Source organism: Dendrobates tinctorius, unplaced genomic scaffold (genome assembly GCF_039654945.1).
Source record: "Dendrobates tinctorius isolate UK_male_01 unplaced genomic scaffold, ASM3965494v1 ptg000012l, whole genome shotgun sequence".
NCBI classification, from domain to species: domain Eukaryota; kingdom Metazoa; phylum Chordata; class Amphibia; order Anura; family Dendrobatidae; genus Dendrobates; species Dendrobates tinctorius.
In genome coordinates, this window is record NW_027361680.1 from 16,174,884 (window position 1) to 16,319,062 (window position 144,179).

The 144,179-nt window shown below is 44.9% G+C and overlaps 1 protein-coding gene across 1 annotated transcript; it reads right to left on the minus strand.

The window, feature by feature from the left end:
- Positions 1-4,372: 4,372 nt before the first annotated feature.
- Positions 4,373-118,373, minus strand: GORAB (golgin, RAB6 interacting). The gene is made up of 5 exons (XM_073558016.1): positions 118,005-118,373; positions 49,371-49,680; positions 38,089-38,190; positions 9,672-9,812; positions 4,373-5,650 (listed from the first exon to the last, which is right to left on the minus strand). The coding sequence occupies exons 1-5, from the start codon at positions 118,093-118,095 to the stop codon at positions 5,206-5,208; spliced, it is 1,089 nt and encodes a 362-aa protein (XP_073414117.1). The 5' UTR covers positions 118,096-118,373; the 3' UTR covers positions 4,373-5,205.
- Between the last annotated feature and the right edge of the window lie 25,806 nt (positions 118,374-144,179).

The following is a 144,179-nucleotide window of genomic DNA, read 5'->3' on the forward strand; positions in this document are numbered from 1 at the left end:
TTGCTGGTGACACTGTTGGGGATTTTTTCAAAATTGAAGGCATACTGAACCAGCATGGCTACTACTGCATCTTGCAGCGGCATGCTATTTTATCCGGTTTGCGTTTAGTTGGACCAGCATTTATTTTTCAACAGGGCAATGACCCCAAACACACCTCCAGGCTGTGTAAGGGCTATTTGACCAAGTAGGAGAGTGATGGGGTGCTACGCCAGATGACCTGGCCTCCACAGACCTGACCTGAACCCAATCGAGATGGTTTGGGGTGAGCTGGACTGCAGAGTGAAGGCAAAAGGGCCAACAAGTGCTAAGCATCTCTGGGAACTCCTTCAAGACTGTTGGAAGACCATTTCCAGTGACTACCTCTTGAAGCTCATCAAGAGAATGCCAAGAATGTGCAAAGCAGTAATCAAAGCAAAAGGTGGCTACTTTGAAGAACCTAGTTTTGATGCCTTCAGAGTGAATCTACAATTTTCATAGTCATGAAAATAAAGAAAACTCTTTGAATGAGAAGGTGTGTCCAAACTTTTGGTCTGTACTGTATGTTATATGTATATTCTGTATGTTATATATATGTTCTATATGTTTTATGTTGTATGTTCTATATGTTTTATGTTGTATGTTCTATATGTTCTGTATGTTTTATGTTCTGTATGTTTTATGTTCTGTATGTTTTATGTTCTGTATGTTTTATGTTCTGTATGTTTTATGTTCTGTATGTTGTATGTGCTGTATGTTGTATGTGCTGTATGTTGTATGTGCTGTATGTTTTATGTTGTATGCGGAAGAATCCGCACTGTGTGAACACAGCCTTATTCTATTTTTTACAGGATTATGGTACCCAGGGCCTGGAGGACAGTCTCATCTCCTCCTGACCCTGTGTATTATCCGCACATGAAGCGCTCACTTCACACATGGTGGGCATAGCCACATGCGTAAAATGAGCGTTTCAATGCAACCCTATGGGTGCGGAATCCCCACGATTAAGCAAAAAGAATGAGCATGCTGTGGATTTTTCCGCTATGCGATTCCACAGCGGAAAAATCCGCAGCATTGCGGAATCCCATATGATTGCATGGGATGCTTTTTTTTGCGATTTCGAGCATAAAAACCGCCGCGAAAACGTAAAAGAAACACTGTGTGCACACAGCCTAAATCTTAAAATTATTGAGAAGGTGATTTTCTTTAAAAATGTCTAGATCTTTGAGATTGTAATTCGATTTACTATGGTGTTGTCAAAGGAGTTTTACACAACTGTGCTTTCTTATACACATGCAGATATTCAACACTAAATGTCTTCGCTCATTGCTTCCCCCGTCCACAACCACAGGTAGTGTCTGCTCCCATTAATACAATATTGATACATTATTCAAAGTTATTTACAAATATTGAAAGTGTTTTTTTACTAGCGTATTTAGGCTATGTGCACACTTTGCGGAACTCCCGCGGAAGTTACCGCGAGAATTCCGGAATTCCATTCCGCGGGAAAATCGCATTTTAAATTCCCGCGATTTTCTCGCGGAAAAACTAGTGATTTGCAAGCGTAATTAGCTTGTAGAGTGCTAGCGTTTTCCAAGCGAGCTGGAGCGTCGCTTGGAGAACTGATTGACAGGTTGGTCACATTCGTCAAACATAATGTTTGATGAGTGTGACCAACTTTTTACTATTGAGGCTGCCTATGCAGCGTCAGTAGTAAAAAGATCTAATGTTAAAAATAATTTTAAAAAAATCAGGTTATATTCACCTTCCGGCGTCCCACGCAGCAGCGATGCTCCCGTTCCCAGTAATGCCTTGCGAGACCTTTGATGACGTCGCGGTCTCGCGATACTGTAGCGCTCTCGCAAGGAATAGGGACCGCTACAGTATCGCGAGACCGCAACATCATCAAAGGTCTCGCAAGGCATTACTGGGAACGGGAGCATCGCTGAGGCCCAGGAAGGCTGGGGACGCCGGAAGGTGAATATAACCTGATTTTTTATTCTATTTTTTACAGGGATATGGTATCCACAGCCTGGAGGAGAGTCTCCTCTCTTCCACCCCCTGGGTACCATCCGCAAATGTTCTGCTTACTTTTCGCATGGTGGGCACAGTCACATGCGGAAAGTAAGCAGAACAATGCATTCCTATGTGGGCGGAATCCCCGCGATTCCGCAAAATTAATGAGCATGCTGCAGATTTTTCCGCGATGTGATTCCGCCGCAGGAAAATCCGCAGCATTGGCGCAGCATTAGCACAGCATTGTGGAATCCCAAAGGAATGCATGGGAAGCTTTTTTTGTGTTTTCGTGGCAAAAACGCGCGTTAAAAACCGCCACAAAAACGTGAAAAAAACACGACGTGTGATCGCAGCCTTATACTTCACACTTGTCTTTGTAAGAAAATGGCCAAATGAAGATGCCACTCGGGCATCGAAACACCTTCTCATTGTCTGTTACAGCTTTGCACATCTAGGAGTCCTGGGATATTGTTGTTCAGATGTGTGAACATCCTAATTCTTCATTAAAACAAATATTATTGACATTACTGCTGATTTTGGTTTGCCAAGACCCAGCAGCTTTACAATGCAGATGACACTTGGCATCCATATACACCAGAGACCCTGATCTGCACAGCATTTTCATCAGCCTGGGTCATCCATCTGGCTAATCGGTACTCGGACACGTCCACTCTTCGCCAGTCCTAACATTGGCTGCCAAATCATTATAGGATCCAATTCAAAGTACTTGTTCTCACCCACAAAGCTCTCCACAGTGCAGCACCCCCCTACATCTCCTCCCTCATTTCTGTCTATTGGCCTAACCGACCGCTGCGTTCTGCAAACGACTTTCGACCAACCTCTGCACTAATCTGTACCTCCCACTCCCGACTCCAAGACTTCTTCCGCGCTGAGCAAATCCTCTGGAATGCTCTACCCCAAGAAATTAGGACTATCCACAATTTGCATAGTTTCAGGCGCTCCCTCAAAACACATTTGTTCAGAACGGTCTATCACGTTCACTAATGAAATTCATTCTATGTGTAAGTGTGCATGTGTAGCCCATTCACTATCTCCATCTATCCATCACTCCCTCAAGATGGCTCGACCATCATTGTAAATACACCATTGTAAATACACACCTGTACTTTGTATCTCCCCCACCTTATTGTAGATTGTAAGCTCTCACGAGCAGGGTCGTCTTATTTTGCTTTAATTATTGTATTGTTAACGTTGTTACTTATGACCTGTGTTTTGAAACTGTAAAGCGCTGTGGAATATGTTGGCGCTATATAAAGATTATTATTATCACTTAGTTCATTATCTTGTAAAGCTTTATCATCAGTTTACGTAATATCTTGGCCAGCATCACAACCTAGTGCGCCCAGGCAAGTGCAAGGTAGCCTGAGCAAGCAGGATGAGGGGGGATTAGGCACTCGCCAGCCGTCCCCTCCCCCATTGTGCTTTAAACTGTATGACATACTTACCTCTCCCAGATCCCCTTCAGCGCCGGTCTCTTCCGTGTCTTCTGAAGACACAGAGGAGACTGGAGCTGCAGTCATTAAGGAACGAGGAGAGGTATTTGATTATTTTTTTATGTATGGAGCATTTTATGGGGCCAATTCTGTATAGAGAATTATATTGGGGCCAGTACACTGTATACAGCAAAATGTGGGGGGCTAATATAAATAGGGAGCACCACGTGGTGCCCATAATACTGTAAGGAGGACTATGTGGTGCCCATAATACTGTAAGGAGGACTATGTGGTGCCCATAATACTGTAAGGAGGACTATGTGGTGCCCATAATACTGTAAGGAGGACTATGTGGTGCCCATAATACTGTAAGGAGGACTATGTGGTGCCCATAATACTGTAAGGAGGACTATGTGGTGCCCATAATACTGTAAGCAGGACTATGTGGTGCCCATAATACTCTAAGGAGGACTAGATGGTGCCCATAAAACTGTAAGGAGGACTATGTGGTGCCCACAATACTGTAAAGAGAACTATACTGTCCGGTCCAAAATGAAAAGTCTGCAGTCACTGACTGCAGACTTTTGAATCCCCCCAGGGAATGCACTGTGTGCTGCGAAGATTCGCGAGTATCCAAGCTATTATAGAATTTACAATAGATATCATTAATGTAATGTAAGAAGTAAGTGAAATCTTTGGCATTGTACTATACCCATATTTCTTATCTGTGCATCATGAATGGTGGTATGTGGTAAAGGGGCCCATTGAAGCTCTTTTGCCCAGGGCCCACAAAAACCTGGAGCTGGCCGTGCTGTATATAGTATTTGTGGTTCAGCAGCATGAAGAAATTAAAAACCCAATATTTTGCTTGTAATTCTGTTAACACATTGCAACAACAATGTAACACAGACGTCTAGAAACTCAAATAGTTAAAAAACGCTGCTTCAATTTAATAATGTACAGATAAATACACGCAAAATGCTTAGAAATATGAAAAGCTTTAAAAATAAATGGCTTATACAGAATGATTAAATACCTCCATAATTATCCAGGAAAACAGAGTAGTGTCATCAAACTATGATCCATAGTGAACATAATAATCTTCATTTACCTTACTTTCTAAAATAAAAGGTGATTTAGAGATTTACACACAAAAACTTTGGGCATTTAAGTAGGGATTATCGGAGTAGTGAACAAGTTCCCAGAGTGAAATGAAAGCTTATACTTCCTCAGACGTTGGCATCATTCCAGTGAGGCGGTTGCAAGGTCTCCCAGCGCTTGAGTGACATTACTATGTAACATTGGCATTGCAGCAAACACAGTCAAAGCAGATATCCACTCTGATGGAAAATTGATGAGCAACAGCTGATCAGTGACTGCTGACTTAACGATCATAAGCCTTGCAGCGGTTGCTGATCAACTGCTCCTTGTCAATACTGCATCAGAGTGGATGTCTGTTCGGACAAAATAGTAAAGGCTGCATCTGCTCAGCGTCCCTTGATTGGCTGCAGTGCTCATTTTACATAGCAATATCAAGCAAGCTTTTATCTTTAATGCAAGCATCGGGAGATTTGGCACAGACATAATAGGAAAGGTGCTAGGGAGGTGAGAAAAATATTTTCACGTTTCAGTCTGGAAAAATGGGCATTTATGAAGAAATTGACCAAGTAGTGGACAACCCCTTTATGAAAAACATAACTGTAATGTACTTTAATTTCTAGAAAGTAAATATCACCAGAGAACTTTTTGGAACTATGTCTCAAGAAATTGTATTCTCTCCCTGTGAACTTGGACAAGCTTCTGTCTGATTACATTTGCTGGTGTCAGCCAAATCACTAGTAGGCTTAATCTTAGACTGTCTTGAGTGACTTTCTGCACTAGACTCTTTTTCTGAAGGCGGCTCAATGGAATCGGAGTTTAAAACACGCTGACTCTTATCTGATGCAGAAGTCACTAGCTGCTTCTTTGTTTCAGCTTCTTGTACTTGTAAAATTTGCTCTACTTCAATTTCCAAACCTAATCTCTCTTCATCAGCTTCTACTTCCAACTGCTGCATAAGCTCCTCCAGCTTCTTAGCTTTTCGAAGTTCGTTCTGTTGTATGATGGTACTTAAGTGCTCGGTTAGTTGCTCTTTGATCTGGGTTTTCTTATAAAAGTCGAATTTTGCAGCAACATATTCTGATTCTGCTTTGTCATAACGTTTCCTAAAGGATAAAGAGAATGCAAGCTATTGCCATGTAATAATAATATGTACTCTGTTACACAACTCCCCAGGAGACTTGACTGGGAAAAGATTTTATGCTAACACCAGAAGGTCTTTCTAATATTGGTCTGGAACACAATGCTTACTGCTGAATCTACATCTCTGGCTGTGACGTTCAGGTCAGAGGGCGCGATGATGTGGTTAGAGAGCCAGCGACGCTGAGAAGCAGCGGGCAGCGACGAGAGGTATGCCTTTTTTTTTTTATCACAGCAGCATTATATGGAGCATATTTTAATATGGAGCATCTTATGGGGCCATCATTAACCTTTATGCAGCATTATATGGGGCATATTTTTGTATGGAGCATCTTATGGGGCATCATTATCCTTTGTGCAGCATTATAAGGGGCATATTTTAATATGGAGCATCTTATGGGGCCATCATTGTCCTTTGTGCAGCATTATATGGGGCATATTTTAATATGGAGCATCTTATAGGGCCATCATTAACCTTTATGCAGCATTATATCGGGCATATTTTTGTATGGAGCATCTTATGGACCCATCAAAAACTTTATGGGCATTATATGGGGCATATATTGTATGGAGAATCATATGGGTCTGCTGATTCAATATGGATATTCAAAAACATTTAAGCTACTGATGTCTCAATTAATTTTACTTTTATTGGTATCTTTTTATTTTTTAAATTTAACAGTAGCTGCTACATTTCCCACCCTAGGCTTATACTCGAGTCAATAAATTTTCCCAGTTTTTTGTGGCAAAATTAGGTGCCTCAGCTTATCCTCTGGTCGGCTTATACTCGAGTATATACGGTAACTTATAAATTAGGGCTACACAGCAACTCTGTCTATGGCACAGGTCAGGAGGCAAATGATTGTTGTATGCCACTAATACAGTGGGGAAAAAAAGTATTTAGTCAGTCAGCAATAGTGCAAGTTCCACCACTTAAAAAGATGAGAGGCGTCTGTAATTTACATCATAGGTAGACCTCAACTATGGGAGACAAACTGAGAAAAAAAAATCCAGAAAATCACATTGTCTGTTTTTTTTTCATTTTATTTGCATATTATGGTGGAAAATAAGTATTTGGTCAGAAACAAGCAATCAAGATTTCTGGCTCTCACAGACCTGTAACTTCTTCTTTAAGAGTCTCCTCTTTCCTCCACTCATTACCTGTAGTAATGGCACCTGTTTAAACTTGTTATCAGTATAAAAAGACACCTGTGCACACCCTCAAACAGTCTGACTCCAAACTCCACTATGGTGAAGACCAAAGAGCTGTCAAAGGACACCAGAAACAAAATTGTAGCCCTGCACCAGGCTGGGAAGACTGAATCTGCAATAGCCAACCAGCTTGGAGTGAAGAAATCAACTGTGGGAGCAATAATTAGAAAATGGAAGACATACAAGACCACTGATAATCTCCCTCGATCTGGTGCTCCATGCAAAATCCCACCCCGTGGGGTCAGAATGATCACAAGAACGGTGAGCACAAATCCCAGAACCACGCGGGGGGACCTAGTGAATGAACTGCAGAGAGCTGGGACCAATGTAACAAGGCCTACCATAAGTAACACACTACGCCACCATGGACTCAGATCCTGCAGTGCCAGACGTGTCCCACTGCTTAAGCCTGTACATGTCCGGGCCCGTCTGAAGTTTGTTAGAGAGCATTTGGATGATCCAGAGGAGTTTTGGGAGAATGTCCTATGGTCTGATGAAACCAAACTGGAACTGTTTGGTAGAAACACAACTTGTCGTGTTTGGAGGAAAAAGAATACTGAGTTGCATCCATCAAACACCATACCTACTGTAAAGCATGGTGGTGGAAACATCATGCTTTGGGGCTGTTTCTCTGCAAAGGGGCCAGGACGACTGATCCGGGTACATGAAAGAATGAATGGGGCCATGTATCGTGAGATTTTGAGTGCAAACCTCCTTCCATCAGCAAGGGCATTGAAGATGAAACGTGGCTGGGTCTTTCAACATGACAATGATCCAAAGCACACCACCAGGGCAACGAAGGAGTGGCTTCGTAAGAAGCATTTCAAGGTCCTGGAGTGGCCTAGCCAGTCTCCAGATCTCAACCCTATAGAAAACCTTTGGAGGGAGTTGAAAGTCCGTGTTGCCAAGCGAAAAGCCAAAAACATCAATGCTCTAGAGGAGATCTGCATGGAGGAATGGGCCAACATACCAACAACAGTGTGTGGCAACCTTGTGAAGACTTACAGAAAACGTTTGACCTCTGTCATTGCCAACAAAGGATATATCACAAAGTATTGAGATGAAATTTTGTTTCTGACCAAATACTTATTTTCCACCATAATATGCAAATAAAATGAAAAAAATACAGACAATGTGATTTTCTGGATTTTTTTTTCTCAGTTTGTCTCCCATAGTTGAGGTCTACCTATGATGTAAATTACAGACGCCTCTCATCTTTTTAAGTGGTGGAACTTGCACTATTGCTGACTGACTAAATACTTTTTTTCCCCACTGTACGTCACAGCTAATAAAGAATAAAGGATAGGGTCCGCACTGCAATCCATAAAACACGACAGTAGCAACAAGTGATAAAAATCCAAGTGGTTCCAAAGTACTTGTTAAGGTACCTTGCATGTTACAATGTGATCCCATTCACTTGTACTATGCTGCAATGTTGCCAAAGCAAACAGCGATCTTTAGCAACACGACTTGTGGTTTGTCCAAAGTCGCCAAATAAATCCAGTCTTAACGGATGCGATCAAAGGGTTAAACTGCTGTCAGAGTGAAGGCTAAGATCCCATCACACAGCTACTCACCCTCTCCATTGTGGCAAGAAACCTGTGCAAAACTACTGTACTGTGATATGGAAGTGCTGCAGAATAAGGTCATTTATTCACCCCCTCCCACCTTAAAAATAGTATACTGATTCACTTTGGGGTTCAACACAATAGCACTCTAAGCTTGCTAATCATAATTTGTGGAAAATTAAACATTAAAAATGAAAATTACTATAAACAGTATTATAACACTGTTAAACACAAGTATTCTGTATATTTTCCTCAAAAATATAGTGTTAGGCTATGTTCACAAGTTGAGTTTTTCCAGCATTTTTCAAGCAAATTTTCAGCTGTGTTTTACCAGCAAAGTCTATGATATTTCTGAAATCTCATGCACACCGCTTGGTTTTCTCAGTAGTTTGTGCAAAACCTTGTTTTTTGCAAAATGCAGCACGTCACCGAACATTTTTCACCCATTAAAAGCAATAGTTGGTGCAAAAAAGACTGAAAAAAAGCAGGTATCGTTTTTGGTGCCAAAACCTGATGAAGTAGAATCAAATTTTTTTTTTTATTATTTACAAACTAAACTTTATCAGCATGCACAAGAGAAATGTAGGAAAACACCAAAAAACAGGCAGAGATACTTACCTGTGTAAACAGGCCTCAATACATCTGCACTAAACAGGGTGCAGCGGACCCAAGTAAAATGGCAACTGCCCAGGTGCAAAATACCTAATGAGACAGCCAGCCTACAATCAGGGATTGGCCGTGTGGCACACCAGTGCAAAAAAATAATCGGTATGTGGCAGTGTTCACACAGGGAATGCAGAGCATCAGGTTCACAGCCTCTTAGATTATTTTTTTGCACTGGTGTGCCACACGGCCAATCCGATTGTAGGCTGGCTGTCTCATTAGGTATTTTGCACCTGTGCAGTTGCCATTTTACTAGGGTCCGCTGCACCATTTAGTGCAGATGTATTGAGGCCTGTTTACACAGGTAAGCATTTCTGCCTGTTTTTGGTGTTTTCCTGAATATTGGAGGATTTTTTCCTCTTTCTGTGGTTTTCATACAAGAGAAATGTACCCTGACAAAAATGCTGCAAAAACACGCAGCAAAAAAATAAGTAAAACCTGCTTTTTTAAGCAAGTTTCTTAATGGGAAAAGAGCAGGTTTTGCCTGCAGAAAAAAAACACAACGTGTGAACCTTACACTTCATCCAGTTGTTATAGTACTTACTTGGCGTGAGAAAACTCAATACATGCTTGATCAATCCGATTCCTTAAAATTCCAATGTCTGTTGACACCATCTCATCCAGGGCTTGAAGCTGCTTCTGGATTTTATTGAGTTTCACAGCCTCTGCTTGTGTCTTTTTTGATCTTCATGGGGAAAAAAAGCAATGAAATAATGTAACTGAACTTTCAAAATAAAATATCCATAAAGCATACAAGACGTACCAGATTTGTAAGCACCATGAAAAGCAATGAAAATCGTCATAGAAAAAAAAAAAAAAAAAATCAAGAAATGAGTGCCAGATTTGTCAAGAACATGCTTCAATGTCAATCCTGTTCTGCAACAAGCATGTCAAATCTCTTCATTAGCCCCTTTATCCCCAAGCCTGTTTTCACCTTAATGACCAGGCCAAATTATACACTGTCACTTTATGAGTAAAAACGCTTAAGGCTGTGTGCACAGTGCACACGATGCGGTTTCTGCTGCGTTTCCGCAGCGGTTTTGCCCCTGCGGAAACGCAGCAGTTCCGCTGACCAAGTACAGTACAATGAAACCCTATGGGGTTTCAAAAACGCTGTGCTGACGGTGCGTTTTTTTCCGCGCGGTTTTGCTGCGGTTTACAAACCGCAGCATGTCAATTGTTTGTGCGGTTTCCGCAGCGGTTTCATACCTCTACCATAGTAGAGGTGTGAAACCGCAGGGCAAAACCGCAGACCAAACCGCAGGAAAACCGCAGGTCACTTTACCTGCGGTTTTACTTGCGTTTCCGCGCGGAAAAAACCACAGCGGAATCCGCAACGTGTGCACATAGACTAAATGCTTCAATGGATCCCACTGATTCGGAGACAGTTTTTTCGTGACATTTTGTACTTCATGATCATGGTAAAATTTCTTCGATAAACACACGTCCTATTTGTGAAAACTGAAATTTTGCGAAAATTTTGCAATTTTCAAACTTTTAATTTTTATGCCAATAAGGACCACCGATACGCCTTTTAACTGCGGCAGTTAAGAGTCCTTATTCCTCAGCGCTGCTTTTTAACTGCGCTGAGAAATAAGGGCATAGTGCCCCCCAGAGTCGGACTTTCTCCATGGTCTCAGCTACAGGGGGTAGCTGAGACCCCAGAGAACATGATTTGGGTCGGTTTTTATCGACCCTAGTGTTGTGATCACCATTATTCACGGAATAAAAAGAAACAAAAAGTCAGATTTCCCATTTAATTTATCTCTCCTCTGATGTGATCGCACATCAGAGGAGAAATGGGGTCACCCGGGACTCTCCTGCATCCCCCCCGGCTGGCGGCATCTTCTTCCGGGAAGAAAATGGTAGGCGTATGCGCAATACGCCCACTGAGATCTGCCGGCCGGCACCTGGCAGCAGTAGATTTCCCCTATTGGTTCATTTTGATCACTGTGATAGACCCATCACAGTGATCAAAACAAAAAAAAAAAAAATAGTAAATAAAACCCCCTTTTATCACTCCTTTAGGTAAAAGTAATTTAAAAAAATGTATTTAATTTTATTTTTCTATTAGGGTTATTGTTGGGCTTAGAGTTAGGGTTATAGCTAGGGTTAGGGTTGGGGTTATAGCTAGGGTTGGGGTTATAGCTAGGGTTAGGGATGCGGCGCTGGGGCTAGGGTTGTGGTTAGGTCTGGAGTTAAAATTAGGCGGTTTCCACTGTTTATGTACATCATTGGACCTCCAAACGCAAAATGGCGCCAGCCATTGATTCCATCCAATTTTGTGCTCAGAAAGCCAAATGCTGCTCCCTCCCTTCTGAGCCCTGTCAAGCGCCCAAATAGTGGCTTTCCTCCACATGTGGGGTATCGGCGTACTCAGGAGAAATTGCACAACAAATTTTGTGGTCCACTTTCTTCTAATACCCTTGTAAAAATAAAGGTAGATTCCAAAGTAAATTGCTTCACATTGCTTTAGTTCTTGTGAAGCACCTGAAGGGTTAATAAACTTCTTGAATGTGGTTTTGCGCACCTTGAGGGGTGCAGTTTTTAGAATGGTGTCACTTTTGGGTATTTTCTGTCATATTGACCAGGGCTGTGGAGTCGGTAAGCCAAACCTGCGACTCCGACTCCTCAATTTCCCTTACACCGACTCCAACTCCACGACTCCGACTCCCACATATATTGCTTATATTTAAGTGAAAAATTTATTGTAGTACAATGTGAACATCAGACATTTAATCATTTCTATGATCCAATAATCAAGATATTTAGATAGAACATAATATCTATTTATTGGAATACAACTTTAGAACACAAAAAACTGTAATAAATTGTAAATATGTAATATACTGTATACATGTACATGTATACGGTACAGACCAAAGTTTGGACACACCTTCTCATTCAAAGAGTTTTCTTTATTTTCATGACTATGAAAATTGTAGATTCATTCTGAAGGCATCAAAACAATGAATTAACACATGTGGAATTATATAATTAAAGTGTGAAACAACTGAAAATATGTCTTATATTCTAGATTCTTCAAAGTAGCCACCTATTATTTCCTAGAAAAAAATCAACCACATCCATCAGGATATCTCAGCCCTATCTCCTCAGTGCCTGGATCCCCTTCCCTGCCGCACCTCAAGCTCACTAGACATCTTTGAGCCTGTTTCAGAAGAAGAAGTTTCCAAGCTCCTCGCTTCTGCTCGGCCTACAACCTGCAACAGTGACCCTATTCCTTCACAGCTCCTGCAGTCTCTCTCACCAGTGGTCACCACTCACCTGACTAAAATATTTAACCTCTCTCTTTCTTCAGGTATATTTCCCTCCTCATTTAAACATGCCATCATAACCCCTTTACTTAAAAAGCCATCCCTGGACCAGAACTGCACTGCTAACTACAGACCTGTCTCTAACCTTCCCTTCATCTCTAAACTCCTGGAACGCCTGGTCCACTCCCGTCTAATCCGCTATCTCTCGGATAACTCTCTTCTCGACCCCTTACAATCTGGTTTCCGCTCTTTACACTCTACTGAAACTGCCCTCACTAAAGTCTCTAATGATTTAATAACAGCTAAATCGAAAGGTCATTGCTCCCTGCTGATTCTCCTGGATCTCTCTGCCGCATTTGACACTGTGGATCACCAGCTCCTCCTCACTATGCTCCGCTCTATAGGCCTCAAGGACACAGCCCTCTCCTGGTTCTCCTCCTACCTCTCTGACCGCTCCTTCACTGTATCTTTTTCCGGCTCCTCTTCCTCTTCTCGTCCCCTTACTATCGGGGTCCCGCAGGGCTCAGTCCTAGGCCCCCTCCTCTTCTCTTTATACACTGCCCCTATTGGACAAACAATCAGCAGATTTGGGTTCCAGTATCATCTCTATGCTGATGACACCCAATTATACACTTCTTCCCCTGACATCACCCCTACCCTAATTCAAAATACCAAGGATTGTCTGTCTGCTGTCTCTAGCATCATGTCCTCCCTCTATCTGAAACTAAATCTCTCTAAAACTGAACTTCTTGTGTTTCTCCCCTCTACTAACCTCACTCTACCTAACATCGAAATAACCCTGGAGGGTTCAACCATAACTTCCAAGCAGCATGCCCGCTGTCTTGGGGTCATATTCGACACTGAACTTTCCTTTACTCCGTACATCCGATCACTCAGTCGCTCTTGTCACCTGCATCTTAAAAACATCTCCAGAATCCGACCTTTTCTCACCTTTGAAACTGCTAAGACTCTTACTGTCGCTCTTATTCATTCTCGTCTGGACTACTGCAACTCTCTTCTGATCGGTCTCCCTCTTACCAAACTTTCTCCTCTCCAATCCATCTTGAATGCGGCAGCCAGGGTCATATTTCTGTCCAGCCGCTTCACCGATGCCTCTATCTTGTGCCAGTCATTACACTGGCTACCTATTCGCTACAGGGTCCAGTATAAACTCATCTCTCTCACCCACAAAGCTCTCCACTGTTCTGCACCGCCTTATATCTCCTCTCTCATCTCTGTCTATCGCCCTACACGTGCCCTCCGTTCCACAAATGACCTAAGACTAACATCCCCCGTAATCCGAACCTCGCACCTCAGTCTCCAAGACTTCTCTCGTGCTGCTCCAGCTCTCTGGAATGCACTTCCCCAGACGATCAGACTGATACCTAGCCCTGACCTATTCAAGCGCGCTTTGAAAATCCATCTCTTCAAAGAAGCCTATCACATCAACTACTCAGCAAGCTAACTTTGCCCTGTTCCCTCCTTCCAAATATTATTCTGAATCTGCACCCTACTATTCATCTGTCTCCACACCCTTCATGCACATGATAACTGCACTTGATACTTGTCTATTGCACTTAAACACACGGGCTGATGACCGGATCATGCAGCTTTATATGAAAATCCCTATTATAATTGCCAGACCTGAATTAACAAGCATTTCTCACCTACTGTGTCCCCCCATTTCCTTGTAGATTGTAAGCTTGCGAGCAGGGACCTCACTCCTAATGTTATTGCTTGAATTGTCTTAACTTGTATTGAATTTATTGTCTGTACATGTCCCCGCTTAATTGTAAAGTGCTGCGGAATATGTTGGCGCTATATAAATAAAAATTATTATTATTATTATTGCTTTGATTACTGCTTTGCACACTCTTGGCATTCTCTTAATGAGCTTCAAGTGGTAGTCACCAGAAATGGTCTTCTAACAGTTTTGAAGGAGTTCCCAGAGATGCTTAGCACTTGTTGGCCCTTTTGCCTTCACTCTGCGGTCCAGCTCACTCCAAACCATCTCGATTGGGTTCAGGTCTGGTGACTGTGGAGGCCAGGTCATCTGGCGTAGCACCCCATCACTCTCCTTCTTGGTCAAATACCCCTTACACAGCCTGGAGGTGTGTTTGAGGCCATTGTCCTGTTGAAAAATAAATGATGGTCCAACTAAACACAAACCGGATGGAATAGCATGCCGCTGCAAGATGCTGTGGTAGCCATGCTGGTTCAGTATGCCTTCAATTTTGAATAAATCCCCAAGAGTGTCACCAGCAAAGCACCCCCACACCATCACACCTCCTCCTCCATGCTTCACGGTGGGAACCAGGCAAGTAGAGTCCATCCATTCACCTTTTCTGCGTCGCACAAAGACATGGTGGTTGGAACCAAAGATCTCAAATTTGGACTCATCAGACCAAAGCACAGATTTCCACTGGTCTAATGTCCATTCCTTGAGTTCTCTAGCCCAAACAAGTCTCTTCTGCTTGTTGCCTGTCCTTAGCAGTGGTTTCCTAGCAGCTATTTTACCATGAAGGCCTGCTGCACAAAGTCTCCTCTTAACAGTTGTTGTAGAGATGTGTCTGCTGCTAGAACTCTGTGTGGCATTGACCTGGTCTCTATTCTGAGCTGCTGTTAACCTGCGATTTCTGAGGCTGGTGACTAGGATGAACTTATCCTCCGCAGCAGAGGTGACTCTTGGTCTTCCTTTCCTGGGGCGGTCCTCATGTGAGCCAGTTTCTTTGTAGCGCTTGATGGTTTTTGCCAATGCACTTGGGGACACTTTCAAAGTTTTCCCAATTTTTCAGACTGACTAACCTTCATTTCTTAAAGTAATGATGGCCACTCGTCTTTCTTTACTCAGCTGCTTTTTTCTTGCCATAATACAAATTCTAACAGTCTATTCAGTAGGACTATCACCTGTGTATCCACCAGACTTCTGCACAACACAACTGATGGTCCCAACCTCATTTATAAGGCAAGAAATCCCACTTATTAAACCTGACAGGGCACACCTGTGAAGTGAAAACCATTTCCGATGACTACCTCTTGAAGCTCATCAAGAGAATGCCAAGAGTGTGCAAAGCAGAAATCAAAGCAAAAGGTGGCTACTTTGAAGAACCTAGAATATAAGACATACAGTATTTTCAGTTGTTTCACACTTTTTTGTTAATTATATAATTCCACATGTGTTAATTAATAGTTTTGATGCCTTTAGAGTGAATCTACAAATTTCATAGTCATGAAAATAAAAAAAACACTTTGATTGAGGTGTGTCCAAACTTTTGGTCTGTACTGAGTGTATATATATATATATATATATATATATATATATATATATATATATATATATAGCAATGCCTGTCCTGGGCATCCTTTTGGGCAGCTATGAGGTGTACCTGACTGGTGCTAAAAAAAAAAAAAAAAAAAAGGAGTGTTAGTCTGTGTGCTATCCGGCTTTCATTCTTTTTGGTACAGATGATATGGATAGACAGATATGGATAAATGGATATATAGATAGAGCAGATTTCTAATCTGCTTTTGCTATTGAAAACATTATCTATGAGCTCAAAAACCTTTCAGGTGATGCCGGTTTTTAAAAAGCTCATCTGCTTTTGCAACTGAAAAACTTATCCTCAAAAAACACAGGAAAAACGCTGTGTGTGAATGTAGCCTTAGATCAGGAATAGAACAGTCATTTATAGGACATTTCATAACTTTCCCAAATTCCTATGAAAAAATATTCAGCATATTCTGCATTGAACTACTGTACCCAATTTATTATATATTTTAGGAGTCGGTCCATTTTATACCGACTCCACCAAAATGAGCACCGACTCCACGACTCCGACTCCACAGCCCTGATATTGACCCCCCAAACGCACTTCAAATGTGAGGTGGTCCCTAAGCAAATGGTTTGGTAAATTTTGTTGTAAAAATGAGTAATCGCTGGTCAACTTTTAATCCTTATAGCGTCCTAACAAAAAAAATTATGTTTCCAAAATTGTGCTGATGTAAAGTAGACATGTGGGAAATATTATTTGATTATTTTGTGCGATACGACCCTCTGATTTAAGGGTATAAAATGTAAAAGTTTGAAAATTGCTACATTTTCAAAATTTTTGGCCAAATTTCCATTTTTCATAATTAAACGCAAGTCATATCGAAGAAATTTTACCACTAACTTGAAGTACAATATGTCATGAAAAAAAATCTCAGACTCAGTGGGATCCATTGAAGCGTTCCAGAGCTATAACCTCTGTAGGGGTTGTACTCACTCGAGTGAGACAGGAGGAAAAACAGGAGACACATTCCTTTAAAAGTTCACGTGGGTTTACATTGGTTCATAAACCCAGAAGTGCAAAATGTAAACAGCCTTTAGACCAGGCAAAAACAAAGTATAAATGTCCAAAGCAGGGCTCTGCCCCACCAGGCCTGTGGGCACACAGGCTGGGGTAACGTCCAGCACTCAGGCTCAGTCTGGAGCCACACACCGGAGGAAGTTGCTTATTGGACATCAGTTTCAGCCATGTTTGAATTGCCTCCACTTCACTGATTTGGGGTTTGATCTTTCCTTGACCCACTACATAACCCAGGTACTTGGCTTCTTCTTTCCCCAAGGCACACTTCTTCGAGTTTACTGAAAATCCCACCTTCCTTTAAGTATCAAACACCGCTTGGACCTTTTCTAGATGACTCTCCAAGTCAAGTCTAAAAAGATATCATCCACGTAAGCAGCAGTGTATTGTTTATGGGGTGCAAGGATTCTATCCATAGCTCTCTGGAAGGTGACCAGAGTCCCCTGCAGTCCAAAAGGCATCCGGACATTCTGGAAGCATCCGTACGGTGTAGAAAACGCACTCTTCTCCATGGCTTCCTGTGCCATGGGGAGCTGCCAATATCCCTTCATCAGATCCAAGGCGGTTATGTAACGTGCAGGCCCAAGTCTCTCGATTAGCTAAACAACGCATTGCATGTAATATGCGTCGAACTTGGAGACCTCATTCAACTTCCGATAGTTGTTGCAGAATCTCCATTCCCCATCGGGCTTTGGGACCAGGACAGTCGATCTCAACCAACCGCTCTTGGACTCCTCAATGACCCCGAGTTTTAACATGCACTCCACCTCCTTGGAGATCACTTCTCGACGGGCCTCCGGAATCTGATAAGGTTTCAAGTTTACGCGCACATGTGGCTCCGTCAGAACTTTGCGTACTTTCGTGCATCCCATTAATTCCGAGACCAGGTCCCTGTTCTTCTGTAGTAACTCCTGGCACTGCTGTTTCTGGGCCTTCAACAGTGTCTCCGCTATGGCAACACCTCCAACCTTGCCTTCTGGGTTTCAGCCAGCTCTCTGTCTTTCCATGGCTTGATAAGGGTACATGGTAGACCTGATATGAATTCCGTCTTCCTGGTTGATGAATCTTATAATTTACATCACCAAGCTTCTTCACCACCTCATACGGCCCTTGCCATTTGGCCAAGAACTTGCTCACCACCGTAGGAATTAGCACAAGAACTCTGTCTCCAGGATTGAATTGCCTCACTCTGGCTGAACGGTTGTAGACCCTGGCCTGAGCTTCTTATGCCTGGAGGAGATGTCCTTTCATGATGGGCATCACTTTCACAATCTTGTTTCATTTATGAAGGAGGGACTATTTAAAGTCACAGAGCCTATTTTTACAGGGGCATCAAGCAGTATTAATCTTCTAAGTGTATGGGCTGGCAAACACTTTCCCTGTGGGGTACACCTCAACCTTTTTCTGAACAAGTATTTTACGCCCAGCATAACCACCCACCCTTGCTAATAATTCGACACTGGCTGTAGCAGCACAGAACACGTTAACCCTGGTGATCTAGTGGTGGTGGATGATTAGAAGTGGAGGAAGGCCTCATTAAAAAATAGGCCCAATGTAAAGGAGCGTGTCTCCTAGACTTGTAATGCCCATACACTAAGTGTATGGGCTGGCAAACATTTCCCCTTGGGGAGTACATATTTTTTTAAATTTGGTGATGGGCATCATAACACCCTTGCCAAAAAATAGAGTAGCAGGAGCATGACTGAATACGTTCATCCCGGTGTTTGAGTGGTGGTGGATGGTGAGGATGAAGAGGAGGACACCAAATAGCCAAAATCATGAAGCGTATACCTGTGTGTGTGTGATGTGCATGGGAATATACACCTCCAAAAAAGACACTACATTGGAGGTTATGTTTCGCTGTCATCATTTGGTGGTGTCGAGAAGTCTGGCCCAATCCATCCTTTGTTCATTTTTATAAGAGTCAGTCTTGTCTGCATTCTCCGTTGAAAGGCGAATGCGGTTATCTGTGATAATTCCACCAGCGGCACTAAAAACCTGCTCTGACAAAACGCTAGCGGCAGGGCAGGCCAGGACCTCCAAGGCGTAGAGAGACAGTTCTTGTCACGTGTCCAGCTTGGATACCCAATAATTAAAAGGCACTGAGGAATCACGGAGGATGTTGGTACGGTCAACAAAGTACTCCCTCAGCACCTTAGAAATCATTACCCCATACCTCAGGGCCAGGGCGATGGGAGGGTCTGAGAAAACTGTCCCAGAAATTTGCCAGTGTTCCCCTGCCGATGCTGGATTGGCGTTGTGTCTCTCTCGCCTGTCCTCCTTGGTTGGCCAAAGTACTGTTATCTCTGCCGCCAGCGATTTGAGATGGGAATTTTTTTAATAATTCTGCAACAATGGCCCTCTGGTACTGCACCATTTTAGTACATCTGTCTGCCTCTGGAATAAGAGATTCAAAGTTCTCCTTGTAGCGTGGGTCTAAAAGTGTCACTACCCAGTAATGAGTGTTAACCAATATTTTTACAATACGAGGATCACGGGAAAGGCAGCACAACAAAGTCAGCCATGCGTGCCAGACAGGTAACACGCAAGCCTTCTGTGTCCTCACCAACAGGGCGACTGACCAAGGTGTCCTCCTCCTCTTCCACCCTGTCCTCAGGCCATCCACACTGAACAGACGGTATGACAGTTGTGGTTGTAGTACTGTCTATAGCGCATGAAAGTAGCTCCTGTGGTTTCTCCTCCTCCTCATTGTAAACCAATCCACATTGGGATGACATGAGGCTGGGCTGTGTGTAATCACCCTGTATGGTTCCTTGCTCCATGTCCTCGTGCTCCGCCTGCAATGCATCCTCTTTCATTGTGAGCTTTCCAGAAAGCAGATGAGCGGGATGGTGACGCTAATTATGGCGTCATCGCTGCTCACCATCTTGATGGACTCCTCAAAGTTTTGGAGGATGTTACATATGTCTGACATCCATGTCCACACTCCTGAAGTCTTATGCGTGGAGTCAAACCTCGATAATAACGGCCTTGTTGATGCTGGTATTCAACAACTGCCCGTTTCTGCTCACAAATCCTTTCCAACATATGCAGTGCAGAGTTACAACACGTGGGGAAATCACACACCAGTTGGTGAGGCAGAATCTGCAATCGCTGCTGAAGCACAGCAAGGGCGGCTGAAGCTGTAGCTGACTTTCTATAATGGGCACACAGGCGGCGTACTTTCACCAGCAGATCCGGGTAGCTTTTTAGAAAACATTGAACAACGAGGTAAAGCACATGGGCCAGGCATGGTACATGTCAGTTCGCCTCGCCTCAGAGCCACCACCAGGTTCCTGCCATTGTCACACACAACAATGCCTGGCTGGAGATTTAGCAGTGTCAGCCACACTGTCACGCTCACCTCCTCCCCGGCGCCTGGCACGCTCACCTCCCCGGCTCTGGTCCGCTCTGCGGCGTTTGCGGCCGCTGTCCCGACCGCCGCTGACTCTGCTACCTCTGCCCGGGTCTCTCCATCTGCCGATGCCGCGGCTCCACCGCTTGCGGCGCCTTCGGTCCCCGCCACCTCCTGTGCCTCCACGCCGTCTGGGCCTCTCCGGCGCGTCCACTCCTCTCGCTCCGCCCCCTCTGCTGGCACCTGTCAATCATCCTTCCTGCGGCCGGCTCCTGCTCCTTCACACAGGTGTACTGCTAGATACACCCCCTAGACCTGGCGTCCTATCTCCTGGTCCCATGGTTCAGCTGCACTCTGACCCGGAAGTTCTCTAGTATGTCCTATATCAGGCAGTCTCACCCTATGCTCACTGTCTATCATTTGTGGTATCGGGTCCACGCACTCCTGCGTTCCTCTTCGTTCCTGCGCTGTCTACCTCTCCGTGGCCTCCGCTGTTCTTCCTGTTTGTGACTTTCCTGTGTTCCCTCCTAGATCCAGTCTGTTCCTGCTTCCGTCCTCCTGCTCCTGTGTCTTGTCCTGTACCGGTTCCTGCCTCCCGCCTTTGCCAGTCTCGTCTGCCGTCCACCACCATTCCCGCAGTCTCAGCAGCCATCCCTGTGGCCGTCGTCATCTCTCATCTGGTCGCCTGTATTTCCCTGCCTGCTTACTTACCCGGCTGTTCCCAGGTATCAGCTTCCACGGCGATAGTCTCCCTTGGGTCTGCCCCTAAAGCTCCCTGTATAGGGGGTGGTCCACCTGGTTCAGCTCGCCCGAGGGAGGTTCGTTGTCGCGGTCCTGAGTGTTCACTCCGGAGGTCCCCAATCTCACAATATAGTCAGGCCATGGACCCCGCTGGTACCCCGACCCAAAAGGAACTCCTGTTCCTGCGAGAGAATCAGACGAGGATAATGTCCTTCCTCAAGTCTACGGAGTCTCGTCTGTCCTCCCTTCAGTCCTCAGATCCCACCAGCGCTTCCCAAATGGCGGGTCTTCAGCAGGAGCTCGCTCAGCAGCGCGACACTCAGGCCCATATTTTAAGTTATATGGCCTCGGTGGATAACCGTCCCCTGGCCATCCAGTCCGCAGCCTCTGCTCCGGTCCAGGGGGTAACCCCCCACCCCTCACCCTGTTTGGCGAGACCTCCACGGTATAATGGGGATCCCAAATTATGCAGAGGGTTCCTAAACCAATGCCTGCTCCACTTCGAGCTGTCTTCCCTGCAGTACCCTACGGATCGGGCCAAGGTGGCCTTTGTTGTATCTCATTTGGAGGGAGAGGCTCTAGCTTGGGTAAATCCTCTCTGGGAGCGAGACGACCCCATTGTCTCCCAACTCTCCAATTTTTTGGACACCTTTCGGATGGTGTTTGATGAACCGGGACGTTTGGTCTCCACTACCAAAGCGTTGCTTAATCTCCAACAGGGCACGCTCTCGGTAGGCCAGTACGCCATACGCTTTCGCACCCCATCCTCTGATCTGGGGTGAAATAACAAGGCCTTGGTAGGAGCTTTTTGGCGGGGGCTCTCTGGCCGAATCAAAGACGAGCTGGCGGGACGAGATACTCCAGCCTCCTTGGAGGATGTGATCTCCTTGGCCACCCGTATCGACATCCGCTTTCAGGAGCGATCCCGAGAGGCTGCTAGAGAGAGGAGGCCTCGCGTCCTGCCAGTCGCTAGAAGTCCACCTCACTCCCGCTCAGTGACGTCCTCAGCGGCTTCTGCACAGGAACCCATGTAAGTGGATCGTCTCAAGCCGGTGGAGGAGCGTCGGAGAGAGAGGTTTGATCAGGGGCTCTGTTTCTATTGTGGGAGTGCATCTCACTTCCTCCGTTCATGTCCCATACGCCCAGGAAACGCTTCCGCCTAGGTCAGGTAAGAGGTCTCCCTAGGTGATTGCGAGTCCTCTCTACCCCTGATTCTTTCCGTTCTTTTGCACGTAGGCTCCAAACGATCCTCTGAGTGGGCTTACATTGATTCAGGTGCTGCCGGCAATTTTATTCAGTTTGAGGCGGTTAAAAGACTTCGGATCCCTGTCCGATCCCTGGAGACTCCTCGGCAGATTGCTTCGGTCGACCCCTGCAGATGTCCGTCACTCATGTCACTGAAGAAGTGGAACTGCAGATTGGAGCCTTACACCAAGAGAGGATAGTCTTTTATGTTCTGCCTTCGTTATCTCACATCATCCTCTTGGGCCTGCCCTGGTTAAGAACTCATGAGCCTGTTTTGGATTGGCGCTCTGGGTACATCCTGCGTTGGGGACAGTCGTGTCAAGCCGAATGTCTGTCTGCCGTTCAACCGAAGAACGTCAAGCCTTCCGCTCCAGTCCCTACAGGATTACCTTTGGCCTATTGGGCCTTCGCGGACGTCTGCAACAAGGAGGCGGCGGAGGCTCTGCCCCCGCATCGGCCCTATGATTGCCGGATCGACCTGGTCTCTGGTTCTACTCCACCCCGTGGTCGGATCTATCCTCTATCTCCCTCCGAGACCCTGGCCATGACCGAATACATCCAAGAGAACCTGGCCAGAGGTTTTATTCGCAAATCATCTTCACCGGCAGGAGCAGGGTTCTTTTTCGTCAAGAAGAAGGATGGTTCCCTTCGTCACTGCATCGATTACCGGGGTCTCAACGATATCACCATCAAAAACAAATATCCGTTGCCTCTCATTCCGGAGCTATTCGACCGTCTACGGGGAGCACGAGTCTTCACTAAACTGGATCTCCGAGGGGCGTATAATCTGATCCGCATTCGCCCCGGAGATGAATGGAAGACCGCCTTCAATACCCGAGCCGGCCACTATGAATATTTAGTCATGCCCTTTGGCCTGTGCAATGCTCCCGCGGTATTCCAGGAGTTCGTCAATTACGTCTTTCGAGACCTTCTCTAATATTTAGTCATGCCCTTTGGCCTGTGCAATGCTCCCGCGGTATTCCAGGAGTTCGTCAATGACGTCTTTCGAGACCTTCTCTACTCCTGTGTGGTGGTGTATTTGGACAATATCCTTGTGTTCTCCGCAGACCTGGCTTCCCACAGAAAAGACGTTCGCCAAGTTTTACTACGTTTAAGAGAGCAGCGTCTCTACGCCAAACTCGAGAAGTGCGCCTTCGAGCAGTCGTCCCTGCCATTCTTGGGATACATCATTTCCGACTCATGTCTCCGCATGGACCCTGAAAAAGTGTCCGCCGTGCTCAAATGGCCGCGTCTTCAGGGAGTCAAGGCGATCCAACGATTCCTTGGGCTTGCTAATTAATACTGGCAATTCATCCCACACTTGTCTTCTCTGACCGCTCCTATCTCCGCCTTGACCCGTAAAGGAGCCAACCCTCACCTCTGGTCCTCCGAGGCCGAAGATGCTTTTCTGTCGTTGAGACAAGCTTTCGCTTACGCTCCCGTCCTACATCGTCCTGAAATTAACAAGCCATTCATTCTCGAGGTGGACGCGTCAGTCATAGGAGCTGGGGCAGTTCTTTCCCAGAAATCTTCCTCCGGTCGGCTACTCACCTGCAGTTTTTTCTCTAAAATGTTTTCCACCGCCGAGAGAAACTGCACTATTGGTGACAGAGAGCTACTTGCCATCAAGTTGGCTTTGGAGGAGTGGCGGTATCTCCTGGAAGGAGCTGTTCATCCGTTTAAAATCTACACCGACCACAAGAATCTGGCATACATCCAGTCAGCACAAAGACTTAACCCCCGACAAGACAGATGGTCGCTGTTCTTTGTCCGGTTCGATTTTGAGCTTCATTTCCGTCCCGGTGACAAGAATCTGAAAGCTGACGCTCTATCCAGGTCGTTTCTGGTCTCCGATACTGAGGAAGAGCCATCACACATCATAGATCCTGGTAAAGTCATTATGGTTGCACCCATTAACCTGACTTCTTTGCCGCCCGGTAAGACCTTTGTGCAAGAGAGCGAGAGAAAGCGAGTGTTACACTGGGGTCATGCCTCCAAGCTGGCCGGCCACGTGGGTCTCAAGAAGACACTCCTTCTCATCTCTCGTTTCTATTGGTGGCCATCTATTCTTCAGGATGTCCGAATTTTTATCGCCTCCTGCCCGTCGTGTGCCAGAAACAAAGTTCCTCTGCGTCTACCGTCTGGTCTCTTACACCCGCTTCCGATTCCTTCGGTCCCATGGCAACACATCGCAATGGACTTTGTTACTGATCTGCCACGATCTTCTGGTCACACCGTCATCTTGGTTGTGGTGGATCGATTTTCTAAAATGGCCCATTTTATTCCGTTGCCAGGGTTACCCTCCGCACCTGAATTAGCAAGGATTTTCGTCACCCATATCTTCCGGATTCATGGCTTCCCCAAGCATACAGTATCGTTTCCGACAGAGGGGTGCAGTTCACCTCACGGTTTTGGAGGGCCCTATGATGGAGGTAACGTTGGATTTCTCCTCTTCCTACCATCCTCAGACTAACGGCCAGGCAGAACGAACAAATCAAATTCTCGTGACCCATCTCCGGCATTTTTCCAATGCTCACCAAAACGACTGGTCCAACCTGCTCCCATGGGCCGAATTCACCTACAACAGTCATTACAGTGAGTCCTCCTCCAAGTCACCCTTCTTTATTGTCTACGGGCAACATCCAGGTGTTCCTTTGCCGGTACGTCCTGTCTCGGGTGTGCCGGCGGCCGATCTTCTGACCGTGGCGTTCTCCAGGGTAGAGGAGACGAAAACCGTGCTTGATCAGGCTCAAGGCCGGATCAAGAGACATGCCGATAAGAGACGCCTGGATTCCCCACGGTACCAGCCCGGAGATAAAGCAACCCTCGTATAAACTGGGTCCGTGGTATATAGGTCCGTTTGAAGTCTCGGCTCGTATCAATGATGTGGCCTACAAGCTGAAACTTCCTGCTTCGCTCAGGATTCCAAATTCTTTCCATGTCTCTTTCTTAAAGCCTGTCGTACTTAACAGCTTTCACCCCACCACCGGCCGTCCTCCTCCGCCTGTATCTGCACAAGATATCTTTGAAGTCAAAGACATTCTCGCAATGAAAAAGTCCTCTTCTTAATTGATTGGAAGGGTTTTGGTCCTGAGGAGAGATCTTGGAAGCCTCGGGAAAACATTCAGGCTCCTCGTATCTTGGCCAGATTCCTTTCCGGTCTTAAGAAGAGGGGGTGTAAGGAGGAGGGTACTGTCATGCTCACCTCCTCCCCGACTCTGGTCCGCTCTGCGGCCGCTGTCCCGACTGCCGCTGTCTCTGCTACCTCTGCCTGGGTATCTATCTGCTGATGCCGCGTCTCCACCGCTTGCGGCGCCTTTGGTCCCCGCCGCCTCCCGTGCCTCCACGCCATCTGGGCCTCTCCGGCGCCGTCTGCTCCTCTCGCTCCGCCCCCTCTGCTGGCACCTGTCAATCATCCTTCCTGCGGTCGGCTCCTTCACACAGGCGTACTGCTAGATATGCCCCCTAGACCTGGCGTCCTATCTCCTGGTCCCATGGTTCAGCTGCACTCTGACCCGGAAGTTCTCTAGCATGTCCTATATCAGGCAGTCTCACCCCATGCTCACTGCCTATCATTTGTGGTATCGGTGTTGTGAGCTCATCTGTTCATTCACCTTTTGTGTCCGAGGATCTCCCTCTTCTAGTGAAGGAAGATAGTGAGGCTGATTTGGAAGAAAGAAACCAAACACCTGATCAGGTGGATTGTGACTGGGTAACGGGAACTTCAGACTGGATATAAGGCAGCCGACGCCCTTCTGAGTGGCTGATTTCTCTGCTGGATTCTTGGAGACCAGTCTGATTCCTGCTTCCCAAACAAAAGTTTTTGCTCTGCTATTGAACTTATTAGTTTTGGTTTTGTTTACCTTGTTTTTTTGCGTTCAGCCATCCCCGGCCGGGGGTGTGCTGGATTCTTATTCCTTGATCAGTGTTCTCTCTTGCTCTGCTTTCAGAATATTCTGAGTGCTGATATAGGGTTTGAAGTCTAGTGGCTTCAGGGTCCTTTTTGCTTATCAGTTGTGTTGGTAATATTTTTAGCAGGGTTTTCTCGGATTGCAGACAGCAGCTTTTCTGTCCTGTCCTTTTTAGTTAGCTTGGGCCCCATCGTTTGCTCAACCTATCTTTCTATCTGTGTTAGTGTTTTCATCTTATTTCACCGTCATTATATGTTGGGGGCTGCCTATTGCTTTGGGGTCTGCTCTGGGGCAGTCAGTTTTTCCCTTTTCTCTCTTTAGGCTTATTTAGATCTCCGGCTGTGACGAGGTGTCTAGGATCACCGTAGGAACACTCCACGGCTACTACTAGTTGTGTGATAGGATCAGGGGTCTGCAATCCGCTAGTTTCCAACCTCTCTGATTTTCTGGGCTGAGCTTGTGTTTTGTTTTTTCCTCCTCGGTGACTCAATCATAACAGAATCACCAGCCATACCGCAGATACTAGGGTACTCAAAAGCAGGAAGGAATTGTAAAAAAAAAAAAAAAAAAAAGTGTCAGAATTTTTTTTTTGTGTATATTTTTTCCTCTTTTTCTCTGAGGCCGTAGGAGGAATATATTTTTTTCTGCTGGAGTTTAAGCAATTGTCTGATCGTGTGGTGCAGCTTGCTGCTGAAGTGCGAGGAATTTCCGCATATCTTGCGCATTCACACACTGCTGAACCAAAAATCCCTACTCCTGATGTTTTTTGCGGATCGGTCTAAATTTTTGAATTTTAAAGAATTGTAAATTATTTCTTGCCTTGAAGCCTAACTCATCGGGGAGCTCTGCGTAGCAGGTTGAAATTGTCATCTCCTTGCTGCGCGGCGATCCCCAGGATTGGGCGTTTTCTTTAGTACCAGATGATCCTATTCTAACTAATGTGGACGCATTTTTTCAGGCCTTGGGGTTGTTGTATGATGAACCTAATGCGATTGATCAAGCTGAAAAGACCCTGTTGGCATTGAGCCAGGGTCAAGATTCTGCAGAACTGTACTGTCAAAAATTCTAAAAGTGGGCGGTCCTCACCACTTGGAATGATGGTGCCTTGGCAGCTCTCTTTCGGAAGGGTTTGTCAGAAGTCGTAAAGGATACTATGGTGGGATTTCCTGTTCCCTCTGGTCTTGACGATTCTATGTCATTAGCCATTTAGGTTGATCGGCGTTTACGTGAACGTAAAATTACACGGGAAATGCTGCCACCTGTTGAACACATGTCTGAACCTATGCAATGTGATAGAGTTTTGTCTAGGGCGCAACGTCAGGAGTTTAGAAGGCGTAATAAGCTATGTTTTTTCTGTGGAGATGCCTCTCATACTATTTCTGTCTGCCCTAAACGAGAGAAACATTTTGCACACACATTTGCTGTAGGTGGTGTACAACCTAAGTTTCTTCTGGCAATTACTCTGATCTGCTCCTTGTCCACATTTTCTGCTAAAGCCTTTGTGGATTCAGGAGCAGCCTTGAATCTAATGGATTTAGATTTTGCTAAACGTTGTGGTTTCCCTATGACACCCCTGCAGACGCCTTTTCTTTTGAGGAGTATTGATGCTACTCCTTTGGCGAAGAATAAACCTCAATTTTGGACCCAAGTGGTAATGCGGGTCGCCCCAGACCATCAAGAAAAATCGCAGACTTTTGGTGTTGCATAATTTGCATGATACCATCGTGCTGGAGTTCCCCTGGTTGCAAAACCATAATCCAGTTTTGGATTGGAAATCTGTGCCTGTAGTGAGTTGGGGTTGTCGGTGTGCTCTTAGTGACACTCCTGTTTTCTCCACCTCTCCCCAGTCGCATGAGGTTCCTGACTATTTGGCTGATTTTTATGATGTGTTTAGTGAGAGTAAGTCTGCGTCTTTGCCTCCTCATAGGAGTTATGACTGTGCAATTGAGCTGATTCCGGGGTGTAAATTTCCCAAGGGTCGACTTTTTAATTTATCTGTACCCGAACATGAGGCTATGCGTTCATATATTAAGGAGTCATTGGAGAAGGGTCATATTAGACCATCCTCTTCACCCTTGGGTGCTGTTTTTTTTTGTGGCCAAGAAGGATGGTTCATTAAGGCCCTGTATTGACCATCGCTCCCTTAACAAAATTACTGTTAAATATCAGTATCCGTTACCCCTGATTTCTGACCTATTTTCTAGAGTTGAAGGTGCTTGCTGGTTTACCAAGCTTGACCTCAGGGGGGCGTATAATCTTATTCGCATTAAGCATGGGGATGAATGGAAGACAGCGTTTAATACTCCGGAGGGACATTTTGAGTACCTGGTGATGCCTTTTGGGCTCACTAACGCCCCTTCTGTCTTCCAGTGCTTCATGAATGATATTTTCTGGGACTTTGTGGATAAGTTTCTGATCATCTATTTGGATATTTTGATCTTTTCCAGGGATTGGGACTCTCATGTGGAACATGTTCGGACTGTGTTACGGATTTTGAGGGAAAACTCCCTATATGTTAAGGGATCGAAATGTCTTTTTGGTGTACAGAGGATTTCATTTTTGGGATTTATTTTGTCTCCGTCAACTATTGAAATGGACCCGGCCAGGGTACAGGCCATTTATTCATCATTGTCCACCTCTTGTGACCGTGGCTGCTCAAACATTTGTGCATCACTACATGGAATATCACCTTACCCAGCTTCAAGTGGACCAAGCGAGAGGCACGAATCTACAAATAGAAAACTGAACAGCTCTTCGGAGTATCCGAGTGTGGGATCAGTTGCCTCAAGGCACTCAGCACGGTGGGAGGAAGGAGGATCAGGGTGAGGAATATGCGGTCCATATTCATGGCTACTCTGACTTGACCGTGTGGAAGACAGGGTGCTGTTGGTGGATAAGTAACTGGAATCATTAGGCCTGTTTCACACTTGTTTGTTGCCATCAGTCAAAATCCGCCATTTTGCAAAAAAGACGGATCCGCCATTTTTTTTGGGCGGATCCGTTTTTTTTCCCATTGACTTGCATTAGCGGTGGATTTTAACAGATGGTCATCCGTTGGATCCGTTGTTTGACGGATCCGCCAAAATTTTGGCATCCGCTGACTTCAGAGGACGGACAATGAAACGTTTTTTGTCACCGTCAAAATAGCGGATAGCAACGGATCCGCCGCTATCCGTCATTCATTATAACAACTATGGGCGGCGGATCCGTTGCCAACCGTTTTTGACGGAATTCGGCAACGGATCCGCTTTTTCACACTGAGCAGCCTGGAATTTAACCCCAAATGCCGTTCTGGCGGCAGAAAAATCTCTCTCTCGACTCGTGTTCCTTTAAATATCCACCAATAGGAACGGATCCGGTCCGTTTGGGCCACAACGGAAACGGATCCGTTTTTTCGCAACCTGGCGGATTTTAACTGACGTCAAATAACAGAAATGTTAAAGAGGCCTTATCCGCTATCCAACCAACAACCTTTTCACACTGCTCGGGCTTCAACAGTGCTGTCTTTCCGTGGTCCCCTAGGACTTCGGACACTAAGGTCCAGCGAGAAGATGTGGGTGTTTTTGTGGCCCAATTTCAACTTGTCCACGGCCTCGGCATGCACCATCACGTCCAATTCCTGGTCCCCAGCCACACGCCTTGCCCATTGTATATGGACTAGAATATTATACACGTTCACTACAAATGGCTGAATTGGGAGCGAATTGTATGTGATACGTGTGAGGGAAAACCACACTTTTACCTATCTTGACTGTAGGTAAAAATGTTTTTTGTCTTATCAAATTTGTGTCAATAAGTACAGTAACAGACTGCAAAAAACACTAGAATATATAGGCCTAAAACAGCCAAATTTTTGGCACTGATAAATGAGGCCTGTTAGGGAGATACCACACTGACAAATATGTGGCCTGTATTTTTGGCTTTTTTATGCTAAATAGTGCTGTATATAACTACAGTGACACACATGAAAAAAATGGAATACCGGCCTAAAATGGCCAAACTTGGAGCATGCAGATTTATGAGCTGGCACGGAGATCCCTCACTGAAATATGTGTCCTGTATTTTTGGCTTTTTTATGCTAAATAGTGCTGTATATAACTACAGTGACACAGGAAAAAAAATGGAATACCGGCCTAAAATGGCCAAACTTGGAGCACGCAGATATGAGCTGGCACAGAGATACCACACTGACAAATATGTGGCCTGTATTATTTCTTATTTATGCTAAATAGTGCTGTATATAGCTACAGTGACAGACAGCAAAAAAAAAAAAAAAAGGGAATTTAGACCTAAAATGCCCAATTTTTTAGTAGTCAGATGAATGAGGCGTGTCACAGATATACCTCACTGTAAAATATGTGGCCTGTATGTATTTTTTGGGGGGGTTCAGCAAAATGGTGTCAAGAAATTGTGTAAGACACTCAAAAAAAATTTTACTCCACCGTACCACATAAAAATGAAAGATTTCTCTGCACACTCAAAAGTGATTTTTGGGACCCCTTTAGAATTGCTGGATTTTCAAGCTGTGCTAGAAAAAGGATCTGGCTATATAGTGCAGTGTCAAAAAGCAAATGGAGATAAAAAGGGCTCTGGATTGCTTTGCAATAAAATAAGCTCTATTAACCTGGCAAAAAAATTTTTTCCTAGATAATTAGACCTGGGGCTAGGTATATACGGTCAATATATGCTATAGGCAGCAGCAGCTGACAGGAAGGGAATGGACCCTCTTGATGTATGCAATGATATCTATATACACACATACAGTGCCTGCAGGCCTTGCACTGATATGTATAGAGCGACGTACAATCCCCTGCCTACCTAACAATGCAACCTACTGTATATACTCCAGAATTAGTCCTTAGAAGGACTGTTGATTTAGCTGGATTTTAGTACTTTAGGATGGTAGACCCCACACTCACTAATAAATCACCAAATCTGACCCTACGTCGGCAGCAGCTCTACCTACACTATCTAAATCTGGAGCCGGATGCGTCGAGCAAGGCGGCGTCCGGTCTCTTTTACCCCTGATGATGCTATGCAGCCAGCCAATCACTGCACGACCACAACAAAGATGGCTGCAGCATTTCATTGCCTTGCAGACAATCCCTGCGTCATGATTGGGTCTCTAAAGACAGCCAAAAAAGCTGGGTGGAGACCCGAGTTCCCGCCGAGTAATCCCAAAAATCCTCGGTGCTCGCCGAGTACACGGATACTTGGGCGAGTAACGAATAGTAGCAATCACGTTCGCTCATCACTACTCTCTACTCCTTATAAAATAGAAATAGGGAAACCTTGTGTCAGCCCCCGACTCCTGTGCAACCCCATTAATGACAGTGCATTGTTGAAGGCTTCTTTCAGAGTTGGGTCCCCATGTTGGGCAGTCCCAAAATTCTCAATGGTTATCCCTAAATCTGGAATTTCAGACACAGGGGACACTTCCTCCTCATCCCCCACAAGGACACAAAAGGGAAAACCGTCTGCCTCTGGGTGTGGTGATACTTTATTAGGGTTCACTGGTTCCCTATTCATACCAGCGAACTCAGAACCCTTCCCTCACAGATCCTAAAATAAACAAAAGTCCCGTCCTATAATTATAGGGTGCAACAAATCCCGAATGACGCCGACCTCATTAGACTCAGTACCGTGGGCCATTTCAATGTCCACTCTGGCCATAGGGTAGTCCTTAGCATTACCATGAATGCACTGCATGCCAAACTTTTTCCCCAGGATCAGTTGAAGCGGAAGGATGGCCTTCACAAGGGTCACTAGACTCTCGGAGTCTAGCAGTTCCGCTACCTCCTGTCTGTTCACAGGACACGCTTGAGGGCCCTCGCTAGGTGGACAGTTCACAATGCAGGCCGGATACGAGTAATATGAACATCAGCGTCCTAATCTGCTCGGGGTCAGGGGGCAACGGGCAGCTATATGGCCTGGGCCATGGCACTTCCAGCAAATATCAACCATAGGGACGCACCTCCTTCCTTCCCCTTTGGACCTTAGGCGCCCCACCCTTTTGGGCCTCCGCCCCCTGTTGGGACCCCCAGTATTGAGTGGGCTGCTTTCACATGACCTTCCATCTAGTGGTATCTGTCGACCAGTATATTGGTATTCCGGATATCACCCTGGGCTACCCAAGTCTGTACGGGCCTCGGCAGGGAGTGCACAAACCGGTCCATCACCACCCGTTCTACCATCTGCGCAGGCATAAAGGACTCGCTGCAGCCACTTCTGGACCAGGTGCAACAGGTCAAACATTTGGAAGCGCGGTGATTTGTCCCGGTGATATGCCCAATGATGAACTCGCTGTGCCCTGAGAGTCATTGTCACCCCCAAGCGTTCAAGAATCTCAGTTTTTAGCTTGCCTTACTCTTTGGGATCCTGCAAAGCTATGTCATAGTACGCCTTCTCGGGTTCTCCCGTCAAGTATGGTGATAGATGCTCTGCCCACTGCTCTAGCAGGAGTTTCTCCCTCTCGGCGACCCTTTCAAACACAGTCAGGAAGGCCTCAACATCATCCTCGGGAGTCATTTTCTGCAAAGCCTGTCTTACCGCCTTTCAGACGTGAGCATCATCAGTCGGACCTGGGGTTGGGCCGCTTGTCCTTCCCTGGATGGCCATTGCAAGAAGCTGCATCTGCTGCCGTTGCTCCTCCTGGCTCTGCTTTAACAACACCCTGTTGGTCTCCTGCTGTTGCGAATGGACCAAGTGTTTCAGCAGGTCCTCCATTTAGTCTGGCGATGCTTTCTGGCTTGTGACAGACTTAACCCAGGACATCCAGTCCTTCGTGTAGCAGTCTCACGTCTCTGCTGGGAACGCTTCCCGCACGTCTAGCACCAATTGTAGGGGGTTGTACTCACTCAGGTGTGACAGGAGGCATGTTCCTTTTAAAAGTTCATGTGGGTTTATTGCTTCAAAAATCCAGAAGCATAAACAAAAGGTAAACAGACTTTAGATCAGTCAAAAACAAAGCATAAATGTCCAAAGCAGGGCCCTGCTCTGCCAAGCCTGTGGGCACACAGGTTGGGGTAATGTCCAGCACTCAGGCTCCCTCTTCGAGACACACACACACACGAGGCCTTCTCCCTCCCAACACACAATGTGCCAAACAACAACCTCCGCTATATAGGCTGTAACCACACCCAGATGTGAGGTATGTGGGTAGCCAGACCTACCCATCATTCATACCTACCCGCAACCCGGACCCAGGTGCACCAAACGAACCTTAGTGCTTACATGCACTAAAGAAAAATACTCCGGGTTACATTACAGAGAGCAGTCATCTGTCATGCCCTCAGCTGTGGGTTCAGTCTTCGCTGCGCAGGGAGACCGGCGCCTATCACGCAGCTCCACTGGTACTGTGGCTCCAGATTTTCAGCAGCTCCTTTCTCTGCTAGGAACCTGCATCCTCTAGGCAGGCCCCCTGGAAATGCTCTTAGGAGGCGAGCCCCGCTTCCTGCACATACTTAAGGCAGAAGGGCACCTTTTCTCTATTAGGGCTGTGTTGCTCTGTGCATAAAAGGCATCCTCCCCTTTAGGAAGGTGCCTGGGCAACGTGTTTGTTCTGTGGGATTGTTGTCTCCTATTCAGGCCACACTCTGTTGAGCTCTGCGTGCTGCAGACTAGTGTTGTCTTTATACTAATTCCTCTGTCTCCTCAGAATCCTCTGCTGACAATTCCCTGTCCTGGATCTTTCTGGACTCTACCCCAGGCTGACCAAGACTCTCCTCTCTGAACCATTCAGATATCTCTGCCGGCTAGATCAGCTTTTCTGAGATTTCGCAGAGCTTCCAGGATTCTCGCCACCTCCTCTATACGGTCTGTATGGGTCATCCCTCTGATATGGGTATCGCGGTATTAAGGTCACCTGGTGTTGCGACGGAGGAATCCTTGTATAGGGGTACTCCTTGCTCGGTGCACCACTACGTGGTTTTGTGTTGTGGTCCAGAGGGTTGTTCCCTCAGGCACCTTTTCCGTTTGCTTGCTTCCTTTAATAAACATCCTTGGTTTTTTGAAGCTCATTCTCCTGTCTCTTGTGTATCGGGTATACAGCTACCACTGCACCATCAGTGGTCTAGGGAGTCCACTATACATTCTCACGCCCTGTGGTCGTAACACCATCTCTGTGACACATACCTCCCACCGACTTTGCGGCCATTAGGCTCCTTACACCTCATAAAGTGACAGTGGTCAGAATTGTAAGAATTGGCTTGGTCATTAAGTACCAAATTGGCTGTCACTAAGGGGTTAATTCAGAGACTATAGAGGTGCATCTCAACAAAATTAGAATATCATCAAAAAGTTAATTACAGTTCAATAGTTAATATCATTTCCCACAAGTCTATTTTACATGAGCACAATGTTTGAATTTTTTTTTGTTAGGAAGTTATAAGTTGACCAGAGATTTCTCATTTTCTCAACAAAATTTACAAAACCATTTTTTTTTTTTTAAAGGGATCCCATTACATTTGAAGGGACTTTGAGGGGTCTATATGATAGAAAATCCCCTAAAGTGACGCCATTCTAAAAACTGCAACCCTCAAGGTGCTCAAAACCACGTTCAAGAAATGTATTAACCCTTCAAGAATTTTTAGAATGTGGAAGGGAAAAAAAAATGAACATTTAACTTTTCACAGAAATTTTAATTTAGACAGAATTTTTTTTTAGTTTTACAAAAGCAACAGGAAAAAAAACAGACCCCAAAAATTTGTTAGGCAATTTCTCCTGAGCACGCCGATACCCTATATGTGGGGAAAAACCACTGTTTGGGCGCACGGCAGAACATGGAAGTGAAGCAGCGCAATTTAACTTTTTGAATGCAAAATTTGCTGGAAAAATTAGCGGACGCCATATCCCATTTGGAGAGCCCTTGATGTGCCTAAACAGTGGAACCCCCCCCACCCCACACACACACACACATGATACCATTTTGGAAACTAGACCCCTCAGGGAACTTATCTAGATGTGTGCTGAGCACCTTAAAACCCAAGGTGCTTCACAGAAGTTTATAACATTATTATAGAAGTTTAGAACATTGAGTGAAAATAAAAAATTTTTTAAATTTTTCTCACAAAAATGTTATTTTAGCCTTATTTTTTTAATTTTCACAAGGGTAATAGGAGAAACTGGAACCCAAAAGTTGTTGTGCAATATGTGGTCGAAAAATACTTCTGCGACACAGCTTAGCAAGGGACAAGCTCAGAAGGGAGAAGCGCCATATTCGAGTTCAGATTTTGCTGGACTGGTTTGAGGGTGCCATGTCACATTGGTAAAAAATAGAGAGAGGGGGAGCACACTAAGGCGGTAAATGAGGGACACCAGCGTGTTTAACAAAGGTAATCAACTCACCTGGTGTGGTTGTGAAGTTTTGGCCACTGCAGATCCCGGAAAGCAGATACACACAGTAGAGAAGAAAGGCCGGGATTTGTCCGCGCTAGACCACAAGGAACCAACCGAGGATGCAAGCAAACCTTTATTCACACTCAAGCCAACGCGTTTCATGGCCACCTGGCCACTTCATCAGGCAGTACTGCCCTGATGAAGTGGCCAGGTGGCCATGAAACGCGTTGGCTTGAGTGAATAAAGGTTTGCTTGCATCCTCGTTTGGTTCCTTGTGGTCTAGCGAGGACAAATCCCGGCCTTTCTTCTCTACTGTATGTCACATTGGTAGAGTCCCTGAGGTGCAAGAACAGCAGAACCCTCATAAGTGACCTCATTTTACAAACTACAGCTTTCAGTGAATCATCTAGGGGTGCAGAGATCATAGTGACACCAAAGGTTTGTCGCAAAATTGTATACCATTGGGCAGTGAAAAAAAAAATAATTACATTTTTGCCACTATAATTTTATCTATTTGACCCGTAGACACGCCACCTGTGTGCAAAATGGCCATCCTCCTTCCATCTCCCAACATATCTCCCCTCACACGCCGCTTTGGATGCCGTATGAATTGAAATAAAGGTCTTCTTTTCACCACAGGAAACAGTGAGTGCTGCCTTTCTCTATTTTTTCATGTTTGTATACTACTTGTTGGCTACTGCACCACAAGCATCACAAGATTCCTGAACAGCCGTTATTGGTTTTTAAAACAGTTTATCCATTGGTGTCTGTTCCTCACCTGTTCTGAACAATAAGGGTATGTTTCCATGGTTAGTAAACGCTGCAGATTCGACACAGTGTACAGTAGCAGCGTCCAAACTGCAGCGGCCCGATGTTACAGCACAGTCGAGAATTTATGAAATCCTAGCTCCAGTATGCATTCAAACAGGCACTTGGCACTTCCGCTATACGCACATGCGGCACGTCTTTATAGACCGCAGCATGTCTATCTTGCGGAGATGCTCAGTCTCTGCAAGATATATAGCACCGTTCTATGTATAGGATGCGGTGATTCCACATGGTTCAATGAACATATGGAGAATCACTGCGCGTACAAAAGCCGGCAGCGCTCGTGGAAAGCTACCCTTAGAGTAATTCCAAACTTCTCTTGTTTTTTTGTTATTTTAGAAGCAAACAAAAAAAAAAAAAAAAACACACACACTTCTGCAATTTTTAACCATTTTTCTTCCATTGAGCTGTGTAAGGACTTGTCTTTTGTGTGGCCAGTTGATGCTTTTTGTTTATACTCTTTATGTGGCAAATGCAAAGTTTTGATCGTTTTTGCATTTTTTGGGGTGTGTGGGGTTTTGCAATACTAGATTTTGATAGATGGGACTTTTTGGGACATGACAATACCAAATATGCTATTTTTAATGCCATTCTTTTGAATAGGAGAAAAGTGGAGCAAACCAACAACTTTTTTTTGTTACATGCTTTTTTTTTGTAAATTCTTTATCTAGAAATGTTGAAATGAATGAGAGCATAATCGTACACAAAAAAAAGAAAAAGAAAGTGTGTACATTTAAGTATAACAACATTCATTTTATATATGAGGTACAAACTTAGGGAATCTGGGAGCAGAAAAAATAGGAAAAGGGGGGACCTGAGCCTGAAATCGTTCAATCGCTTACACTATTTACTGAATAAAACATAGTGTTGAAGAATATAGAGCAGTGGTTCCCAAACTCCAGTCCTCGCGGACCCCAACAGGTCATGTTTTCAGGATTTCCTTAGTATTTCACAGGTGATGGAAATATCATCAAGGCATCAGGAATTCTCTCACGTGTAACACTATGGAAATCCTGAAAACATGACCTGTTGGGGTCCGCGAGGGCTGGAGTTTGGAAACCACCGATATAGAGCAATCACGGTTCTAAGCTTCACAGACGTATCAAGATGGCAGTAATGCGTTACAGGAAGCCAATGGAAGCACACAAGCACCAACTTCAATCACCAGTCCAGCATTTTTTTTTTTAATTTATTTTACTGCCAGAGTGGTATCACATATCAAGTTCCCTGCCCCTAGGAAAATAGTCCCTAGCCACAGTCTTCATCTGTTCTCAGCGTCGCTCCTGTCGATCTACAGCAGTTTGCAACCTGCCAGATCGCTCCGGTGTTTGCTGGGCGAGTCGGAAGTCACAACTCAATAAGTCTAGGAGAGCCAGAACGAAACTCTTATAGACTTGCACTGAGAGCTTGTGACTGTTACATCTGACATCCAGTCAATGAGAAGTTGCAGTCACAAGATGGCAGATTGGGACTGGAGCGGCGTTGGGAAAAGCTGAAGACGGTGGCTGGTAAATATAATAGTAGGGTCAAGAAACTTACATTAGTGGCACCATTCCAACACAGCAATAAAAAAAAAAAACACCTGCTAGAGTGGTGCTTTCACTTCAATGTTGCAGTCAAGAGATAGCAGCAGTTACGTGGATACATTACAGTAATCAGGGCATAGTTACAGGCAGAATTCTCTATTTCACACACTCAGGTTCTGGTTCATACCTTTTTTTTATTGAACTGTGATAAAAATGTACGTGATAGGTCGTTAAGGTGCTAAAGGCAATATGCCACCAGAAAATCAACTATTCCTTTAATCAGGTCTTGATGTAAATACATTTTTTTCAATGTATGGCTTTTTGTACTCACTTTATAGTGGATAAAAGCAAAATCTAAAAATAAAGGAATATAATATGAAACAAAGAAAGCGCTTCACCTTTCAGCAATTGCTTTTGCAAGTAGAGCTTTCTTGCGTTTATTTTTCTCTTCCATTAAAAGCTGGTCTAGTTGAAGTTGTTCCAAACGAGTTTTCTCTCTTCTGTTGGTAGAAAGGCTACAATAAGTGTCATTTTCAATGTATCACGGAAATACAAATTATCAGAACAGAGAAAGAAAGGTTTACCTCTAGGAATAATTATAAAGCAAAATATATCATCCACTACAATAAAAAATAATGGAAACATTTGCTTACCAGATGTTGTAGCATTCCATGGTGCTGAACTGTGAATTGTGTTCTAAAAGGATTCTATGGAAAGTATTTCTTACCTCAACAGGTGCTCCTCGGCATCTAGCTGGCTCCCTTAGGGCAGGGCTGTGATCTATGATCACAGTTTTGATAAAAGGAGCCAGACACGCTTACTGTCTCATCATTGTTCAGTCTTGTGTTCTCTCTCCTCCTTACAATTCTGTCTCCTCACATACCTTTTTTATCCAAAGAAGTCAATTCTTATATACTACCAAGTTAAAATAGAGTTTAGACAGATGTATGTAAAATTTTTAAATTTTTCTCTAGGTAAAAAGAGAAATTGGTCAACTGTATGCCATCTGTATGTCCATTTTTCAGTTTCTGGCATCTAATTTTATACACTAAAAAATATACAAATTCCAATTTCAGTTTGCTATGTTAATATTTGCAATGGATCCATAAAAAAAAAAAATATAGCCACAGAGATGATGTTGGTATGACATTTGTTATTTTTACATAGCAATTCAAGTTAAAGGGAATCTGTCACCCCATTTTTGGCCTATGAGATGCGGCCACAGCCATCAGGGGCTTATCTACAGCATTCTATAATGCTGTAGATAAGCCTCCGATGTAACCTGAAAGATAAGAAAAACGAGTTAGATTATACTCACCCGGGGGTCCGGTCCGATGGGTGTTGTGGTCCGGTGCTTCCCATCTTCATACGATGACATCCTCCTTCTTACTCCTGCGCAGGCGTACCTTCACTGCCCTGTTGAGGGCAGCGTAAAGTACTGCAGTGCACAGGATCTCTGTCTTTTCCCAGCGCCTACGCACTGCAGTACTCTGCTTTGCCCTCAACAGGGCAGATAAAGTACGCCTGCGCAGGAGCCCCAGCAGAAGTAAGAAGGAGGACATCATCTCTGGAAGATGGGAGGCTCCGGACGGCGACACCCACAGCACCCGCCCCCGGTGAATATAATCTAACTTGTTTTTCTTCTCTTTCAGGTTACATCGGGGGCTTATCTACAGCATTACAGAATGCTGTAGATCAGCCCCTGATGTCGGTGGCTGCAGCTTATAGGCCGAAAATAGGGTTTCAAATTCCCTTTAATGGAAGACTGATTTTCTACACGCAGACCATAAATTATCTAAACTACCTATTCAAGTGCATTGGTCTGTGCAATCTGTCTGGGACATTGAGAGCACAGGGATCAAAAACACTAAACTGAGGAGGAGGGCACCACTCTGGGAAAAAAAGGATCACCTGTGGTATGCCATGACAAATTTCAGCAAACAAACAAGAGAAAGAGGCATACAAATCCCAGTGATCACATATAGACATAAAATCAGTGAATCTTTATTGACATACAAAAACACTCCAAAGATAAAAACATTAAAAGCGTAAACAGACAGAAAAGATATAGATAGGGCTATAAGCCCTCCCCCCAAAAGACCTCCTTGTCCCATTATGAAGATATATATCATGCAATAGGTTAAAACATGCAATCAACACTGACTATACAATTGAGACATCTACCTATACATACAGTACAGACCAAAAGTTTGGACACCCCTTCTCATTCAAAGAGTTTTCTTTATTTTTATAACTATGAAAATTGTAGATTCACTCTGAAGGCATCAAAACTATGAATCAACACATGTGGAATTATATGTGTGAAACAACTGAAAATATGTCTTATATTCTAGGTTCTTCAAAGTAGCCACCTTTTGCTTTGATTACTGCTTTGCACACTCTTGGCATTCTCTTGATGAGCTTCAAGAGGTAGTCACCAGAAATGGTTTTCACTTCACAGGTGTGCCCCGTCAGGTTTAATAAGTGGGATTTCTTGCCTTATAAATGGGGTTGGGACCATCAGTTGTGTTGTGCAGAAGTCAGGTGGATACACAGCTGACAGTCCTACTGAAAAGACTGTTAGAATTTGTGTTATGGCAAGAAAAAAGCAGCTAAGTAACATCCATAAATTGGGTACAGTAGTTCAATGCAGAATGTGCTGAATATTTTTTCATAGGAATTTGGGAAAGTTATGAAATGTCCTATAAATGGCTGATCTATTCCTGATCTAAGGCTACATTCACACAAGAACAGGTTCTTGCCATTGTAACGGACAATGCTTCAAACATAAGTACAATTAGACTGATGAATGAGAGTAATGAACAACAGCGAGAAGAAAATTTAGGATTCAGTATGTTTGAGATGGAAGGCCACAGTGCTGTTCATGTAACTGAGGAACAAACAGATATTACAACAGAAGAACAGCAAAATTATACTGTAGAAATAGATGATCTTGTTGAAGCTGCTTCAAAACACTTTCATATTCATCACATGCGCGGTGTTGTGCACACGCTGCAGCTGGCAATAAGAGATAATCTGCAAGAGGGACATGCTGGAAATCTGATTGGAAAAGTGAGGAAATTGGTTATTGCTGCCAGAACCCCTAAAATTGATTCCATCTTGAAGAGACACGTGCTGGGAAAGGGGCAATTGTCGATAAAGCCACTCGGTGGGGCAGCACTTATTTAATGATTGAGTGATTGCTTGAACTAAAACCGTTTCTTACAGATATGGTGAACCCTCAGGTAACCCTAAATGAAGTTCAATGGACACAGGTGGCGGAATTGAAGGAATTGCTTAATCACCCATTTACCGTGACTAAAAAATTACAAGCTGAGGATTTGACTCCTGGCATTTTCATTAGGGAGTGGAAGAACTTGCTATTTTGCCTGTCCCAAAGAGGAGATTTAATCGCAGATGGCATTTCTGCTTCAATGAACCTGAGAGAGACACAGCTATTGGAAAATAAAATTTTTCTGGCAGCTGTTTATGTGGATCCAAGTCTTCGTATACTTCTGGATGATCAACAGCTTACTAAAGGAAAAGAAGCTCTGACTGAGGTAGCAGTTAGGATGAGTGGCCTACAGGAGAACTGACAGGCGCAAGAGGATTTGGGTCCTGACAGTGCTACTGCTGCCATATCTTCATCCTCATCAGATGAGGAGTTTGACTTTGACAAGTATTTGGATGACATGGAGCAGGCAAAGCGTTGCCGCAAGGAAAAAGATTTCACTCTGTCTCCTATAGCAAGCAGATTGACCATATTTCAGCAAAATGTTTCACTTGCTCTCAAAGAAATAGAAAAATTCAATTCATGAAAACTGACTGTGCACGAGGCAATTCCTTTATACTCGGAAATTGTTAGAGATCTTGCCCATGTGGTTACGGCTTTGCCTCCAACCCAAGTTAGTGTAGAGAGGTTGTTCTCTTGCCTTAAAATTATTAGGTCAGATTTGAGGTCATCTATGAAGGAGGATCTGATGGATGTAATCCTATTTCTTAGAACAAATTCATAGACTGCACAAATGTTATTTAGTATGATTTTGTTGAAAACTGTTTTTTGCCACTTACATAGTTTATTACATAGTGTGTGTGTATATATATATATATATATATATATATATATATATATATATATTACACATATATACACACACACACAGTATATGTAATCGATATTACATAGTGTATTACATATTATTTATTACAGTTTTTTGTGTTCTAAAGTTGTATTCCAATAAATGTATATTATGTTCTATCTAAATATCTAGATTATTGTATCATAAAAATGATTAAATGTCTGATGTTCACATTGAACTACAATAAATTTTTCACTTAAATATAAGCAATATATGTGAGAGTCGGAGTCGTGCAGTCGGTGTAAGGGAAATTGAGGAGTCGGAGTCGCAGGTTTGCTTACCGACTCCACAGCCCTGGTAATATCAATTACAAAAATATACTTATGCACGCTATATATACAGTACCTGTAACATATGACATTTGCACACACCTTTTTGTAGATACAGACTGAAGGCGGTAAAACTACGATGGGACACATACAGGAAACAAAGAGTAATTCTTTTTTTAAAACAATCCAGAATGTGTTACACTTTAGATTATTCAAAGTACCTGCATTTTCCTCTGATGATATCTTTATACACTTTTCTCATTTTTTAGTGGTTTTGCTGCTTTTAACCCCTTGACGACCGTCAATAAGCCTTTTAATGGCAGCAGTTAAGGGCACTTAAACCACAGCACCATTAATTAACGGCGCTGTGGAAAAAGTATATAGCGCCCTCCAGAGTCAGATTTTTTCTGGGGTCTCAGCTGGCGGGGGGTAGTCAAGACCCTAGAGAACATGATTGGGGTCGATTTACCCCAACATATGGGGCATCAGCATACTCAGGACAAATTGCACACCAACTTTAGGGGTCTAATTTCTCCTGTTACCCATGGGAAAATAAAAAATTGGGGACTAAGAAAATCATTTTTGTGGAAAAAAATGATTTTTTATTTTCACGGCTCTGCGTTATAAACTTCTGTGAAGCACTTTGGGTAGGTTTCCACGGTCAGGAAACGCTGCATGTTTGACCCTGCGTACAGCCGCAGCATCAAACAAGCAGCGTCCAGATGTTAGAGCATAGTGGAGGAGATTTAATTAAATCCCGTCTCCACTATGCATTAAAAGACGCAGGGGGCAGACCCACGTAAACGGACATGCAACGCGTCTTTCCAGAATGCAGCATGCCTGTTTACAATGCGGCGCCGCTCCATTGCCACACCGTAAATTTACCATAGACCATCATTAAATGCGGTAAAACACTTGGCGGTTCAAAGTGCTCAGCACACATCTAAATAACTTCCTTAAGGGGTCTAGTTTCCAAAATGGTGTCACTTGTGTGGGGTTTCCACTGTTTAGGCACATCAGGGCTCTCCAAACACGACATGGCGTCCGATCTCAATTCCAGCCAATTCTGCGTTGAAAAAGTCAAACGGCGCTCCTTTCCTTCCAAGCTCTGCTGTGCGCCCAAACAGTGATTTACCCCCCAATATACGGTATTGGCGTACTCAGGACAAATTGGACAACAACTTTTAGGGTCCAATTTCTCCTGTTACCCTTGCTAAAATAAACAAATTGGATCTGAAGTACATTTTTTATGAAAAAGTTAAATGTTCAATTTTTTTTTTTTTTAAACATTCCAAAAATTCTTGTGAAGCACCTTAAGTGTTAATAAACTTCTTGAATATGGTTTTGAGCACCTTCAGGGGTGCAGTTTTTAGAATGGTGTCACTTTTGGTTATTTTCTATCATATAGGCCCCTCAAAGTGACTTCAAATGTGATGTGTCCCCCCCCCCCAAAAAAAAAAAAAATGGTGTTGTAAAAATGAGAAATTGCTGGTCAACTTTTAACCCTTATACCTTCTTAAAAAAAAAAAATGGTTCCAAAACTGTGCTAATGTAAGGTAAACATGTGGGAAATGTTATTTATTAAGTATTTTGTGTGACATATCTCTGTGATTTAAGGGCATGAAATTTCAAAGTAGGAAAATTGCAAAATTTTTGGCAAATTTCCGTTTTTTTTCAGAAATAAATGCCAAGTCATATCAAAGAAATTTTACCACTATCATGAAGTACAATACGTCACGAGAAAACAGTCTCAGAATCACCAGGATCCAAGGAAGCGTTCAAGAGTTATTACCTCATAAAGGGTCAGTGATCAGAATTGTAAAAATTGGCCTGGTCATTAACATGCAAACCACCCTTGGTGGTTTAACCCCTTCATGACCAAGCTTATTTTGACCTTAAAGGGAAGGTGACATCAAGAAAAAATTTTTCAGCAATTGAAAAAATGTAAAGAATTAATGTTTACATTTTCTTAAAAAATATCATTTGTTTTTAATTTTGTAAAATATGAAAAATAATTTTAAAAAGTTTGGCATTTCCACTTGTTAACACTAGGGGGAGCAGCTACTGAAGTTTGGCACAAAAACCTAGTGCAACTAGCTCACATTACTGCACTGGAGTAAATATGGGCGGAGTCTGCTGACATGGTGTGATGTCACTCCTCTCCTCCCCTTCTGGGTGTTTGCTAAGGGAACAGAGAGGATGACATCTAGGAACACAGTGAGCAGCCATTTTGATGGGGCCTGCAAAGTTACTGACTGTCTTTGCATGTAAAGTCTGTATCACAATAGGTCATCAATCAGCAGAAATGTGTCCTGGATTTCTGTGGAGCAGACGGTCCATCCATGTGTATAAAACACAGCACTCTATGTACAATCCCTGGCACCGAACAGGGTGCCCCCTATAGACCAGCACACTGCTCTCCTGAAATACTCTGTGCTGCTGTCACCCTGCTCCTTCCACCATATATCAGGCCCCTGTTGCCTCGCTTTCACACATCGCCAGGACAGGATCTGAGGAGAGGAATGGTGTCTTCGGTCACTGAGGATGGCAGGCAGCAAGGATTCTGGGAGCAGGGTGACAGCAGCACAGAGTATTTCAGGAGAGCAGTGTGCTGGTCTATGGGGGGCACAGAGGGAGACATATGGGGGAGGAGCAGGGTGACAGCAGCACAGAGTATTTCAGGAGAGCAGTGTGCTGGTCTATGGGGGGCACAGAGGGAGATATATGGTGGAGGAGCAGGTGACAGCAGCACAGAGTATTTCAGGAGAGCAGTATCACACGGGATAGGATTAGATACACGGCTCAGCAGTCAGTATCACACAGGATAGGATTAGATGCACGGCTCAGCAGTATCACACAGGAGAGGATTAGATACACGGCTCAGCAAACAGTATCACACAGGAGAGGATTAGATACACGGCTCAGCACACAGTATCACACAGGAGAGGATTAGATACAGGGCTCAGCAGTCAGTAACACACAGGAGGATTAGATACACAGCTCAGCAGTCAGTATCACACAGGAGAGGATTAGATACACGGCTCAGCACACAGTATCACACAGGATAGGATTAGATACACGGCTCAGCAGACTATCACACAGGATAGGATTAGATACACAGCTCAGCACACAGTATCACACAGGATAGGATTAGATACACGGCTCAGCACACAGTATCACACAGGAGAGGATTAAATACATGGCTCAGCAGTCAGTATCACACAGGAGAGCATTAGATACACAGCTCAGCAGTCAGTATCACACAGGAGAGGATTAGATGTCCAGCAGATTGCCAAGTGTTTTGAAACAGCAGGGAGCAGCTGCTCCTATGTTTTGCAAGAGCAGGGGCAACAGCTGGCCGTGTGTTTTGGAAAGAGCAGCTTGGTGTCCAGGAGCTCGTCCTGGTTCCTCTCCTACAGCTGGTATGTGCAGTGAACATCCAAGCCCTGTTATGCTAGAACAGTACAGCATCCAGGGCTTGCAATAGAGTGTAAATGAAGCTAAAAGAAAAGCACTGGGCTCTAATAAGATGGCGCCTGGCCACACCTACAGCTGTGAATTGAGCTGCCTACAGGGGCGTGCCCAGTTCACTCCTGATGCAGCTGCAATGAAAGAGATAGGGTCGGCAGCCGACTGTTCTCTCTTATGCCCAGGGACTGCCGTAAATGAGCATGGAAAGTGTCGTTCAGCAGCCAGAGAGGTAAGATGGCAGCCCCCAGTGGCTGCATTACTACAGAAAAAAAAAATCCATACACACCACTGAGTCAAGCTTAGGGGACAATATCTTTTTATACTATTTTCTTTTTTACATTAAATTATGAAAAAACACGGCACCTTCCCTTTAATGACCAGGCCATTTTTTGCAATTCTGACCAGTGTCCATTTATGAGGTAATAACTCTGGAACACTTCAAGGCATCCTAGCGATTCGGAGAATGTTTTTTCGTGACATATTGGGCTTCATGATAGTGGTAAATTTAGATCGATAATTTTTTCGTTTATTTGTGAAAAACGGAAATTTGGCAAAAATGTTGCAATTTTCAAAAATTTTGAATTTTTATTTTGTTAAACCAGAGCATTATGTGACACAAAATAGTTAATAAATAACATTTCCCACATGTCTACTTTACAATCAGCACAATTTTGGAAACAACATTTTTTTTTGTTAGGAAGTTATAAGGGTTAAAAGTTGACCAGCAATTTCTCATTTTTAGAACAAAATTTACAAAACCATTTTTTTTTTATGGACCATTTCACATTTGAAGTCACACTGAGGGGGTGTATATGGCAGAAAGTACCCAAAAGTGACACTCTTCTAAAAACTGCACCACTCAAGCTACTCAAAACTACATTCAAGAAGATTATTAACCCTTCAGGTGCTTCACAGGAACTAAAGCAACATGGAAGGAAAAAATGGATATTTTAATTATTCCAACAAAAAAATTTTTTTAGCATGAATTTTTTCATTTTCACATGGGCAACAGGATAAAATTGATCCTAAAATTTGTTGGGCAATTTCTCCTGAATACACTGATACCTCATATGTGGTCATAAACCACTGTTTGGGCGCACGTCAGGGCGTGGAAGGGAAGGACCATTATTTGACTTTTTGCATTGAAAATTAGCTCCAATCGTTAGCGGTTGCCATGTCGCATTTGGAAAGCCCCTGTGAGCCTAAACATTGGAGCTCCCCGACAAGTGACCCCATTTTGGAAACTAGACCCCCCCAAGGAACTTATCTAGATGCATAGTTAGCACTTTGAACCCTCAGGTGCTTCACAAATTGATCCGTAAAAAAAAAAAAAAAAAATTTCTTTCAGCTTTAATTTCTTCATTTTCACATGGGTAACAGGATAAAATGGATCCTAAAATTTGTTGGGCAATTTCTTCTGATACCTCATATGTGGTCATAAACCACTGTTTAGGCGCACGGCAGGGCCCAGAAGGGAAGGAGTGACATTTGAGTTTTGAATGGAAAATTAGCTCCAATCGTTAGCGGACACCATGTCGTGTTTGGAGAGCCCCTGTGTGCCTAAACAATGGAGTACCACCACAAGTGATCCCATTTTGGAAACTAGACCCCCCCAAGGAACTTACCAAGATGTGTGGTGAGCACTTTGAACCCCAAAGGGCTTGACAGAAGTTTATAACGCCGAGTCGTGAAAATAAAAAATAATTTGTTTTTCCTCAAAAAATTATTTTTTTAGCCCACAATTTTTTATTTTCACAAGGGTAACAGGAAAAATTGGACCCTAAAAATTGTTGTCCAGTTTGTCATGAGTACGCTGGTACCCCATATGTGCGGAGGAATCACTGTTTGGGCACACATTGGGGCTCAGAAGGGAAGTAGTGACGTTTTGAAATGTCGACTTGATGGAATGGTCTGCGGGCGTCACGTTTGCAGAGCCCCTGATGTGCCTAAACAGTAGAAAGAAACCCCCACAAGTGACCCCATTTTGGAAACTAGACCCCCCTAAGGAGCTTATCTAGATGTGTGGTGAGCTCTTTGAACTCCCAAATGCTTCACAGAAGTTTATAACGTAGAGCCGTAAAAATAAAAAAATCATTTTATTTTTTTTTTCACAAAAATGATCTTTTTGCCCCCAATTTTTTATTTTACCAAGGGTAGCAAAAGGAATTGGACAGCAAAAGTTGTTGTGCAATTTGTCCTGAGTATGCTGATACCCCATGTGTGGGGGTAAACCTCTGTTTGGGTGCACGGTAGAGCTCGGATGAGAGAGCGCAGTTTGACTTTTTCAACGCAGAACTGACTGGAATCAAGATCGGACACCATGTTGCGTTTGCAGAGCCCCTGATGTGCCTAAACAGTGGAAACCCCCCACAAGTGACATCATTTTGGAAACTAGACCCCCTAAGGAGCTTATCTAGATGTGTGGTGAGCTCTTTGAACCCCCAAGTGCTTCACAGAAGTTTATAACGCAGAGCCATGAAAATAAAAAAATCCTTTTTTTTTCCACAAATATCATATTTTAGCCCCCAATTTTTTATTTTCCCAAGGGTATCAGGAGAAATTAGACCTCCAAAGTTGTGCTATTTTTCCTGAGTACGCTGATACCCCATACGTGGAGGTAAACCACTGTTTGGATACATGTCGGGGCTCGGAAAGGAGGGAGCACTGTTTGACTTTTTGGATGCAAAATTGGCTGGAATCAATAGTGGCTCCATGTTACGTTTGGAGACCACCAGGTGTGACTAAATAGTGGAAACGCTCTCAATTCTAACTCAACTCTAACACCAACACACCTCTAACCCTAATGCCAACCCTAACCCCAACACACCCCTAACCCTAATCCCAACCCTAACCCTAAGTGCAACCCTCACCCTAATTCTAACCCTAAAGGAAAAATAAAAATAAAAATATTTTCTTTATTTTATTATGTGTCACTAGCTATGGGGGTGATAAAGGGGGTCTTTATTTACTTTTTTTTGTATTTTGATCACTGTGATAGTTTATCACAGTGATCAAAGTGTACCTATAAAAGGAATGAATGAATCCGCTGGCTGGCAGACTCGCGGGCGCACTGCGCATGCGCCCGCCATTTTGTAAGATGGCGGCGCCCATGCAGAGAAGACAGCGGGACACTGGGAGGTACCGGGACTGATAAGGTACCGGAGGGGGCTATATGGGGCAATCGGAAGGCAGGGGGAAGCGGAGGGGGAGCAGATTATTGCGGCGGCTGCCGATCGCCGCCATCAGAAGGTGGCGGCGGCACATTGCCGCTGCCAGCCGGGTGTGTGTGTGGGGGGGGGTGGTTGGTCGGATCACGATCTCCAGCCAATGTCCGATGCTATTGAAGCATCGGCCATGGCTGGATAGTAATATTTCATCAAATTTCATTGATGAAATATTACTTCTCGCCCTGATTGGCTGTTTCGCTTTTAACAGCCAATCAGAGCGATCGTAGCCACGCCCCCTGTGGTGAAGTACAAAGCCCCCTGTATCTGCGTGTCGGGTGACCTTTCATTGACCCCGGTCACCAGACCCGCAGGGGGGCTTTAAACTCATGACACAGCATATGTGTCATTGGTCGGCTTGGCACCGACTTTCATGATGCATACGTTGTGTCATTGGTCGGGAAGGGGTTAAGCTGCAAATTGGCTCCATCACTAAGGGGTTAATCAGAATCACAATTTTCACATTCCAATAAAAACAAAGAAAACAATTATATAAACAGGAGTTACCAATAGTTTGACTATCTTATAATTTTTTTTTATTCACTTGTGTACATATAAAGGAAAAAGACTTACTAACAGTTCCACCTCTTTTTTTGACAGTTCTTCATTCTCCTTTGTTCTCATACTAGGTGACTCTGATGTGACTTCTTTGTTGTTCACCACTGGTTGTTTAGATATTTCTTCTAGTGGTTTGTTGTCTTGGGCTGAATCGGGCAAGTTTTCTGTAGTAGTATTTTTTTTAATGGATGAGGAATGGTCTGGTTGTGCAACAGGAACTTTATCTTGCTTAAGCAGCTTCTGAACTGGGACCTTTTTCCCTTGAGGTTGGTGGCGGCTTAAAAATGCTTCAGATGGAAAAGTTCCTGGGCCCTTAGGGTCTGGCAATTCTGATAAAATGTAGAAATCAAATACAATATAATTTACAAAATGTATTTATTAATTAATCTATTTTAGCTAGGAAACAGAAGACAAAAGATCAGTGCACAAACTTCGACCATTCTGTGAGCCCCCAACTATGTGGACACAGAAATAAATTTCTGTTTTTAGATTTCATGTCAGAGAAAAGAGGAGTGGTATAAGGCTTAGAAATAGAAAGTGGTAAATTCTAAATCTGCACTTAAAATAAGTCTCGGGGTTCCTCATATCGGAGAACGGGGTCCGCTGACCGCAATTTAACATTGCTGGAAGGAGACCATGAATGAGAGGTAGCTGTCTATGCATTGAGCACTTCCCACTTTAATTTGTGAACGTTGCTAAAAACAAGTTTGTTACACTAACACCCAGAGAGGCAGATGATTCAAGGTTGGAATTTTGCATGCCCGCATTGATATGAAGTCAGCTGGAATAAGATGTGCCAAATTAATTAAGCAGTGTGCACATAAGAGACATAATATACTCCAGTCAACTTTTCAAAGAGCTGGTGGAGCTAAGAAAAATAAATAAATAACTCTGAAAATGTTTGTGCAACTCCATATTGCACAAAAATTTAGCAACAGTTTTACAACAGTTTCCGGTACACACTGTTTAATGAAACAGGATTTGAATCTTCAGTGTAAAGTTATATGAATGCATGGTCTTCTCATTGAGAGAGAAAAGAGTCCTTATTTTCCAAATTGGTGGAAATCACACTATTCAGACAGCCCCTTTAAGGCCAAGTGCACACGTTGCAGAAAGTTTCTGCTCAAAAACCTGACTCCCTTCCCAGAAACTGCACCTATTTTTCCACTGCGGTTTTTGCGCATTTTTTGCGCGGTTTTGATGCGTTTTTTATGTGTTTTTTTCCGCAGTGGTTTAAAAACGCATGGAAGCCAAAACCGCGGAAAAATATGCAAAATTAATGAGCATGCTGCGTTTTTTACCGCGATGCGTTTTTTCGCGGTAAAAAACGCATCAATTTGCACAAAAAGTGCAAAATGCATAGAAATGACTGGGAAGCTTATTTTTAGCGGTTTTATAGCGGTTTTATAGTGAAAAACGCTAAAAAAACCGCTGTGTGTGAACACAGCCTAAATATTGTATTCCCCAATGTAAAATAAAGCGAACATTCTCAGCACCTGCGACATTGCTATGTCACGTGACTGCTGCAAAGGCTGTTTTACTCACACTTCCTGCAGACGAGAACTCGGGATGTCTAAGGGAAGTGGTGGCAAATTTGGAAGGAGTATGTTATATTTATTCTACACTAGCTGAAGAGCCCGGCGCTGCCCGGGCATAGTAACTAACTACGGTTAGTTATAACAAATTATAATAAATATATATATATATATATATATATATATATATATATATATATACACATACATACATACTAGATTAAGGCCCGATGCCATCGCATCAGTAGGATAGTGATGTAGTGTTGACCATGTGTTGTGCGGCACTGTGAGCAACACACCTTGAGAAGGAGATGTGGTGAACAGCCATCCCGCCTATCTCTTTAGCTGTTCACAAAAACCCAGCCCTGTTAAAAGGGGAAATAACATATCTCAGCAGCAAATATGATGCTGGACCTTGACATCCGGGTTCATATCACCAAATGAAAGAATTTTGATGATACACATCTCCCCTCTTATGCTTAATGTGGAAGCATCCTGTTGTGAGTCTAATAATAATGATGAGGAAGAAGCCGTCTGTTGTCGGCGGTGACGGCGTGCAGAGGTTTCTTCAGCCAAACTAATGGATTTAGAATTAGGGGATTCGTGTGTGAGATAACGGCGTTTATAAGCCTTAATCTTGTCAAGGCGGTGGTGTTTTTGCTCAGGAGTCTCATTATCACGGCGTTGTTTTTGACGTAGTGCTAAAGCGGCTTTCCTTTCACTGGCATTGGCATACTTTTTGGTATGACTCATGTTGGCACAAGTAAGGCTGGTTTCACATTAGCGCTTTTTAAGCGCACGCACGGCCGGGGGTAGCTCCGCCCCCGAGCCGGCTCTCTGCCCGGCGTGCCCGCCCCTTGCTTGTAGCGCCGCCTCCTAGCGCACAGCGGCGCCTGCGATCGGCGCACCCTATCTTTAGCATAGGGTGCGCAGATCGTGCGCAGACCGTGCGCTAGTTGCGCTTTGACCTGCGCTGCGCACTTTTGACGGTGCGCCGTGTGCGCCAAAATCCGAAAAGTTTGATTTTGGCGCGCACGGCGCACCGTCAAAAGTGCGCAGCGCAGGTCAAAGCGCAACTAGCGCACGGCCTGCGCACGATCTGCGCACCCTATGCTAAAGATAGGGTGCGCCGATCGCAGGCGCCGCTGTGCGCTAGGAGGCGGCGCTACAAGCAAGGGGCGGGCACGCCGGGCAGAGAGCCGGCTCAGGGGCGGAGCTACCCCCGGCCGTGAGTGCGCTTAAAAAGCGCTAATGTGAAACCAGCCTAAAGGAGTCTATTTGGCAGTTATCTGGCAGTGAAGAAGGCATCCTGGAGTATTGTAGTGTAAACAGATACTTATAGTACTTATGGTCTTCTTATAGAAGTGGGGTACAGCAAAACAGGGCATATAAATGGCGTGAGATAAATGACTTATTAACTGGTGTAATTATGCAGAAGACAAACTGGGGTCCTCCTGTAGTTATGCTTAACGTTTGAAGAAACTGGTGTCCTCCTAGTCGAGGCAAAATTGGCCCTGTAATTGCCCAGCAGTAGTTATGAAGTGGAAGAGGCAAATTGGCCCTGTAATTAGACACCAGAAGTGAACAGGCAGAGGTGCAAGGCAACACGTCCGCACAGCAAGTCGGCGTGAGGTAAATGACGAAATTCCGCGGGATCCAAGATGGCGTCGGTGAAATCTCGCAAGATTTCGCCGACGCCATCTTGGATCCCGACGTCGTCCACGCTGGCGACATGTTCTTGCGGCGACGCCATCTTGGATCGGCTAAATCCCGCGATCCTCAAGATGGCGTAGGCGAAAACTTGCGAGATTTCGCCGACGCCATCTTGAGTATCGCGGGATTTAGCCGATCCAAGATGGCGTCGCCGCAAGAACATGTCGCCAGCGTGGACGACGTCTGGATCCAGGATGGCGCCGGAAGATGTCGGGGATCGTGCCGATGGCGATCGTGGAGCAGCGGTGATGACGGCGTGAGTATGAGAGACAGAGTGAGAGAAAGGGTCGTATGTGGAGTGAAAGGGGGGGACGTGAGTGGAGATGGTGAAAGGTGAGAGTGTGTGTTGAGGAGGTGTGTGTGTTGAGGAGTGTGTGTTGAGGGTTAACATGGCAAGAGGTGTGTGGTGACGGCTGGCATGGTGAGGAAGGTGTGTGTTAGGAAGGTATATGGTGTCGGGGAGTGTGCGGGGGGCAGAAGAGGCACAGTACTACCGCCAAAGGCAGCTTCTGTCTGGATGTGACGTCACCAAGTTATAACCGGACAGAAGCTGCGTTACAACCGGACGGAAGCTGCTTAGTGCATTTATTATAGATACTGTATATATAGCTGAGTAGTGTAGAGCCCCACCCACTCCGCATAGCCACATTCACTATAATATCCCACATAATCTAGTCAGCCAGAGCCACAGACTACTACCCCTAATATCCCACATCATCCCGTCAGCCAGAGCCACTGGACTACTACCCCTAATATCCCACATCATCCCGTCAGCCAGAGCCACCGGACTACTACCACTAATATCCCACATCATCCCGTCAGCCAGAGCCACCGGACAACTACCACTAATATCCCACATCATCCCGTCAGCCAGAGCCACCGGACTACTCCCCCTAATATCCCACATCATCCCGTCAGCCAAAGCTACCGGACTACTACCCCTAATATCCCACATCACCCCATCCGACAGAGCCACCGGACCACTACCCCTAATATCCCACATCATCCTGTCAGCCTGGGGTCAGAACCAAAGCGATGAGTGGAACGGTCCTAAATTCCATACCGGGGATCCCTATAAGAGAGGCCTGGGGTCAGAACCAGAGTGCTGAGTGGATTTGTCCTGACTTCCATACCAATGATTCCTTTAATAGAAGCCTGGGGTGAGAATCAGAGCGCTGAGGGATTTGCCCTAACTTCCATACAGGAGATCCCTTTAAGAAAAGCCTGGGGTCAGTACCAAAGCGCAGAGTGGATTTGCCCTAACTTCCATACCAATGATCCCTTTAAGAGACCCTGGGGTCAGAACCACAGAGCTGAGTGGAACGGTCCTAACTTCCATACCAGGGATCCCTTTAACAGAGGCCTGAGGTCAAAACCAAAGCCCTGGATGGATTTGCTCTGACTTCCATACCAATAATCCCTTTAAGAGGGAAGATGTGCCTACGGGATGGAGGATGTGTGATGGGGATATGGGCAGGGAGGGGGGATTCATTTCTGTCATGTGCTCTCTAATCCTTTCAGGGGGGCAGACAATGGCTGGGAGCTTATGTTCCCGAACATGCTAGATTTCTCCCTCCATGTCAGTGTCTGCTGAGGTGTTAAGTGGGAAAACTTGCTCATAGCAACCAATCACAGCTCAGCTACTTTTAACCAGCTCTGGTGAAATGAGAGATGCTTAGTGATTGGTTGTCAGGAAAACTGTTGCTCATAGCAACCAAACACAGCTCAGCTTCTTTTGAACAGCTCTGATAAAATGAAAGATGCTTCGTGATTGGTTGGTGATGCGCACACACACACACTTTTATATATAGAGATAGAGATTCGGGAATATAGCATTTAAAGGGAACCTGTCAGCAGGTTTGTACAAACAGGGTCAGGGGTATTTTTGGTTTTGCATTTTCATCGTTTGCTTCCCAGAGCCATAACTTTATTACTTTTTGGTCAAAATGGCCATGTGAGGGCTTGTTTTTTGTGGGACGAGTTCCACTTTTGAGAACACCATTGGTTTTACCACGTTATTTAACCCCTTAATGACCAGAGCTTTTTTCAATTTTCCGTTTTTCGCTCCCCTTCTTTCTGAGCCATAACTTTTTTATTTTTCCGTCAATGTGACCGTGTGGGGGCTTACCGTATATACTCGAGTATAAGCCGACCCGAGTATAAGCCGACCCCCCCTAATTTTGCCACAAAAAACTGGGAAAACTTATTGACTCGTGTATAAGCCGAGGGTGCACAGTGAGTGGCCCCAGTTATGATGCACAGTGAGTGGCCCCAGTTATGATGCACAGTGAGTGGCCCCAGTTATGATGCACAGTGAGTGGCCCCAGTTATGATGCACAATGAGTGGCCCCAGTTATGATGCATAGTGAGTGGCCCCAGTTATGATGCACAGTGAGTGGCCCCAGTTATCTGCACAGTGAGTGGCCCCAGTTTTGCTGCACAGTGAGTGGCCCCAGTTATCTGCACAGTGAGTGGCCCCAGCTTTTCTGCACAGTGAGTGGCCCCAGCTTTTCAGCACAGTGAGTGGCCCCAGCTTTTCTGCACAGTGAGTGGCCCCAGCTTTTCTGCACAGTGAGTGGCCCCAGCTTTTCTGCACAGTGAGTGGCCCCAGCTTTTCTGCACAGTGAGTGGCCCCAGCTTTTCTGCACAGTGAGTGGCCCCAGCTTTTCTGCACAGTGAGTGGCCCCAGCTTTTCTGCACAGTGAGTGGCCCCAGCTTTTCTGCACAGTGTGTGGCCCCATCATGTTGTTGCTGCTGCCGCTGCCTCCCTTACAAAAAAAACCAAAAACCTGTATGCTCACCTCAGTCGCTGCCCCCTGCTCATCAGCGTTGCGCTCTGCAGTGACTGTGCAGGTAGAGAGCGCGATAGCGCCCTCTGACCTGAATGTCACTGCAGAGGACGCAAGACAGCAGAGCGCAGGGACAGGTGACTATGCCCCCCCAACCCCCCCCGTTCATACTCACCGGGTCCTGGCGCTTGTCTCTGCAGCTCCCCTGCTTGTTGTTCCATGTTGTTGGCGCTGCTCTCTTCCTGGTTCAGCGGTCACGTGGTACCCGCTCATTAAATATACGCATATTTAATGAGCGGGTAGAATTTGACAGCTGAAGCAGGAAGAGAGCAGCGCCAACAACATGGAACAAGCAGGGGAGCTGCAGAGAAGGGCGAGTATGATCTGACACCCCCGCTCCCCCTCCCCTGCCGATCCCCCCCGGTATATGACTCATGTATAAGCCGAGAGGGGGACTTTCCGCCCCAAAAAATGGGCTGAAAATCTCGGCTTATATACGAGTATATACGGTATTTTTTGCGGGATGAGTTGTACTTTTGAACGGCACCATTGGTATTTTGGTTTTACCATGTAGTGTACTCAAAAACGGGAAAAAAAATTCCAAGGGCAGTGAAATTGCAAAAAAAAGTGCAATCCCATACTTGTTTTTTGTTTGGCTTTTTTACTAGGGTCACTAAATGCTAAAACTGACCTGCCATTATGATTCTCCAGGTCATTACAAGTTCATAGACACCAAACATGCCTAGGTTCTTTTTTATTTAAGTGGTGAAAAAAAATTCCAAAATTTGTAAAAAAAAAGAAAAAAGTTACCATTTTCTGAGACTCGTAGCATCTCCATTTTTCGGGATCTGGGTCTGGGAGAGGGTTTCTTTTTTGCGTGCCGATCTGACATTTTTATTGATACCATTTTGGTGTGTATTCGATCTTTTGATCACCCATTTTTGCATTTTATTGCAATGTTGCAGCGACCAAAAAAAAAAAACTTAATTCTGGCGTTTCGATTTTTTTCTCGCTACGCCGTTTACCGATTTGATTAATTTTTTTATATTGATTGATCGGGCGATTTTGAAAGCGGCAATATCAAATATGTGTATACCGTATATACTCGTGTATAAGCTGAGATTTTCAGCCCATTTTTTGGGGCTGAAAGTCCCCCTCTCGACTTATACACGAGTCATATACCTGGGGGTCGGAGGGGGAGGGGGTGTCAGATCATACTGACCACCACGGCACGGTCTCTGCAGTCCCCCCGCTTCTCCCACGGTAGCTCTTCCTGCTTTCAGCGGTCACGTGGTACCACTCATTAAACTCATGAACATGCACATATTCATGAGTTTAATGAGCAGTACCACGTGACCGCTGAAGGAAGAGCTGCCGGAGACCGTGGGAGAAGCGGGGCTGCAGAGACCGCGGCAGGAGGTGGTAAGTATAGTTAGGTCCATATATATTTGGACAGAGACAACATTTTTCTAATTTTGGTTCTAGACATTACCACAATGAATTTTAAACAAAACAATTCAGATGCAGTTGAAGTTCAGACTTTCACATTTCATTTGAGGGTATCCACATTAAAATTGGATGAAGGGTTTAGGAGTTTCAGCTCCTTAACATGTGCCACCCTGTTTTTAAAAGGGACAAAAAGTAATTGGACAGATTCAATAATTGTAAATAAAATGTTCATTTCAAGTACTTGGTTGAAAACCCTTTGTTGGAAATGACTGCCTGAAGTCTTGAACTCATGGACATCACCAGACGCTGCTTCCTCCTTTTTGATGCTCTGCCAGGCCTGGTTTTTAGTTGCTGTTTGTTTGTGGGCCTGTCTGAAGTTCAGTCTTTAACCCCTTCCTGACATGCGACGTACTATCCCGTCCACGGTACCCGGGCCCGTATGACCGTGGACGGGATAGTACGTCTACCGCGATCAGCGGCGCCCACGTGGTGAGCGCCGCTGATCGCGGCCGGGTGTCAGCTGATTATCACAGCTGACACCCGGCACTATGTGTCAGGGGCGGTCACGGACCGCCCCCGACACGTTAACCCCTTGCACACCGCGATCAAACATGATCGCGGTTTACCGGGAGTTAAAGGGAAGCATCGGCAGGGAGGGGGCTCCCTCCGTGCTTCCCTGAGCCCCCCACGGCAGCGCAATGTACAGCGCTGCTGCGGGGGGCTCCTATCCTCCAGGCCCCCGAATCCAAGATGGCGACGGGGGCCTTCGGGGACCTGAGGAAGCTGGCTTCCTCAGTGCCTGCAAAGCGCAGGCAAGAGGAAGTCGTCTTCAATGCCTGTGACAGATTGCTGATCTGTCACAGTGATCTGTGATGTGACAGATCAGCGATCTGTCACAGGACAGTGATGTCCCACCTGGGACTATGTAATAAAGTAAAAAAAAAATTAAAAAAAAATGTAAAAATAAATTAAAAAAAAAAAATCGCCAAATAAATTAGAAAAAAAAAAAAAAATATTCCCTCAATAAATCCATTTTTTGGAAATAATAAAAAAAAAAAAAACAATAAAAGTACACATATTAGGTATCGCCGCGTCCGTAATGACCTGCCCTATAAAACTGTCCCATTAGTTAACCCTTTTAGCGAACCCCTTAAAAAATAAAAATAAAAAACGAAGCAAAAAATAATGATTTATTATCATACCGCCAAACAAAAAGTGTAATAACGCGCGATCAAAAAGACGCATATAAATATCCATGGTACCGCTGAAAACGTCATCTTGTCCCACAAAAAACGAGCCGCCACACAGCATCATCAGCGAAAAAATAAAAAAGTTATAGCTCACAGAATAAAGCGATGCAAAAATAATTATTTTTTATATAAAATAGTTTTCATTGCATAAAACCGACAAAAACATAAAAAAACGACCTAAATGAGGTATCGCTGTAACGGTACTGACCCGAAGAATAAAACCGCTTTATCAATTTTACCGCACGCGGAACGGTGTAAACGCACCCCCCCAAAAGAAATTCATGAAACGCTGGTTTTTGTTCATTCTGCGTCCCAAAAACAGGAATAAAAAGCGATCAAAAAATGTCACGTGCCCGAAAATGGTACCAATAAAAACGTCAACTCGTCCCGCAAAAAATAAGATCTCACATGACTCAGTGGGTCAAAATACGGAAAAATTATAGCTCTCAAAATGTGATGCAAAAACTATTTTACAATAAAAAGCGTCTTTTAGCGTCTGACAGCCGCCAAACATAAAAACCGCCATAAATAGTAAGTCAAACCCCCCGTTATCACCCCCTTAGTTAGGGAAAAATAATAAAACTAAAAAAAAAGTATTTATCTCCATTTTCCCGTTAGGGTAAGGCTGTGTGCACACGCTGCGGATTAGGTGCGGATTCATCCGCGTGGATTTTGTAAAATCCGCAGGTGAAACCGCAGGTCAAAAGACCTGCGGTTTTACCTGCGGATTGCTCTGCGGTTTTGTCCTGCGGTTTTTCATCTCCTCAGTAGAGGAGATGGCAAACCGCAGGAGAATCCGCAGAAAGAATTGACATGTCAATTCTTTCTGCGGATTGAAAACCGCAGATAATCCGCGCGGAAAATTCCGCACCGTCTGCACTGCGGTTTTTGATTCCCATAGGGAATCATGGTACTGTACACCGCAGCAGAAACTGCTGCGGGTCCGCAGCAGCCAAAACCGCTGCGGAACCGCAGCAAAATCCGCAGCGTGTGCACACAGCCTTAGGGTTAGGGCTAGGGTTAGGGCTAGGGTTAGGGCTCAGGTTAGGGTTAGGGGTGTGTTGGGGTTAGGGTTGGAGTTATAATTGGTGGTTTCCACTGTTTGGGCACATCAGGGGCTCTCCAAATGCAACATGGCGTCTGATCTCAATTCCAGCCAATTCTGAGTTGAAAAAGTCAAATGGTGCTCCTTCCCTTCCAAGCTCTGCCATGCGCCCAAACAGTGTTTTACCCCCACATGTAGGGTATCAGCCTACTCAGGACAAATTGCAAAACAATTTTTGGGGTCCAATTTCTCCTGTTACCCTTAGGAAAATAAAAAATTGGGGGCAAAAATATCATTTTTGTGGAAAAAAATGATTTTTTTATTTTCACGTCCGAGTGTTATAAACTTCTGTGAAACACTTGGGGGTTCAAAGTGCTCACCACACATCTAGATAAGTTCCGTGGGGGGTCTAGTGTCCAAAATGGGGTCACTTGTGGGGAGTTTCAATAGTTTAGGTACATCAGGGGCTCTCCAAACGCACATGACACCCGCAGACCATTCCATCAAAGTCTGCATTCCAAAACGTCACTGCTTCCCTTCCGAGCCCCGACGTGTGTCCATACAGTAGTTTTCTCCCACATATGGGGTGTCAGCGTACTCAGGCCAAATTGGACAACAACTTTTGGGGGTCCAATTTCTCCTGTTACCCTTGGGAAAATGAAAAAATTGGGGACTAATTGATCATGTTTCTGGAAAAAATATGATTTTTTTATTTTCATGCCCTGGCATTATAAACTTCAGTGAAGCCCTTGGGGGTTCAAAGTGCTCACCTCACATCTAGATAAGTTCCTTAGTGGGTCTAGTTTTCAAAATGGGGTCATTTGTGGGGGGTTTCCACTGTTTAGGTACATTAGGGGCTCTCCAAAGGCAACATGACACCCGCAGACCATTCCATCAAAGTCTGCATTTCAAAACGTCACTACTTCCCTTCCGAGCCCCGACGTGTGCACATACAGTAGTTTTCTCCCACATATGGGGTATCAGCATACTCAGGACAAATTGGACAACAACTTTTGGGGTCCAATTTCTCCTGGTACCCTTGGGAAAATAAAAAAATGGTGACTAAAAGATCATGTTTGTGGAAAAAATACGAATTTTTTATTTTCACGCCCGGGCGTTATAAACTTCTGTGAAGCACTGGGGGGTTCAAAGTCCTCACCACACATCTAGATAAGTTCCTTGGGGGGTCTAGTTTACAAAATGGTGTCATTTGTGGGGGGTTTCCACTGTTTAGGTACATTAGGGGCTCTCCAAAGGCAACATGACACCCGCAGACCATTCCATCAAAGTCTGCATTCCAAAACGTCACTACTTCCCTTCCGAGCCCCGACGTGTGCCCATACAGTAGTTTTCTCCCACATATGGGGTATCAGCATACTCAGGACAAATTGGACAACAACTTTTGGGGTCCAATTTCTCCTGGTACCCTTGGGAAAATAAAAAAATGGTGACTAAAAGATCATGTTTGTGGAAAAAATACGAATTATTTATTTTCACGCCCGGGCATTATAAACTTCTGTGAAGCACTGGGGGGGTCAAAGTGCTCACCACACATCTAGATAAGTTCCTTAGGGGGTCTAGTTTCCAAAATGGTGTCATTTGTGGGGGGTTTCCACTGTTTTGGTACATCACGAGTTTTCCAAACGCGACATGGTGTCCGATCTCAATTCCAGCCAAAAACGTCAAATGGCGCTGCTTCCCTTCCGAGCTCTGCCATGCACCCAAATAGTGGTTTACCCCCACATGTGGGGTATCAGCGTACTCAGAACAAATTGCACAATAACTTTTAGGGTCCTGTTACCCTTGGAAAAATAAGAATTGAGGGTGAAAAGATCATTTTTGTGGAAAAAATATGATTTTTTAATTGTATGGCTTTATGTTATAAACTTCTGTGAAGCCCATGGGGGTTCAAAGTTCTCACCACACATCTAGACAAGTTCCTTAGGGGGTCTAGTTTCCAAAATGGTGTCATTTGTGGGGGGTTTCCACTGTTTTGGTACATCAGAGGTTTAACAAACGCGACATGGTGTCCGATCTCAATTCCAGCCAAAAACGTCAAATGGCACTGCTTCCCTTCCGAGCTCTGCCATGCGCCCAAATAGTGGTTTACCCCCACATGTGGGGTATCAGCGTACTCAGGACAAATTGCACAATAACTTTTAGGGTCCTGTTACCCTTGGGAAAATAAAAATTGGGGTGAAATGATCATTTTTGTGGAAAAAAAAATGATTTTTTAATTGTACCGCTGTACGTTATAAACTTCTGTAAAGCCCTTGTGGGTTCAAAGTTCTCACCACATATCTAGATAAGTTCCTTGGGGGGTCTAGTTTCCAAAATGGGGTCACTTGTAGGGGGTTTCCACTGTTTAGGTACATCAGGGACTCTCCAAACGTGACATGGCATCCGATCTGAATTCCAGCCAATTTTGCATTGAAAAAGTCAAACGGCGCTCCTTCCATTCTGAGCTCTGCCATGCGCCGAAACAGTCGTTCCCCCCACATATCAGGTATCAGCGTACTCAGGACAAATTGCACAATAACTTTTGCAGTCCAATTTCTCCTGTTACCCTTGGTAAAATAAAAAAAATTGAACCTGAAGTATTTTTTTTGTGAAAAAAAGTTAGATGTTCATTTCTTTTTAAATATTCAAAAAAATTCCTGTGACGCACCTAATGGGTTAATAAACTTCTTGAATGTGGTTTTGAGCACCTTAAGGGGTTCAGTTTTTAGAATGGTGTCACTTTTGGGTATTTTCTATCATATAGACCCCTCAAAGTGGCTTCAAATGTGATGTGGTCCTAAAAATAAAATGGTGTTGTAAAAATGAGAAATCGCTGGTCAACTTTTAACCCTTATAACTTCCTAACAAAAAAAAATTTTGGTTCCAAAATTGTGCTGATGTAAAGTAAACATGTGGGAAATGTTACTTATCAAGTTTTTTGTGTGCCGTATCTCTGTGATTTAAGGGCATAAAAATTCAAAGTTGGAAAATTGCGAAATTTTCAAAATTTCTGCCAAATTTCCATTTTTTTCACAAATAAACGCAAGTTATTTGAATGAAATTTTACCATTAACATGAAGTACAATATGTCACGAGAAAACAATGTCAGAATCACCGGGATCAATGGAAGCGTTCCAGAGTTATGACCTCATAAAGGTACAGTGGTCAGAATTGTAAAAATTGGCCCGGTCATGAACGTGCAAACCACCCTTGGGGGTGAAGGGGTTAACAAGTGAAATGCATGCTCAATTGGGTTGAGATCAGGTGACTTGGCCATTCAAGAATATTCCACTTCTTTGCTTTAATAAACTCCTGGCTTGCTTTGGCTTTATGTTTTGGGTCATTGTCCATCTGTAGTATGAAACGACGACCAATCAGTTTGGCTGCATTTGGCTGGATCTGAGCAGACAGTATGGCTCTGAATACCTCAGAATTCATTCGGCTGCTTCTGTCCTGTGTCACATCAATAAACACTAGTGACCCAGTGCCACTGGCAGCCATGCATGCCCCAGCCATCACACTGCCTCTGCCGTGTTTTACAGATGATGTGGTATGCTTTGGATCATGAGCTGTACCACGCCTTTGCCATACTTTTCGCTTTCAATCATTCTGGTAGAGGTTGATCTTGGTTTCATCTGTCCAAAGAATGTTCTTCCAGAACTGTGTTGGCTTTTTTTAGATGTTTTTTTTTTTTTTTTTAGAAAAGTCCAGTCTAGCTTTTTTATTCTTGATGCTTATGAGTGGCTTGCACCGTGCAGTGAACCCTCTGTATTTACTTTCATGCAGTCTTCTCTTTATGGTAGATTTGGATATTGATACGCCTACCTCCTGGAGAGTGTTGTTCACTTGGTTGGCTGTTGTGAAGGGGTTTCTCTTCACCATGGAGATTATTCTGCGATCATCCAACACTGTTGTCTTCCGTGGGCGCCCAGGTCTTTTTACATTGATGAGTTCACCAGTGCTTTCTTTCTTTCTCAGGATATACCAAACTGCAGATTTTGCCACTCCTAATGTTGCAGCAATTTCTCGGATGGGTTTTTTCTGTTTTTGCAGCTTAAGGATGGCTTGTTTCACCTGCATGGAGAGCTCCTTTGACCGAATGTTTCCTTCACAGCAAAACCTTCCAAATGCAAGCACCACCCTCAAATCAACTCCAGGCCTTTTATCTGCTTAATTGGGAATTACATAATGAAGGGATTGCCCACACCTGTCCATGAAATAGCCTTGGAGTCAATTGTCCAATTACTTTTGGTCCCTTTAAAAACAGGGTGGCACATGTTAAGGAGCTGAAACTCCTAAACCCTTCATCCAATTTTAATGTGGATACCCTCAAATGAAGGCTGAAAGTCAGAACTTAAACTGCATCTGAATTGTTTTGTTGAACCCCTTTCTGCCATGTGACGTACTATCCCTTCCATGTGCCCTGGGACTTAATTCCCAGGGACGGGAAGTACGTCACAGCGATCAGTGGCGCCCACGTGGTGAGCGCCGCTGATCGCAGCCGGGTGTCAGCTGATTATCACAGCTTACACCCGGCACAATGTGTCAGGGGCGGTCACAGACCGCCCCCAACACGTTAACCCCTTGCACACCGCGATCAAACACGATTGCAGTGTACCGGGGGTTAAAGGGAAGCATCGGCAGGGAGGGGGCTCCCTCCGTGCTTCCCTGAGACCCCCACAGCAGCGCAATGTGCAGCGCTGCTGCGGGGGGGCTCCATCCCTGCAGGTCCCCGAATCCAAGATGGCGACGGGTATCTTCGGCGGCCTGCAGGGAGCTGGATTCCTCATTGCCTGCAAAGCGCAGGCACGAGGAAGCCAAGTGCAGTGCCTGTGACAGATTGCTTATCTGTCACAGTGATCTGTGATGTGACAGATCAGCGATCTGTCACATGACAGTGATGTCCCCCCTGGGACAATGTATTAAAGTTACAAAAAAAAAAAAAAGTGTAAAAATAATTAAAAAAAAAAAAAAAGCTAAATAAATTTAAAAAAAAAATATTCCCTAATAAATTCATCTTCGGGAAATAAAAAAAAACAAAAAAAAACAATAAAAGTACACATATTTGGTATCGCCGCGTCCGTAATGACCCGCCCTATAAAACTGTCCCATTAGTTAACCCCTTTAGCAAACCCCTTAAAAAATAAAAAACGAAGCAAAATAATGATTTATTATCATACCGCCGAACAAAAAGTGCAATAACGCGCGATCAAAAAGACGCATATAAATATCCATGGTACCACTGAAAACGTCATCTTGTCCTGCAAAAAACGAGCCGCCATACAGCATCATCAGGAAAAAAATAAAAAAGTTATAGCTCACAGAATAAAGCGATGCAAAAATTATTTTTTATATAAAATTGTTTTCATTGCATAAAAGCGCCAAAACATAAAAAAAACGACCTAAATGAAGTATCGCTGTAACCGTACCGACCCGAAGAATAAAACCGTCTGATCAATTTCACCGCAAGCGGAACGGTGTAAACGCACCCCCCAAAAGAAATTCATGAAACGCTGGTTTTTGTTCATTCTGCGTCCCAAAAATCGGAATAAAAAGCGATCAAAAGATGTCACGTGCCCAAAAATGGTACCAATAAAAACGTCAACTCGTCCCGCAAAAAATAAGACCTCACGTGACTCGGTGGGTCAAAATATGGAAAAATTATAGCTCTCAAAATGTGGTGATGCAAAAACTATTTTTACAATAAAAAGCGTCTTTTAGCGTGCAACAGCTGCCAAATATAAAAACCGCCATAAATAGTAAATCAAACCCCCCGTTACACCCCATTAGTTAGGGAAAAATAATAAAATTAAAAGAAAATGTATTTATGTCCATTTTTCCATTAGGGTTAGGGCTAGAGTTAGGGCTGAGATTAGGGTTAGGGGTGTGTTGGGGTTAGGGTTGGAGTTATAATTGGGGGGTTTCCACTGTTTGGGCACATCAGGTGCTCTCCAAATGCAACATGGCATCTGATCTCAATTCCAGTGAATTCTGCGTTGAAAAAGTCAAATGGTGCTCTTTCCCTTCCAAGCTCTGCCATGCGCCCAAACAGTGTTTACCCCCACATATAGGGTGTCAGCCTACTCAGGACAAATTGCAAAACAACTTTTGGGGTCCAATTTCTCCTGTTACCCGTAAGAAAATAAAAAATTGGGGGCAAAAATATCATTTTTGTGGAAAAAAATGATTTTTTTTATTTTCACGCCAGGCGTTATAAACTTCTGTGAAGCACTTGGGGGTTCAAAGTGCTCACCACGCATCTAGATAAGTTCCTTGGGGGGTCTAGTTTACAAAATGGGGTCACTTGTGGGGAGTTTCAATAGTTTAGGTACATCAGGGGCTCTCCAAACGCACATGACACCCGCAGACCATTCCATCAAAGTCTGCATTCCAAAACGTCACAACTTCCGTTCCGAGCCCCGACATGTGCCCATACAGTAGTTTTCTCCCACATATGAGGTATCAGTGCACTCAGGACAAATTGGACAACTTTTGGGGTCCATTTTCTCCTGATACCCTTGGGAAAATAAAAAAAATTGGTGACTAAAAGATCATGTTTGTTGAAAAAGTACGATTTTTTTTATTTTCACTCCCGGTCGTTATAAACTTCTGTGAAGCACTGGGGGGTTCAAATTGCTCACCACACATCTAGATAAGTTCCTTAGGGGGTCTAGTTTCCAAAACGGGGTCACTTGTGGCACATCAGGGGCTTTCCAAACGCGACTTGGTGTCCGATCTCAATTCCAGCCAAAAACGTCAAATGGCGTTGCTTCCCTTCCGAGTTCTGCCATGCGCCTAAATAGTGGTTTACCCCCACATGTGGGGTATCAGCGTACTCAGGACAAATTGCACAATAACTTTTAGGGTCCTGTTACCCTTGGGGTCCAATTTCTCCTGTTACCCGTAAGAAAATAAAAAATTGGGGGCAAAAATATCATTTTTGTGGAAAAATGATTTTTTTATTTTCACGCCCGGGCGTTATAAACTTCTGTGAAGCCTTTGTGGGTTCAAAGTTCTTACCACATATCTAGATAAGTTCCTTGGGGGGTCTAGTTTCCAAAATGGGGTCACTTGTGGGGGCTTTCCACTGTTTAGGTACATCAGGGGCTCTCCAAACGTGACATGGCGTCCGATCTGAATTTCAGCCAATTTTGCATTGAAAAAGTCAAACGGCGCTCTTTCCCTTCTGAGCACTGCCATGCGCCAAAACAGTGGTTCCCCCCACATATCAGGTATCAGCGTACTCAGGACAAACTGCACAATAACTTTTGTAGTCCAATTTCTCCTGTTACCCTTGGTAAAATAAAAAAAATTGAACTTGAAATATTTTTTTTGTGAAAAAGTTAAATGTTCATTTTTTTTAAATATTCAAAAAATTCCTGTGAAGCACCTAAAGGGTTAATCAACTTCTTGAATGTGGTTTTGAGCACCTTAAGGGGTGCAGTTTTTAGAATGGTGTCAGTCACTTTTGGGTATTTTCTATCATATAGACCCCTCAAAGTGGCTTCAAATGTGATGTGGTCCGTAAAAATAAAATGGTGTTGCAAAAATGAGAAATTGCTGGTCAACTTTTAACCCTTATAACTTCCTACAAAAAAAAAATTTGGTTCCAAAATTGTGCTGATGTAAAGTAAACATGTGGGAAACGTTACTTATTAAGTTAATTGTGTGCCGTATCTCTGTGATTTAAGGGCATAAAAATTCAAAGTTGGAAAATTGCAAAATTTTAAAAATTTTCGCCAAATTTCCATTTTTTTCACAAATAAACGCAAGTTATTTGAATGAAATTTTACCACTAACATGAAGTACAATATGTCACGAGAAAACAATGTCAGAATCACCAGGATCCATGGAAGCGTTTCAGAGTTATTACCTCATAAAGGGACAGTGTTCAGAATTGTAAAAATTGGCCCGGTCATGAACGTGCAAACAACCCTTGGGGGTTAAGGGGTTAAAATTCATTGTGGTAATGTCTAGAACCAAAATTAGAAAAAATGTCTCTGTCCAAATATATATGGACCTAACTGTATCCAATATTCACCTGTTCCGGGTCCATCGCTGCTCACCGATGTCTGCTGCGTCCTGTGTCAGTGACGATTAGGCAGCAGGGGGCGCGGTGACGTGGTTAGTGCGTGCCGTGCCCTCTGCTGGCTGAACAGTCACTGACATACGAAGCGGCAGACAGCGGTGAGCAGCGATGGACCCTGGACAGGTGAATATCTCAGGTGCCGGGTCCTGAGCAGGAGAGGAGAGTATGGCATTTTTTTTTTTTTTGCAGCAGCATATGGGGGCATATTCTATGGGGCAGCATATGAGGGCATAATCTATGGAGCATCTTATGGGGGAATAATCTATGGAGCATCTTATGAGGCAAACGCTATGGAGCATCTTATGGGGCCATAACCTTTATGGAGCATTATATGGGGCATATTATTCTATGGAGCATCTTATGGGGGAATTATTAACCTTTGTGCAGCATTATATGGGGTGTATTTTGTATGGAGCATTTTATGGGGCCCCATCATGTCCTGCATGGAGCATTATATGGGGCTCCTAATTCAATATGGATATTCAAAAACATTTAACCCACTGATTTCTCAATTAATTTTACTTTTATTGGTATCTATGTTTATTTTTGAAATGTACCAGTAGCTGCTGCATTTTCCACCCTAGGCTTATACGCGAGTCAATAAGTTTTCCCATTTTTTTGTGGCATGTATGTACGGTATTTGATTTTTTTTTAATTGTTTTATTTTGAATGGGGAAAAAGGGGGGCGATTTGAACTTTTATATTTTTAAAAACTTTTTTTTACTTTTTGCATGCTTCAATAGTCTCCATGGGAGACTAGAAGCTGAACCACCATAAAGAAAACCCAAGACCTTTTATAAATTTTCGTAATACGATAGATTGAATATGTGTAGACAAATAATAACTGACAGCACCTAGAACAAGGTAGGTTTTGAAAAAACGGTACACATCATCTCAGAAAAAGAGGGGAATATCAAAAATAAGCCCTCTTGGGTACCAATAAGCTCCTAGCGTGCGTCCCACAGAACGGAAGACAAGCCATATTACATGCGAAGGCCCATTTACCAATTTGAAACCAAAAAGCACCAAGATGCCACCATTGGGTGATCAAGGGATTATTGATGTATTCCAAAAATTGGCCATTGAGATCAGTAAGATTAACCCTAGGCATAATTCTGTGATTTCCAATATTACTGATGATGAGAAGGCGGCTTTGGAGGGACTCCAAATGAATATGTCAGTGATAATAAAGCCCTCTGATAAAGGGGGCAACACTGTTATTATGAATAGATTGGACTATGCCAAAATGTGCTTGGATGTACTCTCCGATGACACAACATATGAGATTCTACGCCAAGAACTTGGTGATATTTTGGGTTAAGCAAAGGCCAAGAATCTGATTTCTACTAATGAATTTAACTTTTTGTTGCCGAAAAACCCTATGATTGCAACTTTTTATGCAATCCCTAAAATCCACAAGGGTTATCCACCCCTTAAGGGGAGACAGATAGTTTCAGGAATAGACGCTTTAGCCCAGAACTGTAGCGTCAATCTTGATCAAATTTTAAGACCTTTTGTTTTAGCTTTACCTTCGTATATGAGGGACACCACTGATTTGTTAAATAAACTGGATGGACTAATGGTAGAAGCAGGTACCATGCTGTTTTCAATAGATGTGGAGGCCTTGTATTCTAGTATACATCATCAGGCGGGCCTGAGAGCTGTACAGTACTTCTTAAATACTAGAGGTAATCATCTATTTCCACACGTTTTTGTTGTGGAATTATTGGAATATACTCTAGGCTATAACTATTTCTTATTCAATAACAAATTCTACCACCAGCTCAGGGGCACAGCGATGGGTAGCCCTTGTGCACCAACTTACGCTAATTTGCTCCTGGGCTGGTGGGCGGGTCCGGTGGTCTTTGGGGACGGGGATGTCGTCTGGGGCACTCATATCCAATTTTGGGGCTGTTACATAGACAACATCCTCGTCCTCTGGACAGGGGACTTGCCCACTTTCCAGGATTTCATGGAATCTCTTAACACCAATACTTTGGGGCCAAAATTCATCTATGAGGTAGGTGGTGGGAATATAGGGATTTTTGTGTACTCACCGTAAAATCCTTTTCTCAGAGCCAATCATTGGGAGACAGAGACAGTGGGTGTTATACTGCTGGCCACTAGGAGGACTGTTATGATGAGTCACCGAAGGAAGAAAAAACAAAATACTAGCTAAGTCCAGAAAAACCAGAGAGGTTGGCAGCTATCGGATTGCAGACCCCTGAACCTATCCACAACAACTAGCAGTAGCCGTGGGGGGTTCCTACGGTGCCCTAGACCCCTCGATCACAGCCGGAGAACTACATAGCCTAAAGACAGAAAGGGGAAAAACTAAACTGCCCCAGAGCAGACCCCAAAGCAATAGGCAGCCCCCAACATATAATGACGGTGAAGCAAGATGAAAACACTAACACAGATAAAGATAGGTTGAGCAAATGATGGGGCCCAAGCTAACTACATAGGACAGGATAGGAAAGCTGCTGCCTGCCATCCGCAAAAAACCCTATCCAAAAAGAGCCAACCGACTGATAGGAAAACAGGCCCTGAAGTCGCTAGGCTTCAAAAGACTATATCAGCACTCAATGTAATAAAACTAAAAGGAACAAAAAAGCGCAATAGGGTCTTATCCGGGTTATTGCTGGAAAAATAGATTAGAATTTACTCACCCTTTTTAGGATAGATTAAAGCATGTGGGATCAGTAATCTGCTTGCTGCACGTCCAAAGGTCAACTCTGCGACCGCTTCAAACATCAGATTTCGGAATAAATTCTTGGACTTTTGTGCGCTACCAGATAAAATCACTAATCCAGTGTTTAGGAGAAAGATTAATCCATTTATTTCCCTAAGAAAACTTAGCTTTGAGATGCAGGAATCAGACTGGTCTCCAAGAATCCAGCAGGAAAATCACCAGCCAGGAAGAAGGGCGTCGGCAGCCTTATATCCACTCCTCAATTCCAGCCACCCAGTCATCATCTAGCTGCCCAGGTGTTTGGTAATCAGCCTCACTACCTTCCTTCACCAGAGGAGGGAGTTCATCAGACCTCAATGGTGAAGGGAAAAATGAACTCACAACAGAGGACACTAAGTTAACCAGAAAAAAAGTTAGCTCCTCCCCTGCAGTATACACCCTCTCGCTGGCTGAGATTTCTCCAGTTCGGTGAAAAAAGCAGTAGGAGCATAAACAGTCAACAATAACCATAACCATGTCAAAACCTAAGAATGCTACAGTGAGCCATTAGGCTAAACAGGGTGGGTGCTGTGTTTTCCAATGATTGGCTCGGAAAAAAGGATTTTACGGTGAGTACACAAAAATCCCTATTTCTCCTACGCCTCATTGGGGGACACAGACAGTGGGATGTCCTAAAGCAGTCCCTGGGTGGGGAGCATACATCTGCTAATACCCCATGTACCACTGAGTCAACATTGAGGTACTGCCGATTGCAGGCTGCGTCTTCAGAGCTGCATCCGCAGAGGCTTGAGAATGAATTAGGCAATGTTTGTAAAAGTATGCAGTCTGGACTAAGTCGCAACCTTGCGGACAGGTGTTATGAGCTCATTTTCTGCTCCACCAGCTGGGAAATCTCCCTCCCTTCTCCCTCTGGTGGTGACAGGAGGTAGTGAGGTTGGTTTAATTGGTAGTGGTCTGCCACCTGACGAGGAGGATAATGATTGGATCTCTGGAGTATCAGACTGGATATAAGACAGCCGACGCCCTATCCGGGTGCTGGTGATTCAGTCTGCTTCTCAGGTCTTGACTTCAGCTCTGCTCCAGTCTTCTCAAGTTAAGTTTTTGCTAATGTTCACACTTGCTCTTGTTGGTCAACTCAGTTTTTTTGTGGTCAGCCAGCCCGCCTGGGCTGTGCTGAATTTCCACTCTTATTTATCTGTATTTGCCTATTTGCCTTTTTGTCCTTTATTAGATTGGCCTTTTTTTTTGCTCTGTCTCAGAATATTTCAGAGTGCTGATATAGTTGGAGAAGTCTAGTGACTTCAGGGTTAATTTTGTTATCAGAAGTGTTGGACATTATTTTTGGTAGGGTTTTTGGCAGATTGCAGACAGTATCTTTCCTTTCCTGTCCTTTCAAGTTAGTTTGGCCCCATCGTTTGCTCAGCCTATTTTTCTGCCTTTGTTTGTGCTTTCATCTTGCTTCACCGTCAATACATGTGTGGGGCTGTCTTTCCTTTGGGGTCCGCTCTGGGGGAGTTAGTTTTCCTCTTTTCTTACTTTAGGCTTATTTAGCTCTCCGGTTGTGACGAGGCATCCAGGACCATCATAGGCACGCTCCACGACTGCTGCTAGTTGTGTGTTAAGATCAGGGATCTGCAATCTGCATAGTTACCAACCTCTCTGGTTTTCAGAGACTTGGCGTGTGTTGCTTTTTTTTCTCCTCTGTGACCCATTCATAACAGACAGGCCGGAGAATGAATTTGGTAATGTTTTGTAAAAGTATGCAAACTGGACCAAGTTGCAGCCTTGCTGACCTGTTCTGCCAAGGCCTGGTGCCGAATGGCCCAAGAGGTGCCCACTGACCGGGTAGAGTGCGCCTTAACCCCCGCTGGAATAGGCACATTCCTGACCTGGTAGGATTCCTGAATCGCCAAGCGAATCCACCTGGCTAGCGTTGCTTTTGATGTGGCTAGACCGTTCCTATGCCACTCTGGAAGCATGAACAGGGCATCTGACTTGTGGAAGGGAGCTGTCCGCGAGATGTACCGTCTCAGCGCCCTAACCACATCCAGGGTGTGGAGGGCCTTCTCAATGCGATGGACTGGTGCCGGACAAAAGGAAGGCAAAACAATTTCCTCGTTGAGATGGAAAGAGCAGACGACCTTGGGCAGGAAGGACAGGGACGTCCTGAGAACTACCTTTTCCTGATGAAAATTCAGGAACGGAGAACGACAGGACAGGGCTGCCAATTCCGAAACTTGTCTGATTTAAGTAATTGCCACTAGAAAGACCACCTTCCAAGAGAGGACGGTCAGTGACACTTCCTGCAGCGGTTCGAAAGGAGCCTCCTGTGAGGCCCCGAGAACCAGGTTAAGGGCCCATGATTCCAATGGCCTTCTATAAGGAGGCACCACATTGAACGTCTTGACCTGAAGTTTGGTGGCAATTGTGCGCTGGAAAAGCACTGATGAGGCCAAAATGTGGCCCTTGAGGGAGCTAAGCGCGAGGCCCGATTTTAATCCGGATTGAAGAAATTCCAATATTTCCGGAATGGAAAACACCAAAAGTGACCGACCATGATCCTTGCACTACGAAAAGGTTTTCCAGGTGCGGTGATAGATGCACATGGACACAGGCTTCCTAGCACTAATCATGGTGGAAATCACGTCGTGAGAGAACCGAGCCTGTGCTAAAATCCAGGATTCAATGGCCACGCCGTCAAAGACAGGGCCCCGGGCCCTACGAGAGTAGCTCCATGCGATCTTGACGTCGACTAGTTGTATTAGTTCTGTATACCATGCTTGGCGCGGCCAATCTGGCGTGACTAGGATCACTGGTACTCCCTCCGCTCTGATCTTCTTGCTGACCCTCGGAAGCAAGGGAAGGGGGGGGGGGGAGATGTACGGGAGACAGAACCAGTGCCCTGACAGAACTAGGGCGTCCGCACCGATGGCGCATGGATCGGGCAATGAACCGAGGAACCTTGTTGTTTAGTCTTGAGGCCATGAGATCCACATCCAGAGTCCCCCAACGATGACAAATCTGCTGAAAGACTTCCGGATGAAGACAACCACTCTCCCGAGGCAATGCCTTGGCGACTGAGAAAATCTGCCGCCCAATTTTCTACACCCGGGATGTGGATTGCTGAGATGGGCGAATGGTTTGTCTCAGCCCAATGGAGGATGTGACTCACTTCGTGCATGGCCATCTTGCTCCGGGTACCTCCCTAGCGGTTGATATATGCTACAGCCGTGGCGTTGTCGGATTGGATCCTGATGGGGTGACCTGCGAGGAGATGGTGGAAACTCCGCAGAGCTAATCTGATTGCTCGTATCTCCAAAATGTTGATGGGGAGACGTGACTCTCGGGTTGACCAACAACCCTGTGCCGTGTGGTGACGAAAGACCGCACCCCAGCCGAGAAGACTTGCGTCGGTGGTTACTTCCATCTTACTGGGAGAAAAGACCTCCCTTGATTCAGGGAGGACCTCAGTACCACCACCTGAGGGCTTGCCTGACCCGCAGGGACAGAAGGATCCGACGGTCCAGAGAGAACGGGTTCTTGTCCCAAGCTAACAGCAACGCATGTTGTAAGGGACGGAGGTGGAACTGTGCAAATGGAACTGCTTCCATCACTGCCATCTTTCCAAGAACCTTCATGCTGAAACGAATGGAGTGAGAAAGCGGTCGGGAAAGAGTCCGCGCTGTCTGTTGTAAGGCTTGGGTCTTTTCTGGAGGGAGAATGACCAACCCGCGGGAAGTGTCCAAGATCATTCCTAAAAAGGAAATCTGCTGAGCCGGTTTTGGGAAAGACTTTTCGAAGTTTATCTTCCACCCCAGGCGAGAAAGTGTATTTACTGTTATATCCACGGATTCCTTGCGGGCTGGAAGGGATGGACCCTTGATGAGCAGGTCGTCCAGATACGGTAACACCACCACTCCCCGAGAGTGGAGAAAGGCCATGACAGCCGCCATGACCTTGGTAAAGACCCTGGGGGCGGTGGCGAATCCGAAGGGCAAGGCAACGAACTGGAAGTGTTCCTCGTGAATTGCAAAATGCAAGAACTGCTGGTGGAAGCTACAACTAATCGGAGAGATTCCATTTGGAATCGCCATACCTTGACAAACTGACTTAACAGTCAGATCCAGAATGGGTCGCATCGTCCCATCCTTTTTTGGAACCACAAAAAAGGTTTGAATAAAATCCCCTGAGCCTCTCGTTATGAGGGACCGGAATGATGACTCCCGCCCCTTAGCAGAGCCTGAACAGCCCGAAGGAAAGCTCTTGTCTTTTTCTTGGGGGAGAGGAAAATTCTATCTTGTATCCGGAGGACACCAGCTCCCTGACCCACTTGTCGTGGATGACTGCGAGCCAGGTGTAGCTCAAGGAAAGTAGGTGACCGCCAACTCTGTCGGTGTCTGCCGGAAACCGCAACAAGTCATTGGGTAGATCTATGAGATCTGGCTCCCCTAGATCTAGAAGCCCTAGGCCTGGGTTTCCAAGAGCGGTTAGGTCTATATGAGACCTGGGAGCCTCTGTCTCCGCGCAGAGACCGACCTGATCCGGAAGAGAAGGTAGAGGAGGACCAACCGGAGTTGTTGCGAAAAGATCGAATACGCGTCGGCTGTTGGTTGCGAAACGGCCGAACAGCCTTTTGTTGAGGAAGGAATTTACTTTTCCCTCCGGCAGTATCAGAAATGAGCTGGTCCAGTTTCTGTCCAAAAAGTCGACCCGTTTGAAAGGGGAGAGAAGTCAGCGATCTTTTAGATGTCGCATCCGCCCGCCAGCCACGGAGCCATAGGACTCTTCTAATGGAGATCGCATTAGCGGCAGACAGTGGTTGCCTCCGGAGGAAGACTGGTGCCCTGGAAGTAATCAAGACTTCTGCCCAAGCGACCATTGCCTTAGTGACCCAAATTGCCGCGAAAGATGGAAAAAGCGCTGCTCCTGAAGCTTCAAAAAACTGAACGGAGGGGTTTCTGACTGAGGAAACAGATGGGAGCATTTTAGAAGCAAGACGCGATACAGGAGGGTCCACCGAAGGGGACTGTAACCAATCCTTCATTAGGTCTGGAGAAAAAGGGTATTTAGCCTGAGTAGACTTTTGCCCTGTGAACCGCTTATGTGGCCGATCCCTATGTTTCTGGACAAATTCCTTAAACACCGGATGGCTGGTAAATAACCTGCGCACACGCTTGGTTTTCTTAAATGAGATAGGGTGTGCTGAAGCGGGAATATTTTCCTCATAAAATCAGTCAACAGGATTCTGAATTTGGATAAGAGACTCAAGCGACTCTTGATCAGTTGGGGGATTCTGAGGGGCTGCCGTGTCAGATTCGAATTCAGAGATGTGCTCACTGTGAACCTCAGGAGAGGGAGAGCGAGAGACAGGAGTCGCCGATGCAGAGGCGCAAACGTGACTAGGGGACACGTCATGGGTCCGCTTTCTAGAGACCTGAGCATCCCTTGAACGAGTATGACCCCTGCTGGTGGATGAGGTAAGGACGCTTTCTGACTTAAAGAGTCCTCCCGGAAGGAGAATATAGCCTGGGTCAGAGACTCCACTGACAGCGACACACTCCACTCAGGGGCACTAAACGCAGGAGGCCCATCAGCAGCGGCGGCGAGGGGCATTGGCGCGCAGGCCGGGGCGCAGTCCGTGCATAACGGATTAGTCTGTGCACTGGGTCAGGCAGACTTGCAAGTGGTACACACGGAAAAAAACGCAGTGCTACTTAGCAACCCGTTAAGCCTCCTTAGATTGAGACATAGCGCTCCTGAAGGGGGTAAGCCCATGCACCACCGCTGACGCTAAGTCAGCGCTTCTCCCGGGGGCCAGGACCCGACCCCATACCTCAACTCAAGTGCTCGGCAGGCCGCGCTGTCCGGGGCCATCCATGCAGGTCTTCTCATCCTCCTGGCTGATGAAGCAGAGCTGGAGGAGTTCTTAAAGGGGTATGCTCAATCGATCCTCCCTATGGCAGGGGGATGGAGAGCTATGGGGCTGATTCAGGGCATTCGGAAGCGTTGTTCCAGTCTTCTCCATTGCACTCCATGCGCTTGTCCTCGTATCCGTGGATTACCGGGACCGTAAAGATCATCGCCAGAGGAATCAGCCCCAATTGTCGCAGGAAAGTGTACGGGGAGGTATACTCTGCGTGCTTGCCTGTTATTGGTTCGGGGGAGAGCGGGCCGTAAAAAGGATTCAGGGCATTCGGAAGCGTTGTTCCAGTCTTCTCCATTGCACTCCATGCGCTTGTCCTCGTATCCGTGGATTACCGGGACCGTAAAGATCATCGCCAGAGGAATCAGCCCCAATTGTCGCAGGAAAGTGTACGGGGAGGTATACTCTGCGTGCTTGCCTGTTATTGGTTCGGGGGAGAGCGGGCCGTAAAAAGGATTCAGGGCATTCGGAAGCGTTGTTCCAGTCTTCTCCATTGCACTCCATGCGCTTGTCCTCGTATCCGTGGATTACCGGGACCGTAAAGATCATCGCCAGAGGAATCAGCCCCAATTGTCGCAGGAAAGTGTACGGGGAGGTATACTCTGCGTGCTTGCCTGTTATTGGTTCGGGGGAGAGCGGGCCGTAAAAAGGATTCAGGGCATTCGGAAGCGTTGTTCCAGTCTTCTCCATTGCACTCCATGCGCTTGTCCTCGTATCCGTGGATTACCGGGACCGTAAAGATCATCGCCAGAGGAATCAGCCCCAATTGTCGCAGGAAAGTGTACGGGGAGGTATACTCTGCGTGCTTGCCTGTTATTGGTTCGGGGGAGAGCGGGCCGTAAAAAGGAACCGTCGCTCCCTTCACTCCGTTAATTAAAAAATAAAAATTTACAGAAAATTCAAAAATAAAATAAAAACGGTGGGGTCTGAAACCAGACCCAAGTGCCTCCTATAGCCACTAAGCAAGAACTGGAGAAATCTCATCCAGCGAGAGGGTGTATACTGCAGGGGAGGAGCAAACTTTTTTTCTGGTTTACTTAGTGTCCTCCTAGAGGCCAGCAGCATAACACCCACTGTCTCTGTGTCTCCCAATGAGGCGTAGGAGAAATAACCTTTTTGGATATAAAAATCTCAATAGATGAGGCTGGATTAATCAAAACGACACTATCGAAAACCTACGGCAGCGAATACTCTATTAAGATGGGAAAAGTTTCCATCCCACGTCCCTGAAGAGTTGAATACCCAAAGGGCAATTCCTGAGGCTGCGTAGGAATTGTTCTCGAGAAGTGGACTATAATAATAAAGCCAAAGATCTTAGAAAGAGATTTGCGGATTGGGGTACCCCAGAAGGATAATTGATGGTGCACACTTTAATGCCAGGATGACATTGCTCAATTCTCGTACTAGGTCACAGGGTGACTCAATAACAAGGTTAATTAGTACATATGATGATCAGAATGTGAAAACAAAGAGCATCCTTAGAAAAACACTGGGGCATTTTAAAAGCAGACCCAGACCAGGCAAAGGGGATTTCTCCTTATCCCTCAGTAACATACAGGAAAGGAAGGTCTATTAAAGATCGAATAGTTAACAGCCATTATAACCCCCCAAAGACATAAACCTGGCTTATGAATAGAGATGTGGGCACGTTTAAATGTGAACACTGTAGTTTCTGTAGGTATATTGCACCATCCAATACCTTTAAAAGCTCGGAAACTAAAAGGGTGTATAAAAACAAGTGATTTGCAAATTGCATGCAAAACAGAGGGAGTGGTTTATGTGTGTTCATGCTCCTGCCCCATGGACTACATTGGGAAAACGAAAAGACAACTACGTGTCAGAATAGGGGAGCACCTGGGGGATATCAGGAAGAAGAGAGACACCCCCATGGCGAGACACGTTAATTCCCAACATAATGATAATCCAGATGATATCACCTTTAAAGTCATAGAGGTGGTCCATCCATCAATTAGACAAGGAGATTGGGATAAAAAGATCCTCCAGAAGGAATGCCGCTGGATGTTTTGGTTGGAGCGTATGAGCCCTGGATGCATTAATGAGCAACAATATTTCATCTGCTTCATCCGAGCCGTATTTGTTTCTGTATTTGGGATAGATTTACCTTTTTGTCCATCTTTGTACCAATTTTGGTTTTTATTTTTGTTGTGATATCCTTGGATATCTGCGATTTGGACATGCACTTTCATGAAGAGGGTGTTCTATTGCTTTCTGGGCCGATATCCTCTCTATATTTCTGACACCCGATATTCCTTATCTGTATGGGTGAACTATTTTATATTTGGGGACTGGTCAGTATCTTCTGATTTAAATAGGGGATGACCTTGAAATGTCCCGTGGGACAGGTCGATTAACTTATATCCATTATTACCCCCACCCCCCTCTTTTGGTTTTCTTTTTTATGGATATGAATGGATAGTGACCCTCTTAAAAATAGGTAACATATGGATGCATTCTTAAGAAGGGAGGACACAGCTATTTGTAGGTGTCCGTTATTTTTGGCATTATGCCAGTGACACCTTATATGATAAGGTTCTATATATACTTTGTTTGAGATCATTAATTTGAGGTCTTGCGCTATAATGGGAGCCTGGACATATATCAGATCTGTGCTAATGAGGGAAATGGTCCCTCTGGTGCGCATGTCAGCTCTGTGCCAATGTGAGAAGCGATCCTTCTGGTGCGCATGTGAGGAATCGTCATCTAGCAGCATTAAGTACATTATTAGCAGCGGCATTACCACTCAGTGTGAGATGTGGTCCCTCTGGTGCGCATGTCAGGAATCGCCCTTTAGTCATCTGGCAGCGGTAAGTAGATTATCAGCAGTGGTATCGCCACTGCGCATGTCAGTAATGATTAATCGCACTCGCGCTCTGCAGCCCTGAAGATTTCGATAAGCCCCTTAGTGCGCATGTTTGAAATAGTCTCTGCGCTCTAGCTATATGGGGACCTTCAGTGCGCATGTCAGTAGGGGTGATTTTGCATCTGATCCTGGAAATGGGAGGAAACCCTGAGACTGACGTATCTGAATGAGTGTGAGGCCTGGTTTTTACTCCTAGCATGCTTCCCAAAGAACGGAATACAAGCCACATTACATGTAATAAATGAGCCTCCTTTTACTTGTTTTCTGTGTAGGAGTTTATTTGAGCCTAGAGGGAGTTTTAGGGTCATTACGATATTTGTCTTATAAAGAGATACCGAGTTGGCTTTTTTTCACCCACATTCAAAAGCCATGCCATTATGGATTACTCCTTAATTGTGGTCCCCTGATGAGCCCTGACACTGGGAGGGGGTGAAACGCGTAGGGACGATGCTATTGGGACTGGATTCAGATAAGTAACCTATTATGGTGTTTTCTGGGCATGCTTTTTGCTTTTTTCTTGTGGTCTTAGGACTGATTGTACCAAGACCAAAATTGTGATATAGTATTCCTGTATTTGATAGGGACTATAAATTACTAAGCATGTTCAGATATTTACTAGATGTGTGGCCATAGCATGTTTGTACATTAAGCTTATGTGCATTTCATTGTAAGAACCCATTTTCTTGTGTGAGGGAAAGTTTCTAGACTAGGCATATTACATCCAGGTAGTGGAATTCTTGGCCATCTAGTATGTTATATGGCCCAGTCTTCAGGATGACTAGCTGGCGAAGAATACCTCTTATTGAGGGTCAGTTCTTTATGGGCATTTTTTTTTTTTCCAATAATTTTTATTAAATTTTAAAATTTTTAAACAGGAAAGGAAGGTAGGAAAGGGAAGGGTTAGGGATAGGAAAGAAATCCCCCTGTGAAGACAGGGAGACCCCCAGATGGGGGATAGACAGGTAGACATACAGTCATGGCCAAAAGTTTTGAGAATGACACAAATATTAATTTTTACAAAGTCTACTGCTTCATTTTTTCTAATGGCAATTTGCATATACTCCAGAATGTTATAAAGAGTGAACAGCTTAACAGCAATTACTTGCAAAGTCAATATTTGCCTAGAAAATGAACTTTATCCCCCAAAACACATTTCAACATCATTACAGCCCTGCCTTAAAAGGACCAGCTAACATCGTTTCAGTGATTGCTCCATTAACACAGGTGTGGGTGTTGATGAGGACAGGGCTGGAGATCAATTTGTCATGATTAAGTAAGAATGACACCACTGGACACTTTAAAAGGAGGCTGGTGCTTGGCATCATTGTTTCTCTTCTGTTAACCATGGTTATCTCTAAAGAAACGCGTGCAGTCATCATTGCACTGCACAAAAATGGCCTAACAGGGAAGAGTATCGCAGCTAGAAAGATTGCACCTCAGTCAACAATCTATCGCATCATCAAGAACTTCAAGGAGAGAGGTTCCCTTGTTGCCAAAAAGGCTCCAGGGCGCCCAAGAAAGACCAGCAAGCGACAGGACCGTCTCTTAAAAGTGTTTCAGCTGCGGGATCGGGCTACCAGCAGTGCAGAGCTTGCTCAGGAATGGCAGCAGGCAGGTGTGAGTGCATCTGCACGCACTGTGAGGCGGAGACTCTTGGAGCAAGGCCTGGTCTCAAGGAGGGCAGCAAAGAAGCCACTTCTCTCCAGGAAAAACATCATGGAGAGACTGATATTCTACAAGAGGTACAGGGAGTGGACTGCTGAGGACTGGGGTAAAGTCATTTTCTCTGATGAATCCCCTTTTCGATTGTTTGGGATATCTGGAAAACGGCTTATTCGGAGAAGACCAGGTGAGCTCTAACACCAGTCTTGTCTCATGCCAACTGTCAAGCATCCTGAAACCATTCATGTGTGGGGTTGCTTCTCAGCCAAGGGAATGGGCTCTTTCTCAGTCTTGCCTAAAAACACAGCCATGAATAAAGAATGGTACCAGAATGTCCTCCAAAAGCAACTTCTCCCAACCGTCCAAGAGCAGTTTGGCGATCACAATGCCTTTTTCAACATGATGAAGCACCTTGCCATAAAGCAAAGGTGATAACTAAATGGCTCAGGGAACAAAACATAGAGATTTTGGGACCATGGCCTGGAAACTCCCCAGATCTTAATCCCATTGAGAACTTGTGGTCAATCATCAAGAGACGGGTGGCCAAACAAAAACCTTCAAATTCAGACAAAATAAAAGCATTGATTTTGCAAGAATGGACTGCTATCAGTCAGGATTTGATCCAGAAGTTGATTGAGAGCATGCCAGGGAGAATTGCTGAGGTCCTGAAGAAGAAGGGTCAACACTGCAAATATTGACTTGCTGCATTAAGTCATTCTAACTGTCAATATAACCTTTTGCTACTCATAATATGATTGCAATTATATTTCTGTATGTGGTAAAAACATCTGACAAACACATAAAAACCAGAGACCAGCAGATCATGTGAAAATATATTTGTGTCATTCTCAAAACTTTTGGCCATGACTGTACATAAGTCAACAAAATTATATCGTATCTTTCTAGCGTGAGCTTGGTACATATCTAAACAAAGCAGATAAAATAAAAAATAGTAGCTAAAAGTGTATGGTTACCTGTCCCGTCCGTACCACTACAGGTGGTACTAAGACCAGTTTGGAGACAAGAAAAAAATGGTTCAGTCCAAAACTACAAAGCGGAGAGCTGTTGTTTTTACCCCTATGGAATATTAATCTATCAAAATGTAATATATTCAGATAATTTACCCTTGAGCAAAGAAGGAAAACAATAACAAATATAGACCAAATCCTAGCAATATTCAGATATATTAAAAAAAAAAGAAGACAAGATCGCTACCATCATCTAATACTTTCACGTAGGATTAAAGTCAGTTTTAGAACGTCTGGAGAATTCAGGTACATCTTCCGGTGATATTATTCCGATATTTCTCAAAAAATCAATGCCTTCCTCCGGTGAAGCGATGACAGTCATTTTTGTGGCAAATTTAACCTGCAGAGAGGAATGTTGAATCCAGTTGTAGGAGATATTAGCACGGCGTAATTCCTTAATTATAGTAGAAAATGATTGTCTTTTCCGCCAGCTGTCCTTAGAGAGATCTTTGTAGAAAGATAAATGTCTATATGGAGATGAAACAAATAGTGATTCCTTTGTAATATTTAGGAGCGCATTTCTAATCCAGGTGGGATAAAGTGTCACAATGACGTCTCTGGCAACGTCAGATGGGAGGGAGGGAGGTCTGCGGATTCTAAAAGCTTTTTCAACCAGATTCTTTTCTTCAGCATAAGGAAGGATTTGTTGGATCATTGACGAGATGTAACTTTTTAATTGGAATGACGGAACTTTCTCGGGGATCCCTCTTATCTTAATATTATTTCTTCTTTTAAAGTCTTCGTATGAGGCCAAATTGTCTTTAAATGAGTCTATATCTTTTTGCAATTTTTCCAGGGAATTTGTAACTGTAGATAAAAGCTTATTTTCTTCAAAGCATAAATATCCAGGTTCTGAATAAGATTTATCCGTTTCAGCATTGTGAGGAGAGAAGGCTGAGAATGTAGTAGAATTAGGGTGGAAGTCTTCAATGAGAAAAGACAGCGTCTTTTGGAAAAGTCTTTTAATAGAGGCTTCTGATGTTATCATTAGCTTGGAGTCTGTCATTACAGTTTTCGAATCCGGCGTTACTTCTAAATTTTTATCTGTGATGTGATTTCTCCATACTATTTCTACAGACTTAATCAAAGCTTTAAACATTTTGAGTATAAAGTCATCTGTAGGATGTCTATCAGTAGCAGGGATTATGTCAATTAATTTAGTAGAAGTATTATAATTTCCCTTGTTGCAAATATTACTAAATTTTTCTCCAATATCAGAGTCAGAACATCCATCTCCCCCATCCTCTGAAAAGGAGTCCGAGGAGTTATATCACTCAGACTCCATGTCAGCAGATGAATCGTCGCTCCCAGATTCAGACATCCCCCCCATCCAAAAATTCCCCAGAATCTATACTATGCAAATCTTCCAATGAATTAAATGTATTATATGTATGATCTGACAAGCCGTTTATGTTATTACTGGAATTATAAAAATCAGAATCGTATCCTTTTGTCTTCTCTCCTTCCCCTGACCTGTAATAGTCCTCCCCTATTTCCCCTGGAACAAACTTTGGTGCATCATATCTGAGTCTGCTATCTATAGCTAACTTGGGTGATAAGGGCCTGCAGGTGTTGTGCCGTATTGAAGTTACATTGTGATTATGCTGATTTTCTTCCCCCAGCGCTGTGTTATCATATAAATGGAAATTATCCCCTATACCCAAGCTCATACTATTAAAAGGATTAAGTTCTTCCCCACTCTGTTTAACATTATCTCCCCCATGTAGACTCTGTTGTATTACAATGTTGCTGTTCATCTCCATTGTCCCTGCTAGCTTCAAGCTTTCCCCAATAGTTGTCGCCTCTGTTATATGCACCACGGTTTCCCCAGGCTTCCAGCTAAACCCTGTTGTCACTGAAGGATTTGTAACTTCATCTCCCAGGTCCCTGTCTGTTCCCCCCGCTTCTGTTATGTGCCCTGCCATGTCTCCCCAACTCCCATCCGTTCCCGATAATTCCGAAGTATCTGATGATATATGAAATTGTCTCCCATCTGTTCCTATTCCTGCTGGTCCTGTGATTGCTCTTATCTTCGCTGCTAATTCGGTCGCTGCATCAGTTAAAATTTTAGTGAATCCAGTACCCGCGGCTGAGCTATTCATTTCTATATCCCTCCAGTTTATATTTTCCCCTGTATTAACCAATGGGTCTCCTGCTGCATCCACCAAGTTTCCATCTGCTCCTGCAGCCGCTGAAGAAATAATTATCTTTTTCTTTCTGCTCCCATCTACTCCTGGAGCTACTTTTGATTTAAACGTCACTCCTCCTGATTCTTTGACTGCTCCCGCAGCCATTAAAGAGATGGCCGCTGCCTCTCCTATACTCCCAGCTGCTCCTGCAGCTACTTTTAAATGTGCCGCTACTTTGACTAACTTCCCAGCCATTAAAGAGGGCGCCGTTTCTTCCCCCATACACCAAGCCGCTCCCACTATCATTTTTGAATTTGCCGCTCTTTTCTCCTGCCTTTTGGCTGCTCCTGCAGCCACTGAAGATATCACCGCCGCCTCCTCTAGACTCCCCGCAGCTCCCGCAGTCACTGAGAAACTCACTGCCTCTCCCGGGTTCCTGGCTGCTCCTGAAGCCGCCGATGACACCGCTGCGTTCCTCGGACTCCTGACCGCTCCAGCGGCCGCCGATAGACTGTCCGCCGGCTCTCCTGGACCCCCGACCACCTTGGAACTCCTGGTTGCTCCCGCAGCCGCTCGATGAATCACCGCCGCTCTCTCCGGTCGCCGTCCTGCTCCTGCAGCCGCCGGCCTAATAGACGCTGACTGGCGCCGGTGTCTATCTCCTCCGGCCAGCATCGCTGTCCTCCCCAAGCTCTCCACGGGTCCCGCTGTGCTCTGGCATGTTACTTCTCTCCCAGCATTGGGCATACCTGCACTCCTGGCTAGCGCCGACTTCAGGGAGGATGCTGCTATGGCCCGCGGTCCTCCTGCTTTGTGGCACACCGTGGTCTCCCGGCACCGCTGCATACTCGACTCCTCATTTGCTGGAGCCGCTGTCTGGATCATTCTCTTAGCGTCTTCATCCCGTGGAGACCGTTGAGCTTGCCAAGTCATCTCCTTCCCCTTCTTTTGGCCAGGCATTGAAACTCCTGGCCGTGGCTTCGCGTCAGGGGAAGGGAGGCCTACCTCGGATCTTTTCAGAGGGCCGTTTAGGCCATAAACAAAATTCCTCTTCATTGGAAACGAATATTTCCAGTCCTCCTTCACTCCAGGGATATTTCAGTAAATATTTAAATCATAAAGTCCACTTTTAAGTAGGCTTTGCATGCTTAATTAGGGTAAAAGCAGGAGCTCCTGGTAAACAGGTCTGCTCGCTTCCCCTGCAAACCACGCCCCCATGGGCATTTTTTGAGATCATGTTTACACTAAGTTTACTATAGTTCACACTGCTTCATTTTAGGAGCAGGTGCCTTTTTCCTCAAAGACATTTAATCTCTATTGGCTATTCAGCTATTTTTGTGTGTTTGTGGTTGGGTGGTGTTAGGATGGTTGTGTTTTTGTAATGTACTATTAATTATGTCGTCTCTGCAGCCCTTGATTGCAATAGGACTACTTTTATACAGTCATATGTTAAAGTTTGGGCACCTTATTAATGTTACCCTTTTTTTCTTTATAACAATTTTGGTTTTTGCAACAGCTATTTCAGTTTCATATATCTAATAACTGATGGACTCAGTTACAGTATATTTCTGGATTCAAATGAGGTTTATTGTACTAATAGAAAATGTGCAATCTGTATTTAAACAAAATTTGACCGGTGCAAAAGTATGGGCACCCTTATTTTCTTGATTTGAACACTCCTAACTACTTTTTACTGACTTCCTGAAGCACTAAATTGGTTTTGTAACCTCATTGAGCTTTGACCTTCATAGCCAGGTGTATCAAATCATGAGAAAAGGTATTTAAGGTGGCCACTTGCAAGTAGTTCTCCTATTTGATTCTACTATGAAGAGTGGCATCATGAGCTCCTCAAAACAACTCTCAAATGATCTGAAAAGAAAGATTATTCAACATAGCTTTTCAGGGGAAGGATACAAAAAGTTGTCTCAGAGATTTAACCTGTCAGTTTCCACTGTGAGGAACATAGTAAGGAAATGGAAGAACACAGGTACAGTTCTTGTTAAGCCCAGAAGTGGCAGGCCAAGAAAAATATCAGAAAGGCAGAGAAGAAGAATGGTGAGAACAGTCAAGGACAATCCACAGACCACCTCCAAAGACCTGCAGCATCATCTTGCTGCAGATGGTGTCACTGTGCATCGGTCAACAATACAGCGCACTTTGCACAAGGATAAGCTGTATGGGAGAGTGATGCGAAAGAAGCCGTTTCTGCAAGCACGCCACAAACAGAGTCGCCTGAGGTATGCAAAAGCACATTTGGACAAGCCAGTTACATTTTGGAAGAAGGTCCTGTGGACTGATGAAACAAAGATTGAGTTGTTTTGGTCATACAAAAAGGCGTTATACATGGAGGCTAAAAAACACAGCATTCCAAGAAAAACACTTGCTACCCACAGTAAAATTTGCTGGAGGTTCAATCATGCTTTGGGGCTGTGTGGCCAATGCCGACACCGAGAATGTTAAAGTTGAGGGTCGCATGGATTGGATTCAACTCAGTATCAGCAGATTCTTGACAATAATGTGCAAGAATCAGTGACGAAGTTGAAGTTACGCAGGGGATGGATATTTCAGCAAGACAATGTTCCAAAACACCGCTCCAAATCTACTCAGGAATTCATGCAGAGGAACAATTACAATGTTCTGGAATGGCCATCCCAGTCCCCAGACCTGAATATCATTGAACATCTGTGGGATGATTTGAAGCGGGCTGTCCATGCTCGGCGACCATCAAACTTAACTGAACTGGAATTGTTTTGTAAACAGGAATGGTCACAAAAACCTTCATCCAGGATCTCATTACTAGCTACAGGAAGCGACTAGAGGCTGTTATTTTTGCAAAAGGAGGATCTACGAAATATTAATGTCACTTTTATGTGGAGGTGCCCATACTTTTGCACCAGTCAAATTTTGTTTAAATGCAGATTGCACATTTTCTGTTACTACAATAAACCTCATTTGAATCCAGAAATATAATTGAGTCCATCAGTTATTAGATATATGAAACTGAAATAGCTGTTGCAAAAACCAAAATTGTTATAAAGAAAAAAGGTTAACATTAATAGGGGTGCCCAAACTTTAACATATGACTGTATATATTTGTCAAATAAAATTATTGCTTTTATTAGTACCCAAGAGGGCTTACATTTGATATTCCCCTCTTTTTCTGATGTGTACCGTTTTTTCAAAACCTACCTTGTTCTAGGTGCTGTCAGTTATTATTTGTCTACACATATTCAATCTATCGTACTAAGAAAATTTATAAAAGGTCTTGGGTTTTCTTTATGGTGGTTCAACTGAGTATACCCATATATTAGCAAATGTTTTAGGAGACTAGAAGCTGCACTTGTCCGATCGCCTCTGCTACTTAAAGCATGGCTACAGTCCTGCTCTATTTAGCAGAAATGCTCACTTGCTGTGAGCGCCGACCACATTCAGCAGGCAGGCGCTGGTACTGTAGCATGATCGTATCTATAATATCCATTTACCGCATTTTTCAGACTATAGTATGCACCCAGGTTTTAGAGGTGAAAAATAGGGGGGAAAAATATTTGAAGCAAAAAATGTGGTAAAATATTTAATAACATAAATAACATACTATTATATATGATAACACAACATATAGTAGTATGTTATTATGTTGGAAGCTACGGGTAGAAGATGGTGCTGCGGGACCAGTGTGGTGTCTGTAAAATACTATATGAAGACGCTAGAGGGTGAGTATAAGAATGGAAGCAAAGGGCTTATATTTAAAGCACCACTCCAGCACTGAAAAACAACACTGGATTGCTGCTTTAAAATCCCATGGGAGAACTATAACTCCCAGGATTTCCTGCAGATCCTATGGCATGCTGGGAGTTATAGTTCACCAGAGGAGTGGCAGAGTGCTTTTTTGTGTGTTGTAATTACTAAACGTTTAATTAATTCTTACTTGTACAGGCTGTGCTCACATCAGTGCAGGTCCTGCAGCCAGTCAGCCAGCCACGCTAGAAAACAGAAAGTATCTCTCTCTACAGCTTACAGGATCTGTGGTGACGTAATGAAGGGCTGGAGCACCACATGGCCGCACAGAGCCCTCCCTCTTATTACCTCACCACAGGTCCTGTAAGAGGAAGCTGCATTGTTTCTAGTGCGGTGTCTGCAGGACTTGCGGTGTCAAATTGAAGAGAGGACTCTATGCTGTCATGTGATGCTCCAGCCCGCCCTCTTCATTACCTCAGCACAGGTCCTATAATGACGGGAGCACTCCGCATCAGCATAGACCATGCAGTGCTGTCAGGTATGCGACTGCGGTGATCTCTCCTGTGGCACCCTGCTACTGCCGCCTCCTTCTCCACCGGTCACACGATCTACCCAGCTGCTGCAGAAATCCGGTGCTGGGGAAGCCATGTGGGTCCATTGTTTAAGTGAAGGAATATTAATTTTCTGCTCTCTGCCCACTGCTCGGCGCTGACAGGTGGGCGGGGAAGCGGCTAACGAATAGTCCTTCACTTTAACCACTTTCTGACATCAGACGTACTATTCCGTCCATGTGACCTGGGCCAATTTGACCATGGACGGAATAGTACGTCTAAGCAATCAGCCGCACACACGGGGGGGGGGGGATGCTTGGCCGATCACCACCGTCAGCTGACACCCGGCACTAGGTACCAGGAGCAGTCACAGACCGCTCCCGACACTTTAGCCCCCAGAATCTGTGATCAAGCACGATCGCAGCTTTCCAGGAGCAGACAGAGGGCAGCCCCTCTGCCTTTGGATCGGAGACCCCACGGCGTGACGCGGGGTCCCGATCGCTGCCATGGTAACCTGATGTCGTCATGACGACATCCGAGTTACCAGAGCTAAGAAACTTCCTGTCATGCACAGTGCACGATCAGGAAGTCTCAGTGTCAGTGCACTAAGTGCAGTACTGACACTTTCTATAGCATGCAGATGCTGCTTCATCTGCATGCTATAGAAGCGATCAGCCTGCAAAAAATGATTGTCCCATAGTGGAGTGGGACAAAGTAAAAAAGTCAGAAAAAAGTAAAAAAAAAAAAAAAAAAAAAAAAAAAAATTAATTTAAAATAATTGTAAAAATATTAAAAAATAAAAAAAATCAATATATTCTATCACTAAATAAATATTTGAATGAAAAAAAAATATCTTAACTAATAAAAGTACACATATTTGGTATTGCCACGTCCGTAACGACCCAACTCATAAAACTGTCCCACCAGTTAACCCCTTTAGTGAACACTATAAAAAAAAAAAAAAAAAACACACAAGGCAAAAAAAAACAATATCATCATACCGAACAAAAAGTGGAATAACACGCAATCAAAAAGACGAATATAAATAAACATGGTACCGCTGAAAACATCATCTTGTCCCGCAAAAAACAAGCCCCCATACAGCTCCATCAGCGGAAAAATAAAAAAAAGTTATAGCTCTCAGAATAAAGCGATGTAAAAATAATTATTTTTTACATAAAGTAGTTTTTATTATATAAAAGCACCAACACAAAAAAAAAAAAAAAAAAAAGGATATAAATGAGGTATTGCTGTAATCGTGCTAACTCGAAGAATAAAACTGCTTTATCAATTTTACCACACACAAAACGGTAAAAACGCCCCACCCAAAAGAAATTCATGAATATGGAAAAATTATAGCTCTCAAAATATGGTGCTGCAAAAACTATTTTTTGCAATAAAAAGCGTCTTAGTGTGACAGCAGCCAAACATTAAAACCCGCTATAAGGCCTCATTCACACGTCCTGATATTTCCGATACCGGAGATGTCAGTGTCCGTGTGTGTGATATTTGTGGCACACGTGTCGCATGTGTGTGCCGCATCAGTACCACAAGAGCACCAGGGAAGAAGCATTACAGTAAGCAATGTTCCCCAGCGCCAGGTGCTGAACACGGCTCTCATCTTTCTCCTCTGCTGCCATCGAGCACAGGATTTCGTCACCTCTGAAAAATGAGCCAGACAGCATTCAAAGTAACTCTCCTGCCGCCTCACTATAGTGAATTGCGTCACTTGGAAGATTTAACCCTTTACCGCCATTGGACAGAATAGTACGTCCAAAGGCAGTACCCCCGCTTTGATGAGGGCTCTGGGACAAAGCCAGGACATGTCAGCTGTTTTCAACAGCTGACATGTGCCCGCAATAGGCGCAGGTAGAATCTTGATCCACCCGCTCCTATTATCTAGTTAAATCCCGCTGTGAAACGCTGACAGCGGGATTTAACCAGCGCTTCCGGACGCAAATACGTGCATCACCGACCCCCATCACGTGATTGTGGGTCAGCGATGCATTGCCATCACAACCAGAGGTCGCCTCGAGACCTCTGGTTGTTGACGAGACATTGCTATGAGCACCACCCGGTGGTCAGCGCTCAAAGCAATGCTGTAATTCTGCTGCATATAGGCGATCTGCTCATCGCCTGTATATAGCAGAGCCGATCGAGTTGTGGATGCTTCTAGCCTCCCATGGTGGCTATTGAAGCATGACAAAATAAAAAAAAAAAAAAAAAAAATGTTTTTCAAAAATATGAAAAAAAATAAAAATATAAAAGTTTATATCACCCCCCTTTTGCCCCACTCAAAATAAAAAAAAAAAAAAAAAAAAAAAAACACATTAGGTATCGTCAGGCACTAGGCTACTCAGTTGGTGTCAAAGCAGTAGGAGAAGCAATCAGAAGCTCAACATATGTAACAAATCAAAACAACGGCACGCAGGCCGACAACCGTACAAACAATGAGAGGGTGCTGTGTCCCCCCCAATGAAGGCTCCAAGAAAGATTTTACGGTAAGTATCAAAAATCCCTCTTTATCGCTTCATTGGGGGATACAGATAACCATGGGACATCCAAAAGCAGTCCCAAGGGTGGAAGAATGAAAATATAGGCAAAGAGAAAGGAACCTAGGTTGGCTGGTGGGAAACCACCGCCTGCAGAACCTTCCTACCCATGCCTGCGTCAGCCGAGGCTTTGGTATTAACCTTGTAGAACCTAGCAAAGGTGTGTAAAGACGACCTGATTGCGGCCTTGCAGATTTGCAAGGCCGAAGCCTGGTGACGAACGGCCCAGGAAGCTCCCACTGCCCGCTTGGAGTGAGCCTTCACTCCCGGGAGGAGGCTGTTTGCCCTGGACACAGCATGCCTCCAGTATCACCGAACAAATCCAACGGGCAATCCATGGACTTAGAGGCCTGGAGCCCCTTTCGACGACCTTCAGGGATGACAAGTAGGGAATCTGACTGACAAAAGGAAGCAGTCCTAGAAAAGGTAGACTCGAATAGCTCTGACCAAATCCAGTTTGTGGAGGCACTTTTCCAGTGGATGAACAGAAGGACATAGAGAGGGAAGGATGATGTCTTCATTGATGTGAAACGCAGAAACCACCTTGGGCAAAAAAGGAAGGAACAGGACAGAGGACTACCTTGTCCTGGTGCAGAATCAGGAAAGGAGAAAGACACAATAGTGCCGCTAGCTTGGAAACTCTTCTGATAGACGTAATGGCGATTAGGAAGGCCACTTTCCAAGGCAGGAGAGAAAACGAGATACCCTGGATGGGCTCAAAGGGGGCACGCAGAAGAACGTCGAGAACAAGATTGAGATCCCATGGATCTACCGGAGGATCGTAAGGTGGCGCCAGGTGGGTGAACCCCTGAATGAAAGTCTTCACCTGAGGAAGGGAAGCCAAATCTCTCTGGAAGAAGACTGACAGGGCTGATACCTGACTCTTAAGGGTACTGAGCGATAGGTGTGAATCAAGGCCCGCTTGAAGAAAGCCAAGGATGGATGGAAGGGAAAAAGACATCGGAAACAAACTGTTATCCTCATACCACCGGAAGAATGCTTTCCAACAACTTTGGTAGATGCGTGATGATGCTGGTTTCCTTGCCTTAATCATGGTCTGGATGACCCTGGTAGAGAAACCGGCTTCTTTTAGAACTGCGGCCTCAACCGCCATGCCGTTAAACTCAGCGACCGAGAACTCGGGTGGAAGAGGGGCCCTTGCAAGAGATGTGGACAGTCAGAAAGCTTCCAGGGAACGTCCGTGAGCGAGCTCACGAGCTCCGCATACCAGGCCCATCTCGGCCAGTCTGGAGTGATGAGAAGAACTGAAACCCTTTCTGCCTTATCTTTTTTATGACTCTCAAGGGGAGAGGCGGAAGGAGATAGGGGAGCTTAAACTGAGACCACGGGATCACCAGGGCGTCGCAGCCCAAGGCCCTGGGATCTCGGAACCTTGCTACGAACAGAGGAACTTTGTGGTTTGCTCGCGACGCCATGAGGTCGACATCCGGGGTGCCCCATCTCTGACATATTTGGTCGAAGACAGCGGGGCTGAGAGACCACTCTCCTGACGTGATGTCCTGACGGCTCAGAAAATCGGCTACACAATTCTCCACCCCCGGCATGTGAACTGCTGATATGGCAGGGACGTGACGTTCCGCCCATCGCAGAATCTTTGTCGCCTTTGACTTGGCCTGTTTGCTGGAGTCCCGCCTTGGTGGTTTATGTGCGCCACGGCCGTGGTGTTGTCTGATTGAATGCGGACTGGCTTGCCCGCGAGCAGAGACTTCCAGCGGATAAAGGCAAGAAGGATTGCATTAATCTCCAGGAGGTTGATGGGGAGAAGTGTTTCCTTAGTGTTCCAGCGACCCTGCGGTGTGTGATGAAGGAAGACTGCTCCCCAACCGAGGAGACTGGCATCGGTAGTGATGACCTGCCACCGGAGAGGGAGAAAGAACCTCCCACGCAGGAGAGAGGTGGATAGCGTCCACCAAGTCAGAGACTGCCTTACTTTGAGAGGCAGAAGAACCGGTCGTCCAGGAGGACTGTTGTCTTGTCCCAAGCAGACAAGAGAGCCTGTTGAAGAGGACGGGTGTTAAACTGGGCATAAGGGATGGCTTACATGGCGGCAACCATCTTCCCCATTACCCTGATGCAAGACTGTAAGGGGAGAGGGAATGGTTCCTTAGAGAGTGAATTCCCTGAAGTAGAGATGCAATCTTTTCCTTCGGAAGGAAGACACGGGCCTGAGCCGTATCGAACTCCATAACACAGAAACACCAGTCGCTGAGATGGAAGAAGGGAAGATTCTCCTTGTTGACTATGCAGCCTAGGCGGGCCAGCGTGTCCAGAATGATCTGAAGGCTGTGGTCACAGTCCTGGAGCGACGGTCCTTTGATCAGGAGATCGTCCAGGTAAGGAATTATAAGACTCCCTTTGGAGCGAAAGATATGACCCCTGCCATCACCTTCGTGAAGACCCTGGGGGCAGATGCCAGGCCGACAGGAAGAGCCATGAACTGATAGTGAACCTCATGGATCGCAAACCGAAGGAACCTCTGATGCTGCAAACAAACGGATGTGAAGATAAGCATCCTGAATGCCCACAGAGCAAAGAAACTCTCCTGCTTCCATGGAGGCGATCACCGAACGTAAGGACTCCATCCTGAAATGGCGGGTCTGAACATGGCGATTACAGCTTGAGATCCAGAATTGGACGACGGCACCCATCTTTTTTCGGCACCACGAACAGATTGGAGTAAAACCCTGAAAACCGCTTGATTGGATGTACGCGCACGATTACGCCAGAGTGTAGAAGGGAAGAGATCGCCTGAAGAACCCCAGGAGCTTGGCTGGGATTCTGTGATGGGCGCGAGAGAAAGAAGGGTCTTCCTGGGGTGGAAGAAAAGTTGATTATGTAACCGGACATGACTATCTCTCAGACCCAGGCGTCGCTGACCACTGACAACCATGCGTCCTTGAAAAGAAGGCGGCGTCCCTCCCACCCTGGAAAGATTTCCAGGTGGGGGTGACCCGTCATTTAGAGGAAAACCTGTGGGAGCGGGATCCAGAGGGCTTGGAGGGACGTCCCTTTGGTCTCCAGTGAGGAGCCAGTTTGAAAGATGGTTTTCTCCTTTCCCTTGAGATGAACAGGGGGTCTTGCTGTGAGGAAGTCCCCGAAGAAGAGAAAGGTCAAAAGGAGCGGAAGGTCTGGGGCCCTTTCCTATTGAAGGGACATTTAAGACTGAGGAAGGGAAGTATTCTTCCTCCCCTCGGTGGCGTCCGAAATTATTTGTTCCAATTTGGACCCGAAAAGCCTGGCCCCTGAAATGCTAGGACTGTGAGAGACTTTTTACAGGTATGATCTGCATTCCACGCATTTAACCAGAGGATGCGGTGTATGACAATGATATTGCTGCTTGCTCTAGCGGAACAGCGGCCGCGTCCAAAGAAGCAGCTAGAAGATATTTGCAAGCGTGAGCTATCTGATCCGCCAAATCTGCAAGTTCTTCTGGAGGAGCTGCAGCTACAAAGACCTGGAGGAGGATCTTAGCACAGGCAGAAATTGACTTCGCCACCCAGGTGGAAGCACTGATCGCTTCAAAGGACGATTTGGCTAAAGATTGAATCTGTCTGTCCATGGCATCCTTGAGAGATGCACTATCTGGAAGGGACAGAACTGTCTTTGAGGCAAGGCGAGAGACCGGAGGGTCTACCTTTGGAGACTCTGCCCATTTACCTGTAAGGTCAGGGCTGAAGGGATACAGTATGTCTAATTGTCTCCTTCCATGGAAGCTCTTTTCAGAGTGCTCCCAGTGTTTGGCCATGGTCGCCTCAAACTCCTTATGATTGGGAAAGGTCCGGGGAGGACGTTTTACCCGTTTGAAAGAGATGGAGTGTTCTGGAGTGGGAACCTCGTCCCCTTTTAGTTTAAGGGTTTTAGTGATAGCTAGAATAAGGCTATCAACCATGTCTTGTATTTTGGAAGTATGGTCTGAATCAGAGTCGGACCCAGACTGGGAATCCAGTTCAGACCCAAAAGCCTCCTCCGAGGAGGGGGAATGGAGAGAAAGGGGCAATCTAGAGAAAGTAGAGGGGCCCGGGGAACTGGATGAGGAGCTAGAGAGAGTCCGTTTCCTAGATTCTTTTCAAGATTTGTCCCTGCGAAGGTCGTTGTCAGGTGCATGGGAATCACCCGGTGAAGGATTCGGAGCACTGGTGGCGGCAGATAAATTCGGAAGACGTTCCAAGGGCTGGACGAGGGACTGTGATATTTTTGTCAGGTCCGAGAGTGAGCCTGCGGGGCAGATATGGTGGAAGGACTGCAGGACGGGTAGAGGGAGGACATCTGACCTGAGGACTACTTTCTCTTGCAGCGAACGCAGGCATAATGAAATTACAGTGGGCTTTGAGGGAGGACCAGAAGCCCCTGCAGAACTGGGCATAAGTTGAGTTTGGTGCTGTGTCCCCGATACTGCTGATGAGAGCTATATTGGAAAAGAGTGCTAGAGCTATACTGCTGAGGAGAGCTATAGCGTAAGAGGGGCAGGGAAGGGGAGCAGGGCAGAGCCTACCCAATGCCAGCGACGATGCTGCCGAAGACCGATGGATAACGGTGTCCCCTTTTCAGATGACTTAAGTGTACAGTCTGCATGGTGCAGGAGAGAAGCGCTGCATGAGCTGGTGAGTTAAGATGGCCGCAGACCACGCTGCACTGCACGATGATGGGCGTGGCCAGGCTACATGGAGAAAGCGAAAGGTTGACTATAATTGGCTGGCGTGACGGTGGGAGTGGCCAGCCAGAAGAACTAAGAGGAAGGGTCACTAAGGTGTTTGACTGCAGGAGAAGTGTCCCCACCTGAAATGGAGACCTGAGAGGCTGATGAGCAACGAGCGAAGAGGGGGAGCCGTGGCCGAGGGAAGAGCCGGCTGTTGAAACCAAAAGCAGGGAGATGAATGGCTTGACGCGCCAAATACAAACGGTGAGCCGCACTAGGCTGCTGATCTGGCGGTCTTGTTAAAAAGAAAAATAGCCTGCTGCTGCGGACTGCTATCTGTGGCTGTGGTCTGCCCAGGGAGGGCGGGACAGGGGAACAAGAAGGACATACATACCAGCCACCGTGGTGATGTCCAGGATCCTCTTGGATGAGATCTCGTCAGGGGCCCTAGGACCCTAGGATAGTGAATGATTGCTGTAAGTCAGAGATCCTCCTTCCCGCACCGCTTCGGATGGTGCAGAAGACAGCATTAACGCCTTACAAGAAGGGGGGGAACTACCGCTGGTGACCACCGTCTTCCTCTCAGCCGTCTCCGAGGAGAGGGGAAAGGACCGGCCACCAGGAATCGCCCTGAAACACCCATATGGGTGACAGGGGATAAGGTCCTGCCTGAGAGTGGGCGATGTGGGTGACACCACACTGCTCTCTGTCGCATGAGAAGGGAAAACAGGGTGAGACTTTACACCCTGTTACCCTGATGCTAAGGAATCCGAAAAACAAAGGACAGACAGGGTACCGGAAAAGGTCCGCCTCCTACAGACACTAAGCTTAAACTGAGTAGTCTAGTGCCTGTCGGATGGGGGGGGAGCGATTTTTTTCCTTTAGCATAGTGTCAGCGCCTCCTAGTGACAGCAGCATACACCATGGTTATCTGTGTCCCCCAATGAAGCGATAAAGAATTTTTTTTTTCACCACTTAGATAAAAACGAACCTAGACATTTTTGGTGTCTATGAACTCAATGACCTGGAGAATCATAAAGGCAGGACCGTTTTAGCATTTATTGAACCTAGCAAAAAAGCCAAACAAAAAACAAATGTGGGATTGCACTTCTTTTGCAATTTCACCGCACTTGGAATTTTTTTCCCTTTTTCAAATACACATCATGCTAAAACCAATAATGTCATTCAAAAGTACAACTTGTCCCGCAAAAAATAAGCCCTCACATGGCCATATTGATGGAAAAATAAAAAAGTTATGGCTTTGGGAAGAAGGGGAGCAAAAAATGAAAACGCAAAACCGAAAAAAGCCCCGGTCATTAAAGGGAAACCCTGATGTAAGTGCTCAGTGTAGAGCACCAGATAATTGTGATCTAAATTGAGTCCCCATTCAGGTCCGTTACATATTAACAGAAATATAGGGGGTTTCCACATTACTGGTAGCACAAAGGCTCTGGAAAAGTGAAACGGCCAAAAGAAATTCAGCAAATTCTGTGCTCCTAAATCCAAATGCCCCCTCCCTTCTGAGCCCCAGTGTGCCTAGTCCACATGTTTGTCATTTCTGTAGCAATGAGAGACAGCCTAATTTACAGGTGTATGAGCTGGGCACTACAATTTACTGGTCACTACAACAGCAATTTGCAATTTTCACTTTGCAACATCCACTGCTGCTTGATTCTGGAAAACTCCCATGAAGCCAAAATCATCATAAACACCTGTAGATAAATTCCCAAAGGGGTATAATTTCCCAAATGCTGTCATTTGATGGGGGGATTCTGCTCTTCTAGCACTTACAGTCTTTGTATATGCAGTCCTCAGAATATGATAGAAAATTCTGCACTCCAACATGTCTCCTGTATAACAGTACTGCTTAGCCATACGGCCAGACTTGGGAGCGACGGAGCGCTATTTGCCAATAGCACTCTGTCCCTTCCGAGTCTCGCAGTATGGCTAAGCCACATTTGGGGTATTTCTATATTCAGAAGAAATTCTGTGACAAATTTTGGTGCCACTTTTACCCATTTCCCAGTGTGAAAATGTAAAATCTGTCGCTAAAGCACAATTTTGGTGGTAAAAATATGATTTTTTTTCTTCACTGCTCAATGGTATAAAATTTTGTGGCCCACCTGTGGTGTCAATATGATCACTGCTCCCCTAGATCAATTTATTGAGGTCTAGTTTGTAAAACGGGGTCACTTATGGGGGGGGGTTCTGCTGTGGTGGCACCTCAAGGGCTCTGCCAATGTGACATGGCAACCTCAAACCGGTCCATAAGATATGGTGCTCCTTCCCTTCTGAGCTTTACTGTGCCTCAAAAGTAGTTTGACCACTTATGGGGTATCAGTGTACTCAGGAGAAAGTACACAACGCATTTGGGGTCCATTTTCTCCTGCTAATGTTAAAATAACATTTTTTTTTATTTTCACTGCTCTACAGCAGATATCACTTTATGGTATTTTCCATTTTGGCTAAAGATTTTGTGGCAGAGAGTTCTGCCCCATTATTGAGATGAATGGAACTAATTCAGTGGTAGCCATGTCTCCAATAAGATCTGCAGTGAGAATTCACGCTTACAATGAATGTATAGGGCGAGCCCCGAGGGTCATCGGCAGCATTTCTGCTACAGCTCATGATTTGGTGCAAATTGTGTGACAGACGTTCTGCTGTGGATCAGTCCTGTGTGTGTCTTAGGCTACGTTCACACCTAGCGGAACTCTCGCGGAAGTTACCGTGAGAATTCCGTAATTCCATTCCGCGGGAAAATCGCATTTTAAATTCCCGCGATTTTCCAGCGGAAAAACTAGCGATTTGCAAGCGTAATTAGCTTGAAGAATGCTAGCGTTTTCCAAGCGATCTGGAGCATCGCTTGGAGAACTGATTGACAGGTTGGTCACACTCGTCAAACACAGGCATCAGTAGTAAAAGATAGGATGTAAAAAATAAAAAATATTGTTATTCTCACCTTCTGGCGTCCCGCGCAGCCTTCCCGCCTCTCTCCACGCTCCCAGCATCTTCCAGTCCCAGTAATCCTTTGCGCGAATGACCGCGAGACGTCACGCTCCCGCGACATCGCGAATGACCGCGAGACGTCGTGCTCCCGCGAGACTTCAACGTCATTCTCGCAAAGGATTAATGGGACCGGAAGATGTCGGGAGCGTGGAGAGGCGGGAAGGCTGCTCGGGACGCCGGGAGGTGAGAATAACAATATTTTTTATTTTAATTCTATTTTTTACAGGGATATGGTACCCACAGCCCAGAGGACAGTCTCCTCTCCTCCGGACCGTGGGTACCATCCGCAAATGTTCTGCTTACTTTTCGCATGGTGGGCACAGCCAAATGCGGAAAGTAAGCAGAACAATGCATTCCTATGTGGGCGGAATCGCCGCGATTCCACTAAATTAATGAGCATGCTGCGTTTTTTACCGCAAAGCGATTCCGCTGCGGAAAAAAACGCAGCATTAGCACAGCATTGCGGAATCCCATAGGAATGCATGGGATGCTTATTATTCAAAACCGCCGTGAAATCGCGAAAAAAACGCTACGTTTGAACGCAGCCTTAAGAGTTTTTTCTTTTTTCAAACATCTTCACTCCTTTTAATTTGGTGCAGAATTTCTTTGCAAATTTTGCCACAAATACACTGTGTTCCAAATTATTATGCAAAAAATATTTCCTCATATTTTCTCTAAATTACCTATATGAATTGCAGTCATTGTTATTTTCCAGTCATCTAATATTCTAGTATAATTGCAATGTTTTTGAACAAACTGCCTATGAAAACAGTATTTTTTTTTTAAATAAGAAACACTCAAAATGCATGTTCCAAATTATTATGCACCGCAGAGTTTTCAACCTTTTTATTTTTATTTTGATCAAAAAAATGGTCAATTGTGAAATTATAAGCATTATCAGCTTATTACAAAATGAAATTAAACAGTTTTCAAGTCAAAACTTTATTCTAGGTGATATTACATTTGCACATAGGACCCCTTGTTCGAAAGAAGCTTCTGAACTCTCTCGTCCATTGAATTTGTCAGTTTTTGGATGGTTTGTGCTTCAATTGTTTTGCATGTGGACAGAATACCCTCCCAGAGCTGTTGCTTAGATGTGAACTGCCTACCGCCATCATAGACACTCCTTTTGATTATGCTCCAGAGGTTCTCAATGAGGTTGAGGTCAGGGGAAGATGGTGGCCACACCATAAGTTTGTCCTCTTTTATGCCCATAGCAGCCAGAGATGCAGATGTGTTACTTGCAGCATGAGATGGTGCATTATCATGCATGAAAGTGATCTTGCTGCGGAAAGCACTATTCTTCCTCTTGAACCATGGCAGGAAGTGCTGTTTTAGAAACTCCACATAGATTATGGAGTTCATCTTTACCCTTTCAGGGATCCTAAAGGGGCCGACAATCTCTCCCCCCATGATTCCAGCCCAAAACATTACTTCATCTCCTCCTTGTTGGCGCCTTAGCCGTGTTTTCATGGGGTGTCCATCAACCAGCCATCCTCCACTCCATCCATCTGGACCATCGAGCGTTGCACGGCACTCATCGGTGAACAAAACAGTTTGGAAGTCAGTCTTCATGTATCGTTTGGCCCACTGGAGCAATTTCTGCTTGTGTGCAGTGGATAGAGGTGGTCGACAGGATGGCTTACGCACAGCTGCAAACCTCTGATGGAACCTGCATCTTGTTGTTCGGGGGACGTTGGAGGCACCAGCAGCTTCAAAAACTTGTCTGCTGCTATGACAAGGCATTTTTGCAGCTGCTCTTTTAACCTGACGCAATTGCCTGTTGGAAAGAGTCCTTAATTTTTCCTTATCAGCACGCACACGTGTGTGCTGGGAATCAGCTACATACTTCTTGATTGTGCGATGATCATGAACTGTCTTGGCAATGTTGATTGTAGTCATGCCTTGACCTAAATACACCACAATTTGTTGCTTCTCAGCAGCCGACACATCCTTTTTCTTTCCCATTTTGGCAAAAAATGTAGGCTGCTTAATAATGTGGAACAGCCTCCTTAAGTAGTCTTGCCTTTATTTGGACACACCTGCCAAACTAATTTGCACAGGTATCTGCAATTGCTTTCAGTGATATAAAGAGCCCTGACACACATCACCATCAATGAGTTTAAATGACAAAAAAATTCTAACCTTATCACTCCTAAACTCTTTTTGCATAATAATATGGAACACAGTTTACAAGAATTATGAACCCTGTCTCTGTCTAGGCCACCGCTTTATGAGCCATAATCAACAGGTGATGGGATGGACTTATGTCACAATTGCTGGTAAAGGTGCAGCAATGAGCCACACTCCTGCAGGTAACTGTTACACACTAGGTCTGGCAAGTTCGTTGCCAAATTTAAAGGGGTTTTCCACTTTTAGTAAAGTGGATCCCAAACGCTCTAACAAACAAACCAGATACTCTCCTTCCCCAGGTCCAGCACCGCCTCTCTGGACGCTGCTCAGGTCTCAGTGTTTTGGCGTTAGCTGTGACATCACAGTGGCAGCTCACTGCTGCAGCCAATCATTGAGCTCAGTGACTGGGCCAAGATTGACTACAAGGGCTGTTAAACTCAGTGATGGGCTGCAGTGGTGACTAGAGCAACGGCAGGGAGGAGGAAGCCCTGGGGAAGGCAAGAACTTGTTTGTTATTTGACAGCATTTGGTGTAAAACCCATTAAAAGGGAAACTGTCATTAGAAAAACGCTATTAACCTGCAAATATGGGGTTAACTGAAGGTTAATAGAGTAAGAAGACAACAGGAGAATGAGGAGCAACAGGTGAATAGCGTAAAACCAAGTATAAATTATATTAATATTAAAAAGAGGGTTTACAAGAGGGACGTGCTAAAAAGAATGAAGAAAAGGAATGAAGAAAATGAACATAACTTAGGTCCAAAGACAGGAAGAGGTATTGATTTCTAATGCATCTTGGATATGAAATGAGCATGAATTATAAGTAGATAATCAGTAAATCAACACATATCCCATATAAACAGGTGTAAATTACATTCCCTGTGCTTTATAGGTGAGGAATGAACATGAAAAGACGGATTAGTTAGCGGTAATGCTCTTTTAATGAGTCCACGACAGCACCCACGAGAGAGGGATCTACCCTCTCCTCCTCAGTTGGATTTCAGAGTACGAGAGGAAGCACCAAGTGTTAGTTCAATTCTTATCAAACAATTTTAACAACTTATTTTATGTATACACATCCATTAGTGAGTGATCCATTCATAGTATTACTGAGTGATCTATTCATAATATATGTAACTAGGGAGGTTAGTGAGTGGGTGCTGTCATGGACTCATTAAAAGAGCATTACCGGTAAATAATCCGGCTTTTTACCCTTCGCCACGACAGCACCCACATGAGAGATTTGCAGAGAACCGTCACCTGGGTGGGATCATCGTGCTGAGGACAGGTCTACCAAAAGCCAAGTCAGATGATGAAGACAGATCAAATCTACAGTATAATGGTTGTAGAAAGTAGACGGTGTCGACCAAGTTGAGGCCCTACATATAAGGTCAACAGAGACGTCTGCCTTCTCAGCCCAGGAGGATGCCACAGCCCGTGCGGAATGTGCTGTTACTCCTTCCGGAGGATTCTCGCCTTTTGTCAAGTAGGCCAGATAGCATCTCTGATCCATCGGGACAAGGTAGCTTTTGTGACTCTGTGCCCTTTCCTGTGGCCCTGAAAGGATACAAATAGAGCCCTACTCTGACTCCAAGACCGGGTTCTATCTATGTAGCTCAAGACTGCTCTCCTCACATCTAAAGTGTGAAACTTCTCTTCCTCCGGACTTGAAGGACTATCATAATAGGAGGGGAGAAAAATTTCCTGTGATCTATAATAACTCGCTGCCACTTTAGGGAGGTATGATGGAAGGATCCAGGTGTCGCACACTGACATGGCCCGGAGGCAAGAGAACCAAGGTCTCTTCGGCCAGAAGGGTGCTATGAGGATCACCCTTGCCCTTTCTTCTCCGATTTTCCTGATAAGGCCTCTTTCACACTTCCGTTTTTTACAATCAGTCACAATCCGCCAGGTTTTGAAAAAAACGGATCCTCAATTTTCTTTTGAGGATCCGTTTTTTTCCCCATTGACTTGCATTAATGGCGGATTGTGACGGATTGCTGTCCGTTGCATCTGTTTTTTTTGAGGATCCGCCAAAAGTTGCTGTCCGTCACCATCCTCAAAGAATTCAAAACGGAGCTTGCAACGTTTTTTTCTCTGGCGGATCCTCCAGACACTGATTTAACCAGAATTTCTTTCTGGGTGCCGGACAAAACCAGAAAAAAAATTCTCTCTCTCTCAGCCAGCGTTTACTTTAAATTTCCTCATTTTCAGGATCCATCTGAAAACGGATCCTGTGTCATCCGTTCACATCAGTTGAGAACGGATCCGCTTGTCCGCCTTTTTGGCGAATTATAACTGATGCAAAAAACTGAAGTGTGAAAGAGGCCTAACCAGCAGGATTAACATCATCGGTGGAAATGCGTATGCTAGATTGAACTGCCAGGGGAACTGAAGAGAGTCTATCATGTCCGGTCGGTCTGCTGTGTTTAGGGAGGCAAACCTCTGCACCTGTCTGTTTTCCCTGTTGCCAAATAGGTCTATCTGTGGGAGTCCTCATAAATCCACTATCATTTTGAATATGTTACCGTTGAGAGTCCATTCCCCCTGGCGTAGCATGTGGAGACTGAGAAAGTCGGCTTTTGTATTTTCCTCTCCTTTGATATGAAGGGCCATCAGGGATAATAAGTGGACCTCTGCTAAGTCGAAAATCTCCTCTGTTGTAGACATTAGCCTTTCCGATAGTGTTCTGCCTTGATGATTTAAATACGCGACCACCATCGTATTGTCTGATAGGATTCTTACGCGAGATCCTTGGAGCTGGGGAAGAAAATAATTCAAAGCATAATTGACTGCTTTTAATTCCTTCCAATTGGAGGAGTGTTCTACTTCCTCAGTGTTCCAGTGACCCTGAGCTAGGCTATCCCCCAAATGGGCGACCCATCCCTCGGGACTAGCGTCGGTGGTAATTATTTTGGAAGGTTTAACCCCTTTCTAACATCAGACGTACTATCCCGTCCATGGGACCCGGGACCCTATGCCCATGGACGGGATAGTACGTCTAGCGCGATCAGCGGCGCCCACATGGTGAGCGCCGCTGATAGCGGCCGGGTGTCAGCTGATTCCTTGCAGGCCCCCGAATCCAACATGGCGACGGGGGCCTTCGGGGGCCTGCAGGGAGCTGACTTCCTCAGTGCCTGCAAAGCGCAGGCATGAGGAAGTCTGCAGCAGTGCCTGTGACAGATCGCTGATCTGTCACAGTGATCTGTGATGTGACAGATGAGCAATCTGTTACAGGACAGTGATGTCCCACCTGGGACTATGTAATAAAGTAAAAAAAAAAAAAAAAAAAAAAAAAGTGTTAAAATAATTTAAAAAACAATCGCCAAATAAATTAGAAAAAAAAAAAATATTCCCCCAATAAATCAATTTTTTGGAAATAAAAAACAAACAAACAATAAAAGTACACATATTAGGCATCGCCGCGTCCGTAACAACCTGCCCTATAAAACTGTCCCATTAGTTAACCACTTTAGCGAACCCCTTAAAAAATAAAAAACGAAGCAAAAAATAATGATTTATTATCATACCGCCAAACAAAAAGTGCAATAACGCGCGATCAAAAAGACGCATATAAATATCCATGGTACCGCTGAAAACGTCATCTTGTCCCGCAAAAAACGAGCTGCTATACAGCATCATCAGCGAAAAATTAAAAAAAAGTTATAGCTCGCAGACTAAAGCGATGCAAAAATAATTATTTTTTATATAAAATAGTTTTCATTGCATAAAACCGACAAAACATAAAAAAACCGACTTAAATGAGGTATCGCTGCAACCGTACTGACCCAAAGAATAAAACCGCTTTATCAATTTTACCCGACGCGGAACAGTGTAAACGCACCCCCCCCAAAAGAAATTCATGAAACGCTGGTTTTTGTTCATTCTGCGTCCCAAAAATCGGAATAAAAAGCGACCAAAAAATGTCACGTGCCCAAAAATGGTACCAATAAAATCGTCAACTCGACCCGCAAAAAATACGACCTCACATGACTCGGTGGGTCAAAATACGGAAAAATTATAGCTCTCAATATGTGGTGATGCAAAAACTATTTTTACAATAAAAAGCGTCATTTAGCGTATGACAGCTGCCAAACATAAAAACCCGCTATAAATAGTAAATCAAACCCCCCGTTATCACCCCCCTTAGTTAGGGAAAAATAATAAAATGAAAAGAAAATGTATTTATTTCCATTTTCCCATTAGGGTTAGGGCTAGGGTTAGGGCTGAGATTAGGGTTAGGGGTGGAGTTAGAAATGGGGGTTTCCAATGTTTGGGCACATTAGATGCTCTCCAAATGCAACATGGCGTCTGATCTCAATTCCAGCCAATTCTGAGTTGAAAAAGTCAAATGGTGCTCCTTCCCTTCCAAGCTCTGCCATGCGCCCAAACAGTGTTTTACCCCCACATGTAGGGTATCAGCCTACTCAGGACAAATTGCAAAACAACTTTTGGGGTCCAATTTCTCCTGTTACCTTTGGGAAAATAAAAAAATTGGGGACTAATTGATCATGTTTGTGGAAAAAATACGATTTTTTTATTTTCATGCCCGGGCATTATAAACTCCTGTTAAGCCCTTGGGGGTTCAAAGTGCTCACCACACATCTAGATAAGTTCCTTAGGGGGTCTAGTTTCCAAAATGGGGTCATTTGTGGGGGGTTGCCACTGTTTTGGTACATCAGGGGTTTTCCAGTCGCGACATGGTGTCCGATCTCAATTCCAGCCAAAAACGTCAAATGGCGCTGCTTCCCTTCCGAGCTCTGCCATGCGCCCAAATAGTGGTTTACCCTCACATGTGGGGTATCGGCGTACTCAGAACAAATTGCACAATAACTTTTAGGGTCCTGTTACCCTTGGGAAAATTGGGAAAATAAAAATTGGGGGTGCAAAGATCATTTTTTGCGGAAAAAATGATTTTTTTAATTGTACCGCTGTACGTTATAAACTTCTGTGAAGCCCTTGTGGGTTCAAAGTTCTCACCACATATCTAGATAAGTTCCTTGGGGGGTCTAGTTTCCAAAATGGGGTCACTTGTCGGTGGTTTCCACTGTTTAGGTATATCAGGGGCTCTCCAAAGGTGACATGGCGTCCGATCTGAATTCCAGCCAATTTTGCATTGAAAAAGTCAAACGGCGCTCCTTCCCTTCTGAGCTCTGCCATGCGCCGAAACAGTGGTTCCCCCCACATATCAGGTATCAGCGTACTCATGACCAATTGCACAATAAATTTTGCAGTCCAATTTCTCCTGTTACCCTTGGTAAAATAAAAAAATTGAACCTGAAGTATTTTTTTTGTGAAAAAAAGTTAAATGTTCATTTTTTTTTAAATATTCAAAAAATTCCTGTGACGCACCTAAAAGGTTAATAAACTTCTTGAATGTGGTTTTGAGCACCTTAAGGGGTGCAGTTTTTAGAATGGTGTCACTTTTGGGTATTTTCTATCATATAGACCCCTCAAAGTGGCTTCAAATGTGATGTGGTCCGTAAAAATAAAATGGTGTTGCAAAAATGAGAAATCGCTGGTCAATTTTTAACCCTTATAACTTCCTAACAAAAAAAAATTTTGGTTCCAAAATTGTGCTGATGAAAAGTAAACATGTGGGAAATGTTACTTATCAAGTTTTTTGTGTGCCGTATCGCTGTGATTTAAGGTCATAAAAATTCAAAGTTGGAAAATTGAGAAATTTTCAAAATTTTCGCCAAATTTCAATTTTTTTCACAAATAAACGCAAGTTATTTGAATGAAATTTTACCACTATCATGAAGTACAATATGTCATGAGAAAACAAGGTCAGAATCACTGGGATCCATGGAAGCGTTCCAGAGTTATGACCTCATAAAGGGACAGTAGTCAGAATTGTAAAAATTGGCCCGGTCATGAACGTGCAAACCACCCTTGGGGGTGAAGGGGTTAATCGGCCACGGAACCCCCCCTTCAAAAGATGGTTCTTATTTAACCACCAAGACAGGGAATCTAGTACCCCATCAGAAAGGGTTATCATCCCTTCTAAACGCCCCTGTAAACATTGTTGTGCATATAAAATCTCATGCTGCAAGGTTCTGGTATGGTACTGGGCCAATTGAACTGCTGGGATACAAGAAATGAGAGACCCCAGGAGAGACATTGCCTACCTCAGTGACATGTGAGGGCTATTCCTTGCTGACCTGACTTTTGATATTATGGTCAATTTTTTAGATTTTGGGAGAAGACACCTCTGACTTACGGAGTCCAGGTGTAATCCCAGGAAGGACTGTAGGGTTTCTGGAACCAGCCTGAATTTTTCTAAATTGACAATCCATCCTAATGCCTGTAAGGATGAAATAGTGTTAAGCAGGAGATCTTTACATTGGGAGGCAGATCTTCCTACAACTAGAAAATCATCCAGGTAGGGCAAAATTAGTTTATCTTGTTGACTTAGGTAGGTAAGCATCACCTCCAGCATTACTTTCGTGAACATTCGAGGGGCCATCGAAAGACCAAACGGCATAGCTGTGAATTGGAAATGACGGATTTGCCCTGCCAGGTTGACTGCCACCCTGAGGTACTGCTGGTGTTTGGTGTGTAAGGGAAGATGGTAAGCAAATTGTCTCTTCAGAGAGGAAGAGGACTAGAACTCTAGTGCCACCTATTGGAAGTAGCAATCCTAAAAGTCAATGTCGACCATTTAGGGAAGGTGGTAGTACGCATCCTTTTAGTCTAGCCCGGCCAACATACATCTGCGGAACAAAAGTTTGATAGCAGACCTGATTCATTCCATTTTAAAAGTACGATCACACAGAAAGGCATTTAATTTCCTAAGATTCATTATGGTACGGAACGAGCCATCTGGTTTAGGAACCAGGAACAAAGGGGAATAAAATCCTTTTCCTTTCTGATCCCCAGGAGCCTCTACCAGAACTTTCTTGGATAATAGAGTGGAAATTTCCAATTGCAGCGCTTCTTGTTTTGGTGCTCCAAGATATGTCACTATGAATGAATCCTGAGGAATTCGAAACAATTCCAATTTTAGCCCAAATTTTTTTAGGTCGAAGATCCATTGACTTGATGTTATATGCTTCCACTTATGGTAGAAAAATTTTAATCTACCACCTACTGGGGGATCTGCACTAAAGGTATCTGCTACGTTTTGTTGCAGAGGATCCACTAAACAAAGCACCTCTTTGCTTAGTTTCCTTTGTTTCCCAGCGGTCTTTTTGGGTTTCGTATGGCTTCCTTCTACTAAATGGCTGTCTTCTGAACACCCTCCTATAGGAAGGAAGAGATTGATTAGGGAACCCCTTCCTTCTCTCTCCTGCCTTGGTGAGTAAATCGTCCAGTATCTTTCCGAACAGGAACTCAACCCTGGCACAGGATTGTGCAGTTTCCATTTTGACTGCGCATCTCCTTTTAAGCTCTTTAGCCATAGAGATCGTTGAGCCGCATTAACTAAGCCGGCCGACCTAGCCGCTAGGCGCAGGAAATCCGCCAATGCGTCTGCCAAGAATGCCGCAGCCCCTTTGCTTAATGGAATTGTAGGCAGGATCTTTTCTCTGGCCACTTTCCCTTTGATCTGCTGCTCTAATTTATCTAACCAGACAAGCAACAACCTTGCCGTACATGTGCTGGATATGGCTGGTCTGAAAGCTCCAGTGTTAGCTTCCCATGACCATTTGAGCATAGTTTCAGCTTTACGGTTGAGTGGATCCGGTAGGACCCCTGCATCTTCCACCGGCAGGACAGATTGCTGTGATGTGGATGCAACAGACGCAAAAACCCTCGCTGGCTTTGCTTGTCCCACTCCTTTTTAACTAGGTCTTTAATGGCGGAGATTACTGATAAGGCTCTGCGTTTTTTCTGTGCTAGTCCGGCGAACATTATGTCCTGTGCGGACCTGGACTCCTTCGTAGCCGGACACCCCATTGTATTTCGAACAGATTTCACAAGATTGTCAATGCTGTCGATAGGGAAGCAGAAACGGCCATCGTCTTCTGATGAGCTTGATGATGAACCTGAGGATACAGAAGACTGGATCAGGCCCTCCTCGGATTCTGAACTAGAAGCTGGGGAAAGGGTTTTGCTCCCACTCCACTGTTTTGAAACACTAGATTGCCCCAATGCCTGAATCTCCTCTCTAATTATGGCTCTTACATCTGTGGATGTTACTGCAGCTTCCTCCTGTAGAGTTTGGCTAATGCAGTCCGGACATAACCTTTTAGAGTATGAGTCAGGAAGGGGCTGCGTGCACAGGGCCCATTCTTTGTGTTTAGTTTTATGGGTCTTTTTCTTAGCCTAGGAAAAGGGGAGGTACAGAAAAGGAAGGGGTCAGTTTAATAGGCAGATACGTTTAGTAGAAAACACCGTGTGCACTACTGTAGTGGTGCCAAGTTAGGTTCCCAAACCATATATGATAAAATGAAAACCTGGCACACAACTTAATGCTTGGTGAGGCAGTTTATTGTAGTACCAGAAAATGTTTCGGTCAATATAGACCTTCATCAGTTACGTGCTAGTATGTTTGAAAGTAGCTTGAAGGAGGGCGCTTTTTATGTTATTCACTGATAACGCCAGTAATCAAATGGTCAGAATGCTTGAGGACAAGTGGTGTTTACCCACGTCCAGGAGGACCAGGCTGCGCTGATATTTTCAACTATTAAGATTATCCTGCGTTACAGCAGCATTCTGACCATTTGATTACTGGCGTTATCAGTGAATAACATAAAAAGCGCCCTCCTTCAAGCTACTTTCAAACATACTAGCACGTAACTGATGAAGGTCTATATTGACCGAAACGTTTTCTGGTACTACAATAAACTGCCTCACCAAGCATTAAGTTGAGTGCCAGGTTTTCATTTTATCATATATAGTTTAATAGGCAGAGTCTCATTCACACTCACCCAGTGAAGCCACAACGGTACCGGTTCTGGAGGCGGGGACCATTTAGGATCTAGGTAGTTCCTCTTCTCTACTTCGTTGCCCTCTGCTTGTGGATCGCTCCTTTCTGGAGCGTCCACTGCTGCTTTTAGTGCTGCTGCTCTTTACGCTGCTCTGCATCGCCACCGCGGGTGGGTGCGCTTCATGTGCCAGAGACGCCATGATGAACACGCCGGCTCTCTGTACCGCCGGCTTTTTTTTTAAAACATGGCGCCACTACTCCGCCTCCCTGGCCCTCCCCCGGAAGCGCTCCAGCCAGGCCGGTACCCGTTACTGCGACAATGATTGAAAACACCGGCTGACGTCCCCACCGGCGGCTCCCGTACGTGCCCTCGTGAGACCGGGCCGCCCACCCCCGGTACCTCATGGATGACGACCAGACGAGGGGGGGGGGGGGGGAGCTGTATGCAGGGGCTCCCCTGTCGCTGCTTCAGGTGCCACAGCCCCTGCTGTTCCCTCAGATACCACACTAGCGGATGCCTGTGGCCCAGGAATTTCTTCTGCAGGTATTCCAGGGATTTCGATAGGAACAGGTAACAAACTGAGGAGAGGGGGACCGCCCCTTTTATTCTGTAGGTTTACTGTTCCTATGGGTGGATCCCTCTCTCATGTGGGTGCTGTCGTGGTAAAGGGTAAAATATATGTAGATTATAGAGGAATGAACAAATATCCCATAAAAACAGGTGTATATTATATTCTCTAACCTTGATAGGTCCAAAGACAGGGAGCGGTATTACAGATTTCAAGTACATCTTGGATATAAAATGAAGATGAAATATATGTATATAATAGGGGAATTAACACATATCCCAGATAAAGTGATGGGTGTCTCAATATGGAAACTGCTGCTGGTACCAACCTATTGCGCGGTACCACCAGCGGAACACCGTGGCTGAATCATTCGGCTGATCCCGGAGGCAGACACGTCACGCATCTACAGGCAGAAGAAGCCGGTCACATTGTTTTCCCACAACGAAAGTTCATTTTAAAAATTGTCTGTGTCTGACCGTGTACGGAGCATACCACATCTCCAGGGCAGGGGAGGAGCCAAAAGACAATACTGACTTTACAGCAGGAGATCATTAACCCTTTAATCCCATATGACGTACTATCCCGTCCATGTGCCAAGGGACTTAATTCCCAGGGACGGGATAGTACGTCATAGCGATCAGCGGCGCCCACGTGGTGAGCGCCGCTAATCGCGGCCGGGTGTCAGCTGGTTATCACAGCTGACACCCGGCACAATGTGTCAGGGGTGGTCACGGACCGCCCCCGACACGTTAACCCCTTGCACACCGCGATCAAACACGATTGCGGTGTACCGGGGGTTAAAGGGAAGCATCGGCAGGGAGGGGGCTCCCTCCGTGCTTCCCTGAGCCCCCCACGGCAGCGCAATGTGCAGCGCTGCTGGGGGGGCTCCTTCCCTGCAGGCTCCCGAATCCAAGATGGCGACGGGGACCTTTCGGGGGCCTGCAGGGAGCCGGCTTCCTCAGTGCCTGCAAAGCGCAGGCACGAGGAAGCCTGCTGATCTGTCACAGTGATCTGTGATGTGACAGATCAGCGATCTGTCACAGGACAGTGATGTCCCACCTGGGACAATGTAACAAAGTTAAAAAAAAAAAAGTGTTAAAATAATTTGAAAAAAAAATTGCCAAATAAATTAGAAAAAAAAAAATATTCCCCCAATCAATTGATTTTTTGGAAATAATAAAAAAAAAACAATAAAAGTACACATATTTGGTATCACCGCGTCCGTAACGACCTGCCCTATAAAACTGTCCCATTAGTTAACCCCTTTAGCGAACCCCTTAAAAAATAAAAAACGAAGCAAAAAATAATGTTTTATTATCATACCGCCGAACAAAAAGTGCAATAACGCGCGATCAAAATGACGCATATAATACCGCTGAAAACGTCATCTTGTCCTGCAAAAAAACGAGCTGCCATACAGTATCAGCGAAAAAATAAAAAAAAGTTATAGCTCGCAGAATAAAGCGATGCAAAAATAATTTTTTATATAAAATAGTTTTCTTTGCATAAAACCGACAAAACAAAAAAAAACCTAAATGAGGTATCGCTGTAACCGTACTGACCCGAAGAATAAAACCGCTTTATCAATTTTATCGCACGCAGAACGGTGTAAACGCACCCCCCCAAAAGAAATTCATGAAACGCTGGTTTTTGTTCATTCTGCGTCCCAAAAATCGGAATAAAAAGCGATCGAAAAAATGTCACGTGCCCGAAAATGGTACCAATAAAAACGTCAACTCATCCCGCAAAAAATAATACCTCACATGACTCGGTGGGTCAAAATATGGAAAAATTATAGCTCTCAATATGTGGTGATGCAAAAAATATTTTTATAATAAAAAGCGTCATTTAGCGTATGACAGCTGCCAAACATAAAAACCCGCCATAAATAGTAAATCAAACCCCCCGTTATCACCCCCTTAGTTAGGGAAAAATAATAAAATGAAAAGAAAATGTATTTATTTCCATTTTCCCATTAGGGTTAGGGCTGAGATTAGGGTTAGGGTTGGAGTTAGAATTGGGGGGTTTCCACTGTTTGGGCACATCAGGTACTCTCCAAATGCAACGTGGCGTCTGATCTCAATTCCAGCCAATTCTGAGTTGAAAAAGTCAAATGGTGGTCCTTCCCTTCCAAGCTCTGCCATGCTCCCAAACAGTGTTTTACCCCCACATATGGGGTATCAGCCTACTCAGGACAAATTGCAAAACAACATTTGGGGTCTAATTTCTTCTGTTACCCTTAGGAAAATAATAAATTGGGGGCAAAAATATCATTTTTGTGGAAAAAAATTATTTTTATATTTTCACGCCCGGGCGTTATAAACTTCTGTGAAGCACTTGGGGGTTCAAAGTGCTCACCACACATCTAGATAAGTTCCGTGGGGGGTCTAGTTTCCAAAATGGGGTCACTTGTGGGGAGTTTCAATAGTTTAGGTACATCAGGGGCTCTCCAAAAGCAACATGACACCCGCAGACCATTCCATCAAAGTCTGCATTCCAAAACGTCACTACTTCCCTTCCGAGACCCGACGTGTTCCCATACAGTAGTTTTCTCCCACATATGGGGTATCGGCGTACTCAGGACAAATTGGACAACTTTTGGGGTCCAATTTCTCCTGTTACCCTTGGGGAAATAAAGAAATTGGTGACTAAAAGAACATGTTTGTGGAAAAAATACGATTTTTTTTATTTTCACGCCCGGGCGTTATAAACTTCTGTGAAGCACTGGAGGGGTCAAAGTGCTTACCACACATCTAGGTAAGTTCCTTTGGGGGTCTAGTTTCCAAAATGGTGTCATTTGTGGGGGGTTTCCACTGTTTTGGAACATCAGGGGCTCTCCAAACGAGACATGGTGTCCGATCTCAATTCCAGCCAAAAAGTCAAATGGCGCTGCTTCCCTTCCGAGCACTGCCATGCGCCCAAATGTGGTCTACCCCCACATATGGGGTATCAGCGTACTCAGGACAAATTGCACAATAACTTTTAGGGTCCTGTTACCCTTGGAAAAATAAGAATTGAGGATGAAAAGATTATTTTTTGTGGACAAAAATATGATTTTTTTAATTGTACCGCTGTACGTTATAAACTTCTGTGAAGCCCTTGTGGGTTTAAAGTTCTCACCACATATCTAGATAAGTTCCTTGGGGGGTCTAGTTTCCAAAATGGGGTCACTTGTGGAGGGTTTCCACTGTTTAGGTACATCAGGGGCTCTCCAAACGTGACATGGCGTCCGATCTGAATTACAGCCAATTTTGCATTGAAAAAGACAAACGGCGCTCCTTCCCTTCTGAGCTCAGCCATGCGCCGAAACAGTGGTCACCCCCCACATATCAGGTATCAGCGTACTCAGGACAAATTGCACAATAAATTTTGCAGTCCAATTTCTCCTGTTACCCTTGGTAAAATGAAAAAAAATTGAACCTGAAGTATTTTTTTTGTGAAAAAAAGTTAAATGTTCATTTTTTTTAAATATTCAAAAAATTCCTGTGAAGCACCTGAAGGGTTAATAAACTTCTTGAATGTGGTTTTGAGCACCTTAAGGGGTGCAGTTTTTAGAATGGTGTCACTTTTGGGTATTTTCTATCATATAGACCCCTCAAAGTGGCTTCAAATGTGATGTGGTCTGTAAAAATAAAATGGTGTTGCAAAAATGAGAAATCGCTGGTCAATTTTTAACCCTTATAACTTCCTAACAAAAAAAAATTTTGGTTCCAAAATTGTGCTGATGTAAAGTAAACATGTGGGAAATGTTACTTATCAAGTTTTTTGTGTGCCGTAATCTCTGTGATTTAAGGGCATAAAAATTCAAAGTTGGAAAATTGCAAAATCTTCGCCAAATTTCCGTTTTTTTCACAAATAAACGCAAGTTATTTGAATGAAATTTTTCCACTAACATGAAGTACAATATGTCACGAGAAAACAAGGTCAGAATCACCGGGATCCATGGAAGCGCTTCAGAGTTATTACCTCATAAAGGACAGTGGTCAGAATTGTAAAAATTGGCCCGGTCATGAACGTGCAAACCACCATTGGGGCTTAAGGGGTTAAGGATTCATTTTGTGAGGTAAAATATTTAACTGACTGTTTTACACAATATTTTACCTCACAAAATGAATCCTCTGCGATCTCCTGCTGTAAAGCCAGTATTGTCTTGTGCTTCCTCCCTTGCCCAGGAGCTGTGGTATGTTTTATACATAATCAGACACAGGGGTGAGAGGGACAGTGCACAGGGAAATGACAGCTCAAACGGGACAGCACATGAGGGGAGAACACAGCACAGGAAGGAGAGAGACAGCAGAGAAGGGGGATAGCACATGGGCTAGACAGGTCAAAGAAGAGAGCACAGATGGGAGAAGTCAGCACATGGGGAAAGAGAGAGTGGATAGGTGGGTGACCACATTGGGGGGGGGGGGGGAGAGACTCTCAACGCTTCAAAGCCTGCCCCCATCGTGACATTACCGCCCTCCCGATGCGATAGCATCGGGCCTCCATCCAGTGAACGCATGTCCCATATAAACAGGTGTATATTATATTCCCTGAGCTTTATAGGTGGGAAATGTAACATACCTCTGTTTATATGGGATATGTGTTCATTCTCCTATTATCTACATATATTTCATGTTCATTCCCCACCTACCAAGCTCAGGGAATTTAATATACACCTGTTTATATTGGATGTGTGTTCATTCCTCTATCTACATACAGGGGTTTAACAAAATAATGGAAACACCTAACGTTTTGGCATCATAATCTTCGAACATGTTATAAACATGCAAACTGTGACATATTACCATATGTCACGGTTTGCATGTTTATAACATGTTTTATAGTTGATTATTTGTGATATGTGTATGTAAATTAACTGTTTATTTTGCAGAATTGTAAGAACATTGATGAGAACCTGATACCAATGGCAGACCTCTCAGATTTTCAAAGAGGCCAAATTGTTGGTGCTCGTATGGCAGGCGCTAGTGATATCGCTAGCAATATTGCTATAACGTCACTGGTTTTGTGACGTTATAGCGATATTGCTAGCGATATCGCTATGTGTGATACTTACCTCCGAACGGCTCCCCCGCCGTCTGTCGCTGATTGCGCGAGAATGTCCTGGGCCGTTTCTCGTCGGCCACTTCCTGCTGGGCTTCCTGTGGCGCCGACGAGCGACGCGTGGAGGCGGGCGGGAGGACATCAGGATCGTCGCGCCTGACAGGTAAGTAGCGACCCCCGTCCACTGCTATGTCGCTGGTGAGATATGCCTGTTTGGCAGCTCACTAGCAACCACTTAGCGATGCACCAGCGATCCTGACCGGGTCATATCGTGGTCGGGATCGCTGGTGCATCGCTAAGTGTAACGGTACCCTAACAGAAAGTGCCCGAATGCTTGTCAAGAGGTACTGTCTCCAAAGTAATGACTGTGTTTGAAAGAGAAGGGAAAACGTCCGCAGCAAAGCACAGGTCCGGCCGAAAGTCGAAGTTGACAGAGAGACCGTCGGACTCTAAAGCGAATTGTGAGAGAGGATCGCAAGAACACGGCTCTGAAAATCACTGCTGAGCTCAATGAACACCTACAGAACCCAGTTTCCACGAAAACTGTTTGTTGGGAGCTGCACAAATCTGGATTCCACGGAAGAGCTGCAATTCGAAAACCGCTGCTCTCAATGACAAATGTTTCCAAGCGTTTAGAGTGGTGTAGAAACCTCCGGAATTGGTCCCTCGAGCAGTGGAAACGTGATATTCTCAGACGAATCATCGTTTACCCTGTTTCCGACCTCCGGCCGAGTGTACGTTTGGAGACAGCCAAAAGAAGCATTCCATCCAGACTGCCTTCTCCCAACCGTAAAACATGGCGGAGGTTCTGTGATGATCTGGGGTGCTATTTCGTGGAGATCCGCCGGGCCAATGATATCCCTTCATGGAAGAATTAACAGCCGAGATTTTTTAGGCATTTTGGGCGACCAAGTGCATCCTATGGTTCAAGCACTGTTCCCAGAGGGGAACGCCATCTTTCAGGATGATAATGCACCAATTCATACAGCTAAAATCGTTAAAGCATGGCACGAGGAACATTGTAATGAAGTTGAGCATCTCATCTGGCCCAAATAATCCCCAGACCTCAACATTATTGAGCATTTAACCCCTTAATGACTAGAGCTTTTTTCGATTTTTCGCATTTGTTTTTCGCTCCCCTTCTTTCCAGAGCCATAACTTTTTTATTTTTCCGTCTATATGGCCATGTGAGGGCTTATTTTTTGTGGGACGAGTTGTACTTTTAAATGACAGCATTGGTTTTACCATGTCGTGTACTCAAAAACGGGAAAAAATTCCAAGTGCGGTGAAATTGCAAAAAAAGTGCAATCCCACACTTGTTTTTTGCTTGGCTTTTTTGATAGGTTCACTAGATGCTAAATCTGACCTGCCATTATGATTCTCCAGGTCATTACGAGTTCATAGACACCAAAAATGTCTATGTCCTCTTATCTAAGTGGTGAAAAAAAATTCCAAAGTTTGCTAAAAAAAAAAAAAATTTGCGCAATTTTCCGAGACCTGTAGCGTCTCCATTTTTTGTGATCTGGGGTCAGGTGAGGGCTTATTTTTTCCATGCCGGGCTGACTTTTTAATGATACCATTTTTGTGCATATACGTTCTTTTGATCGCCCGTTATTGCATTTTAATTCAATGTCTTGGCGACCAAAAAAACGTAATTCTAGCGTTTTGAATTTTTTTCTCGCTACGCCATTTAGCTATCGGGTTAATGCTTTTTCTTTTATTGATAGATCGGGCGATTCTGAACGTGGCGATACCTAATATGTGTATGTGGGATTTTTTTTTTTACTGTTTTATTTTGATTGGGGCGAAAGGGGGGTGATATGAATTTTTAGGTTTTTTTAATTTTTTTTTATTTTTAAACATTTTTTTTATATTTACTTTAGGCATGCTTCAATAGCCTCCATAGGAGGCTAGAAGCATGCGCAACCCGATCGGCTCTGCTACATATGGGCGATGAGCAGATCGCCCATATGTAGCAAATTTGCTCCTGTGCTTTCAGCGCCGACTACCGGGTGGCGCTGAAAGCCATATGCCTGGAACAACCATAGAGGTCTCATAGAGACCTCTGGTTGTCCAGGCAACATGACGCCGACCCCCGATCATATGACGGGGTCGGCGATGACAGCGGGATTTAACCAGTTAATAGGCGCGGGTGGACGGCGATTCCGCTCGCGCAGGCCCATTGCGGGCACATGTCAGCTGTTCATAACAGCTGACATGTCCCGGCTTTGATGCGGGCTCAGCGCCGGAGCCCTCATCAAAGCAGGGGATATGTCTAATGATGGACTGTGTCCGTCATTGTACATTAAGGGGTTAAGGTCGATTTTAGAGATTCAAGTTAGACATCAATTTCCGCCGCCATCGTCGCTCAAAGAACTGGAGGGTGTTTTAACTGAAGAATGGGCTAAAATTCCTTTGGACACAATTCACACGTATGAATCCATACCTCGGAGAATCGAGGCTGTAATCGCCGCAAAAGGTGGACCTACAGCATATTAATCTAACTTTTGTTGATGTTTCTAGGTGTTTCCATTATTTTGTCCAACCCCTGTATATTTAATGTTCATTCCCCTCCTATAAGGCACAGGGAATATAATATACACCTGTTTATATGAAATATTTGCTCATTCTCCTATTATCTACATATATTTCATGTTCATTCCCCTCCTATAAAGCTCAGGGAATATACACCTGTTTATATGGGATGTATGTTTATTCCTCTATTATCTACATATATTTCTTGTTCATTTCATATCCAAGATGCACTAGAAAACTGTAATACCTCTCCCTGTCTTTGGACCTATGAGTTACGTTCATTCTTTTTCATTCCTTTTATTAATTCTTTTTAGTACGTCCCTTTACAAGATAAAGTAACAAAATACTAAGACAACACAACTACAACATAGTGTATTATGCTGCCCAGTGCCTGCAGGTAGCCAAGCGCTGCAGGGAGAAAATGAATCGTATTCTCCCCGGCAGCAGCATTACCATGTTAGTCAGGGCAGCATGGATTCAGGATACAGAGAGGCAGGTGTCCCCGCGTCCCCCGGTATTAGGGCCGGCTGTCTGTCTGGGCTGGAGGCACAGTTACACCCGCTGCTCTCTATACTCAGAGCAGTAAATGAACCCTCGCCGCTGCTGCCCCAGGACAAAAAACGTAACTCTACTGGAGAGAATAAAGATCATTTTCTCCCTGCAGCGGTCAGCTATGGGTTACTAGCATTTTTCCTGGTGACAAGTTCCCTTTAGTGCAATATCCCCAATACAAAAGTTTCCATTGGGTAATGAACCTGCTGAAGCCAGTGACGCCCGTGCACTGAGGCCAGTCAAAGCCCTGCAGCACTGTACCTCGCCGGGACCTCATCCTTCTGAGCTCGTCCTCAGAGAAGCCGGCCCAGCCCGCCATCCGCGCAGCTCCAGACATGGGACCAGAGTCCATACACTCTCCTCTAGTCAGCGCAGCTTCCGCCTCACACGCGTCCTGCCACGTCACAGGCCGGGCTCAGGACCCCAGAGGACTGTCCTGCGGTGCCTGGCGGGAGATACGGGGAAAGCCCTCCTCGGCCATGTCCCCAGCCCCTGTCCTCCGCAACCCCTGAGTATACGCGCAAGACACATGCAGGACTGCGCCGCCGGCTTGTTGTTTTGTTCTGGTGACTGACATGTCTGCTGGCGGGATCGCTCCTCACTGAAGAAGCGCGAGTGCGCGCGGACGTAGGGGCTGGCGGGGGCTGAGAGGGCTGGCGAGCAATAGCCTCCAGATATGAAGGGTGCAGGTCCTGGCACCTGATCCACGCTACAATGCTCAAGTTGGATTCTTATTCTGACACTTTTTTTTTTTCATTTTGTTTACAGGTTTAACAACAATGAGAAATCACAATAATAAAATACAATACAGCAGGGTGTCCTGATGTGAATACAGGCTGCTGAAAGGGTTAAAATGACTTTGGGCCCCTGATCGCACACTGCACACCCTGGTAGTGATGCCCCAAGCATGAATCGGGCTCCTCCAGCCTGGCCCAAGGGTTCTGGGCACCAGGGCTGGCATCAATGTGGGCAAATAGCCAATTCTCCCAGATCTGAAGAAGTAACTGCTGTTTGTAACCCCTTTACCCCCAAGGGTGGTTTGCACGTTAATGACCAGGCCAACATTTACAATTCTGACCACTGTCCCTTTATGGGGTAATAACTCTGGAACGCTTTCATGGATCCCGGTGATTCTGACATTGTTTTCTTGTGACATATTGTACTTCATGTTAGTGGTAAAATTTCTTCACTATAACTAGCATTTATTTGTGTAAAAAAGGCAATTTGGCGAAAATTTTGCAATTTTCAAAATTTTTATGCCCTTAAATCAGAGAGATATGGCACACAAAAAATGTAATAAATAACATTTCGCACATGTCTGCTTTACATCAGCACAATTTTGGAACCAATTTTTTTTTTTTGTTAAGAAGTTATAAGGGTTAAAAGTTGACCAGCGATTTCTCATTTTTGCATCAAAATTTACAAAACCATTATTTTAGGGACCACATCACATTTGAAGTCACTTTGAGGGGTCTATATGATAGAAAATCCCCTAAAGTGACACCATTCTAAAACTGCACACCTCAACCTGATCAAAACCACATTCGAGAAGTTTATTAACCCTTCAGGTGCTTCACAGGAGCAGAAGCAACGTGGAAGGAAAAAATAAACATTTAACTTTTTAGTCACAAAAATGATCTTTCAGCAACAATTTTTTAATTTTTCCAAGGGTAAAAGGTGAAAATTGACCCCAAAATTTATTGTGCAATTTGTCCTGAGTATGCTGATACCCCATATGTGAGGGGGGGGGGTAGTGGAACCACTGTTTGGGTGCACGGCAGGGCTCGGAAGGAAAGGAGCGCCGTTTGACTTTTTCAAACTAAAATTGGCTGGAATTGAGGTCAGACGCCATGTCGCGTTTGACGAGCCCCTAATGTGCCTAAACAGTGGAAATTCTCCACAAGTGACCCCATTTTGGAAACTAGACCCCCCCCCCCCCAAGGAACTTATCTAGATGTGTGGTGACAACTTTGAACTCTCGAGTGCTTCACAGAAGTTTATAACGCCCGGGCGTGAAGATAAAAAATCCTATTTTTCCGCAAACATAATCATTTAGTCCCCTAAGGGTAACAGGAGAAATTGGACCCCAAAACATGTTGTCCAATTTGTCCTGAGTACGCTGATACTCCATATGTGGGAGGAAACCACTGTTTGGGCACACGCCGGAAGGGAATCAGCACCATTTGACTTTTTCAAACTAAAATTGGCTGGAATTGAGATCGCATGCCATGTCGCATTTGGCGAGCCCCTGATGTGCCTAAACAGTGGAAAGCTCCCACAAGTGACCCCATTTTGGAAACTAGACCCCTAAAGAACTTATCTAGATTTGTGGTGAGCATTTTGAACCCCCAGCTGCTTTGCTAAAGTTTATAATGCCCAGGCGTGAAAAAAAAAAATTCCACAAAAATGATATTTTAGTCCCCAATTTTTTACTTTCTCAAGGGTATCAGGAGAAATTGGACCACAAAAGTTGATGTCCAATTTGTCCTGAGTACGCTGATACCACCCCACATGTGGGGGTGACCACTGTTTTGGCACACGGTAGGGCTCAGAAGGGATGGAGCGCTGTTTGACTTTTTCAAACTTAAATTGGCTGGAATTGAGATCGGACGCCATGTCGCATTTGGCGAGCCCCTAATGTGCCTAAACAGTGGAAACCTCCCACAAGAGACCACATATTGGAAACTAGACACCAAAGGAACTTATCTAGATTTGTGGTGAGAACTTTGAACCCCCAAGTGTTTCACTAAAGTTTATAATGCCCGGGCGTGAAAATATAAAATCCTATTTTTTTTCCACAAAAATTACCTTTTTGTCCCCAATTTTTTAATTTTCCCAAGTGTAACAGGAGAAATTGGACCTCAAAAGTTGATATTTTAGTCCCCAATTTTTTACTTTCTCAAGGGCATCAGGAGAAATTGGACCCCAAAAGTTGGTACGCTGGTACCTCACATGTGGGAGAAAACTACTGTATGCGGACATGTCGGGGCTCCAAAGGGGAGTAGTGATGTTTTGGAATGCAGACTTTGATGGAATGGTCTGCGTGCGTCATGTTCCGGTTGCAGAGCTCCTTTTTTGCAGCTTACCTTTTCTTCCAGTTGGCAGGACCACCCCCGGGAAATGCTGACCTGGTACAATATAAGCACCTTCAGTTCAGGAAGTACTGGGGCCCGCTCCTTCCTGAGTGCCAAATATCAGGGCCTTAACCACTACCTCCTGGAACTGAAAGTACGACGTATCGGTGTGGCGTGCACATTGTGACAGCAGGAAAGCATTGAGCTTTGCCATTTGTACGGTGTGCACGGCCAGGTTTTTGTACCACACCCTGGCCTTTCTCAAAGCACTGTGTGGTTGGAGGAGTTGATTGGAGAGATCAACGCCCCCATGTTTCTCCCTCACCCATGACAGCACCACGGAGAGAGGGGGTCCGCCCATCAAGGACAGGAACCTACAGACAAAAGAGCGGCACCTCTCCGCCCCAGTTGGGTTCCTGTCCTTGACGGGTGAACCACGGCAGCAGGAGCGCAGCACTTACCGGGGTGAAGATCCGGGACCGTCCCGTCCGCGGTCAGACAGCGGGGAGGCCCCTGTCGCGGCGGGGTCGGTTGCCGAAGCCGCCACCGCTGCAGCTGAGGGGCTGTCCAGGGTGAGCGGGCGGGGAGGACCGGGCCGCCGCTCCGGGAGGAGTAGGGGCCGGGGGACGCCGGTATAGGGGCAGCGCCGGGTACAGAGGTGTACCAAGATGGCGCTGCCCCGGAAATAGAAGGAGGAACTTCCGGGTCCCCGCGGTCAGCGCATGCGCAGTGCGCACTCCCCGGGGAGGCAGCGGTGCAGGCCGGGAAAACAGGTGATGCCAGGGCGGCCTATTCGAATTTGGAACGCTGAAGCAGCCTCAGGGCTGGAAGCGTTCAGGCGTGATGGATAGCGACCAGCATGAGGAGCTACAGCAGCCTAAGCAGCAGCAGCAACATAGGCAGCATCACCAGCACCGCCAAAAGGATAAAGACGGACGGGAGAGCCGGTCCAGTAGTCACTCCACGCAGCAATCAACTGCAAGGAGCAAGTCACCTGCCGTGGATCGCCCAGTGAGGGATTTGGATCCACTTCCAGAACCGGTACCTGCAACCGCGCATGGGGGGGTAAGTGGATCTTCGTGAATGTTCCCCATTGTAATAGACTTCTTTCCCTTATCAGGGAAAAGAGAAAAAACCAAGAACAGGGAATGCCCCACCTGTAGGAAGCCATTACCAACGCCCTGGGAGAAAAAATTATGTGACTCCTGTATACAGGAGGTCCTCGGCGGTGAAACCCTGGATCATGCCGCAGACCTAAGGGCGGTAATCCGCGCAGAAATTCAGAGTGCCCTTTCATCCAAAAAACGGGAAAGGAAAGGAAGGAAGGGGGACGTGGTAATAGAGTCCCAATCAGAGAGCTTATCGTCAGGGCAAGTCACCTCCCATACTGTAAACACCGACTCGTCATCCTCCGAAGAGGAGACGGAAGGTCGTCATTGTTTCCCCCTGGACGAAGTGGATGCCTTAGTAAAAGCGGTAAGATCCACTATGGGGGTGGAAGACCCCCGGACTGATAGATCAGTCCAGGACATTATGTTCGGAGGACTGGGTCAAAAGAAACGGAGGGTATTTCCGTTAAATAAGAACGTCCAAGGCCTCATAGATAAAGAATGGGAAAAACCGGATAGGAAAAAATCTACGGTTCGTTCCATCAAAAGAAAGTACCCATTTGATGAGGAGGCATCCACATCGTGGGATAAAGCCCCCAAACTAGACGTGGCGGTAGCCAAAGCTTCAAGAAGGTTTGCGCTCCCCTTTGAAGATATGGGTACCCTGAAAGACCCATTAGATAAAAAAGCGGATACCCTACTTAAGGGCACCTGGGAATCAGCAGGGGGAAACATCAGGCCGGCGGTAGCGGCAACCTGTACCTCCAGAGCTCTTATGGTATGGATAGACCAATTGGAGAGACAGATAAGGGAGGGGGTTCCCAGAGATAAAATCCTGGAATCCATGCCAATGATAAGAGGGGCGGCAGCCTTCCTGGCCGACTCTTCGGCTGATTCGATAAGATTTTCATCCAAAACGGCAGCCTTGTCGAATGCAGCTAGAAGAGCTTTGTGGTTAAAATGTTGGCCTGGGGATCTCAAGACAAAAATGAAGTTATGCGCCATTCCCTGTGAAGGAAAATTCCTCTTCGGGGAAACTTTGGATGACATCCTCGAAAAGGCAGGCGACAAAAAGAAAGGCTTCCCAAACCTAGGACCAGTGAGCGCCATGGGCTTTAAACGGTCCTTTCGGAACAAAAAGTTCTTTCAGAGGAGACCCCCGAGAGACCAAAAATGGGAAGACAGAAGAAGGGACAGGGGGTTCATCTTCGGTAACTCGTCCCGGGATAAAAAACCCGCCAAGTGACTGTGGGCCCAGGGTGGGAGGGAGACTAAGTTTTTTCCTCCCAGCCTGGGAGAAAATATCCAACAATCCCTGGCTGATAAATCTTATAAGATCAGGATTAAGGATAAGCTTTTATTCTCTCCCGCCGCAAAAATATATAATTACCCCGATAAGGTCGTCAAAAAACGAACAAGACGCCCTCGAAAAGGAGGTCCTGAGTATGTTGGACAAAAAAGTCCTACAAGAGGTTCCCCCACAGGAGAGAGGCAGGGGGTTCTACTCGCCTCTCTTCCTAGTAACCAAACCAGACGGCACCTTCCGCACCATCATAAATTTAAAAAGACTGAATTGCTATATCAAGAACGAAAAATTCAAGATGGAGTCGATCAAATCGACCATCAAAATTCTCTTTCCGCAATGCTTTATGGTGGTCTTAGACCTCAGCGATGCCTACTACCATGTCCCCATTCACAAAGAATCCAGGCAATACCTCAGGCTAGCGGTCTCGATAGCAGGAGAAATAAGAGAATTCCAATACAGGGCCCTGCCATTTGGGATCTCAGTGGCTCCACGGGTCTTTACGAAATTGGTGGCAGAGATGATGGCTCACATAAGAGAACAGGATGTTCTGATAGTGCCATATTTGGACGACTTTTTAATAGCGAGCAACTCAGGCCAGAAATGCACAGAACAGAGGGACAGAGTGATGAGCACTCTAAAAAACCTCAGGTGGCTTCTGAACCTGAAAAAGTCAAGGCTGGAACCAAGGAGAGTCCAGGAGTTCCTAGGCGTGACACTGGATTCAAACATCCAAGTGTGTTACTTGCCAAATCACAAAAGGGACAGAATCATTCATATGTTACAAAAAGCGAGGCAAAACCCTTCTATGACACTAAGACGAGCAATGTCTCTGTTAGGGTCCCTCTCTGCATGCTTGCCGGTGGTCCAGTGGGCACAAATACACATAAGGGATCTGCAGTGGGATGTCCTGACCAACCAGTGGGCTTTAGGAGACCACTTGGAACATCATATTACGCTAGATTCAAAAACTATTCATTCCCTAGCCTGGTGGGAGGACAAAAACAACTTGTCCAAAGGGATTCCCTGGGAGGCCAAGATCACACATGTAATTACCACCGACGCCAGTCCCGTGGGATGGGGAGCACACATGGGCATCAGTGTGGCTCAAGGAGGATGGAGAGGTCAAGAACTAAAAGCCTCCTTGAATCAAAAAGAACTGCTAGCAGTAAATTATGCCTTGAGTCACTTTTTGCCAGCATTAAAGGGCCATCATGTCCGGATATTCTCGGACAACCGAGTAACAGTGGCCTATATAAACCACCAGGGGGGAACCAGGTCCAGAACGCTAATGGGGGCATCCTCCGAGATATTCAGGTTAGCCGAGGAAAACTTACTGTCCCTATCGGCGCTACACATACGGGGAGTAGAGAACCAGACAGCAGACTTTCTGAGCCGTACCCAACTACATCAAGGGGAGTGGGCTCTAAATCAGTCCGTTTTTCAGAAGATTGTGGAAATGTGGGGAACCCCAGACATAGACTTATTTGCAGACCACAAAAACAAAAAAGTGGAAGCATTCTGTTCTCTAAATCCCAAAGGGAATCCTCGGACCCTGGACGCATTTATGCTCCCATGGACACGGGGACTACTGTATGCCTTCCCACCGACCATTCTCCTCCCGGCGGTGATAAGGAAAGTCAGGGAAGAGGGGGCTCGGGTAATACTTATAGCCCCTTTCTGGCCAAAAAGAACATGGTTTTCATGGCTCAGAATGTCAGTAACCAACCCCTGGGTTCTACCAGATCTCCCCGACCTTCTATCGCAGGGTCCTGTGCTACACCCCCAAGCAGTGAACCTCCATTTAACAGCATGGAATTTGAAAGGTCACTGCTGAGGGGGAAAGGATTTTCAGAAAATCTAATTTCCACGTTGCAAAAAAGTAGAAAACCAATTACAACCAGAGCCTATGGTAGAACCTGGAGGAAATTCCTATCCAGTTCGGGGGCAAAGGTTCAGGATGGAATACAAATGGATAAAATCCTGGAATTCCTCCAAAGGGGGTTAGAACAGGGACTAGCGACCAACACACTGAGGGTACAGGTAGCGGCCCTAGGCGCCCTCTATAATCAGGAGGTGGCGAGCGACCCTTGGGTATCACGGTTTATGAGGGCCGCAGCCAGGTCTAGACCAATAACTACCCAGAAAGTACCATCATGGGATCTGAACTTAGTGTTGTCAGCCCTAACAGGACCCCCATTCGAGCCTATCCAGTCAGCTCCACTAAAGACCCTATCATTAAAAACGATACTGCTAGTGGCCCTAACATCTGCTCGCAGAGTGAGTGACATTCAAGCCTTATCGGCAATACCCCCATTCATTAAAATTATGGAGGATAGAATTATATTGAAACCTGACCCTGCATATTTGCCTAAGGTAGCAACACACTTCCATAGATCACAGGAGGTAGTCCTTCCTTCCTTCTGCCCAAACCCTACGAATAGAGGAGAGGAGAAATTTCACACATTAGATGTGAAGAGGTGCTTAGTGCACTACCTAGAGGCCACCAAGGGATGTAGGAAGGAAGGATCTCTCTTTGTGTGTTTCCAGGGACCTCGGAAGGGGCTCGGGGCGTCCAAAAGTACCCTGGCAAGATGGATAAGGGATGCGATTGCCCTGGCATACTCATGCAGTGGGAATACCATCCCGGAGGGTCTAAAAGCCCACTCTACGAGAGCAATGGCGACCTCATGGGCAGAAAGATCAGAAGTATCAATAGAGCAGATCTGTAAGGCGGCCACCTGGTCAACACCTACCTTTTTCAAACACTATCGCCTAGATCTAGCCTCTGCGTCTGACCTGACCTTCGGGAGAAGGGTCCTTCAGGCGGTGGTCCCTCCCTAAGCTACCAATCTCTGAAATTCTCTCCGTGGTGCTGTCATGGGTGAGGGAGAATAGCTTAGTTACTCACCGATAACGGTGTTTCTCGGAACCCATGACAGCACCAGCTTAATTCCCCCCCTTTTTCACGTGTGCGGTGAGCACGATTTATTGTGTGTAGAGTGTGTTCTTAGACACGAGGCTTCTCTATAAGTATACAAATTATAATGTTATGTATATACTTTTGTTGTTAACTAACCGGGAGACCCTCTGATGCTCTGTAACCAACTGGGGGCGGAGGAGAGGTGCTGCTCTTTTGTCTGTAGGTTCCTGTCCTTGAAGGGCGGACCCCCTCTCTCCGTGGTGCTGTCATGGGTTCCGAGAAACACCGTTATCGGTGAGTAACTAAGCTATTTTGTTGTACCCCAGTACACAGTCCGGTTTGCAGACCTGTGTAGAGGTACACCTTAACCCCTTCCTGACCTGTGACACAGCGTATGCATCATGGAAGTCAATGCCAATCCGACCCATGACGCATACCCAGTGTCATGACTTCAAAGCCCCCCTGCGGGTCAGGTGACCGGGGTCAATGAAAGGTCACCTGACCCGCAGATACAGGGGGCGTGGCTTCGCCCCCACGTGGCTATGATCGCTCTGATTAGCTGTTAGAAGTGAAACAGCCAATCAGCGATAGTAATATTTCATCAATGAAAATTGATGAAATATTACAATCCAGCCATGGCCGATGCTGCAGTAGCATCGGACATGGCTGGAGACACCGATTCGACCCCCCGCCACCGGCGATCGCCCCCCGCCACTGAATGACAGCGGCCATCTGCCACCATTCCCTCCGCTCCCCGCCAGCTTCCGATCCCCTCACCCCCGCCGGTACCTTCTGAGTCCCCCTGTCCCTTCTGAGTCCCCCATTGGAAAATGGCGGGCGCATGTGTAGTGCGCCCGCCCGAATCTGCCGGCTGCAGATTCCATTCTTTCATTTTCATCACTCTCACAGTGATCAAAATGAAATAAAAGGTAAATAAACCCCCCGATTATCACCCTCATAGGTAGGCACAACTAATAAAATAAAATATTTTTATTTTTCCATTAGGGTTAGGGTTAGGGTTGGAAAGAGGGTTAGGGTTAGGATTGGAAAGAGGGTTAGGGGTTGGAATTAGGGTTAGGCTTGTGGTTATGGTTAGGGTTGAGATTAGGGTTAGGGGTGTGTTGGGGTTAGGGTTGGGATTAGGGTTAGGGATGTGTTGGGGTTAGAGCTGTGGCTAGGGGTATGTTGGGGTTAGGGTTGAAGATAGAATTGATGGGTGTCCACTGTTTAGGCACATCAGGGGGTCTCCAAACGCGACATGGTGCAACCATGGATTTTGCGTTCAAAAAGTCAAACAGTGCTCCCTACCTTCCAAGAACCGGACGTGTGCCCAAACAGTGGTTTACCCCAACATGTGGGGTATCAGCGTACTCAGGAAAAATTGCACAACAACTTTTGGGGACTAATTTCTCCTGTAACCCTTGGGAAAATAAAAAATTGGGGGCTAAAAAATTATTTTTGTGGAAAAAAAATGATATTTTCATTTTCACGTCTCTGCATTATAAACTTCTGTGAAGCACTTGGGGGTTCAAAGTGCTCATAACACATCTACATAAGATCCTTGGAAGGTCTAGTTTCCAAAATGGGGTCACTTGTGGGGAGTTTCCACTGTTTAGGCACATCAGGGGTCTGCAAACGTAATGACGACCGCAGACTATTCGATCAAAGTCAGCATTTCAAAATGTCACTACTTCCCTTCCGAGCCCTGACGTGTGCTCATACAGTGGTCTTCCCCCACATATGGGGTATCAGTGTACTCAGGACAAACTGTACAACAAGTTTTAGGGTCCAATTTATTCTGTTACCCTTGTGAAAAAAGAAATTGCGGGCTAAAAATTATTTTTTTTGAGGAAAAAAATGATTTTTTATTTTCACGGCTCTACGTTATAAACTTCTGTGAAGCACTTGGGGGTTCAAGGTGCTTACCACACATCTAAATAAGTTCCTTGTGGGGGTCTAGTTTCCAAAATGAGGTCACATGTGGGGGGTGTCTACTGTTTATGCACACAGGGGCTCTGCAAATGTAACATGACGCCCGCAGACCATGCCATCAAAGTCAGCATTTCAAAATGTCACTACTTCCCTTCCGAGCCCCGTCGTGTGCCCAAACAGTGGTTCCCCCCCACATATGGGGTACCAGCGTACTCAGGACAAACTGTACACCAACTTTTCAACTTTCTCAACACAAGTAATGACTAGCCAGGTCTCTCACCGGGAAGGAACAACCACGGGAAGGGCAGTCTCCAATGAAGGAAACCACCTATGCCAAAACATGGTATCCATCCACAGACAGCTGTTTCGGGGTATTGCCCCTCATCAGTATGGAGTAGGAAACTGGCTAGTAGGAGCAATGCCTAGTAAAAGACTAGTCATTGCTTGCGTTGAGAAACGTGATGGTGTCTCAGCGGCTCTTGATTTACATGTTTTTGCATTTTTCCCATAAGGGATGGGGGCAATGCTCTAGCATCACTGCGTTGAGAAACATGTGATGGTGTCTCCGCAGTGTTGGATGTTGATCTCCATGAGTTCATTCATCCTCATTTTTCACAGTCTTTTACTAGGCATTGCTCCTACTAGCCAGTTTCCTACTCCACACTGATGAGGTGCGGAGTTTCCTGAATACCTTGAGTGTTGTCTCTTGGCCTTCCGGCATCGCCACTTCGGTGGCTTAAGCCGGTCACTGCTTTTGGGAGATAGCCAGGAGGTTTCGGGGAGGAAATCCTTGGAGTTGTGGACGACGGGAGTCCGACTTCAATTTTCTGGGACCGGTGATAGCCGGGTCAAAAATGGATTCAAGCTTGACATCGCTGAAGATAAGAAGTTGCATTTTTCCCTGGGAAATTTGGTCAACATGGTGTTTTATGACATCCTGAAGATTCGGAAGTCCGATATAATATGCCTGCAGGAGTTTAGGAGAGAAGGCAGGTATGTACTGGTGCTATCTTCTATGGCGGCTTGCCAGAATGTTTACTGCCCTGAAAAATGGAGTGGCAAATCCTTTGCTGGAAGGTCTTAACTTTACTGTGCTGTACTCTAAGGGAGATATCCCACTTGTATTTTTCATGCACAACCCGTTTGTTTCCCTGGAGGACATTGCTTTATTTTTGAAAAGACATTGCATTTATGTTCAGTACTCCCACAGGGTACTGAATGGAGAAGGGCTCTGGACTGGGAAGTACAAATTTTTTGTGAGATTTGGGATGGATCCCCAAGGCCCGGGAGGCACCCATTACCCCCCTCTTAATTTTTCAATTGGGAAAAATACTGGTTTTTTGTTCTTTCCAGATGCCCTGATGTATTGCAGGAGGTGTAAAAATTTCGGGCATACCCAGGATAGTTGCAAGGAGATGCCAACTTGCAGGAATTGCAATGCTTGTGGCCATATGGCAAAAGACTGCACAAATCCTGTTATGTGTAATGCTTGTGGTGAGGAGGGCCATAAGTATCGTGACTGTAAGGCCAGGATCAGTCCTAGGTCTTACGCTGAGGTCTCAGGTGGGGCAGCTACACCCCCTGCTGCTGTTGTTGGCATTGCACAGGTTTCAGACCTGGAAGTTATTGAGGAACCTGAAATCATGGATGCACATGAGGAGGCCCTGCCCCAAACGGAGTCTCCCAGCCCAGAGGTGGCAGTTTTGGAAGCTACTGATGTTGAATGTGAGCTCCCTCATCTGTCTGATGTCTGTGGGGAGGGGGAGTTGGAAGGTACTCTTGGCAATACCACCAGTGTATCTTAGTTTGCTACTGAGGAGGAGTTGGCCAGTTGTGGAGATCAAGGTGACTTCACTCTTGCGAGGTCTTCTGAGGATGAGGAGTCTGGAACTTCCTGTAAGAAGCCCAGAACGGATTGGGCAGACCCTGGTGAAGTTGGTTTAAGTCCGGTAAGTGAACGTAGTTACCCTCAGAATGCCTTCTCTCCAGACACCAATGTTTTTTTAGGCATTCCCGCAGACGTAAACAGATTCGAGGAGTTGCAGTTCCAAATGGAAGACGAAAACGGCTGAAGAGGAAGTGGCGTGTTTGTCGTCATGTAAATAACACAGTCATGTTATGGATCCCCAAGTTGGTTGGGGCATTGCGTCCCTGAATGTCAGGCAAATTAGATCCAAATTCAGGAGGGCAATCGTTCTAGATTATATTAAACAGATGAATGCTCACATCTTTTGTCTTCAGGAATGTGGGATTGTGGACGCGCCAAGCGATAAGGACTGGCCCTACGGACAGCATGTATGGTCTGGCTCATGTGTTAATAGGAATGATGGTGTAGGGATATTAATGGGTAACAGGGAGATTAGTTTAGATAGCTACACGGTGGAAGAGGTAGGTAGATGTATAATTGCACATGCTAGTTATAGGGGGTGGCGGGCTAGAATTATTAATGTGTACTGTCCATCAGGACACAACAGGAAAAAGGAGCGTCTGGCTCTTTTGGAAAAATTAAGTTTGTTTTTTTCCGGGCAAAATGCCTACAGTTTTAGTTGGAGACTTTAATTGCATCACAGAAGGGAATTGTGACATAACTGGTAAAAAGTTATCCAATCTTATTTCTGATTTTTCCCTTCTAGATGCTGCTGCTCTAAAATTTGGCATCTCACCACCGCCAACGTACCATGCTGATAGGGGTGGTATTGCATCCAGGATAGATAAAATGTTGTTTTCCAAAAATATGTTGTGTATGAATTTTGAACAAAATGCTGTACCTTTTTCTGATCATGAGTGTTTGAGAGGTGTGTTTAGTGCGATTGATGACCGTGTGTATGGGGGTGGGGTTTGGAAGCTGAATGTAAGATTGTTAGAAGATGAGGATGTGATGAATGAATTAAAAATAAAGTATAAAGAGTGGAGAGTATGTAAGAGGGATTTTGCGTGTGTACTGGAATGGTGAGACTGGGTTAAGGTGTGTTGCAAAAAATTCTTCAAAAAGTGGGGCTATAAAAAAGCTGCTATTTATCAGAGTAGATTTAATGATTTAAACAGGCGCTTAGACTGGTTAAGGAAGTGTGGAGAAAGTGGCATGGATGTGTCTGATCTGCTGGCTGAGACAAAGAGTGAATTAAAGAGTGTTATGGATGAAAAAGGGAAAGAAATCATCTATCGTACCAAAATAGAACATCTTGAGAAAGATGAAAAGTGCACGAGGTTCTTTTTTAAGAAAATGAATGGGAGAAAGGCTGATATGGATAAAATCCTGGATAGGAATGGTTTGTGTGTGTCAGGTGACAATGTGATAAAAGAGGTGAATAGGTTCTATAGCAAGTTATATGATAAAAAATGGATCGATTCTGGTCTTGTTTCAGAAGTGCTGTATGGGTTAGAGAGCAAGTTGGATAGTGGAGAATGTGATATTTTGAATGAGAATCATAGAATCATAGAATCGTAGAGTTGGAAGGGACCTCCTGGGCCATCTGGTCCAACCCCCTGCTCAAAGCAGGATTCGCTAAATCATCCCAGTCAGATGTCTGTCCAGCCTCTGTTTGAAGACTTCCATTGAAGGAGAACTCACCACTTCTCGTGGGAGCCTGTTCCACTCATTGATCACTCTAACTGTCAAAAAGTTTTTTCTAATATCTAATCTGTGTCTCCTCCCATTCAGTTTCATCCCATTGCTTCTAGTCTTTCCTTGTGCAAATGAGAATAAAGTTGATCCTTCTACAATGTGACAGCCCTTTAGATATTTGTAGACAGCTATTAAGTCTCCTCTCAGTCTTCTCTTTTGCAAACTAAACATTCCCAAATCCTGCAACCTTTCCTCATAAGACAGGGTTTGCAGACCGGTCACCATTCTGGTCGCTCTTTTCTGAACTTGCTCCAGTTTGTTGATGTCTTTTTTAAAATGTGGTGCCCAAAACTGGACACAATATTCCAGATGAGGTCTGACCAAAGAGGAGTAGAGGGAAATAATGACTTCACGTGATCTAGACTGTATGCTTCTGTTAATACATCCTAGAATTGCATTTGCCTTTTTTGCTACTGCATCACACTGTTGACTCATATTCAGTCTGTGATCTATTAGTATACCCAAGTCTTTTTCACATGTGCTGTCACTTAGCCCTATTCCTCCCATTCTATATATGCTTTTTTCATTTTTATTGCCCAGATGTAGTACTTTGCATTTCTCCCTGTTAAAAACCATTCTGTTAGTTGCTGCCCACTTCTCCAGTTTATTTAAATCTTTTTGAATCATCTCTCTCTCTTCTCCAGTATTAGCTATCCCTCCTAGCTTTGTGTCATCAGCAAATTTAATCAGTTTACCCTCAATTCCTTCATCTAAATCGTTGATAAAGATGTTGAACAATACAGGGCCCAGGACAGAGCCCTGTGGTACCCCACTTGAGACATTCTTCCAACTGGATGTGCAGCCATTTACGACCATTCTTTGGGTCCGATCACTAAGCCAGTTATGAATCCACCTAACAGTTGCCTTGTCCATTCCATACTTAGTCATTTTTTCAATAAGGATTGTATGAGAGACTTTGTCAAATGCTTTGCTGAAGTCAGGATATAATATATCTACAGCATTTCCTTGATCCACCCAATCAGTGATACCGTCATAGAAGGAAATTAAGTTAGTCTGACATGACTTATTAGTTACAAACCCATGCTGACTCTGTTTAATCACTTCATTCATATCCAGGTATTGACATACATGTTGTTTAATAATTTGTTCAAAGATCTTTCCTGGTATAGAAGTCAGACTCACCGGCCTATAGTTGCCTGGGTCCACCTTCTTCCCCTTTTTGAAGATAGGAACAACATTTGCTCTTCTCCAGTCTTCTGGCACTTCTCCTGTTCTCCAAGAATTTTCAAAGATTATGGAGAGGGGTTCAAAAATTTCTTCTGCTATCTCCTTCAGTACTCTGGGGTGTAATTCATCTGGACCTGGAGACTTGAATTCATTTAGGTTAGCTAAGTGTTTCCTCACTAACTTTCTGTTTATAGATATCCTTGATTCTTCTATTCCCTTAATAGGACAGTGAATAACAGTTGATGTTACATTTCCTTTCTGAGAGAAAACAGATGCAAAATAGGAATTTAAAAGTTCGGCCTTCTCAACATCCTGTCTTACCATTTCATCATTTTCATCCTGTAAAAATCCTATAGCATCTTTGACTTTTCTTTTACTTTTGACATATCCCCAAAATCCTTTATTATTGCTTTTGACATCTCTTGCAAGCCTCAATTCATTTTCAGCTTTAGATAATCTGATTTGTGCCCTGCAGGTTCTGCAGACAGCATTATATTCTTCTTTAGATATGCCTCCCTCTTTCCATTTTATAAACATTTTTTTCTTCCTTTTTAGCATGTGCTTAAGTTCTGTGTTCATCCATCCTGGTTTCCTTAAATGCTTCCTATTCTTCCCTCTTTTCGGAATTGTTAACAACTGTGCTTTGAGAATTTCATTTTTCAAGATTTCCCATCCTTCCTGGACATTTTTGTCTTTAAGGATATCCAGCCATTGGATCCCTCCAATTCTCTTTCTGAATCCCTTAAAATCTGCCTTTCTGAAATCTAACCTTAACGTCTGAGTCTTCACAGGTCTTCCGCCTCTAGTTATCCAAAATTCTAAAATAGCATGGTCGCTACCTCCTAGGGTCCCAGCCACTTTTACCTCCTCAACCATTTCCTCCCTGTTTATAAGGATTAGATCCAAGGTAGCAGTTCCCCTTGTTTTCTCCCTTACCTTTTGGAAGATAAAGTTGTCAGCAAGAGAGGATAAGAATTTCCTTGACCTGTTAGTTTTGCCTGAGAGAGATTCCCAACAAATGTCTGGATAGTTGAAATCTCCCATGACAACTATGTCATATTTTTTGGAGAACTTAGCCATTTGATGCATAAAGAGTTCATCCATATCTTCAGCTTGCACAGGCGGCCTGTAGTAAATGCCTACAATGGTGTCCTTTCCATTGTTCTGTCCTTGTATTCTTACCCAAACAGTTTCCACAGAACTCCCAGTCTCTGAAGCTTCAATCTCTGTGCAGATATACGTGTTTCTAACATACAATGCGACGCCCCCTCCTCGTTTATCAAGTCTGTTTCTTGCAAATAAGTTGTATCCTTCTAGTCTTGTATTCCAATCATGTGTATTGTCCCACCAAGTTTCAGTGATTCCAATGACATCATATTTATTTTCCTGTGTTAGTAGTTCCAATTCTCCTTGTTTGTTGCCCATGCTTTGTGCATTAGTATAGAAACATTTTAGTTTGTGATTGGTTTCTCTTTCTCCAATATTTTTATTAATTAGATTCTTTCTTTTTTGTTCTTCCTTTCCACTTCTAATAGCAGAGTTCTCAATAGCATTTGTCAGGTGTATGGCTTTTTCTGGTCTTTTGCTTCCCTTCCCATGTTGTTCTAGTTTAAAGCTCTCCTTACAAGTGTAGCAAAGCGACTTCCAAATACATGTTTTCCAGTCTTCATAAGGTGCACCCCATCTCTAGCAAGTAGTCCATCGTATAAGTAGTTCACTCCGTGATCCAGAAATCCAAATCGTTGCTGACGGCACCATCGACGTAGCCAGTTGTTCACCTGCAGAATCTTATTCCACCTCCTTGTTCCATGGCCATCCACTGGGAGGATGGAAGAGAAGACCACCTGCGCTCCCAGTTCTTTCACTTTCTTGCCTAAGTCTTCAAAGTCTCTGCAGATGGTTTACAGGTCGTTTCTTGCGGTGTCATTTGTCCCCACATGTAGTAGCAGGAATGGGTAGTCATCTGTAGGTCTGAAGAGTCCTGATATCCTGTCAGACACATCTTTAATTTTTGCACCTGGAAGACAGCACATTTCTCTTGAAGTTATATCCGGTCTGCAGATAGCGGCCTCTGTTCCTCTCAACAGGGAATCCCCCATGACCACCACTCTCCGTTTCTTCTTCACAACATTTTTCTTTCTCCATCCAGGAGGACTCTGAAGGCGTACAAGGTTGCTGTCTGTTGGCAAAGTCTTATCCTGATGTATTTCTTCATCGTTTTCCTGCGTGAGAGCCTGGTACTGGTTTCTGAGCAGTATGGGTGCTGACTGCCTCCTGATCCTCCTGCTTCTCTGGGTCACATGTCTCCATTCCTCTGTTTCTTCAGGTGCACTTCGAATTTCTTCTCTTTCTGTAACATGAAGAGATAATTCTGCTCTGTCCAAGAACTCTTCACCTTCCTTAATGATCTTCAACGTAGCTAACCTCTCTTCGAGATTTTGCAACTTTTCCTCCAACAGGGACACAAGCTTGCATTTGTGGCATGTGAAGTTTGGCTTTTCCACTGGTAAATCTGTGAACATGTAGCAAGAAATGCAGCTCACCAAATGGCTCCTGGCCTCTTCCATCTTGAGATTTCTTAAAAACGATGAAAGATGAGCCAAAATTCCAGATTTCCTCTTTTCAGCTGCAACGGCCAAAACCCAGTGATCGTTGAGCTCGCGGAGACTCTTCACTTATCCCAGAAGGCACTGGGATTATGCAAATTATCTCCTCAAGACTCTTCCCCTGGTTATGGAAGAAGTAGAAAATGTGATGAAGAGTGCTAAAAAGAATAAGACTCCAGGTAAAGACGGATTGCCAGTAGAATTCTATGTGAAGGCATGGGATTTTCTGGGTGCTGATTTGACTGAGATATGTAAGTATATGTGGGAGAGTGGTAAGTTGTGTGAATCAATGAAAGAGGGGGTGGTTGTGCTTGTGCATAAGAAAGGTGAGAGAAAGTGTTTAGAGAATTGGAGACCTATAACATTGCTGAACTCAGATTACAAAATCTATAGCAAATTGTTGGCGAATCGTATGCGTGAGGTGATTGGTAGTGTTGTGGATGAGGATCAAGTGTGCGCTGTGCCTGGTAGAAGTATGAGTGATAACTTATTGTTATTAAGGGATTTGATTGGAGACTGCATGGGAAGGAAACGGAAGTGTATGGTTCTGTCAATTGATTTTGAGAAAGCGTTTGATAGGGTCTCGCATGTGTTTTTGTTTAAAGTTCTGGATAGAATGGGATTTCCTCAAAAATTTGTGAATGGGATAATGTCTTTGTATGATTGTGTGTCAAGTGAGTTTCTTGTTAATGGGTGGTTGAGTGAGAAAGTGAATATTAAGTCTGGTGTAAGGCAGAGGTGTCCCATGTCCCCTGTCTTGTTTGTATGTGTGATTGAACCTCTGTTGTACTTGGTGAGACGTGATAAAATGATGCAAGGTTTGTTGGTACCTGGGAGTGGTGGGAAGCATGTGACAGTTCTTGGATATATGGATGATGTTGTGGCTGTGAGTGAAAGTGTTGCGTCTATGAGTAGGGTTAAGTTGCTTCTGGAGTTTTTCTGTGGTGCATCTGGCTTTAGAGTGAATTGGAATAAATGTAGTTTTAAATGTATTGGGGATGACAGGGCTAAAATGGAGGGGGTAAAGTGTGAGGAGGGTGCTATCAAAGTGCTGGGAGTATTATTTAATAAGGACTTGGAAGGTAAGGAGAGCTGGGAGTAGTGTGGATTGCGCATAGAGCGTAAGTTAAATTTTTGGCGACTGAGAGACTTGACCTTGAGTGGTAAGATTTTGGTCATAAAAGCGGTGATTCTTCCGATTTTGCTTTTTATTGCAACAGTTTTTTCACCATCATGTAGGAAAATAAAAAGAGTGGAAAAGTTAGTTTTTACTTTTTTCTGGAGCAGTAAAATAGAGAAACTTAAGAGAGAGAGTCTTTTCAAGGCGTGTCACCATGGTGGCATGGCCTTTCCAAACATTGAGATTTTTCTGGGGCTTCAGTATATCAAAACTGTTGTTATTTTGCTGAATAAAGGAAATAAGGGAGCGTATATGGCAAGTTATTCTGCTGGTTGGATGTTATATGGCTTATGTTGGAGAAAGAGGGATGCTAGAGTGCCTGTTGCTTTCAAGTGTCCGGTCTGGTATGAGGTGATTGAGAAGTTCGTGAGGAAGCATGATTTGCTGAGTGTACTGATGAATGATTTTAGAATGGCTAAGAATGTGATGAAAATAATACGTAAGAATGATGTGGAATGTAATATTGTGGGGTTGAGAGTGAATGAAGTTTCGGTTGCATGGAAGAGTTTGGAAACGCACGGGATGTCTAATAGACAAAGGGATATTCTATGGATGTCCTTGCACAATATTTTGCCTGTGCGACAGGTTCAGAAGAGACGAGGTCTGACCAGAACTGATGTGTGCCCGAGGGAAGGATGTGGTGGATGTGAGACTGTGTGGCATACTATGTGGGACTGTGATTACGCGTGCAGTGTGTGGAAGTGTGTAGGTGGGTTGTGTAAGGAGTTAGCAGGTGTGAGTTTTATTGACTGGCGTGTTGCGATGTTTGGAATTGGTGCATGTGGTCGTGTGAAAAATAGAATCCTATGGTTAATTATGACTTGTGTGATGCAGAGTTTGTGGGATGTGAGGAATTTAGGAATTTTCAAAGAGAAGCATGTATCTGTGAATAAGTGTGTCGGGCTGATCCTTTCTAGATTATACTTGATTTATAAATTAGACAGCGAAGGCGGTGGTGGTTCTGATGCAGAGGGTGTCTGGAAATTTAAAAAATGGCAGCACTTAATCAAATATCAGTGAATTTTAGTGATGTTTATTGAAGTTCAGGATGTCTTTTGTGTATACCCTTGGTTTGTTATACTAAAATAAATATGAACCATGATGATGAGAGTTGAAACAACGACGTTTAAGTTGATGAGCTTATATTGAGTTGTTTATAACTAACCTGAATGGTTTTAAAAAAAAAAAGAAAAAGAAACAGCTGTCTGTGGATGGATATCATGTTTTGGCATAGGTGGTTTCCTTCATTGGAGACTGCCCTTCCCGTGATTGTTCCTTCCCAGTGAAAGACCTGGCTAGTCATTGCTTGCGTTGAGAAACATGTGATGGTGTCTTCGCAGCTCTTGATTTACATGTTTTTGCATATTTCCCATAAGGGATGGGGGCAATGCTCTAGCATCACTGCGTTGAGAAACATGTGATGGTGTCTCCGCAGTGTTGGATGTTGATCTCCATGAGTTCATTCATCCTCATTTTTCATAGAATACCAAAGGTGGCGTCATGTATTTCACCATCTAATAACTTTATTTTCATTTTTACCACATAAATACCACACAACTTTCCCCTATTTTATTACTGGACGCCTCTGGGCCACGGACCGGGTCGCCGCCGCCTTGACACCATCCCCCATGGAAGTCGACAGGCCCGGTACCGAGTACCCCCAGGCCCCACGGGGCGCTCCAACTGGAGTCACGAACAGGATTTAGGGAGCCTAGCAAAGCTGTGTAAAGGAGCCTAGCAAAGCTGGGTACTGTGTGCCATAGACATTATTAAATTGTGTGCTAAAGACTTTACTGAGCTTTCAAATAACCGCCATAACTGCGTCATACAGCGCGTGCGAGCAGAGAGGGACGTGCAATTGTGGACAGAGCCAGAAATAAAGCACAACGCGAAGCCCCTGCCTGTGCTCTGACGTTAGTGAGCAAGTGAAAAAGCAGGAAGAAAATGCTCAACGCGGGTGAAGATTCAGCGGCGGTCGCAGCTGCAGCCCCCATAATGCCGCTATCAATGCCATATATACCAGGAGCGGCCTGGTTACCACAGTAATCAGGGGAGTCGCACACCCTGAGCGATTTTAAAGAAAGACTATGTAGTTTGTTCAAAGTTTCAGAAAGCCAAAAAGTCAGTATCCTCATTGGCCAGTTAACTGGTGCGGCTCAGAGGGAAGTAAAGTCCTGGCCGGACACTGATAAAGGAACTGTCAAACAAATCTTGGCCAGACTGAAAGACACTTTTGATACCCGCACTGCAACAGATAAAAATGAGATTTTTTTGGGTGCAAACAGAGAGTGCAGGACAGTTTTCGGGACTATGCCCTCAATCTTCAGGAGGCACTACGGGCCATAAAGCATGTTGATTCTGAGAGCGTGCATGATAAAGATAGATTATTGACAAAGCAGTTCATAGAGGGACTCCAGTCTAACAATCAAAGGACACAGCTGCGCATAATGGCCCTACAAAATCCTGAATTGGATTTTGCACACTTTAAGCCATCGGAGTGCTGCGTGAACCGAACCCTGGCAGCACAGAGCCCTCTAAGCATCCTGCAATTACATACCAGGAGGAGACAGCATCCTTTCCAAAGACCCCTATTGAGACTGACAAGCTGTCCCAAGATAAGGATTCTGCTGCAGACTTAGGGTACCGTTACACCTAGCGATGCACCAGTGATCCCGACCAGCGATATGACGCGGTCAGGATCGCTGGTGCATCGTTAAGTGGTCGCTAGTGAGCTGCCACACAGGCAGATCTCACCAGCGACATCGCTGGGGTCGGGGGTCGCTACTTACCTGTCAGACGCGGCGATCCTGCGTCCTCCCGCCCGGCTCCACGCGTCGCTCGTCGGCGCCACAGGAAGCGCCGCAGGAAGTGACCGACGAGAAATGATCCAGGAGCTTCTCGCGCGACCAGCGATAATCAGCGGAGGAGCCGGTCGGAGGTAAGTATCACATGCAGCGATATCGCTAGCAAAATCGCTGCAACGTCACAAAATCGGTGACTATACAGCGAAATTGCTAGCGATATCGCAGTGTGTAACGGGGGCTTTACGTCTCCAAGTCAAGGAACTAACTAAAAGTGTGGCTACACTCACAAAAACTGTGCAGTCCCTGCAAGTGATTCCAAAGAAGAAGATCCAGCTGGCCTCCAGTCCAGAAGACGTCCTGTGGCGACAGCAGAAGAGGATCCCGCTGACCAGAGGGAGAGACAGTGATCGTTATGACAAGGACGGACAGCCCATCTGTCACCGCTGCAACAAGGCAGGACACCTAGCAAGATACTGTCATTTAAACAAGCAACCCCTGGGGCAAAGTGCCAACCCCCAGGAGTAAGACGACCAGGCCCACCAAATTGACGAGACAAGTACGTAGGAGGATGACCAGTCTTGCCTGTCGTGATTGACAGTTTTCCAATGAACGCTTTACTGGACACCGGCTCCCAGGTGACAACAATACCATATGTTATTTTTAAGCAGTACTGGGCAGATTCAGACATTACTCATAGCCCAGATAAAGACCTTAACATTTTTGCCAGCAATGGTCAGCCCTTGCCTCAGATGGGATATAAAGAGGTGACCATCAAGATTGGCCGAGTAGAATTGCAATCGCAAGGTTTGATAATAGTTGATATTGACAAGCGAGAATGCCATCCTATGATCACTTTAGGCACTAATGTAATTGAAAATTGTCTTGGAGAAATTATTGTTTTGTTACAACAGGTAGCCGAGACCGCCAGCTCCAGTCAGCAATGGGTCCTGCAAAAGGAGATCAGAGCCCTGATGCAGACACAACAGGTAGAGCTGTCTGGTGGAGAAGTTGGCAGTGTCAGAGTAAGTGATCCTTTCCCCATTGCAGTACCTCCCAGAAGTGAAATGTTAATTTGGTGTCGGGCAGCAATAGGCCTAAGGGGTCAAGATTACCAAGCCCTGGTAGAACCCATGTATTCTGATAGTAGGCCTACTATCCTGACAGCCAGAGGGGTAGTTCATGTCCGCAAAGGGAGAGTCCCAATACGCATCTTAAATTGTGGGGAGAGAGAGGTCCAGTTACCCCGGTATGCCACCCTTGCAAATTGTTCACCGTCAGTAACAAGGTAATTGAGACACTAAAACCCTTCTGTCTGACAAGGTGGAAGAGAATGGCTCTGAAGGGCAACAGAAGGATTGGTGTCAGCAGCTACACGTAGGCACTGACTCCACCCCTTCACACCAAAAGCATGGGGCTAACCGGGTGGCTCGAGAATTTGAACGGGTCTTCAGCAAGCATCCTCTAGATTTTGGGCAGGCAAAAGGGGTTCAATATCATATCCCCACCGGAGATCATCCACCCATTAAAGAGAGGCACCAGCCTGTACCCCCAACACACTACCAATGTGCCAAGAGTATGTTACGGGAGATGAAGGAGGCTGGGGTAATCAGAGATAGTTGTAGCCCCTGGGCAGCTCCATTAGTCCTCGTTAAGAAGAAAGACAGTCCTATGAGAATGTGTGCAGACTACAGGCGGATTAGCAGCATTACACATAAAGACGCGTACCCATTGCCTAGAATTGAGGAATCACTAGCTGCACTGAGAACCGCTAATTATTTCTCTACCTTAGATCTCACCAGTGGGTATTGGCAGGTTCCTGTGGCAGAGGCAGACAGAAGACAGCGTTTACAACACCAATGGGCCTCTGCGAGTTTAACTATATGCCGTTCGGGCTCAGCAATGCGCCAGGAACATTTCAGCGGTTAATGGAATGCTGCCTTGGACATAAAAACTTTGAAACCGTTCTGCTGTACCTGGATGACATCATAGTCTTCTCCAAAATCTACGAAGACCATTTGAAGCACCTGGCCGAGGAATTTGAAGCCCTTTCAAACTTTGGCCTGAAAATAAAACCATCCAAATGTCACCTTTTGAAACCCAAGGCGCAGTACCTAGGCCATGTGGTGAGTGCGGAAGTTGTGGCACTTGATCCTGATAAAGTCACCGTTATCTGGGACTGGCAAAGACCCAGCACTATCCATGAAGTGAGGCAATTTCTTGGGTTCGTAGGCTACTACCGAAGATTTATCAAGGACTTCACCAAGATAGCAGCACCGCTGCAAGATCTTCTACTGGGCCAATCCAAGAAGGTCAAACAAAAATCTTTCATTCGAGTGGAACAAAAGGATAGAAGAGTCCTTCACCAAGTTGAAATTGGCCCTCACAGGAGATGAGATCCTGGCCTACCCTGACTATGACCAACCATTTGTACTTTACACTGATGCCAGCAACGTGGGATTGGGAGCAGTGCTGTCACAAGTGCAGAAAGCCAGAGAGAGAGTGATTGCCTACGCCAGCAGGATCTTCGTCCCACTGAGAGGAACCCCGACAACTACAGTTCCTTTAAGCTGGAGTTCCTCGCCATAGTCTGGGCAGTAACAGCGCTTCAAGCACTACTTGGCTTCCGCAAAGTTCACCATCTACACCGACAATAATCCGCTTACCCACCTTGAAACGGCAAAGCTCGGGGCACTTGAGCAGCGATGGATGGCCTGGCTGTCCAACTATGAGTTCACCATCAAGTGCAGAGCAGGACATAAGAACGCTAATGCGGATGTGCTGTCCAGGATGCCCAATTCACCAGACGGGGGAGAAGATCCAACAGAACTTGAAGAAATCGAGTTACCAGCCTTCCACCGTCCAATTGCAGCCCAGAGCTCTCAAGGAGTAAGGCTGGTTTCACACTTGCGTTTTTTTGCGCTGTATTTTAGCGCTAAAAAACGCATGCGTTTTTTCCTATATTTTGCATGGGATGCGCTTATGTGCGCATACACATGCATTTGTATGCGTTTTTCCTCGCATGCGTTTTTTTGGGGTGTGCGCTCGGGCGCACAAAATGCATCCTGTTGCATTTTTTGGGCGTCCGACTTTCCTCAAAAAAACGCATGCGCGCGCAATGTGTTTTTTTACAGCAAGACACCCATTATAAGTCTATGGGTGCGCATATGTTCGCATTGGCATGCTCATGTATGCGTTTTTTTGCGCATGCGTTTTTTTGTTGACCATTAGTTAGACAATGGAATTTAGGGGTTTGGGTTAGAGTTAAGGTTAGTTAAGGGGGTTTAGGGTTAGGATTAGGGATAGGGTTTGGGTTAGGGTTAGTATGGTTTGGTTAAGGGTTAGGGTTTAGGGTTAGTTAGGGGTTAGGGGTTAGGGTTTGGGTAGGGTTTGGTTAAGGGTTAGGGTTAGGGTTAGTATGGTTTGGTTAAGGGTTAGGGTCAGGGTTAAGGTTAGGGTTAGGGTCAGGGTTAGGGTTAGGGTATGGTTTGGTTAAGGGTTAGGGTTAGGGTTAGTAAAGTCATGGTTTGGGTTAGTGTGAGGGGCCAACTAATGTTGGAAAAAAACGCAAACGCGGTAAAAACGCACTAAAAACGCATACAAACGCATAAAAACGCTGCATTTTTTCATGCATGCTCATAAAAATGCTTGAAAAAAACGTAGCATTTGTATGCGTTTTTTCTATGCATTTTTTTGCGGGAAAAATGCGCTGCAAAACAAAGCAAGTGTGAAAGTAGCCTAAGGAATAAGCGTTTTATCATACGAGAGGTAACGTTGAACCCATTACCCCATCATGAGTGGGCAGAGACACAAGATAGTGACCCAGCTGTTCGCCTCATAAAGGAGTGGCTGGCACAAGCTGATGCACACCCTGGTCCAGATGACCCACAGGAAGCACAGCACCTATGGAAGGAGAGAGGCAAGCTGTTTATCTACGAGGGTAAACTGTGTCGGAGGAGCATCAACTCGCGCACACACGAACTGGTCTGGCAGGTGGTAGTCCCGAAGAGGGATGTGCCAATGGTCTTAGAGGCGTACCACAATGGAGCAGGACACTTCGGTTGGAAGAAGTTGGAGGTCCTACTTCGTGAAAGGTTCTATTGGATTGGCATGAGGACAGCCATTGAGAAGTGGTGCCGAGAATGTGGCCCATGCAACCTGCGCAGAAAAGACCGTAACAGCCAGCGAGCCCCATTACAGCCAATCATCACAAAACAGCCGATTGAATTGGTAGCCTTGGACCACGTGAAGTTAACTCCAAGTAGGAATGGCTACACCTATGCTTTGACCATCGTGCACCATTACTCAAGGTTCTTGGTAGTCGTACCTGTTAAAGACCAAACAGCAAAGACAGCAGCCAAGGCATTTCAGCAACACTTTTGTCGACCGCACGGATACCCTGAACAAGTGCTCACCGACCAAGGTCCAGCCTTTGAGGCAGAAGTGTTTCAGGAGTTCTGTAACATGTACGGTTGCAAGAAAATCAGAACGACTCCGTACCATCCACAGATAAATGGCATGTGTGAGAAGATGAACCAGGTAGTCATGGACTTATTGAAGACCTTACCTCTGGAAGAACAAAACCTGTGGCCAGAGAAGTTGCCAGATCTGGTAGATCTATATAATCATATACCGGCAAATTCCACCAATTTCACTCCGGCCTACCTGATGAGAGCGAGACCTGGCAAGTTACCT

Coding starts and splice junctions, on each gene's coding strand:
- GORAB (XM_073558016.1), bottom strand. CDS start 118,095: ATGGACTCTGGTCCCATGTCTGGAGCTGCGCGGATGGCGGGCTGGGCC. Junction 9,813..38,088: donor GCAAAAGCAATTGCTGAAAG/GTGAAGCGCTTT, acceptor TTCCCCATGAAG/ATCAAAAAAGACACAAGCAG. Junction 5,651..9,671: donor ATTGAGTTTTCTCACGCCAA/GTAAGTACTATA, acceptor TTTATCCTTTAG/GAAACGTTATGACAAAGCAG.